We start from the raw sequence: 144179 nt of genomic DNA, 5'->3' as shown, positions 1-144179 counted from the left end.
AAAGTGATCACAAATTATAGCTAAAAACGTTGAAAACTCAATATTTAAGGAGTTATGGCCATTTTAAAATTTGGAATATTTCATGCTTAAAAAAGTGATCGCAAATTGTAGTTAAAAACCCTAAAAACTCAATATTTAAGGAGTTATGGCCATTTTAAAAGTTGGAAAATGTCATGCTTAAAAAAGTGATCACAAATTATAGCTAAAAACGCTGAAAACTCAATATTTAAGGAGTTATGGCCATTTTAAAGTTCGGAATATTTCATGCTTTAAAAAGTGATCGCAAATTATAGCTAAAAACGCTGAAAACTCAATATTTAAGGAGTTATGGCCATTTTAAAGTTCGGAATATTTCATGCTTTAAAAAGTGATCGCAAATTATAGCTAAAAACGCTGAAAACTCAATATTTAAGGAGTTATGGCTATTTTAAAATTTGGAATATTTCATGCTTAAAAAAGTGATCACAAATTATAGCTAAAAACGCTGAAAACTCAATATTTAAGGAGTTATGGCCATTTTAAAGTTCGGAATATTTCATGCTTAAAAAAGTGATCACAAATTATAGCTAAAAACGCTGAAAACTCAAAATTTATGGAGTTATGGCCATTTTAAAATTTGGAATATTTCATGCTTAAAAAATTGATCACAAATTATAGCTAAAAACGCTGAAAACTCAATATTTAAGGAGTTATGGCCATTTTAAAATTTGGTATATTTCATGCTTAAAAAAGTGATCACAAATTATAGCTAAAAACGCTGAAAACTCAATATTTAAGGAGTTATGGCCATTTTAAAGTTCGGAATATTTCATGCTTAAAAAAGTGATCACAAATTATAGCTAAAAACGCTGAAAACTCAATATTTAAGGAGTTATGGCCATTTTAAAATTTGGTATACTTCATGCTTAAAAAAGTGATCACAAATTATAGCTAAAAACGCTGAAAACTCAATATTTAAGGAGTTATGGCCATTTTAAAATTTGGAATATTTCATGCTTAAAAAAGTGATCACAAATTATAGCTAAAAACGCTGAAAACTCAATATTTAAGGAGTTATGGCCATTTTAAAGTTCGGAATATTTCATGCTTAAAAAAGTGATCACAAATTATAGCTAAAAACGCTGAAAACTCAATATTTAAGGAGTTATGGCCATTTTAAAGTTCGGAATATTTCATGCTTAAAAAAGTGATCACAAATTATAGCTAAAAACGCTGAAAACTCAATATTTAAGGAGTTATGCTCATTTTAAAATTTGGAATATTTCATGCTTAAAAAAGTGATCGCAAATTGTAGTTAAAAACCCTAAAAACTCAATATTTAAGGAGTTATGGCCATTTTAAAAGTTGGAAAATGTCATGCTTAAAAAAGTGATCACAAATTATAGCTAAAAACGCTGAAAACTCAATATTTAAGGAGTTATGGCCATTTTAAAGTTCGGAATATTTCATGCTTAAAAAAGTGATCGCAAATTGTAGTTAAAACCCTAAAAACTCAATATTTAAGGAGTTATGGCCATTTTAAAATTTGGAATATTTCATGCTTAAAAAGGTGATCACAAATTATAGCTAAAAACGCTGAAAACTCAATATTTAAGGAGTTATGGCCATTTTAAAGTTCGGAACATTTCATGCTTAAAAAAGTGATCACAAATTATAGCTAAAAACGTTGAAAACTCAATATTTAAGGAGTTATGGCCATTTTAAAATTTGGAATATTTCATGCTTAAAAAAGTGATCGCAAATTGTAGTTAAAAACCCTAAAAACTCAATATTTAAGGAGTTATGGCCATTTTAAAAATTGGAAAATGTCATGCTTAAAAAAGTGATCACAAATTATAGCTAAAAACGCTGAAAACTCAATATTTAAGGAGTTATGGCCTTTTTAAAGTTCGGAATATTTCATGCTTAAAAAAGTGATCGCAAATTGTAGTTAAAACCCTAAAAACTCAATATTTAAGGAGTTATGGCCATTTTAAAATTTGGAATATTTCATGTTTAAAAAGTGATCACAAATTATAGCTAAAAACGCTGAAAACTCAATATTTAAGGAGTTATGGCCATTTTAAAGTTCGGAATATTTCATGCTTAAAAAAGTGATCACAAATTATAGCTAAAAACGCTGAAAACTCAATATTTAAGGAGTTATGGCCATTTTAAAGTTCGGAATATTTCATGCTTAAAAAAGTGATCACAAATTATAGCTAAAAACGCTGAAAACTCAATATTTAAGGAGTTGTGCCCATTTTAAAATTTGGAATATTTCATGCTTAAAAAAGTGATCGCAAATTGTAGTTAAAAACCCTAAAAACTCAATATTTAAGGAGTTATGGCCATTTTAAAAGTTGGAAAATGTCATGCTTAAAAAAGTGATCACAAATTATAGCTAAAAACGCTGAAAACTCAATATGTAGGGAGTTATGGCCATTTTAAAGTTCGGAATATTTCATGCTTAAAAAAGTGATCGCAAATTGTAGTTAAAACCCTAAAAACTCAATATTTAAGGAGTTATGGCCATTTTAAAATTTGGAATATTACATGCTTAAAAAGGTGATCACAAATTATAGCTAAAAACTCCGAAAACTCAATATTTAAGGAGTTATGGCCATTTTAAAGTTCGGAATATTTCATGCTTAAAAAAGTGATCACAAATTATAGCTAAAAACGCTGAAAACTCAATATTTAAGGAGTTATGACCATTTTAAAGTTCGGAATATTTCATGCTTAAAAAAGTGATCACAAATTATAGCTAAAAACGCTGAAAACTCAATATTTAAGGAGTTATGGCCATTTTAAAATTTGGAATATTTCATGCTTAAAAAAGTGATCACAAATTATAGCTAAAAACGCTGAAAACTCAATATTTAAGGAGTTATGGCCATTTTAAAGTTCGGAATATTTCATGCTTAAAAAAGTGATCACAAATTATAGCTAAAAACGCTGAAAACTCAAAATTTATGGAGTTATGGCCATTTTAAAATTTGGAATATTTCATGCTTAAAAAATTGATCACAAATTATAGCTAAAAACGCTGAAAACTCAATATTTAAGGAGTTATGGCCATTTTAAAATTTGGTATATTTCATGCTTAAAAAAGTGATCACAAATTATAGCTAAAAACGCTGAAAACTCAATATTTAAGGAGTTATGGCCATTTTAAAGTTCGGAATATTTCATGCTTAAAAAAGTGATCACAAATTATAGCTAAAAACGCTGAAAACTCAATATTTAAGGAGTTATGGCCATTTTAAAATTTGGAATATTTCATGCTTAAAAAAGTGATCACAAATTATAGCTAAAAACGCTGAAAACTCAATATTTAAGGAGTTATGGCCATTTTAAAGTTCGGAATATTTCATGCTTAAAAAAGTGATCGCAAATTGTAGTTAAAACCCTAAAAACTCAATATTTAAGGAGTTATGGCCATTTTAAAATTTGGAATATTTCATGCTTAAAAAGGTGATCACAAATTATAGCTAAAAACGCTGAAAACTCAATATTTAAGGAGTTATGGCCATTTTAAAGTTCGGAATATTTCATGCTTAAAAAAGTGATCACAAATTATAGCACGTTCCGCACGAATCTGGAATCAGCTTCCAGCTGAGCTACGACAATTCTCGTTTTCCCGCGGTGTTTTTCGCCGCATGTTTGAAAACTTTGTAGAGGCAAATGGAGGTTAACAATTTGTTTTTTTAATGATATTGACGATACTGTATCGTTTGATTAAATATTGTTTTTTTTTTTTTATTACCAGCAATAGACTTAAATTTATTTTCATTGGCTGGGGAGCCTTTTTGTCCATATTTTACATATGATTTCTTAGGTTACTTTAAGATACACTATGTAATATTTTTAAGATGTTTTTTTTTTATTTTGGAGTACACTTTTGTAGTTTTGATAGTTGTGATACTTATTGGCCTAATGGCTTTTTCATTGCAACATATAAATAAATAAATGAAATGAAATGAAATGAAAAAAACGCTGAAAACTCAATATTTAAGGAGTTATGACCATTTTAAAATTCGGAATATTTCATGCTTAAAAAAGTGATCACAAATTATAGCTAAAAACGCTGAAAACTCAATATTTAAGGAGTTATGGCCATTTTAAAATTTGGAATATTTCATGCTTAAAAAAGTGATCACAAATTATAGCTAAAAACGCTGAAAACTCAATATTTAAGGAGTTATGGCCATTTTAAAGTTCAGAATATTTCATGCTTAAATAATCGATCACAAATTATAGCTAAAAACGCTGAAAAGTCAAAATTTATGGAGTTATGGCCATTTTAAAATTTGGAATATTTCATGCTTAAAAAATTGATCACAAATTATAGCTAAAAACGCTGAAAACTCAATATTTAAGGAGTTATGGCCATTTTAAAATTTGGTATATTTCATGCTTAAAAAAGTGATCACAAATTATAGCTAAAAACGCTGAAAACTCAATATTTAAGGAGTTATGGCCATTTTAAAGTTCGGAATATTTCATGCTTAAAAAAGTGATCACAAATTATAGCTAAAAACGCTGAAAACTCAATATTTAAGGAGTTATGGCCATTTTAAAATTTGGAATATTTCATGCTTAAAAAAGTGATCACAAATTATAGCTAAAAACGCTGAAATCTCAATATTTAAGGAGTTATGGCCATTTTAAAGTTCGGAATATTTCATGCTTAAAAAAGTGATCACAAATTATAGCTAAAAACGCTGAAAACTCAAAATTTATGGAGTTATGGCCATTTTAAAATTTGGAATATTTCATGCTTAAAAAAGTGATCACAAATTATAGCTAAAAACGCTGAAAACTCAATATTTAAGGAGTTCTGGCCATTTTAAAATTTGGAATATTTCATGCTTAAAAAAGTGATCACAAATTATAGCTAAAAACCCTGAAAACTCAATATTTAAGGAGTTATGGCCATTTTAAAATTTGGAATATTTCATGCTTAAAAAAGTGATCACAAATTATAGCTAAAAACGCTGAAAACTCAATATTTAAGGAGTTATGGCCATTTTAAAATTTGGTATATTTCATGCTTAAAAAAGTGATCACAAATTATAGCTAAAAACGCTGAAAACTCAATATTTAAGGAGTTATGGCCATTTTAAAGTTCGGAATATTTCATGCTTAAAAAAGTGATCACAAATTATAGCTAAAAACGCTGAAAACTCAATATTTAAGGAGTTATGGCCATTTTAAAATTTGGAATATTTCATGCTTAAAAAAGTGATCACAAATTATAGCTAAAAACGCTGAAAACTCAATATTTAAGGAGTTATGGCCATTTTAAAATTTGGAATATTTCATGCTTAAAAAATTGATCACAAATTATAGCTAAAAACGCTGAAAACTCAATATTTAAGGAGTTATGGCCATTTTAAAATTTGGTATATTTCATGCTTAAAAAAGTGATCACAAATTATAGCTAAAAACGCTGAAAACTCAATATTTAAGGAGTTATGGCCATTTTAAAGTTCGGAATATTTCATGCTTAAAAAGTGATCACAAATTATAGCTAAAAACGCTGAAAACTCAATATTTAAGGAGTTATGGCCATTTTAAAATTTGGAATATTTCATGCTTAAAAAAGTGATCACAAATTATAGCTAAAAACGCTGAAAACTCAATATTTAAGGAGTTATGGCCATTTTAAAATTTGGTATATTTCATGCTTAAAAAAGTGATCACAAATTATAGCTAAAAACGCTGAAAACTCAATATTTAAGGAGTTATGGCCATTTTAAAGTTCGGAATATTTCATGCTTAAAAAAGTGATCACAAATTATAGCTAAAAACGCTGAAAACTCAAAATTTATGGAGTTATGGCCATTTTAAAATTTGGAATATTTCATGCTTAAAAAATTGATCACAAATTATAGCTAAAAACGCTGAAAACTCAATATTTAAGGAGTTATGGCCATTTTAAAATTTGGTATATTTCATGCTTAAAAAAGTGATCACAAATTATAGCTAAAAACGCTGAAAACTCAATATTTAAGGAGTTATGGCCATTTTAAACTTCGGAATATTTCATGCTTAAAAAAGTGATCACAAATTATAGCTAAAAACGCTGAAAACTCAATATTTAAGGAGTTATGACCATTTTAAAATTTGGAATATTTCATGCTTAAAAAAGTGATCACAAATTATAGCTAAAAACGCTGAAAACTCAATATTTAAGGAGTTATGGCCATTTTAAAGTTCGGAATATTTCATGCTTAGAAAAGTGATCACAAATTATAGCTAAAAACGCTGAAAACTCAATATTTAAGGAGTTATGGCCATTTTAAAATTTGGAATATTTCATGCTTAAAAAAGTGATCACAAATTATAGCTAAAAACGCTGAAAACTCAATATTTAAGGAGTTATGGCCATTTTAAAGTTCGGAATATTTCATGCTTAAAAAAGTGATCGCAAATTGTAGTTAAAACCCTAAAAACTCAATATTTAAGGAGTTATGGCCATTTTAAAATTTGGAATATTTCATGCTTAAAAAGGTGATCACAAATTATAGCTAAAAACGCTGAAAACTCAATATTTAAGGAGTTATGGCCATTTTAAAGTTCGGAATATTTCATGCTTAAAAAAGTGATCACAAATTATAGCTAAAAACGCTGAAAACTCAATATTTAAGGAGTTATGACCATTTTAAAATTCGGAATATTTCATGCTTAAAAAAGTGATCACAAATTATAGCTAAAAACGCTGAAAACTCAATATTTAAGGAGTTATGGCCATTTTAAAATTTGGAATATTTCATGCTTAAAAAAGTGATCACAAATTATAGCTAAAAACGCTGAAAACTCAATATTTAAGGAGTTATGGCCATTTTAAAGTTCGGAATATTTCATGCTTAAAAAAGTGATCACAAATTATAGCTAAAAACGCTGAAAACTCAAAATTTATGGAGTTATGGCCATTTTAAAATTTGGAATATTTCATGCTTAAAAAATTGATCACAAATTATAGCTAAAAACGTTGAAAACTCAATATTTAAGGAGTTATGGCCATTTTAAAATTTGGTATATTTCATGCTTAAAAAAGTGATCACAAATTATACCTAAAAACGCTGAAAACTCAATATTTAAGGAGTTATGGCCATTTTAAAGTTCGGAATATTTCATGCTTAAAAAAGTGATCACAAATTATAGCTAAAAACGCTGAAAACTCAATATTTAAGGAGTTATGGCCATTTTAAAATTTGGAATATTTCATGCTTAAAAAGTGATCACAAATTATAGCTAAAAACGCTGAAAACTCAATATTTAAGGAGTTATGGCCATTTTAAAATTTGGTATATTTCATGCTTAAAAAAGTGATCACAAATTATAGCTAAAAACGCTGAAAACTAAATATTTAAGGAGTTATGGCCATTTTAAAGTTCGGAATATTTCATGCTTAAAAAAGTGATCACAAATTATAGCTAAAAACGGTGAAAACTCAAAATTTATGGAGTTATGGCCATTTTAAAATTTGGAATATTTCATGCTTAAAAAATTGATCACAAATTATAGCTAAAAACGCTGAAAACTCAATATTTAAGGAGTTATGGCCATTTTAAAATTTGGTATATTTCATGCTTAAAAAAGTGATCACAAATTATAGCTAAGAACGCTGAAAACTCAATATTTAAGGAGTTATGGCCATTTTAAAGTTCGGAATATTTCATGCTTAAAAAAGTGATCACAAATTATAGCTAAAAACGCTGAAAACTCAATATTTAAGGAGTTATGGCCATTTTAAAATTTGGAATATTTCATGCTTAAAAAAGTGATCACAAATTATAGCTAAAAACGCTGAAAACTCAATATTTAAGGAGTTATGGCCATTTTAAAGTTCGGAATATTTCATGCTTAAAAAAGTGATCACAAATTATAGCTAAAAACGCTGAAAACTCAAAATTTATGGAGTTACGGCCATTTTAAAATTTGGAATATTTCATGCTTAAAAAAGTGATCACAAATTATAGCTAAAAACGCTGAAAACTCAATATTTAAGGAGTTATGGCCATTTTAAAGTTCGGAATATTTCATGCTTAAAAAAGTGATCACAAATTATAGCTAAAAACGCTGAAAACTCAAAATTTATGGAGTTATGGCCATTTTAAAATTTGGAATATTTCATGCTTAAAAAATTGATCACAAATTATAGCTAAAAACGCTGAAAACTCAATATTTAAGGAGTTATGGCCATTTTAAAATTTGGTATATTTCATGCTTAAAAAAGTGATCACAAATTATAGCTAAAAACGCTGAAAACTCAATATTTAAGGAGTTATGGCCATTTTAAAGTTCGGAATATTTCATGCTTAAAAAAGTGATCACAAATTATAGCTAAAAACGCTGAAAACTCAATATTTAAGGAGTTATGGCCATTTTAAAATTTGGAATATTTCATGCTTAAAAAAGTGATCACAAATTATAGCTAAAAACGCTGAAAACTCAATATTTAAGGAGTTATGGCCATTTTAAAGTTCGGAATATTTCATGCTTAAAAAAGTGATCGCAAATTGTAGTTAAAACCCTAAAAACTCAATATTTAAGGAGTTATGGCCATTTTAAAATTTGGAATATTTCATGCTTAAAAAGGTGATCACAAATTATAGCTAAAAACGCTGAAAACTCAATATTTAAGGAGTTATGGCCATTTTAAAGTTCGGAATATTTCATGCTTAAAAAAGTGATCACAAATTATAGCTAAAAACGCTGAAAACTCAATATTTAAGGAGTTATGACCATTTTAAAATTCGGAATATTTCATGCTTAAAAAAGTGATCACAAATTATAGCTAAAAACGCTGAAAACTCAATATTTAAGGAGTTATGGCCATTTTAAAATTTGGAATATTTCATGCTTAAAAAAGTGATCACAAATTATAGCTAAAAACGCTGAAAACTCAATATTTAAGGAGTTATGGCCATTTTAAAGTTCGGAATATTTCATGCTTAAAAAAGTGATCACAAATTATAGCTAAAAACGCTGAAAACTCAAAATTTATGGAGTTATGGCCATTTTAAAATTTGGAATATTTCATGCTTAAAAAATTGATCACAAATTATAGCTAGAAACGCTGAAAACTCAATATTTAAGGAGTTATGGCCATTTTAAAGTTCGGAATATTTCATGCTTAAAAAAGTGATCACAAATTATAGCTAAAAACGCTGAAAACTCAATATTTAAGGAGTTATGGCCATTTTAAAGTTCGGAATATCTCATGCTTAAAAAAGTGATCACAAATTATAGCTAAAAACGCTGAAAACTCAATATTTAAGGAGTTATGGCCATTTTAAAGTTCGGAATATATCATGCTTAAAAAGTGATCACAAATTATAGCTAAAAACGCTGAAAACTCAATATTTAAGGAGTTATGGCCATTTTAAAGTTCAGAATATTTCATGCTTAAAAAAGTGATCACAAATTATAGCTAAAAACGCTGAAAACTCAATATTTAAGGAGTTATGGCCATTTTAAAATTTGGAATATTTCATGCTTAAAAAAGTGATCACAAATTATAGCTAAAAACGCTGAAAACTCAATATTTAAGGAGTTATGGCCATTTTAAAATTTGGTATACTTCATGCTTAAAAAAGTGATCACAAATTATAGCTAAAAACGCTGAAAACTCAATATTTAAGGAGTTATGGCCATTTTAAAATTTGGAATATTTCATGCTTAAAAAACTGATCACAAATTATAGCTAAAAACGCTGAAAACTCAATATTTAAGGAGTTATGGCCATTTTAAAGTTCGGAATATTTCATGCTTAAAAAAGTGATTGCAAATTATAACAAGGAACGCTGAAAACTCAATATTTAAGAAGTTATGGCCATTTTAAAATTTGGAATATTTCATGCTTAAAAAAGTGATCGCAAATTGTAGTTAAAAACCCTAAAAACTCAATATTTAAGGAGTTATGGCCATTTTAAAAGTTGGAATATTTCATGCTTAAAAAAGTGATCACAAATTATAGCTAAAAACGCTGAAAACTCAATATTTAAGGAGTTATGGCCATTTTAAAATTTGGAATATTTCATGCTTAAAAAAGTGATCACAAATTATAGCTAAAAACGCTGAAAACTCAATATTTAAGGAGTTATGGCCATTTTAAAGTTCGGAATATTTCATGCTTAAAAAAGTGATCACAAATTATAGCTAAAAACGCTGAAAACTCAATATTTAAGGAGTTATGGCCATTTTAAAATTCGGAATATTTCACGCTTAAAAAAGTGATCACAAATTATAGCTAGAGTTATGGCCATTTTAAAGTTCGGAATATTTCATGCTTAAAAAAGTGATCACAAATTATAGCTAAAAACGCTGAAAACTCAATATTTAAGGAGTTATGGCCATTTTAAAATTTGGAATATTTCATGCTTAAAAAAGTGATCACAAATTATAGCTAAAAACGCTGAAAACTCAATATTTAAGGAGTTATGTCCATTTTAAAATTTGGAATACTTCATGCTTAAAAAAGTGATCACAAATTATAGCTAAAAACGCTGAAAACTCAATATTTAAGGAGTTATGGCCATTTTAAAATTCGGAATATTTCACGCTTAAAAAAGTGATCACAAATTATAGCTAGAGTTATGGCCATTTTAAAGTTCGGAATATTTCATGCTTAAAAAAGTGATCACAAATTATAGCTAAAAACGCTGAAAACTCAATATTTAAGGAGTTATGGCCATTTTAAAATTTGGAATATTTCATGCTTAAAAAAGTGATCACAAATTATAGCTAAAAACGCTGAAAACTCAATATTTAAGGAGTTATGTCCATTTTAAAATTTGGAATACTTCATGCTTAAAAAAGTGATCACAAATTATAGCTAAAACGCTGAAAACTCAATATTTAAGGAGTTATGGCCATTTTAAAGTTCAGAATATTTCATGCTTAAAAAAGTGATCACAAATTATAGCTAAAAACGCTGAAAACTCAATATTTAAGGAGTTATGGCCATTTTAAAGTTCGGAATATTTCATGCTTAAAAAAGTGATCACAAATTATAGCTAAAAACGCTGAAAACTCAATATTTAAGGAGTTATGGCCATTTTAAAGTTCAGAATATTTCATGCTTAAAAAAGTGATCACAAATTATCAGGCATGTCACAGAATGTAAAATCGTTCAAGAGTGAAAACGAAAACGGTTTTAGCTTCTCTAAAAAACGGAAAACGCAAAAATTTTGCGTTTTGATATCACTTTCAAAAAGCAGGGTGAAATTGAAATGTTTAGTGATTTTAACGTAAAAAATAAACAGAAGACTCATACATTTAACAGAAAGTATTGTATTAACCAAATTCTCTTAGAATGAACATGTTTTTGGAATTTATTTTACAAAAAATTTATTATTTTTCTAATCCATGATGAAAAATAATAAAAATGACTTGGGAGGAACTGGTGGTGGTGATATCAATCAATATGTTTTCAGTGAACACGAGAACAGTTTAATCAGAATTTGCGGATTGTATTAAAGTGTCGATGGAGTTGGTGGTGCAGTAAGCTTTGCGGATTTTGTAAGTGAATTAGACCTCAGTTGTTCTGAAAAAGAAAACTTTGATTCGTCATCATCTACACATATTCCAAGAACTCGAAAATCAAGTCAATTAGTTTTAAGTGAATCTGAAAACGAAGAGCTTAATTTTTCACCCTCAACTTCAAAGCAGACCACTTCGATTTTAAATAAAAAAGATAGACCAAGATCATGCATTCCAGCTGCTTTTAAAAATGTTTCTACATTGGCAATTGATCCCAAAACACCAACATTGGAAGAAAACCGTTCGCGAACACCTATTCAAAAACGACTTAGAAATAAAAGCTTATCGTGTTCTCCGCCATCTACACCAATAAGACAAGTGTCGGGCAGCCTAACAAAAGCAAAACCCACGCCTGCAGTAAAAAGACCCCGGGCAAGAACTCCCTCAAAGCAAGATCTAAATGCGCTTTTAGTTGAGGAAAATTCTCATTTACAAAACTTGGAAAAAATTTGTAAAATTCTTGAAGATAACAGTAAGGAAATGAAAAAACAAACTGAAAAGTTGGACAGACTTTGTAACATCCTGGAAAAAAAGTATGTGGAAGAGCAGTTACATAATATTGAAATGCAAAAGAGAATGCGTGAACGGAACGAAATGAAACTCAAAATAGTTGAACTTGAAACTCTTAAATATGCTGTAGAACAGGAAAAAGCAAATACGACTCGTTCTTAACTTTACATTATTTTACACAATGGACTAAAAATGGTGGATCCTTACTCTGCATTTGAGTGAGATAAAGAATCTGATGCGTTCCTCAATGTCCGGCGACGAATTTTTTCAGTAGACCGCTGATTTATTTCTTCATCCATTACAGCAAGTATTGAAGACCCTGGCATTTTTACTTTTGGTGTTTATATTATAAAAAACAATTTAAACTCCTTTTTTAATTGTCAATAATTTGTTTACGACGTTTTTTTCATGGAGTTACCATATTTTTATTTCAAAAATGTGAAATGATTTTTTTTCCGGATTAGTCAAAACGTACGAGTGCTGAAGAAGCAAAAGCAAATCGTAACGATTTGGAAAGGGTGAAATAAATCGATTTCGTAAAACTTCTGTGACATGCCTGTATAGCTAAAAACGCTGAAAACTCAATATTTAAGGAGTTATGGCCATTTTAAAGTTCGGAATATTTCATGCTTAAAAAAGTGATCACAAATTATAGCTAAAAACGCTGAAAACTCAATATTTAAGGAGTTGTGGCCATTTTAAAATTTGGTATACTTCATGCTTAAAAAAGTTATCACAAATTATAGCTAAAAACGCTGAAAACTCAATATTTAAGGAGTTATGGCCATTTTAAAGTTCGGAATATTTCATGCTTAAAAAAGTGATCACAAATTATAGCTAAAAACACTGAAAACTCAATATTTAAGGAGTTATGGCCATTTTAAAATTTGGAATATTTCATGCTTAAAAAAGTGATCACAAATTATAGCTAAAAACGCTGAAAACTCAATATTTAAGGAGTTATGGCCATTTTAAAGTTCGGAATATTTCATGCTTAAAAAAGTGATCACAAATTATAGCTAAAAACGCTGAAAACTCAATATTTAAGGAGTTATGGCCATTTTAAAGTTCAGAATATTTCATGCTTAAAAAAGTGATCGCAAATTTTAGTTAAAAACCCTAAAAACTCAATATTTAAGGAGTTATGGCCATTTTAAAATTTGGAATATTTCATGCTTAAAAAAGTGATCACAAATTATAGCTAAAAACGCTGAAAACTCAATATTTAAGAAGTTATGGCCATTTTAAAATTTGGAATATTTCATGCTTAAAAAAGTGATCGCAAATTGTAGTTAAAAACCCTAAAAACTCAATATTTAAGGAGTTGTGGCCATTTTAAAATTTGGAATATTTCATGCTTAAAAAGGTGATCACAAATTATAGCTAAAAACGCTGAAAACTCAATATTTAAGGAGTTATGGCCATTTTAAAGTTCGGAATATTTCATGCTTAAAAAAGTGATCACAAATTATAGCTAAAAACGCTGAAAACTCAACATTTAAGGAGTTATGGCCATTTTAAAATTTGGAATATTTCATGCTTAAAAAAGTGATCGCAAATTGTAGTTAAAACCCTAAAAACTCAATATTTAAGGAGTTGTGGCCATTTTAAAATTTGGAATATTTCATGCTTAAAAAGGTGATCACAAATTATAGCTAAAAACGCTGAAAACTCAATATTTAAGGAGTTATGGCCATTTTAAAGTTCGGAATATTTCATGCTTAAAAAAGTGATCACAAATTATAGCTAAAAACGCTGAAAACTCAACATTTAAGGAGTTATGGCCATTTTAAAATTTGGAATATTTCATGCTTAAAAAATTGATCACAAATTATAGCTAAAAACGCTGAAAACTCAATATTTAAGGAGTTATGGCCATTTTAAAGTTCGGAATATTTCATGCTTAAAAAAGTGATCACAAATTATAGCTAAAAACTCTGAAAACTCAATGTTTAAGGAGTTATGGCCATTTTAAAGTTGGGAATATTTCATGCTTACAAAAGTGATCACAAATTATAGCTAAAAACGCTGAAAACTCAATATTTAAGGAGTTATGGCCATTTTAAAGTTCGGAATATTTCATGCTTAAAAAAGTGATCACAAATTATAGCTAAAAACGCTGAAAACTCAATATTTAAGGAGTTATGGCCATTTTAAAATTTGGAATACTTCATGCTTAAAAAAGTGATCACAAATTATAGCTAAAAACGCTGAAAACTCAATATTTAAGGAGTTATGGCCATTTTAAAGTTCGGAATATTTCATGCTTAAAAAAGTGATCACAAATTATAGCTAAAAACGCTGAAAACTCAATATTTAAGGAGTTATGGCCATTTTAAAGTTCGGAATATTTCATGCTTAAAAAAGTGATCACAAATTATTGCTAAAAACGCTGAAAACTCAATATTTAAGGAGTTATGGCCATTTTAAAATTTGGAATACTTCATGCTTAAAAAAGTGATCACAAATTATAGCTAAAAACGCTGAAAACTCAATATTTAAGGAGTTATGGCCATTTTAAAATTCGGAATATTTCACGCATAAAAAAGTGATCACAAATTATAGCTAGAGTTATGGCCATTTTAAAGTTCGGAATATTTCATGCTTAAAAAAGTGATCACAAATTATAGCTAAAAACGCTGAAAACTCAATATTTAAGGAGTTATGGCCATTTTAAAGTTTGGAATATTTCATGCTTAAAAAAGTGATCACAAATTATAGCTAAAAACGCTGAAAACTCAATATTTAAGGAGTTATGGCCATTTTAAAATTTGGAATACTTCATGCTTAAAAAAGTGATCACAAATTATAGCTAAAACGCTGAAAACTCAATATTTAAGGAGTTATGGCCATTTTAAAGTTCAGAATATTTCATGCTTAAAAAAGTGATCACAAATTATAGCTAAAAACGCTGAAAACTCAATATTTAAGGAGTTATGGCCATTTTAAAGTTCGGAATATTTCATGCTTAAAAAAGTGATCACAAATTATAGCTAAAAACGCTGAAAACTCAATATTTAAGGAGTTATGGCCATTTTAAAGTTCAGAATATTTCATGCTTAAAAAAGTGATCACAAATTATAGCTAAAAACGCTGAAAACTCAATATTTAAGGAGTTATGGCCATTTTAAAGTTCGGAATATTTCATGCTTAAAAAAGTGATCACAAATTATAGCTAAAAACGCTGAAAACTCAATATTTAAGGAGTTGTGGCCATTTTAAAATTTGGTATACTTCATGCTTAAAAAAGTGATCACAAATTATAGCTAAAAACGCTGAAAACTCAATATTTAAGGAGTTATGGCCATTTTAAAGTTCGGAATATTTCATGCTTAAAAAAGTGATCACAAATTATAGCTAAAAACGCTGAAAACTCAATATTTAAGGAGTTATGGCCATTTTAAAGTTCAGAATATTTCATGCTTAAAAAAGTGATCACAAATTATAGCTAAAAACGCTGAAAACTCAATATTTAAGGAGTTATGGCCATTTTAAAATTTGGAATATTTCATGCTTAAAAAAGTGATCACAAATTATAGCTAAAAACGCTGAAAACTCAATATTTAAGGAGTTATGGCCATTTTAAAATTTGGTATACTTCATGCTTAAAAAAGTGATCACAAATTATAGCTAAAAACGCTGAAAACTCAATATTTAAGGAGTTATGGCCATTTTAAAATTTGGAATATTTCATGCTTAAAAAAGTGATCACAAATTATAGCTAAAAACGCTGAAAACTCAATATTTAAGGAGTTATGGCCATTTTAAAGTTCGGAATATTTCATGCTTAAAAAAGTGATCACAAATTATAGCTAAAAACGCTGAAAACTCAATATTTAAGGAGTTATGGCCATTTTAAAATTTGGAATATTTCATGCTTAAAAAAGTGATCGCAAATTTTAGTTAAAAACCCTAAAAACTCAATATTTAAGGAGTTATGGCCATTTTAAAAGTTGGAAAATGTCATGCTTAAAAAAGTGATCACAAATTATAGCTAAAAACGCTGAAAACTCAATATTTAAGGAGTTATGGCCATTTAAAAATTCGGAATATTTCATGCTTAAAAAAGTGATCGCAAATTGTAGTTAAAACCCTAAAAACTCAATATTTAAGGAGTTATGGCCATTTTAAAATTTGGAATATTTCATGCTTAAAAAATTGATCACAAATTATAGCTAAAAACGCTGAAAACTCAATATTTAAGGAGTTATGGCAATTTTAAAGTTCGGAATATTTCATGCTTAAAAAAGTGATCACAAATTATAGCTAAAAACGCTGAAAACTCAATATTTAAGGAGTTATGGCCATTTTAAAGTTGGGAATATTTCATGCTTACAAAAGTGATCACAAATTATAGCTAAAAGCGCTGAAAACTCAATATTTAAGGAGTTATGGCCATTTTAAAGTTCGGAATATTTCATGCTTAAAAAAGTGATCACAAATTATAGCTAAAAACGCTGAAAACTCAATATTTAAGGAGTTATGGCCATTTTAAAATTTGGAATATTTCATGCTTAAAAAATTGATCACAAATTATAGCTAAAAACGCTGAAAACTCAATATTTAAGGAGTTATGGCCATTTTAAAGTTCGGAATATTTCATGCTTAAAAAAGTGATCACAAATTATAGCTAAAAACGCTGAAAACTCAATATTTAAGGAGTTATGGCCATTTTAAAGTTGGGAATATTTCATGCTTACAAAAGTGATCACAAATTATAGCTAAAAACGCTGAAAACTCAATATTTAAGGAGTTATGGCCATTTTAAAGTTCGGAATATTTCATGCTTAAAAAAGTGATCACAAATTATAGCTAAAAACGCTGAAAACTCAATATTTAAGGAGTTATGGCCATTTTAAAATTTGGAATACTTCATGCTTAAAAAAGTGATCACAAATTATAGCTAAAAACGCTGAAAACTCAATATTTAAGGAGTTATGGCCATTTTAAAGTTCGGAATATTTCATGCTTAAAAAAGTGATCACAAATTATAGCTAAAAACGCTGAAAACTCAATATTTAAGGAGTTATGGCCATTTTAAAGTTCAGAATATTTCATGCTTAAAAAAGTGATCACAAATTATAGCTAAAAACGCTGAAAACTCAATATTTAAGGAGTTATGGCCATTTTAAAGTTCGGAATATTTCATGCTTAAAAAAGTGATCACAAATTATAGCTAAAAACGCTGAAAACTCAATATTTAAGGAGTTGTGGCCATTTTAAAATTTGGTATACTTCATGCTTAAAAAAGTGATCACAAATTATAGCTAAAAACGCTGAAAACTCAATATTTAAGGAGTTATGGCCATTTTAAAGTTCGGAATATTTCATGCTTAAAAAAGTGATCACAAATTATAGCTAAAAACGCTGAAAACTCAATATTTAAGGAGTTATGGCCATTTTAAAGTTCAGAATATTTCATGCTTAAAAAAGTGATCACAAATTATAGCTAAAAACGCTGAAAACTCAATATTTAAGGAGTTATGGCCATTTTAAAATTTGGAATATTTCATGCTTAAAAAAGTGATCACAAATTATAGCTAAAAACGCTGAAAACTCAATATTTAAGGAGTTATGGCCATTTTAAAATTTGGTATACTTCATGCTTAAAAAAGTGATCACAAATTATAGCTAAAAACGCTGAAAACTCAATATTTAAGGAGTTATGGCCATTTTAAAATTTGGAATATTTCATGCTTAAAAAAGTGATCACAAATTATAGCTAAAAACGCTGAAAACTCAATATTTAAGGAGTTATGGCCATTTTAAAGTTCGGAATATTTCATGCTTAAAAAAGTGATCACAAATTATAGCTAAAAACGCTGAAAACTCAATATTTAAGGAGTTATGGCCATTTTAAAATTTGGAATATTTCATGCTTAAAAAAGTGATCGCAAATTTTAGTTAAAAACCCTAAAAACTCAATATTTAAGGAGTTATGGCCATTTTAAAAGTTGGAAAATGTCATGCTTAAAAAAGTGATCACAAATTATAGCTAAAAACGCTGAAAACTCAATATTTAAGGAGTTATGGCCATTTAAAAATTCGGAATATTTCATGCTTAAAAAAGTGATCGCAAATTGTAGTTAAAACCCTAAAAACTCAATATTTAAGGAGTTATGGCCATTTTAAAATTTGGAATATTTCATGCTTAAAAAATTGATCACAAATTATAGCTAAAAACGCTGAAAACTCAATATTTAAGGAGTTATGGCAATTTTAAAGTTCGGAATATTTCATGCTTAAAAAAGTGATCACAAATTATAGCTAAAAACGCTGAAAACTCAATATTTAAGGAGTTATGGCCATTTTAAAGTTGGGAATATTTCATGCTTACAAAAGTGATCACAAATTATAGCTAAAAACGCTGAAAACTCAATATTTAAGGAGTTATGGCCATTTTAAAGTTCGGAATATTTCATGCTTAAAAAAGTGATCACAAATTATAGCTAAAAACGCTGAAAACTCAATATTTAAGGAGTTATGGCCATTTTAAAATTTGGAATATTTCATGCTTAAAAAATTGATCACAAATTATAGCTAAAAACGCTGAAAACTCAATATTTAAGGAGTTATGGCCATTTTAAAGTTCGGAATATTTCATGCTTAAAAAAGTGATCACAAATTATAGCTAAAAACGCTGAAAACTCAATATTTAAGGAGTTATGGCCATTTTAAAGTTGGGAATATTTCATGCTTACAAAAGTGATCACAAATTATAGCTAAAAACGCTGAAAACTCAATATTTAAGGAGTTATGGCCATTTTAAAGTTCGGAATATTTCATGTTTAAAAAAGTGATCACAAATTATAGCTAAAAACGCTGAAAACTCAATATTTAAGGAGTTATGGCCATTTTAAAATTTGGAATACTTCATGCTTAAAAAAGTGATCACAAATTATAGCTAAAAACGCTGAAAACTCAATATTTAAGGAGTTATGGCCATTTTAAAGTTCGGAATATTTCATGCTTAAAAAAGTGATCACAAATTATAGCTAAAAACGCTGAAAACTCAATATTTAAGGAGTTATGGCCATTTTAAAGTTCGGAATATTTCATGCTTAAAAAAGTGATCACAAATTATAGCTAAAAACGCTGAAAACTCAATATTTAAGGAGTTATGGCCATTTTAAAATTTGGAATACTTCACGCTTAAAAAAGTGATCACAAATTATAGCTAAAAACGCTGAAAACTCAATATTTAAGGAGTTATGGCCATTTTAAAGTTCGAAATATTTCATGCTTAAAAAAGTGATCACAAATTATAGCTAAAAACGCTGAAAACTCAATATTTAAGGAGTTATGGCCATTTTAAAATTTGGTATACTTCATGCTTAAAAAAGTTATCACAAATTATAGCTAAAAACGCTGAAAACTCAATATTTAAGGAGTTATGGCCGTTTTAAAGTTCGGAATATTTCATGCTTAAAAAAGTGATCACAAATTATAGCTAAAAACACTGAAAACTCAATATTTAAGGAGTTATGGCCATTTTAAAATTTGGAATATTTCATGCTTAAAAAAGTGATCACAAATTATAGCTAAAAACGCTGAAAACTCAATATTTAAGGAGTTATGGCCATTTTAAAATTTGGAATATTTCATGCTTAAAAAAGTGATCACAAATTATAGCTAAAAACGCTGAAAACTCAATATTTAAGGAGTTATGGCCATTTTAAAGTTCGGAATATTTCATGCTTAAAAAAGTGATCACAAATTATAGCTAAAAACGCTGAAAACTCAATATTTGAGGAGTTATGGCCATTTTAAAATTTGGTATATTTCAAGCTTAAAAAAGTGATCACAAATTATAGCTAAAAACGCTGAAAACTCAATATTTAAGGAGTTATGGCCATTTTAAAGTTCGGAATATCTCATGCTTAAAAAAGTGATCACAAATTATAGCTAAAAACGCTGAAAACTCAATATTTAAGGAGTTATGGCCGTTTTAAAGTTCGGAATATTTCATGCTTAAAAAAGTGATCACAAATTATAGCTAAAAACGCTGAAAACTCAATATTTAAGGAGTTATGGCCATTTTAAAATTTGGAATATTTCATGCTTAAAAAAGTGATCACAAATTATAGCTAAAAACGCTGAAAACTCAATATTCAAGGAGTTATGGCCATTTTAAAATTTGGAATATTTCATGCTTAAAAAAGTGATCACAAATTATAGCTAAAAACGCTGAAAACTCAATATTTAAGGAGTTATGGCCGTTTTAAAGTTCGGAATATTTCATGCTTAAAAAAGTGATCACAAATTATAGCTAAAAACGCTGAAAACTCAATATTTAAGGAGTTATGGCCATTTTAAAATTTGGAATATTTCATGCTTAAAAAAGTGATCACAAATTATAGCTAAAAACGCTGAAAACTCAATATTTAAGGAGTTATGGCCATTTTAAAATTTGGAATATTTCATGCTTAAAAAAGTGATCACAAATTATAGCTAAAAACGCTGAAAACTCAATATTTAAGGAGTTATGGCCATTTTAAAGTTCGGAATATTTCATGCTTAAAAAAGTGATCACATATTATAGCTAAAAACGCTGAAAACTCAATATTTAAGGAGTTATGGCCATTTTAAAATTTGGAATATTTCATGCTTAAAAAAGTGATCACAAATTATAGCTAAAAACGCTGAAAACTCAATATTTAAGAAGTTATGGCCATTTTAAAATTTGGAATATTTCATGCTTAAAAAAGTGATCGCAAATTGTAGTTAAAAACCCTAAAAACTCAATATTTAAGGAGTTATGGCCATTTTAAAAGTTGGAAAATGTCATGCTTAAAAAAGTGATCACAAATTATAGCTAAAAACGCTGAAAACTCAATATTTAAGGAGTTATGGCCATTTTAAAATTTGGAATATTTCATGCTTAAAAAAGTGATCACAAATTATAGCTAAAAACGCTGAAAACTCAATATTTAAGGAGTTATGGCCATTTTAAAATTTGGAATATTTCATGATTAAAAAAGTGATCACAAATTATAGCTAAAAACGCTGAAAACTCAATATTTAAGGAGTTATGTCCATTTTAAAATTTGGAATATTTCATACTTAAAAAAGTGATCACAAATTATAGCTAAAAACGCTGAAAACTCAATATTTAAGGAGTTATGGCCATTTTAAAGTTCGGAATATTTCATGCTTAAAAAAGTGATCACAAATTATAGCTAAAAACGCTGAAAACTCAATATTTAAGGAGTTATGGCCATTTTAAAATTTGGAATATTTCATACTTAAAAAAGTGATCACAAATTATAGCTAAAAACGCTGAAAACTCAATATTTAAGGAATTATGGCCATTTTAAAGTTCGGAATATTTCATGCTTAAAAAAGTGATCACAAATTATAGCTAAAAACGCTGAAAACTGAATATTTAAGGAGTTATGGCCATTTTAAAATTTGGAATATTTCATGCTTAAAAAAGTGATCACAAATTATAGCTAAAAACGCTGAAAACTCAATATTTAAGGAGTTATGGCCATTTTAAAATTTGGAATATTTCATACTTAAAAAAGTGATCACAAATTATAGCTAAAAACGCTGAAAACTCAATATTTAAGGAGTTATGGCCATTTTAAAGTTCGGAATATTTCATGCTTAAAAAAGTGATCACAAATTATAGCTAAAAACGCTGAAAACTCAATATTTAAGGAGTTATGGCCATTTTAAAGTTCGGAATATTTCATGCTTTAAAAAGTGATCACAAATTATAGCTAAAAACGCTGAAAACTCAATATTTAAGGAGTTATGGCCATTTTAAAATTTGGAATATTTCATGCTTAAAAAAGTGATCATAAATTATAGCTAAAAACGCTGAAAACTCAATATTTAAGGAGTTATGGCCATTTTAAAATTTGGAATATTTCATGCTTAAAAAGTGATCACAAATTATAGCTAAAAACGCTGAAAACTCAATATTTAAGGAGTTATGGCCATTTTAAAATTTGGAATATTTCATGCTTAAAAAAGTGATCACAAATTATAGCTAAAAACGCTGAAAACTCAATATTTAAGGAGTTATGGCCATTTTAAAATTTGGAATATTTCATGCTTAAAAAAGTGATCACAAATTATAGCTAAAAACGCTGAAAACTCAATATTTAAGGAGTTATGGCTATTTTAAAGTTCGGAATATTTCATGCTTAAAAAAGTGATCACAAATTATAGCTAAAAACGCTGAAAACTCAATATTTAAGGAGTTATGTCTATTTTAAAGTTCGGAATATTTCATGCTTAAAAAAGTGATCACAAATTATAGCTAAAAACGCTGAAAACTCAATATTTAAGGAGTTATGGCCATTTTAAAATTTGGAATATTTCATGCTTAAAAAGTGATCACAAATTATAGCTAAAAACGCTGAAAACTCAATATTTAAGGAGTCATGGCCATTTTAAAGTTCGGAATATTTCATGCTTAAAAAAGTGATCACAAATTATAGCTAAAAACGCTAAAAACTCAATATTTAAGGAGTTATGGCCATTTTAAAATTTGGAATATTTCATGCTTAAAAAATTGATCACAAATTATAGCTAAAAACGGTGAAAACTCAATATTTAATTAGTTATGGCCATTTTAAAATTTGGAATATTTAATGCTTAAAAAAGTGATCACAAATTATAGCTAAAAACCCTGAAAACTCAATATTTAAGGAGTTATGGCCATTTTAAAATTTGGAATATTTCATGCTTAAAAATTGATCACAAATTATAGCTAAAAACGCTGAAAACTCAATATTTAAGGAGTTATGGCCATTTTAAAATTTGGAATATTTCATGCTTAAAAAAGAGATCACAAATTATAGCTAAAAACGCTGAAAACTCAATATTTAAGGAGTTATGGCCATTTTAAAATTTGGAATAATTCATGCTTAAAAAAGTGATCACAAATTATAGCTAAAAACGCTGAAAACTCAATATTTAAGGAGTTATGGCCATTTTAAAATTTGGAATATTTCATGCTTAAAAAAGTGATCACAAATTATAGCTAAAAACGCTGAAAACTCAATATTTAAGGAGTTATGGCCATTTTAAAGTTCGGAATATTTCATGCTTAAAAAAGTGATCACAAATTATAGCTAAAAACGCTAAAAACTCAATATTTAAGGAGTTATGGCAATTTTAAAATTTGAAATATTTCATGCTTAAAAAATTGATCACAAATTATAGCTATGGCCATTTAAAATTTGGAATATTTCATGCTTAAAAAAGTGATCACAAATTATAGCTAAAAACGCTAAAAACTCAATATTTAAGGAGTTATGGCTATTTTAAAGTTCGGAATATTTCATGCTTAAAAAAGTGATCACAAATTATAGCTAAAAACGCTGAAAACTCAATATTTAATTAGTTATGGCCATTTTAAAATTTGGAATATTTAATGCTTAAAAAAGTGATCACAAATTATAGCTAAAAACCCTGAAAACTCAATATTTAAGGAGTTATGCCATTTTAAAATTTGGAATATTTCATGCTTAAAAATTGATCACAAATTATAGCTAAAAACGCTGAAAACTCAATATTTAAGGAGTTATGGCCATTTTAAAATTTGGAATATTTCATGCTTAAAAAAGAGATCACAAATTATAGCTAAAAACGCTGAAAACTCAATATTTAAGGAGTTATGGCCATTTTAAAATTTGGAATAATTCATGCTTAAAAAATTGATCACAAATTATAGCTAAAAACGCTGAAAACTCAATATTTAAGGAGTTATGGCCATTTTAAAATTTGGAATATTTCATGCTTAAAAAAGTGATCACAAATTATAGCTAAAAACGCTGAAAACTCAATATTTAAGGAGTTATGGCCATTTTAAAGTTCGGAATATTTCATGCTTAAAAAAGTGATCACAAATTATAGCTAAAAAAGCTAAAAACTCAATATTTAAGGAGTTATGGCAATTTTAAAATTTGAAATATTTCATGCTTAAAAATTGATCACAAATTATAGCTATGGCCATTTAAAATTTGGAATATTTCATGCTTAAAAAAGTAAAATTTGGAATACTTCATGCTTAAAAAAGTGATCACAAATTATAGCTAAAAACGCTGAAAACTCAATATTTAAGGAGTTATGGCCATTTTAAAATTTGGAATATTTCATGCTTAAAAATTGATCACAAATTATAGCTATGGCCATTTAAAATTTGGAATATTTCATGCTTAAAAAAGTGATTACAAATTATAGCTAAAAACGCTAAAAACTCAATATTTAAGGAGTTATGGCCATTTTAAAATTTGGAATACTTCATGCTTAAAAAAGTGATCACAAATTATAGCCAAAAACGCTGAAAACTCAATAATTAAGGAGTTATGGCCATTTTAAAATTTGGAATATTTCATGCTTAAAAAATTGATCACAAATTATAGCTATGGCCATTTAAAATTTGGAACATTTCATGCCTAAAAAAGTGATCACAAATTATAGCTAAAAACGCTAAAAATCCAATATTTAAGGAGTTATGGCCATTTTAAAATTTGGAATACTTCATGCTTAAAAAAGTGATCACAAATTATAGCTAAAAACGCTGAAAACTCAATATTTAAGGAGTTATGGCCATTTTAAAATTTGGAATATTTCATGCTTAAAAAATTGATCACAAATTATAGCTATGGCCATTTAAAATTTGGAATATTTCATGCCTAAAAAAGTGATCACAAATTATAGCTAAAACGCTGAAAACTCAATATTTAAGGAGTTATGGCCATTTTAAAGTTCGGAATATTTCATGCTTAAAAAAGTGATCACAAATTGTAGCTAAAAACGCTGAAAACTTAATATTTAAGGAGTTATGGCCATTTTAAAATTTGGAATATTTCATGCTTAAAAAGTGATCACAAATTATAGCTAAAAACGCTGAAAACTCAATATTTAAGGAGTTATGGCCATTTTAAAATTTGGAATATTTCATGCTTAAAAAAGTGATCACAAATTATAGCTAAAAACGCTGAAAACTCAATATTTAAGGAGTTATGGCCATTTTAAAGTTCGGAATATTTCATGCTTAAAAAAATGATCACAAATTATAGCTAAAAACGCTGAAAACTCAATATTTAAGGAGTTATGGCCATTTTAAAATTTGGAATACTTCATGCTTAAAAAAGTGATCACAAATTATAGCTAAAAACGCTGAAAACTCAATATTTAAGGAGTTATGGCCATTTTAAAGTTCGGAATATTTCATGCTTAAAAAAGTGATCACAAATTATAGCTAAAAACGCTGAAAACTCAAAATTTATGGAGTTATGGCCATTTTAAAATTTGGAATATTTCATGCTTAAAAAATTGATCACAAATTATAGCTAAAAACGCTGAAAACTCAATATTTGAGGAGTTATGGCCATTTTAAAATTTGGTATATTTCAAGCTTAAAAAAGTGATCACAAATTATAGCTAAAAACGCTGAAAACTCAATATTTAAGGAGTTATGGCCATTTTAAAGTTCGGAATATCTCATGCTTAAAAAAGTGATCACAAATTATAGCTAAAAACGCTGAAAACTCAATATTTAAGGAGTTATGGCCGTTTTAAAGTTCGGAATATTTCATGCTTAAAAAAGTGATCACAAATTATAGCTAAAAACGCTGAAAACTCAATATTTAAGGAGTTATGGCCATTTTAAAATTTGGAATATTTCATGCTTAAAAAAGTGATCACAAATTATAGCTAAAAACGCTGAAAACTCAATATTCAAGGAGTTATGGCCATTTTAAAATTTGGAATATTTCATGCTTAAAAAAGTGATCACAAATTATAGCTAAAAACGCTGAAAACTCAATATTTAAGGAGTTATGGCCATTTTAAAATTTGGAATATTTCATGCTTAAAAAAGTGATCACAAATTATAGCTAAAAACGCTGAAAACTCAATATTTAAGGAGTTATGGCCATTTTAAAATTTGGAATATTTCATGCTTAAAAAAGTGATCACAAATTATAGCTAAAAACGCTGAAAACTCAATATTTAAGGAGTTATGGCCATTTTAAAGTTCGGAATATTTCATGCTTAAAAAAGTGATCACAAATTATAGCTAAAAACGCTGAAAACTCAATATTTAAGGAGTTATGGCCATTTTAAAATTTGGAATATTTCATACTTAAAAAAGTGATCACAAATTATAGCTAAAAACGCTGAAAACTCAATATTTAAGGAGTTATGGCCATTTTAAAGTTCGGAATATTTCATGCTTAAAAAAGTGATCACAAATTATAGCTAAAAACGCTGAAAACTCAATATTTAAGGAGTTATGGCCATTTTAAAATTTGGAATATTTCATGCTTAAAAAAGTGATCACAAATTATAGCTAAAAACGCTGAAAACTCAATATTTAAGGAGTTATGGCCATTTTAAAATTTGGAATATTTCATGCTTAAAAAGTGATCACAAATTATAGCTAAAAACGCTGAAAACTCAATATTTAAGGAGTTATGGCCATTTTAAAATTTGGAATATTTCATACTTAAAAAAGTGATCACAAATTATAGCTAAAAACGCTGAAAACTCAATATTTAAGGAGTTATGGCCATTTTAAAATTTGGAATATTTCATGCTTAAAAAAGTGATCACAAATTATAGCTAAAAACGCTGAAAACTCAATATTTAAGGAGTTATGGCCATTTTAAAATTTGGAATATTTCATCCTTAAAAAAGTGATCACAAATTATAGCTAAAAACGCTGAAAACTCAATATTTAAGGAGTTATGGCCATTTTAAAGTTCGGAATATTTCATGCTTAAAAAAGTGATCACAAATTATAGCTAAAAACGCTGAAAACTCAATATTTAAGGAGTTATGGCCATTTTAAAATTTGGAATATTTCATGCTTAAAAAAGTGATCACAAATTATAGCTAAAAACGCTGAAAACTCAATATTTAAGGAGTTATGGCCATTTTAAAGTTCGGAATATTTCATGCTTAAAAAAGTGATCACAAATTATAGCTAAAAACGCTGAAAACTCAATACTTAAGGAGTTATGGCCATTTTAAAATTTGGAATATTTCATGCTTAAAAAATTGATCACAAATTATAGCTAAAAACGGTGAAAACTCAATATTTAAGGAGTTATGGCCATTTTAAAGTTCGGAATATTTCATGCTTAAAAAAGTTATCACAAATTATAGCTAAAAACGCTGAAAACTCAATATTTAAGGAGTTATGGCCATTTTAAAATTTGGAATATTTCATGCTTAAAAAAGTGATCATAAATTATAGCTAAAAACGCTGAAAACTCAATATTTAAGGAGTTATGGCCATTTTAAAATTTGGAATATTTCATGCTTAAAAAAGTGATCACAAATTATAGCTAAAAACGCTGAAAACTCAATATTTAAGGAGTTATGGCCATTTTAAAATTTGGAATATTTCATGCTTAAAAAAGTGATCACAAATTATAGCTAAAAACGCTGAAAACTCAATATTTAAGGAGTTATGGCCATTTTAAAATTTGGAATATTTCATGCTTAAAAAAGTGATCACAAATTATAGCTAAAAACGCTGAAAACTCAATATTTAAGGAGTTATGGCCATTTTAAAGTTCGGAATATTTCATGCTTAAAAAAGTGATCACAAATTATAGCTAAAAACGCTGAAAACTCAATATTTAAGGAGTTATGGCCATTTTAAAATTTGGAATATTTCATGCTTAAAAAAGTGATCACAAATTATAGCTAAAAACGCTGAAAACTCAATATTTAAGGAGTTATGGCCATTTTAAAGTTCGGAATATTTCATGCTTAAAAAAGTGATCACAAATTATAGCTAAAAACGCTGAAAACTCAATACTTAAGGAGTTATGGCCATTTTAAAATTTGGAATATTTCATGCTTAAAAAATTGATCACAAATTATAGCTAAAAACGGTGAAAACTCAATATTTAAGGAGTTATGGCCATTTTAAAATTTGGAATATTTCATGCTTAAAAAAGTGATCACAAATTATAGCTAAAAACGCTGAAAACTCAATATTTAAGGAGTTATGGCCATTTTAAAGTTCGGAATATTTCATGCTTAAAAAAGTGATCACAAATTATAGCTAAAAACGCTAAAAACTCAATATTTAAGGAGTTATGGCAATTTTAAAATTTGAAATATTTCATGCTTAAAAAATTGATCACAAATTATAGCTATGGCCATTTAAAATTTGGAATATTTCATGCTTAAAAAAGTGATCACAAATTATAGCTAAAAACGCTGAAAACTCAATATTTAAGGAGTTATGGCCATTTTAAAGTTCGGAATATTTCATGCTTAAAAAAGTGATCACAAATTATAGCTAAAAACGCTAAAAACTCAATATTTAAGGAGTTATGGCAATTTTAAAATTTGAAATATTTCATGCTTAAAAAATTGATCACAAATTATAGCTATGGCCATTTAAAATTTGGAATATTTCATGCTTAAAAAAGTGATCACAAATTATAGCTAAAAACGCTAAAAACTCAATATTTAAGGAGTTATGGCTATTTTAAAGTTCGGAATATTTCATGCTTAAAAAAGTGATCACAAATTATAGCTAAAAACGCTGAAAACTCAATATTTAAGGAGTTATGGCTATTTTAAAGTTCAGAATATTTCATGCTTAAAAAAGTGATCACAAATTATAGCTAAAAACGCTGAAAACTCAATATTTAAGGAGTTATGGCTATTTTAAAGTTCGGAATATTTCATGCTTAAAAAAGTGATCACAAATTATAGCTAAAAACGCTGAAAACTCAATATTTAAGGAGTTATGTCTATTTTAAAGTTCGGAATATTTCATGCTTAAAAAAGTGATCACAAATTATAGCTAAAAACGCTGAAAACTCAATATTTAAGGAGTTATGGCCATTTTAAAATTTGGAATATTTCATGCTTAAAAAAGTGATCACAAATTATAGCTAAAAACGCTGAAAACTCAATATTTAAGGAGTTATGGCCATTTTAAAGTTCGGAATATTTCATGCTTAAAAAAGTGATCACAAATTATAGCTAAAAACGCTAAAAACTCAATATTTAAGGAGTTATGGCAATTTTAAAATTTGAAATATTTCATGCTTAAAAAATTGATCACAAATTATAGCTATGGCCATTTAAAATTTGGAATATTTCATGCTTAAAAAAGTGATCACAAATTATAGCTAAAAACGCTAAAAACTCAATATTTAAGGAGTTATGGCTATTTTAAAGTTCGGAATATTTCATGCTTAAAAAAGTGATCACAAATTATAGCTAAAAACGCTGAAAACTCAATATTTAAGGAGTTATGGCCATTTTAAAGTTCGGAATATTTCATGCTTAAAAAAGTGATCACAAATTATAGCTAAAAACGCTAAAAACTCAATATTTAAGGAGTTATGGCAATTTTAAAATTTGAAATATTTCATGCTTAAAAAATTGATCACAAATTATAGCTATGGCCATTTAAAATTTGGAATATTTCATGCTTAAAAAAGTGATCACAAATTATAGCTAAAAACGCTAAAAACTCAATATTTAAGGAGTTATGGCTATTTTAAAGTTCGGAATATTTCATGCTTAAAAAAGTGATCACAAATTATAGCTAAAAACGCTGAAAACTCAATATTTAAGGAGTTATGGCTATTTTAAAGTTCGGAATATTTCATGCTTAAAAAAGTGATCACAAATTATAGCTAAAAACGCTGAAAACTCAATATTTAAGGAGTTATGTCTATTTTAAAGTTCGGAATATTTCATGCTTAAAAAAGTGATCACAAATTATAGCTAAAAACGCTGAAAACTCAATATTTAAGGAGTTATGGCCATTTTAAAATTTGGAATATTTCATGCTTAAAAAAGTGATCACAAATTATAGCTAAAAACGCTGAAAACTCAATATTTAAGGAGTTATGGCCATTTTAAAGTTCGGAATATTTCATGCTTAAAAAAGTGATCACAAATTATAGCTAAAAACGCTAAAAACTCAATATTTAAGGAGTTATGGCCATTTTAAAATTTGGAATACTTCATGCTTAAAAAAGTGATCACAAATTATAGCTAAAAACGCAGAAAACTCAATATTTAAGGAGTTATGGCCATTTTAAAATTTGGAATATTTCATGCTTAAAAATTGATCACAAATTATAGCTATGGCCATTTAAAATTTGGAATATTTCATGCTTAAAAAAGTGATTACAAATTATAGCTAAAAACGCTAAAAACTCAATATTTAAGGAGTTATGGCCATTTTAAAATTTGGAATACTTCATGCTTAAAAAAGTGATCACAAATTATAGCCAAAAACGCTGAAAACTCAATATTTAAGGAGTTATGGCCATTTTAAAATTTGGAATATTTCATGCTTAAAAAATTGATCACAAATTATAGCTATGGCCATTTAAAATTTGGAATATTTCATGCCTAAAAAAGTGATCACAAATTATAGCTAAAAACGCTAAAAATCCAATATTTAAGGAGTTATGGCCATTTTAAAATTTGGAATACTTCATGCTTAAAAAAGTGATCACAAATTATAGCTAAAAACGCTGAAAACTCAATATTTAAGGAGTTATGGCCATTTTAAAATTTGGAATACTTCATGCTTAAAAAAGTGATCACAAATTATAGCTAAAAACGCTGAAAACTCAATATTTAAGGAGTTATGGCCATTTTAAAATTTGGAATGTTTCATGCTTAAAAAATTGATCACAAATTATAGCTATGGCCATTTAAAATTTGGAATATTTCATGCCTAAAAAAGTGATCACAAATTATAGCTAAAAACGCTAAAAATCCAATATTTAACGAGTTATGGCCATTTTAAAATTTGGAATACTTCATGCTTAAAAAAGTGATCACAAATTATAGCTAAAAACGCTAAAAATCCAATATTTAAGGAGTTATGGCCATTTTAAAATTTGGAATACTTCATGCTTAAAAAAGTGATCACAAATTATAGCTAAAAACGCTGAAAACTCAATATTTAAGGAGTTATGGCCATTTTAAAATTTGGAATGTTTCATGCTTAAAAAATTGATCACAAATTATAGCTATGGCCATTTAAAATTTGGAATATTTCATGCCTAAAAAAGTGATCACAAATTATAGCTAAAACGCTGAAAACTCAATATTTAAGGAGTTATGGCCATTTTAAAGTTCGGAATATTTCATGCTTAAAAAAGTGATCACAAATTGTAGCTAAAAACGCTGAAAACTTAATATTTAAGGAGTTATGGCCATTTTAAAGTTCGGAATATTTCATGCTTAAAAAAATGATCACAAATTATAGCTAAAAACGCTGAAAACTCAATATTTAAGGAGTTATGGCCATTTTAAAATTTGGAATACTTCATGCTTAAAAAAGTGATCACAAATTATAGCTAAAAACGCTGAAAACTCAATATTTAAGGAATTATGGCCATTTTAAAGTTCGGAATATTTCATGCTTACAAAAGTGATCACAAATTATAGCTAAAAACGCTGAAAACTCAATATTTAAGGAGTTATGTCTATTTTAAAGTTCGGAATATTTCATGCTTAAAAAAGTGATCACAAATTATAGCTAAAAACGCTGAAAACTCAATATTTAAGGAGTTATGGCCATTTTAAAATTTGGAATATTTCATGCTTAAAAAAGTGATCACAAATTATAGCTAAAAACGCTGAAAACTCAATATTTAAGGAGTTATGGCCATTTTAAAGTTCGGAATATTTCATGCTTAAAAAAGTGATCACAAATTATAGCTAAAAACGCTAAAAACTCAATATTTAAGGAGTTATGGCCATTTTAAAATTTGGAATACTTCATGCTTAAAAAAGTGATCACAAATTATAGCTAAAAACGCTGAAAACTCAATATTTAAGGAGTTATGGCCATTTTAAAATTTGGAATATTTCATGCTTAAAAATTGATCACAAATTATAGCTATGGCCATTTAAAATTTGGAATATTTCATGCTTAAAAAAGTGATTACAAATTATAGCTAAAAACGCTAAAAACTCAATATTTAAGGAGTTATGGCCATTTTAAAATTTGGAATACTTCATGCTTAAAAAAGTGATCACAAATTATAGCCAAAAACGCTGAAAACTCAATATTTAAGGAGTTATGGCCATTTTAAAATTTGGAATATTTCATGCTTAAAAAATTGATCACAAATTATAGCTATGGCCATTTAAAATTTGGAATATTTCATGCCTAAAAAAGTGATCACAAATTATAGCTAAAAACGCTAAAAATCCAATATTTAAGGAGTTATGGCCATTTTAAAATTTGGAATACTTCATGCTTAAAAAAGTGATCACAAATTATAGCTAAAAACGCTGAAAACTCAATATTTAAGGAGTTATGGCCATTTTAAAATTTGGAATATTTCATGCTTAAAAAATTGATCACAAATTATAGCTATGGCCATTTAAAATTTGGAATATTTCATGCCTAAAAAAGTGATCACAAATTATAGCTAAAACGCTGAAAACTCAATATTTAAGGAGTTATGGCCATTTTAAAGTTCGGAATATTTCATGCTTAAAAAAGTGATCACAAATTGTAGCTAAAAACGCTGAAAACTTAATATTTAAGGAGTTATGGCCATTTTAAAGTTCGGAATATTTCATGCTTAAAAAAATGATCACAAATTATAGCTAAAAACGCTGAAAACTCAATATTTAAGGAGTTATGGCCATTTTAAAATTTGGAATACTTCATGCTTAAAAAAGTGATCACAAATTATAGCTAAAAACGCTGAAAACTCAATATTTAAGGAATTATGGCCATTTTAAAGTTCGGAATATTTCATGCTTACAAAAGTGATCACAAATTATAGCTAAAAACGCTGAAAACTCAATATTTAAGGAGTTATGGCCATTTTAAAGTTCGGAATATTTCATGCTTAAAAAAGTGATCACAAATTATAGCTAAAAACGCTGAAAACTCAATATTTAAGGAGTTATGGCCATTTTAAAATTTGGAATACTTCATGCTTAAAAAAGTGATCACAAATTATAGCTAAAAACGCTGAAAACTCAATATTTAAGGAGTTATGGCCATTTTAAAGTTCGGAATATTTCATGCTTAAAAAAGTGATCACAAATTATAGCTAAAAACGCTGAAAACTCAATATTTAAGGAGTTATGGCCATTTTAAAGTTCGGAATATTTCATGCTTAAAAAAGTGATCACAAATTATAGCTAAAAACGCTGAAAACTCAATATTTAAGGAGTTATGGCCATTTTAAAATTTGGAATACTTCATGCTTAAAAAAGTGATCACAAATTATAGCTAAAAACGCTGAAAACTCAATATTTAAGGAGTTATGGCCATTTTAAAGTTCGGAATATTTCATGCTTAAAAAAGTGATCACAAATTATAGCTAGAGTTATGGCCATTTTAAAGTTCGGAATATTTCATGCTTAAAAAAGTGATCACAAATTATAGCTAAAAACGCTGAAAACTCATTATGGCCATTTTAAAATTTGGAATATTTCATGCTTAAAAAAGTGATCACAAATTATAGCTAAAAACGCTGAGGAGTTATGGCCATTAAAAATTTGGAATATTTCATGCTTAAAAAAGTGATCACAAATTATAGCTAAAAACGCTGAAAACTCAATATTTAAGGAGTTATGGCCATTTTAAAGTTTAGAATATTTCATGCTTAAAAAAGTGATTACAAATTATAGCTAAAAACGCTGAAAACTCAATATTTAAGGAGTTATGGCCATTTTAAAATTTTGAATGTTTAATGCTTAAAAAGTGATCACAAATTATAGCTAAAAACGCTGAAAACTCAATATTTAAGGAGTTATGGCCATTTTAAAATTTGGAATATTTCATGCTTAAAAAAGTGATCACAAATTATAGCTAAAAACGCTGAAAACTCAATATTTAAGGAGTTATGGCCATTTTAAAATTTGGAATATTTCATGCTTAAAAAAGTGATCACAAATTATAGCTAAAAACGCTGAAAACTCAATATTTAAGGAGTTATGGCCATATTAAAATTTGGAATATTTCATGCTTAAAAAAGTGATCACAAATTATAGCTAAAAACGCTGAAAACTCAATATTTAAGGAGTTATGGCCATTTTAAAATTTGGAATATTTCATGCTTAAAAAAGTGATCACAAATTATAGCTAAAAACGCTGAAAACTCAATAGTTAAGGAGTTATGGCCATTTTAAAATTCGGAATATTTCATGCTTAAAGAAGTGATCACAAATTATAGCTAAAAACGGCGAAAACTCAATATTTAAGGAGTTATGGCCATTTTAAAATTTGGAATATTTCATGCTTAAAAAAGTGATCACAAATTATAGCTAAAAACGCTGAAAACTCAATATTTAAGGAGTTATGGCCATTTTAAAGTTCGGAATATTTCATGCTTAAAAAAGTGATCACAAATTATAGCTAAAAACGCTGAAAACTCAATATTTAAGGAGTTATGGCCATTTTAAAGTTCGGAATATTTCATGCTTAAAAAAGTGATCACAAATTATAGCTAAAAACGCTGAAAACTCAAAATTTATGGAGTTATGGCCATTTTAAAATTTGGAATATTTCATGCTTAAAAAATTGATCACAAATTAAAGCTAAAAACTCTGAAAACTCAATATTTAAGGAGTTATGGCCATTTTAAAATTTGGTATATTTCATGCTTAAAAAAGTGATCACAAATTATAGCTAAAAACGCTGAAAACTCAATATTTAAAAAGTTATGGCCATTTTAAAATTTGGAATATTTCATGCTTAAAAAAGTGATCACAAATTATAGCTAAAAACGCTGAAAACTCAATATTTAAGGAGTTATGGCCATTTTAAAATTTGGAATATTTCATGCTTAAAAAAGTGATCACAAATTATAGCTAAAAACGCTGAAAACTCAATATTTAAGGAGTTATGGCCATTTTAAAGTTCGGAATATTTCATGCTTAAAAAAGTGATCACAAATTATAGCTAAAAACGCTGAAAACTCAATATTTAAGGAGTTATGGCCATTTTAAAGTTCGGAATATTTCATGCTTAAAAAAGTGATCACAAATTATAGCTAAAAACGCTGAAAACTCAATATTTAAGGAGTTATGGCCATATTAAAATTTGGAATATTTCATGCTTAAAAAAGTGATCACAAATTATAGCTAAAAACGCTGAAAACTCAATATTTCAAATAAAATTTGGAATATTTCATGCTTAAAAAAGTGATCACAAATTATAGCTAAAAACGCTGAAAACTCAATATTTAAGGAGTTATGGCCATTTTAAAATTTGGAATATTTCATGCTTAAAAAAGTGATCACAAATTATAGCTAAAAACGCTGAAAACTCAATATTTAAGGAGTTATGGCCATTTTAAAGTTCGGAATATTTCATGCTTAAAAAAATGATCACAAATTATAGCTAAAAACGCTGAAAACTCAATACTTAAGGAGTTATGGCCATTTTAAAATTTGGAATATTTCATGCTTAAAAAATTGATCACAAATTATAGCTAAAAACGGTGAAAACTCAATATTTAAGGAGTTATGGCCATTTTAAAATTTGGAATATTTCATGCTTAAAAAAGTGATCACAAATTATAGCTAAAAACCCTGAAAACTCAATATTTAAGGAGTTATGGCCATTTTAAAATTTGGAATATTTCATGCTTAAAAAATTGATCACAAATTATAGCTAAAAACGCTGAAAACCCAATATTTAAAGAGTTATGGCCATTTTAAAATTTGGAATATTTCATGCTTAAAAAATTGATCACAAATTATAGCTAAAAACGGTGAAAACTCAATATTTAAGGAGTTATGGCCATTTTAAAATTTGGAATATTTCATGCTTAAAAAAGTGATCACAAATTATAGCTAAAAACCCTGAAAACTCAATATTTAAGGAGTTATGGCCATTTTAAAATTTGGAATATTTCATGCTTAAAAAATTGATCACAAATTATAGCTAAAAACGCTGAAAACTCAATATTTAAGGAGTTATGGCCATTTTAAAATTTGGAATATTTCATGCTTAAAAAAGTGATCACAAATTATAGCTAAAAACGCTGAAAACTCAATATTTAAGGAGTTATGGCCATTTTAAAATTTGGAATATTTCATGCTTAAAAAAGTGATCACAAATTATAGCTAAAAACGCTGAAAACTCAATATTTAAGGAGTTATGGCCATTTTAAAATTTGGAATATTTCATGCTTAAAAAAGTGATCACAAATTATAGCTAAAAACGCTGAAAACTCAATATTTAAGGAGTTATGGCCATTTTAAAATTTGGAATATTTCATGCTTAAAAAAGTGATCACAAATTATAGCTAAAAACGCTGAAAACTCAATATTTAAGGAGTTATGGCCATTTTAAAGTTCGGAATATTTCATGCTTAAATAATCGATCACAAATTATAGCTAAAAACGGTGAAAACTCAATATTTAAGGAGTTATGGCAATTTTAAAATTTGGAATATTTCATGCTTAAAAAAGTTATCACAAATTATAGCAAAAAACCCTGAAAACTCAATATTTAAGGAGTTATGGCAATTTTAAAATTTGGAATATTTCATGCTTAAAAAAGTGATCACAAACTATAGCTAAAAACGCTGAAAACTCAATATTTAAGGAGTTATGGCCATTTTAAAGTTCGGAATATTTCATGCTTAAAAAAGTGATCACAAATTATAGCTAAAAACGCTAAAAACTCAATATTTAAGGAGTTATGGCCATTTTAAAATTTGGAATATTTCATGCTTAAAAAAGTGATCACAAATTATAGCTAAAAACGCTGAAAACTCAATATTTAAGGAGTTATGGCCATTTTAAAATTTGGAATATTTCATGGTTAGAAAAGTGATCACAAATTATAGCTAAAAACGGTGAAAACTCAATATTTAAGGAGTTATGGCCATTTTAAAATTTGGAATATTTCATGCTTAAAAAAGTGATCACAAATTATAGCTAAAAACGCTGAAAACTCAATATTTGAGGAGTTATGGCCATTTTAAAGTTCGGAATATTTCATGCTTAAAAAAGTGATCACAAATTATAGCTAAAAACACTGAAAACTCAATATTTAAGGAGTTTAAAATTTGGAATATTTCATGCTTAAAAAATTGATCACAAATTATAGCTAAAAACGGTGAAAACTCAATATTTAAGCAGTTATGGCCATTTTAAAATTTGGACTATTTCATGCTTAAAAAAGTGATCACAAATCATAGCTAAAAACCCTGAAAACTCAATATTTAAGGAGTTATGGCCATTTTAAAATTTGGAATATTTCATGCTTAAAAAAGTGATCACAAATTATAGCTAAAAACGCTGAAAACTCAATATTTAAGGAGTTATGGCCATTTTAAAGTTCGGAATATTTCATGCTTAAAAAAGTGATCACAAATTATAGCTAAAAACGCTGAAAACTCAATATTTAAGGAGTTATGGCCATTTTAAAATTTGGAATATTTCATGCTTAAAAAATTGATCACAAATTATAGCTAAAAACGCTGAAAACTCAATATTTAAGGAGTTATGGCCATTTTAAAATTTGGAATATTTCATGCTTAAAAAAGTGATCACAAATTATAGCTAAAAACGCTGAAAACTCAATATTTAAGGAGTTATGGCCATTTTAAAATTTGGAATATTTCATGCTTAAAAAATTGATCACAAATTATAGCTAAAAACGGTGAAAACTCAATATTTAAGGAGTTATGGCCATTTTAAAATTTGGAATATTTCATGCTTAAAAAAGTGATCACAAATTATAGCTAAAAACCCTGAAAACTCAATATTTAAGGAGTTATGGCCATTTTAAAATTTGGAATATTTCATGCTTAAAAAAGTGATCACAAATTATAGCTAAAAACGCTGAAAACTCAATATTTAAGGAGTTATGGCCATTTTAAAGTTCGGAATATTTCATGCTTAAAAAAGTGATCACAAATTATAGCTAAAAACGCTGAAAACTCAATATTTAAGGAGTTATGGCCATTTTAAAATTTGGAATATTTCATGCTTAAAAAATTGATCACAAATTATAGCTAAAAACGCTGAAAACTCAATATTTAAGGAGTTATGGCCATTTTAAAATTTGGAATATTTCATGCTTAAAAAAGTGATCACAAATTATAGCTAAAAACGCTGAAAACTCAATATTTAAGGAGTTATGGCCATTTTAAAATTTGGAATATTTCATGCTTAAAAAAGTGATCACAAATTATAGCTAAAAACCCTGAAAACTCAATATTTAAGGAGTTATGGCCATTTTAAAATTTGGAATATTTCATCCTTATAAAATTGATCACAAATTATAGCTAAAAACGCTGAAAACTCAATATTTAAGGAGTTATGGCCATTTTAAAATTTGGAATATTTCATGCTTAAAAAAGTGATCACAAATTATAGCTAAAAACGCTGAAAACTCAATATTTAAGGAGTTATGGCCATTTCAAAGTTCGGAATATTTCATGCTTAAAAAAGTGATAACAAATTATAGCTAAAAACGATGATAACTCAAAATTTAAGGAGTTATGGACATTTTAAAATTTGGAATATTTCATGCTTAAAAAATTGATCACAAATTATAGCTAAAAACGCTGAAAACTCAATATTTAAGGAGTTATGGTCATTTTAAAATTTGGTATATTTCATGCTTAAAAAAGTGATCACAAATTATAGCTAAAAACGCTGAAACTCAATATTTAAGGAGTTATGGCCATTTTAAAGTTCGGAATATTTCATGCTTAAAAAAGTGATCACAAATTATAGCTAAAAACGCTGAAAACTCAATATTTAAGGAGTTATGGCCATTTTAAAATTTGGAATATTTCATCCTTAAAAAATTGATCACAAATTATAGCAAAAAACGCTGAAAACTCAATATTTAAGGAGTTATGGCCATTTTAAAATTTGGAATATTTCATGCTTAAAAAAGTGATCACAAATTATAGCTAAAAACGCTGAAAATCAATATTTAAGGAGTTATGGCCATTTTAAAATTTGGAATATTTCATGCTTAAAAAAGTGATCACAAATTATAGCTAAAAACGCTGAAAACTCAATATTTAAGGAGTTATGGCCATTTTAAAATTTGGAATATTTCATGCTTAAAAAAGTGATCACAAATTATAGCTAAAAACGCTGAAAACTCAATATTTAAGGAGTTATGGCCATTTTAAAGTTCGGAATATTTCATGCTTAAAAAAGTGATCACAAATTATAGCTAAAAACCCTGAAAACTCAATATTTAAGGAGTTATGGCCATTTTAAACTTTGGAATATTTCATGCTTAAAAAATTGATCACAAATTATAGCTAAAAACGCTGAAAACTCAATATTTAAGGAGTTATGGCCATTTTAAAGTTCGGAATATTTCATGCTTAAAAAAGTGATCACAAATTATAGCTAAAAACCCTGAAAACTCAATATTTAAGGAGTTATGGCCATTTTAAACTTTGGAATATTTCATGCTTAAAAAATTGATCACAAATTATAGCTAAAAACGCTGAAAACTCAATATTTAAGGAGTTATGGCCATTTTAAAATTTGGAATATTTCATGCTTAAAACAGTGATCACAAATTATACCTAAAAACGCTGAAAAGTCAATATTTAAGGAGTTATGGCCATTTAAAAATTTGGAATATTTCATGCTTAAAAAGTTATCACAAATTATAGCTAAAAACGCTGAAAACTCAATATTTAAGGAGTTATGGCCATTTTAAAGTTCGGAATATTTCATGCTTAAAAAAGTGATAACAAATTATAGCTAAAAACGCTGAAAACTCAATATTTAAGGAGTTATGGCAATTTTAAAATTTGGAATATTTCATGCTTAAAAAAGTGATCACAAATTATAGCTAAAAACGCTGAAAACTCAATATTTAAGGAGTTATGGCCATTTTAAAGTTGGGAATATTTCATGCTTAAAAAATTGATCACAAATTATAGCTAAAAACGCTGAAAACTCAATATTTAAGGAGTTATGGCCATTTTAAAATTTGGAATATTTCATGCTTAAGAAAGTGATCACATATTATAGCTAAAACGCTGAAAACTCAATATTTAAGGAGTTATGGCCATTTTAAAATTTGGAATATTTCATGCTTAAAAAATTGATCACAAATTATAGCTAAAAACGCTGAAAACCCAATATTTAAGGAGTTATGGCCTTTTTAAAATTTGGAATATTTCATGCTTAAAAAATTGATCACAAATTATAGCTAAAAACGCTGAAAACTCAATATTTAAGGAGTTATGGCCATTTTAAAATTTGGAATATTTCATGCTTAAAAAAGTGATCACAAATTATAGCCAAATAAGCTGAAAACTCAATATTTAAGGAGTTATGGCCATTTTAAAGTTCGGAATATTTCATGCTTAAAAAAGTGATCACAAATTATAGCTAAAAACGCTGAAAACTCAATATTTAAGGAGTTATGGCCATTTTAAGATTTGGAATATTTCATGCTTAAAAAATTGATCACAAATTATAGCTAAAAACGCTGAAAACTCAATATTTAAGGAGTTATGGCCATTTTAAAATTTGGAATATTTCATGCTTAAAAAAGTGATCACAAATTATAGCTAAAAACGCTGAAAACTCAATATTTAAGGAGTTATGGCCATTTTAAGATTTGGAATATTTCATGCTTAAAAAATTGATCACAAATTATAGCTAAAAACGCTGAAAACTCAATATTTAAGGAGTTATGGCCATTTTAAAATTTGGAATATTTCATGCTTAAAAAAGTGATCACAAATTATAGCTAAAAACGCTGAAAACTCAATATTTAAGGAGTTATGGCCATTTTAAAATTTGGAATATGTCATGTTAAAAAAAGTGATCACAAGTTATAGCTAAAAACGCTAAAAACTCAATATTTAAGGAGTTATGGCCATTTTAAAGTTCGGAATATTTCATGCTTAAAAAAGTGATCACAAATTATAGCCAAAAACGCTGAAAACTCAATATTTAAGGAGTTATGGCCATTTTAAAATTTGGAATATTCCATGCTTAAAAAATTGATCACAAATTATAGCTAAAAACGCTGAAAACTCAATATTTAAGGAGTTATGGCCATTTTAAAATTTGGAATATTTCATGCTTAAAAAAGTGATCACAAATTATAGCTAAAAACGCTGAAAACTCAATATTTAAGGAGTTATGGCCATTTTAAAATTTGGAATATGTCATGTTAAAAAAAGTGATCACAAGTTATAGCTAAAAACGCTGAAAACTCAATATTTAAGGAGTTATGGCCATTTTAAAGTTCGGAATATTTCATGCTTAAAAAAGTGATCACAAATTATAGCTAATAACGCTGAAAACTCAATATTTAAGGAGTTATGGCCATTTTAAAATTTGGAATATTTCATGCTTAAAAAATTGATCACAAATTATAGCTAAAAACGCTGAAAACTCAATATTTAAGGAGTTATGGCCATTTTAAAATTTGGAATATTTCATGCTTAAAAAAGTGATCACAAATTATAGCTAAAAACGCTGAAAACTCAATATTTAAGGAGTTATGGCCATTTTAAAATTTGGAATATTTCATGCTTAAAAAAGTGATCACAAATTATAGCTAAAAACCCTGAAAACTCAATATTTAAGGAGTTATGGCCATTTTAAAATTTGGAATATTTCATGCTTAAAAAAGTGATCACAAATTATAGCTAAAAACGCTGAAAACTCAATATTTAAGGAGTTATGGCCATTTTAAAATTTGGAATATTTCATGCTTAAAAAAGTGATCACAAATTATAGCCAAAAACCCTGAAAACTCAATATTTAAGGAGTTATGGCCATTTTAAAATTTGGAATATTTCATGCTTAAAAAAGTGATCACAAATTATAGCTAAAAACGCTGAAAACTCAAAATTTAAGGAGTTATGGCCATTTTAAAATTTGGAATATTTCATGCTTAAAAAAGTGATCACAAATTATAGCTAAAAACCCTGAAAACTCAATATTTAAGGAGTTAAGGCCATTTTAAAATTTGGAATATTTCATGCTTAAAAAAGTGATCACAAATTATAGCTAAAAACCCTGAAAACTCAATATTTAAGGAGTTATGGCCATTTTAAAATTTGGAATATTTCATGCTTAAAAAAGTGATCACAAATTATAGCTAAAAACGCTGAAACTCAATATTTAAGGAGTTATGGCCATTTTAAAATTTGGAATATTTCATGCTTAAAAAAGTGATCACAAATTATTGCTAAAAACGCTGAAAACTCAATATTTAACGAGTTATGACCATTTTAAAGTTCGGAATATTTCATGCTTAAAAAAGTGATCACAAATTATAGCTAAAAACGCTGAAAACTCAATATTTAAGGAGTTATGGCCATTTTAAAGTTCGGAATATTTCATGCTTAAAAAAGTGATCACAAATTGTAGCTAAAAACCCTAAAAACTCAATATTTAAGGAGTTATGGCCATTTTAAAGTTCGGAATATTTCATGCTTAAAAAAGTGATCACAAATTATAGCTAAAAACGCTGAAAACTCAATATTTAAGGAGTTATGGCCATTTTAAAATTTGGAATATTTCATGCTTAAAAAAGTGATCACAAATTATAGCTAAAAACCCTGAAAACTCAATATTTAAGGAGTTATGGCTATTTCAAAGTTCGGAATATTTCATGCTTAAAAAAGTGATCACAAATTGTAGCTAAAAACCCTAAAAACTCAATATTTAAGGAGTTATGGCCATTTTAAAATTTGGAATATTTCATGCTTAAAAAAGTGATCACAAATTATAGCTAAAAACGCTGAAAACTCAATATTTAAGGAGTTATGGCCATTTTAAAATTTGGAATATTTCATGCTTAAAAAAGTGATCACAAATTATAGCTAAAAACGCTGAAAACTCAATATTTAAGGAGTTATGGCCATTTTAAAGTTCGGAATATTTCATGCTTAAAAAAGTGATCGCAAGTTGTAGCTAAAAACCCTAAAAACTCAATATTTAAGGAGTTATGGCCATTTTAAAGTTCGGAATATTTCATGCTTAAAAAAGTGATCGCAAATTGTAGCTAAAAACGCTGAAAACTCAATATTTAAGGAGTTATGGCCATTTTAAAATTTGGAATATTTCTTGCTTAAAAAATTGATCACAAATTAGAGCTAAAAACGCTGAAAACTCAATATTTAAGGAGTTATGGCCATTTTAAAGTTCGGAATATTTCATGCTTAAAAAAGTGATCGAAAATTGTAGCTAAAAACCCTAAAAACTCAATATTTAAGGAGTTATGGCCATTTTAAAATTTGGAATATTTCATGCTTAAAAAAGTGATCACAAATTATAGCTAAAAACGCTGAAAACTCAATATTTAAGGAGTTATGACCATTTTAAAATTCGGAATATTTCATGCTTAAAAAAGTGATCACAAATTATAGCTAAAAACACTGAAAACTCAATATTTAACGAGTTATGGCCATTTTAAAATTTGAAATATTTCATGTCTAAAAAAGTGATCACAGATGATAGCTAAAAACGCTGAAAACTCAATATTTAAGGAGTTCTGGCCATTTTAAAGTTCGGAATATTTCATGCTTAAAAAAGTGATCACAAATTATAGCTAAAAACGCTGAAAACTTAATATTTAAGGAGTTATGGCCTTTGTAAAATTTGGAATATTTCATGCTTAAAATAGTGATCACAAATTATAGCTAAAAACGCTGAAACTCAATATTTAAGGAGTTATGGCCATTTTAAAATTTGGAATATTTCATGCTTAAAAAAGTGATCACAAATTATTGCTAAAAACGCTGAAAACTCAATATTTAACGAGTTATGACCATTTTAAAATTCGGAATATTTCATGCTTAAAAAAGTGATCACAAATTATAGCTAAAAACGCTGAAAACTCAATATTTAAGGAGTTATGGCCATTTTAAAGTTCGGAATATTTCATGCTTAAAAAAGTGATCACAAATTGTAGCTAAAAACCCTAAAAACTCAATATTTAAGGAGTTATGGCCATTTTAAAGTTCGGAATATTTCATGCTTAAAAAAGTGATCACAAATTATAGCTAAAAACTCAATATTTAAGGAGTTATGGCCATTTTAAAATTTGGAATATTTCATGCTTAAAAAATTGATCACAAATTATAGCTAAAAACGCTGAAAACTCAATATTTAAGGAGTTATGGCCATTTTAAAGTTCGGAATATTTCATGCTTAAAAAAGTGATCACAAATTATAGCTAAAAACGCTGAAAACTCAATATTTAAGGAGTTATGGCCATTTTAAAATTTGGAATATTTCATGCTTAAAAAAGTGATCACAAATTATAGCTAAAAACGCTGAAAACTCAATATTTAAGGAGTTATGGCCATTTTAAAATTTGGAATATTTCATGCTTAAAAAAGTGATCACAAATTATAGCTAAAAACGCTGAAAACTCAATATTTAAGGAGTTATGGCCATTTTAAAGTTCGGAATATTTCATGCTTAAAGAAGTGATCGCAAGTTGTAGCTAAAAACCCTAAAAACTCAATATTTAAGGAGTTATGGCCATTTTAAAGTTCGGAATATTTCATGCTTAAAAAAGTGATCGCAAATTGTAGCTAAAAACGCTGAAAACTCAATATTTAAGGAGTTATGGCCATTTTAAAATTTGGAATATTTCATGCTTAAAAAAGTGATCACAAATTAGAGCTAAAAACGCTGAAAACTCAATATTTAAGGAGTTATGGCCATTTTAAAGTTCGGAATATTTCATGCTTAAAAAAGTGATCACAAATTGTAGCTAAAAACCCTAAAAACTCAATATTTAAGGAGTTATGGCCATTTTAAAATTTGGAATATTTCATGCTTAAAAAAGTGATCACAAATTATAGCTAAAAACGCTGAAAACTCAATATTTAAGGAGTTATGACCATTTTAAAATTCGGAATATTTCATGCTTAAAAAAGTGATCACAAATTATAGCTAAAAACACTGAAAACTCAATATTTAACGAGTTATGGTCATTTTAAAATTTGAAATATTTCATGTCTAAAAAAGTGATCACAGATGATAGCTAAAAACGCTGAAAACTCAATATTTAAGGAGTTCTGGCCACTTTAAACTTCGGATTATTTCACGCTTAAAAAAGTGATCACAAATTATAGCTAAAAACGCTGAAAACTCAATATTTAAGGAGTTATGGCCATTTTAAAATATGGAATATCTCATGCTTAAAGAAGTGATCACAAATTATAGCAAAAACCGCTGAAAACTGAATATTTAAGGTGTTATGGCCATTTTAAAATATGGAATAATTCATGCTTAGGGAAGTGATAACAAATTATAGCTAAAATCGCCGAAAACTCAATATTTAAGGAGGCAATTTTAATATTTCTTAATTTCAGCAGACAGACATTATTAAATCTACTTTTATGCAAATCACAAAAAACAAATTTCTATCCATTCAAAAGCTACAGTATCTCCACATGTAATGCCATCTATACCTGAAACGTATAAGTAATTTTGTGGTTTGTGGCCTTGCTATGCACATGCGATCATCTCTCTGATCTCACAACCCTTCGTAATACCAAAGACACATTATAACATATTTAGTGACTGCCACAGTCACAAGCAAAATAGATTGAAACTTATTTAGGATGATAGGTGTTGTGATCTACGTTTCTAGCAAAAAAATCAAATTGCATCCATATTTGTTTTATTTAATTAAAATATTACATTTTTGTAATGGAGCAGGATACTACGCAAAAGTGTGTTTCGAAAACAATTCAGGCGTTACGGGGCGCAATAAATATACTAACAATTACAAGATAGTAGCCATTTCGGAGATCTTTCTATCTGAAGATTTTTACCATAAAGGATTCCATAATACAAATTTGTAAAAAGTGGACCCACATGGTCCATATTTTAAAACAAAGATTCTTGAAGTAATCCAAAGCTCTTGATAAATTTTCAAAGCTCTATATAAAATGGACCAAGAAAATCCCTTTGGTGACTCACTTAAAAGTTAATATTTTTGATGAAAATAATATTTAATTATTATCTGCAATTTTTTCATAGTTTCTATATACCTAAATGTAAGGTTTAAAAAGAATCTTACACTGGAAATATTAAAAAAAATTGAAGATGGGGAACCTGGCGTCCTCTCTTTCGGTCAGGAAAGTCTAAAAGTCAGACGGACCGACTTTGTTATACCCTACATCCCTTTGCATATTTAGTAGTGCTTCATATAAAAAATAAGAAATATAACAAATCGGATCAACAATCTATATGGGAGCTGTAGCAATATCTAAACCGATTTTCACCAAATTTTACATACTTGGCCGTAAGTGACATCTCATCCCATCCCATTTGGACTAATATTGCTCATGTGGTGCACAATAAATCCAAATCTAAACCGATCTCCATAAAATTTGGAAACGGTTTTTCTGAGCTCTATTTGATATATTTCCCTTGTTGTTACAGATTGCATATTACGGCTGCTGAGGACAAAAATATCAAATCGGATGAACCATATATATGGGAGCTAAAGCTATATCTGAACCGAATTTGGCATACTCATATGCAAAATGTCATACTATTTGGCCTTATATAACACGTGAATATGGGAGCTATATCTAAATGTTAACCGATTATATCAAATCTCAATAGGTTTCTTCCTTGGGTCAAACAAATTAGTTGTGCAAAATTTCATCTGGATCGGGCAATAAATGCGACATGTACTTTGTTAAAAAAAAATACATAAACAGACGGACGAACGGACATAAATCGACTCAAAATGTGATTCTATGCAGATAATCAAAAGGAACTATGGGTCTACCCCTGACCACCTTGTGGTGTAGGGTATAAAAAATTAAATACTGTCGCAAAGTGTAATATGCCTTTACGATTCTATGGTAGCTATACAAAAATTACGACCCAGATTTTTTTCTTTCTCTAAGATTTTTTATTAACATGACATAAAAATATGAAATTACCTCTGTTTTGGGTGAAATATATTACCAGGACCTTTAAAAACCTGTAAATGCTCTTAATCCATAACCTAGACGAATGTAAAAAATGTCAGAGTGCAATCACATCGGTTGGAATTTGAATCTGAAAAGGCCCTCAAAATATCGAACAATAATTTGCATATTTTTGAATGTTTTTATAGTCAACTGTTTTGGTTAAACATTTTGGCTGAAATCTTCAAACTACCGAAAATCAGGAGGTATCGGCTATACTTAACATGGACCGAACATTTTTCAATTCCAAACATCCTAGGAGTACTACAAATATCCGTGCCTAATTTCATTAAATATTGCGAACTCTAACTTTTCTTCAAAAGACCAATGGACGAACGGGTAACATTAAATCCACCAAAAATTGTATAATTCGTTCGACGAATTGTCAAAAAAAGTAGTAAAAGAGGCCGAAATTTAAGAAAAATGTAGAGAAATAATAGGTTTGCTTTTTTTAACTTTTTGGAGCAAATTGTTTGCGTTCAGAGAATCCGAAACGATTTTAAAATACATAAAATTGGACCCAATAACGCCTCTTTACGATCTATCTCTCTTTATTTCTGCAATTTTTTTATAAAGTATTTTTGTTTTATTAAAGATTAAAATAATTAATTTAAAAAAAAAAACCGCCCCTCCGTGACAATGTTACATTTGAACATTGCCGTGACCAGGATTCGAACCTGGGTTACTACGGCCACAACGTAGGGTCCTAACCACTAGACGATCACGGCTATTGAGGCGATGCAAACTGGTGCGGCTAACACACAGCACAAACATGATGACTCATATGCCAACAAAAAAAACACAAACAACCAACCACCATCCAGTAAACAATTTAAAAAAAAACATACATTCACCACACACTCACTCACTCTCTCCCCCTCTCTCTCGCTGCCAGCATGTATCTAAAAATAAATGCCGTGATTATTTCTGGTTTTCGGTTTCGCTTTGAATGAAACTTCAAACGTTGATTCCCAGCTAAGTGAAAGGCGGAATGTGGGGTGTGGCATGACGCAAACTACTTAGTACAGCAGCTGGCATAGCAACAACAAAACAGCAATAAATTGCTATCAGCTTTAGAGGCATACTCACGGTGTAATGTGTGTGTGTGTAAATGTTGAGAAAAAAGATTTTTTTGTTGCCAAGATATTTCCGCACATTAATCGGAACATGCATAGGTAAAAATGTATGGCTGCATGGAGAAAAGTATCTACAATTATGGAACTATGCTGTCTATTACAGTTGGTTCTGCTTAAGTGAAAACGGCTTAATATAGAACGTAGTACTTATAACTTCTTAAAACAATGTGTTAAGTATTAAGGCTATTGAATAGAAAAATACTGCAATATTAACTATCGACGTATATGGTATTGAATCTCTTCATATATTAAAGTTAAGTTAATGTTAAATGTTTACAAATTCCATGAAGATGTAATTATGTATACAATTTCAAAATTTTCAAAAATCAAAAGTAAAATTAAATTATACGCTGGCCTAAAGCTCGAAAGTCTTATTATTAAACAGATTTGAAGACACCTACAATTTCTGAAAAAAAGAGGAAGTTATAATATCAGCGCCATTAAGAAAGAATGAAACACAATAATGAAAGGAACATATCATTCATACTTAGGGAATTCAATGTCACACGCTATAGATTTTGACTTTTTTGTTATTGAATAGAGTGCGACTGGCGCCCAAGCAGTCATCGTTCAAACATCGAAGCACGCCACTTTATTCTACATCCACGAAACAATTTCGAAAATACTGCTCGGGCTTGTGGGAAATCATATTAGCCATAACATATATAATAGAACATATTACGACGTCATGTTTCTGAAATCCGCGTACGGTTGGCGCCCAATATATAGTTGCGAGCCAACGCTTAAACGGTGAATTGTTCGTTTACTAAATGAAATGCATTTGATGTGGCTGATTCGATTGACACTTCAATTCAAACTTCAATAGCGAATTCAGTTGATAAATAAGTTAGAAAGCATTTGCCGATTTTTTATGTATACCCTCTTTGGGGACTTTTTATACTATATCTAATGTCATAAGAAATATTTTAAAGTTCGAAATGGAGGGCAGCTGGGGAAAAAATTCTCATTTTACGAGATTTATGTACATTAAAAATTTTGATCATCTGTGGGAGAGGTGCTAGGACGATTATACCAACAGATCTTCATGTGATATCTGATGATGTGCTATTGGGACCTTCGAAGCTTTTAAATATTGAACACTAATTAACAACTAACTAACTGAGAAATTTTATAAGAGTTATTGGATTCAAAATTCGGACCTTATGAGCGGAGGTAGGAGAAACAGTTTTCCATATTCACTCCTGATCTAAGTCTAAAAAAGTGAGAGATATATCAGGTTTTCAATTCTTTTCATAAAATATATATGGATGAATTTTTAAAAATTTGGTATTTCCTTTTGGAAGTACTGGAAAGAGTAGATCGATATATTTAATTTTAACTTTACATTATATTTTTCAACGGCGACCGGTTGATCAGCGTAAAAATTTGTGTCGTCCGTCTGTGGAAATCCGTCCGTCCGTCTGTGAAAATCACAATAGAGTCCACATTATTTAATCTGTAGCTTTGAAATTTGGCACAAAGTTTTATATTACATGCAGGCTGATTGGTATTGAATATAGGTTATATTGATTGATATACGTTTAGGTATAGCCCCCATATAACGGCACCTCCAGATTTTCGGTATTTTATTTTATCTACCAAAATTTCCAACCAAATATGGTGAAACTTGACAATTGAGGTTCTCCGTAGGTAAGTTCTCTCCTTGCAGGAAATGTTCGATTCAAATCCAGTTATTGTTATGGCCTCCATTTAACAGTACCTCCCTGTTTATATTATTTTTAAGGTTTCTACCACAATGTCCAACCAAAATACATGAAACTTGGCAATTGGGGTACTCGGTAGGTCAGTTCTGTTATTGGAGAAAATGTTCGATTCAGGTCCACTAATTGGTATGGCCTTCATATAACGGTTAATCCCGATTTATGGTATTTTGAAGGTTTCTGTCACATTTTAAAACAAAATTTGATAAAACTTGACAATTCGAGTTCGAGGTAGGTCTGTTCTCTTTTCGCCAAAAAATGTTCGATTCAAATCCACCAAAAGGTATGGCCTCCATATAACGGCACCTCCAGATTTTCGGTATTTTGACGTATCTGCCACAATTTTCAACCAAATATGCTGAAACATTACGTTTAGGGTTCTCGGTAGGTCTGTTCTCTACCTGCAAAAAATATTCGATTTTGGTCTACCAATTGGCATGGCACCCATATAACGGTACCTCCCTGTTTATATTATTTTTAAAGTTTCCACCACAATGTCCAACCAAAATACATGAAACTTGGCAATTGGGGTACTCGGTAGGTCAGTTCTGTTCTTGGAGAAAATGTTCGATTCAGGTCCACTAATTGGTACGACCTTCATATAACGGTTCCTCTCGATTTATGGTATTTTGAAGGTTTCTCCCACATTTTAAAACAAAATTTGATAAAACTTGACTCGAGTTCGCGGTAGGTCTTTCCTCTTTTCGCCAAAAAATGTTCGATTCAAATCCACCAATAGGTATGGCCTCCATATAACGGCACCTCCCGATTTTCGTTATTTTTAAAGGTTTCTGCCATAATTTCCAACCAAATTAACTGAAACTTAACAAATGGGGTTCTCCGTAGGTAAGTTCTCTCCTTGCAGAAAATGTTCGATTTACCTACCGTACCTCCGTTTTTATGGTATTTTGAAGGTTTCTGCCACAATTTCGAACAAAATTAGATGAAACTTTACAATTGGGGTTCGAGGTAGGTTTGTTCTCTTCTCGCCAAAAAATGTTCGATTCAGATCCACCAATAGGTACCAAAATATTTGGTTTGTTAAACTGAGTTTACTGTATCACATTAAAAAAAACACCTTTAACCGATTTCAAATGAATTGTTTTGTTATTTTCTGTAATTTCTATTCCCCTTTGATTTCAATTCCTAACCTAAGCATTTATGCCATTGGCGTTGAGCGAAACCCAGGTTTGAATGGCAAGAAATAGCGTGCGGTTGTCTTTAAGCTCTGATGCTGTCGTGTGCAATTGATGCTGAAAATTCAAGTTCATTGTTTTAGATAGAAATGTGCAAAACTAGTTTTTCGCTAGACTGAATGGCTACAGATAAGCCTCCACTAGTGAAACAAGTAGCCATAAGGACTTGGTAGTAGGTTCAAATGAAATTTTGTCCTGGAAATATGTTGTTTTACTTACATAAGTTTCTGAAATATTAATGTTTGAGCGGTTTATATATCATTCGCATTGTATGTTTAATCAATCGCGTTATACGATGCTTACCTGTACAATAACTACTATAAAAGTTGCATTTAACAATATCTTTTATTTAGCCATGTAATGTGATTACATTTAGCCATGATCGTCCAGTGGTCAGGACACTATGTGGCTAAGCATAGAAAGCCAGGTTCGATTCCTGGTCATGGCGTATCACGGATTGATGTGAAACCGTAAGTTTCTTTTTGTAAAAATCTGGTAAATTTAAATATATATACTTGGAGAATTTGAATCATGAACTTACAACCAATTCTGGAACATTCCAAGGCTTTAAATCTGAGGTACATTTATGTGGGCTACACTGAAAATGAGTCCATTCTAACGTTTTGGCAAATAAAAATTCATATTCAATTGGATATTGGGGCAGAAACCATACTAATGTTTCAACAGACAGGCCAGGCCGGTGAACATTGTTAAATCGACTTAGAATTTTGCGCTGCAAAAGTATATGGCCTTAGAAGCTTCCGCCGTTATTGAAGGGGGAGAAACAATGATACAAATGTAAAAATGCAGCAAAGTTCGGACGGGCCGAACTCATTATTCCATTTGGAAGGAACTTGAAAAAATAAAAAAAAAACGAAAAATAAAGCTTCAATGAAAACCGTTATATGGGACGTGGACCTTCATAAGTAATTTTTGCCATAGGCTGTAGTACCAATTCCGAACTTCAAATGCGAAATTTGAATGCGAAATTCCGGTGAATAATATCGCTAAAATCATAAAAATGCCGAATAAATGAAGGTACTGTTATATGGGGGCTATACGAAGACCTGAACTCAATTCCTTGTCATATGCTGTAGAACGAATTTCGAACTTCAAATACGGAATTTAAAACGATTCCGTTAAACAATGTCGCTAATATCATCAAAATATCAAATAAAGGGAGGTATCATTGTATGTGGGCTATAAGAAGACGTGGACCTGCATAGATAATTTTCTGTCATAGGTTGTCATTTACATTACGCACTTTAAATACGAAAACTGAAGCAATTCCGGTTAATAATGTTAAATCATCAAAATAACGAATATCGGGACGTAATAATATGGGGGCTATACAAAGAAAGGGACCGACATGGACCGTTAACGAACTTAACCGGCGTACTGGCAAAATATACACGTGTGCAACAATTTAGCCTTCTATCTCACTTCGACAGAGGGATACATCCACAGACAGGCGGACATCGCGAAATCGATTTAGAATTTTACGCTGATCAAGAATACAGGGTGAGATAAAAAAACTGCAACAAAGTAAAACGCCATAATTTTTACATTTTGGTGGTCATTGAGTGCTGGAAATGAAGCGAGGAACCTCATTTTGTAACCGAAGGTGCACACTTTCAGCTGACCTCTTTGGCAAGTAAACACGATCATTTAGTTTGTTTACAAAATGCTGGACAACGAATGTTTTTCTCATCGGATAAACCCAAATTCGACAGTTCACCACTTTCGGCCAAGCGAAGCAACTCTTTAGCTCTTCTGATTCTATTTTCTTTCTGTTACGATGTAAGTTCTTGCACTTTTTGGAATTTCAATGGCTTTACCCCGAACTCATTTTTCAATATTTGCAATATGTTCAGCTCACGAATCATTTTTCGGCCACTGCGACGCGGGTTTCGATCAAGTCGCTTCACTTACTTTTCGAACCATTTCTGCTGATGTTACTGTTTTCTTCCATCCACTTCCTTGACGTCGGGCTACGCTACCAGTATCACGGTAAAAAGCGATGGTACGAGACACAAAAAATTTATTCACATTTAAATGCTGGAGTGTTCTAACGATAGCCACTTGTGGTTTTCTAGCCAAATGTAAAGAAATCACACTATTACGCTTGAATTCCATCACGAATAACTTTTTTTTTTTCTGGAAAATTCTCACCGTAATGCTTTTGTACGTTTGTAAACAATATAGTGAGCTGCCACTGGAATACTTTTAACAGCTGTCGGACGAGTGGCTTAGAAATGACAGCAATTTGAAGTTAATTGCAGTTTTTTCATCTCACCCTGTGTATACTTTGTCTAAATCGTATATTCGGAGGTGTTACAAACGGAATGACCATACCATGATGGAGATTATAAAAGCAATTTCGCCCGTGACAATGTTTCCAATGCGGAACATTGCCGTGACCAGGATTCGAGCCTGGGTTACTACGGCCACAACGTAGGGTCCTAACCACTAGACGATCACGGCTATGCGAAATCTTGAGAAATTGGTAGCTACGATTGAGGTTTGAAAATAGAGTTATACAAAATAAATAAAAAAAATCAACACTTTTGTAAGTTAGATGTAGAATAACTTTAAAACCTACAAACCCTTATTATATGGATCATTTCCTATGAAAATTTCGACTGCATTATGTTACATATATTACACATTTTATGCATATATGTTTCAATAAAAAGCAATTTCGCCCGTGACAATGTTTCCAATGCGGAACATTGCCGTGACCAGGATTCGAACCTGGGTTACTACGGCCACAACGTAGGGTCCTAACCACTAGACGATCACGGCTATGCGAAATCTCGATGTACCATTAGCTGAGAGAAAATTTATATAATGCTAGCTGGTCCGTATGAAAATTGGCTTTGTCGACATCAGGGGAAAATACTAAACTTTTTTCGAGTTTTTTAGTTTTTCCCGACTCAAGAAGTGTTTATTAAATTAATATATGAACAAAATATTGAAAACACATAATAGGCGGTGTATTATGATTACCAGAACAAAACTCTGTATTAAATTATTCTACACTTTAAAATTTAAAAAAAAATGTGGAAAGTGCGTACGTGTTGTAATACAAATCAACCTAATAAAATGGAATTCCTTTAAAATATGCATATAATTTTCCTTATTAAGGCAGCATCAGTATCTTGTTATTACTTCACATTAAATTGGGGGCTTGCAGGGGAAATTCGTAATCCATTTTAGAATTACCACTAATTGAATATCTATTACTGCTCAAATTAAAAAGACGACTCTGACATTTCACCCGTGACAATGTTTCCCCGTGGGAACATTGCCGTGACCAGGATTCGAACCTGGGTTACTACGGCCACAACGTAGGGTCCTAACCACTAGACGATCACGGCTATGTGAAATCTCGCCAAGGTCGATTTAATTTGGAAATAAGAAATTATGCTTTGAAAATAGAAAAAAATATATAAATGCAATTTAAAGCAAATTAAATAGCGCTTAAACTAGTTCACTAAGCGTAATTGTCTAGCATGACTGGCATTTTCCTCAATATGTACTCATTATGTTGTGTTTTTTTATGAACACACATATATATTTTTTTGTTATCGCTCTCTTACAATTTCACATAGCCGTGATCGTCTAGTGGTTAGGACCCTACGTTGTGGCCGTAGTAACCCAGGTTCGAATCCTGGTCACGGCAAAGTTCATCGAATGGACTTTTTCACGGGTGAAATTTTTATAGTTAACAAAAAATGGTTAAATTAATCTCAATTTATCTGTGCGACTCTGGGAATGAATTATACCAGGTAATAGCCTATGTAAAGTTAAAAATCAAGGAATTGAGTGTACATTATGCATTATGTTTAAAATAATAGATCTTTGAAATTTGACACAGAACTACCCTTACATTGACTCCCAATTTCAGCGTTTTTCAGGGAAAATATAATAAGGCCTCCCATAAATGGTTTATCATATAAAAGCTTTCTTCTATACATTTTATTATTTCTATTATTTAGTAAATTATATTTCTTTTTATTTCAATATTTATTTTCAATAAAAAAGTACTTCACCCGTGACAATGTTCCGTGTGAACATTGCCGTGACCAGGATTCGAACCTGGGTTACTACGGTGAAGTCTTAATTTACCGTTACTTAAACGTTAGACAAGCCAATAGAAAAAAGTGGTAATGAATTGCATAATTTATTACTTCTTATTTTCTCAATGTTAGGATAGTAATTCACTTTTTGGTTATTATTTTTTTAATACCCCCTTTTTCGAATATTTTTCAATGCCAAAGAAGTTGTATTAGAAAATTGAAAATTAACAGACGATTGGATGTGCTTCTCGTAGCCGTGATCGTCTAGTGGTTAGGACCCTACGTTGTGGCCGTAGTAACCCAGGTTCGAATCCTGGTCACGGCAAAGTTCTCCAACAGCAGGGACTTTGTCACGGAGAGAAGTTACAGCAATTTTTATAACAGACACACTGCACTTAGACAACGTGTTGGGAAATTTATAAAAAAAAACATAGATATTTATTCAGAAAACTCTGAGGGTTCACTGCTATGCGCTTTCTCCGAGGTATGAATAAATTAAAGCCTAATACGTATATGAAATGTTTTATATAATAATGAAATGTCTTTTCGAAAGTGCAAGAAGAAGTAAGCATCGAATTAGCTTGTATTTTTTGTATCAACTTTAAATGAGAAGAGAACTTGGATTGAATGAATACTCCTCGAAAATAAGGTTATTTTTAAAGTACCAAAAAATTGTTTTGAACAAATACTTGTGATCTGTAACCAGCAATACCTAGTACCAATACAGAAGAATATTGAAATCGAGATGTTTTGTTTTTTAATCTACATTAGAAGGGATATAACTATTTAAAATCCATCGATAAGAAAAAAATTGATTTCACCCGTGACAATGTTTCCCCGTGGGAACATTGCCGTGACCAGGATTCGAACCTGGGTTACTACGGCCACAACGTAGGGTCCTAACCACTAGACGATCACGGCTATGTGAAATCTTGCCAATGTTGAGTTTAATTTGGAAATAAAAAAATGAAGTTTCGATATAGAAAAAAATATAAATGCAATTTAAACCAAAATGGAATAGGGCTTAAACTAGTTCATTAAGCGTAATTGTCTAGTATGACTGGCATTTTTTTAACATACACTTTTTATATTGTTTTTTTATATTAAGTTCGTCATTCCGTTTGTAACTCTTGTATAGTCGCCATATAATGGTACCCCCGATACTCGGAATTTTGATGATTTTAGCCACTTTTTTCAATGTCTTAAATTCTACACATGAAATTCTTCGTGAGTACTTTATCCCCAGAAAGAGAATTGTCTGTATAGGTCCACGATGTCGTATATTCCCCATATAACGGTACCTCCCGATACTCTGTATTTCGATTATTTTAGGCACATTTTTCAATGCAATTGTCTCAAAATACACACCAGGAGTATCTTCTCAGTAATTTACCCACTGGTAGAGAATATTCTATATAGGTTCAAGATATATATACCCCATATACCTCCCGATATTCGTTATTTTGATGATTGGAGTCAAATTTTTCAATGGAATTGTGTGAAAATCCACATAAAGTGTTCTTTGTGAGTACTTTACCCCCTGGAAGAGGATGGTTTATATAGGTCCACGATATTGTATATCTCCCATATAACGGTACCTTCTGATATTCGGTATTTTGATGATTGTGGCCAAAAATTTTCAATGGAATTATCTGCAAATTCACGCAATGAGTTCCTTATCAGTACTTTACCCCCTGGAAGAGAAATGTATATATATATATATATATGTCCACGATACCGTAAATTCTCCATAAAACAGTGCCTCCCGATATTCTGTATTTTAATTTTAGCACATTTTTCAATGGAATTGTCTCAAAATCCACACCAGTAGTTCCTTCTGAGTACTTTACCTACAGGAAGAGAATTGTCTATAACGGTACCCCCGTATTTTGATGATTTAAGCGACATTTTTGACCGGAATTGTTTAAAATTTGAATCCCATAATGAGTACTAGATCCTATGACGAAAAATTGTCTTTGCATGTCCACGTCTTCGTATAGCCCACGTATAACGGTATTTTGACGATATTAGTAACATTATTCACCGGAATTGTTTCAAATTTGATGATATTAGCAACAATATTCAACGAAATTGCTTCAAATTTCGTATTCGAAGTTCGGAATCGGTACTACAGATTATAACAAAAAAAATAATTATATTGTTCCACGTCTTCTCCATATAACGGTTTTCCTTTAAATGGTATTTTCGACTTTTTTTCTTTTTTCAAGATCCTTCAAAATGGTTGAGGGTATTAAAAGTTCTTTTGTTATCATTCCATTATAATTTCACATAGCCGTGATCGTCTAGTGGTTAGGACCCTACGTTGTGGCCGTAGTAACCCAGGTTCGAATCCTGGTCACGGCAAAGTTCATCGAATGTACTTTGTCACGGGTGAAATTTTTATACTTAACTAAAAAATGGGTAAATTAGTCTCAGTTTGTCTGTGCAACTCTGTAACATTTGCCCTGTTCCAGAACCTGCAAGAATGATCACATTCTTGCAGTCTTGGAAGAGAGCAATTATGTTTAAAAATTATAGATCTTTAAAATTTGACACAGAACTACCCTCACATCGAACCCCATTTTTAGCATTTTGAGGCAAATTTTATAAAGTCACAATAAAGGCGAATTCAGGCCCTATTCTTCTCTGTCAATAGTCAATCACTGTTGACTTGTTATTCACTTTGTTACCCACGCCACAGTGTGGTACAGGATATTACGTCTTTGTGCATTTATTTGTAACATAGAAAAGGTAGCGGGATAAACCCATAGTTCCTTTTCATGATCCTAATAAAATAACATTCTGAATAGATTTATGCATGTCCATCCGTCTATCCATTTATTTTTATATTATTTCAATTTTGTAAATAGGTCGCATTTATTGCCCGATCGAGATGAAATTGTCCACAAATAATTGTTTGGCCCAAGGACATAGGGTTCGTCCTTGATCAAAAATTAGATTTAGCTCCCATATATCTTAGTCCGATTTGCCATTCATTGTCCACCAAATGTATAATATTAATCGCAATAGGATTAAAATTGGCACTTGGTGAAAATCGGTTGAGATATAGCTATAGCTCCCATATGTATTATTCGTCCGATATTTAATTTTTTCCTTCACAGCCGTAATATGGAATCCGTAACAACGATATTAGGGGAAATGTATCAAATACAGCTCAGATATACCTTTGCCAACTTTTATCGAGATCGGTTCGGATTTGGATATAGCTCCCATATACATCTTAACTCGATTACAAGTTTATTGTGCGCCAAATGGTTAATATAAGCCCGAATTGAACTTATTTTGGCATATACGAAAAATTCAGCCTAGAAAAAAGAGTATCGAATTTTGTGAAAATCAGTTCAGATATTGCTACATATCCCATATATATGATTCATCCAACAACGATTTTTGACCCTATCAATCAGATACAGCATAGAAATACTTCTCCAAAATTTTACGGAGACTGGTTCAGTTTTGAATGTAGCTCCCTTCAATTGATTTCAGCCTAAAAATATCAGTTCAAATAGGATGCATTTTGATGAATAGCGGTTGAAACACAAATGCCATAATCAAATTTAGTAAAAATTAGGGGGAAGATATTCCTTTATATATATAATTTGCTTTCGGCTTCAAATTATAGTCATAATACCCATTAAAAATCGATCATATTTGGTATGATTTAATTTAAATAAATTCCCCATAAAAACGTTTTTTTTTTTTTGTTATCGATAGCTCAACTAAATATGCAAAGTGGTGTGAGGCCTTTTTTTACTGTCTTTTACTTGTTTAATACTTAAACACCTTTACCTCTCCTATGTTTCCAACTTTTTTGTCTGAAATGTTTGCCTTCTTTGCCTTAGTTGTGTAGAGAGCTTACATTGTCAGCTTTTACTCCCTACCTATATTTTACTTGTTTGAAAAGATAATCTAATTGTTATTACTCTAATTTATGTTCAGCAAACTGGTTGGATTGCCTGCCTGATACAGATTTTACACTCACTTTTTTTGGCTTGCACATTTTTGGCAATAATTTTGAAAAAATAATTTTGATGGTGATTGGGCAAGACTTCATATAGCCGTGATCGTCTAGTGGTTAGGACCCTACGTTGTGGCCGTAGTAACCCAGGTTCGAATCCTGGTCACGGCAATGTTCCCGCGGGGCAACATTGTCACGGATGAAGTTGTTTTTTTTTTACTTCTAAAATATATACATAGGATTAGGATTATAACAAATAATTTTGTAAAATATTTTAATTTCCATCTAAATGGACTTTTTAGCCATATTTGAAAAAAAAAACAAAAAGTCGTTTTGGGTGACGCGTGCCTTTACCCTTTTTAACTTTATTTTCATAATCAGCAGGAATTATTGGAAAACCTGAATTTTGTCGCACACTGTAATTAAAACGATATTTAATTCATATACCAGAAGTCAACTAATTCCTAGAAATCTGAATCCGAAAATTTCAAAAAATGTGGATGTTGGAAGAACTTGCCCCTTGAATTTAGGTCGATTCTAAGTCGATTTAACGATGTCCGTCTTTCTTTCGAAATCACGATACAGCCCACATTTTTTGACGTAGAGCGTCAAAATTGAGTAGAACAATACAATTGGTGTTTGGGATGGTTGGTATTGAAAATGAGATATATCGGTCGTTTTGGTATAATCCCCATATAACGGTACCTTTCGATATTCGGTATTTTGTTGATTATTGCCACATTTTTTCACGGATTTGTCTAAAAATTGGTATTTTCAGGTCATAATGGGTTCTAGCTCGAGTGGTGAAACATTGTATGTATATGTCCAGGTTTTGGTATAACCCCCATATAACGGCACCTCCCGATATTCGGTGTTTTGATGATTTTTCCACATATTTTCATGGATTTGTCTAAAAATTGGTATTTGTAGGTCATAATGGGTTTTAGCTCGTGCGACGAAATATTGTATGTATAGGTTCACGATTTGGTATAGCCCCCATACAAGGGTCCCTCCCGATATTCGGTATATTGGTAATTTTGGCCACATTTTTTCACGGATTTGTCTAAAAATTGGTATTTGTAGGTCATAATGGGTTCTAGCCTACCTTTCGATATTCGGTATTTTGTTGATTATTGCCACATTTTTTCACGGATTTGTCTAAAAATTGGTATTTGTAGGTCATAATGGGTTCTAGCTCGAGTGGTGAAACATCGTATGTAGATGTCCAGGTTTGGTATATCCCCCATATATCGGTACCGGCCGATATTCGATATTTTAATAAAAATTGATATTTTTAGTTCATAATGGGCAGAACATTAAATATTCAGTTCTACTTTTTCTTATAACGCACATATAAGGATACCCACCGATATTCCGTATTTTGATAATCCTAGTCACATTTACCCACATAATTGTTTCAAATTTGGTCTTTTATAAGATTTGATAGATGGCAATCCTTGAAGTATAAAATTGTCTGTTCCCGTTCCCGTTTTAGTGCGGCCCCATATAACGGCCTCTGTCATTTGAAGGTTTTTTGATAAGTTTAACAGCATTATGCAAAAGGTCTTACTGGTAAAACACCCTTGAATTCAGATACTTTTATACAAAAATGTTTCCTTTACCCTAAGGTGGAGGGTATTAAAAGTTCGGCCCGGCCGAACTTAATGTTTTATTTTTGCTTGTTAGCTCCATTTTCATAATCTGCAGGATTTTCCTGTAATTATTGGAAAAAAAATTATTTTGTCGCACAGTGTAATCAAAACTGTATTCAATTCGTAAAAAATACTAGAGGTGTCTCAGACTTCTTTAAAATATTTTACATTTTCAGCACTGCTTCGAACTACACATGCACTTTTATTCCTCTCTTTTTGCGGCCAAGACAATCCTTACATTTTAAATGTTCAATAATTTTCCGAACTGCCTGGTTGCAATCATTATTGTAAAACAAAATTCAGAAACGGGCGCTTCCGCCACAGGTAATAACACGAATACACACATGTGTACATTGGTAATTAATTCATATTTCAATGAATATCTCACATATTTTCAAAAGATTACTATTTATGTGGCCAATACGTTTAGCGCTCCCACAACAACAAATTTGCAGTGAAGTGAAGAGTGCCGGTGTACATTGGGAACATGTTGTAATTACCATCAACACACACACACAAATACTATTTTCATGTTTATCGTAAAATTTGCCAATATCAAAACCCCTCACTAAGGATATTATGATTGAATTGAAAAGCGAGGGGGGGGGGGGCATTCTCTCATACACCCCTACCCCTCGTAGCATCACTATAAAACGTATAATTACAATAAAGATTACAATTATTACACACATTTTCATATTATTGATGTTAAATGAGCACGCGAGAATTGTATCTGGGTATAAGTACCTGTATTTTGATTTTAATATCCCACTACCATCGATACGGATAGACCAATGCCAATATCTCTGCTCAACGACATACATACATATATATGTATATATGTATACTACCCTCCAATGCCAATAGCATTTGTTGACCACAAATAAGGGTAATTTCGAAAATTCGATGAGGGACCATAAGAATGGAAGGACGGCGGGTATGGGACGTTACTGGCTCATTCAAATAACTACTGTGCTAGATAATAAAAATTGGCAATTTATGCAACAATCAAGGCTCACCAACCAACACACCCACACTCAGCAGGATAGTATAGGATCTATATATACGTAAATTTTCAATTCATATCAACAGATTGTAGCAATTTGATATGTGGAATTGTGTGTGTGTGTCGGTGTGCGCTTATGTGGTTTTAATGAAATTTTAAATTGAAATATTATAAAGCTCCTCCACCATGGAGATCTGTGCACCAACCATGTCATCATCAATTTGAGGTCAATCACTGTTCAATTGAAGTGTTTTTATTAGGAATTTTCAAATTGCCCCATAAAAGTGTGTAACAGATTTTATTCGAAATCGATAATAAAATTTTGGGAATTGTAATTTAACTTGACGATTAGGTGGTATAAGGAAAAAGTAACACAAATAGTTCCAGATTTTCAATGTCGATACGGAAAACAAATTAAAATATTTGACACTATAAAGAAACTAAAATTGAGGGTATTTTATTATGGTTCACCTAAAATATACAATTTTAGTTTATTTGGACAGATATTAGCCATTAAGAGCACAATTATCCTGAAATCGGATTAAGAATATATACAGGGTGAGATGAAAAAACTGCAACCTTTACTTATATTCCTACAACTTATTTATTTAATTTTTTCATTAATCTTTGGCTATGAAAAACGTCTTCATTCAAACTGTTGTTCATGAGAAAGTATTATCCAATTTAGTTTTTACAATATTTTCTTAAGAGTAAAATTTTCTCCAACCAAGTTTTCTGAATAAAAAAGTAATAACAAATAAAATAAAAAATAGTTTCACCCGTGACAATGTTTCCCGTGGGAACATTGCCGTGACCAGGATTCGAACCTGGGTTACTACGGCCACAACGTAGGGTCCTAACCACTAGACGATCACGGCTACGTGAAACCTTGAAGTTGCGCGGTTAAAAATACATTATTAGATTAGACAAGCCACCCATAATATTCATATCTAAAAACAAATTTGAAAGTGATTATAAATAGTAGTTTATTTAATTTCTTTTTCTTTTAGTCACATTTATTATGCTCATAACATAAATTTCAAAACTAAAATAGCTACTGCATATGTCAGTGGATAGATTTATGATTCATACATTTAAAAACAGGTTGTTAGGCATTAAAAGGAAACATGCTGTGCCCTGGGGCTTTTGTCTTGACTGTGCGAAAAAATGTCCTTTATTCCACATCTCTCCAACAAGGATATTCCCTTACTAAGGTGAGTATGTATTTTCCCACCATATTACAGTTCCATCAAATTTCCCCTTGAACATTTTCCCATTCAGTGGATATTACAACAGCCAAATGTAAATAACTCGACATTTAAATTTTAATTTCAATTCTCACTTAACATCCTTTAATAATCTCCCACTATTAAAGCAGCACCGGATAAAAGCACAGTGTCAACATTCTCTGTTGTTGCAACTTCAAATTCACACAGCAACTGTTCGCGTTTAGCATTGGTGTAGACAGGCAGCAGAGTGGTGTTGCCACTTGTACTTCCTCGGCTTACCGTACGCAAATCCTGCATATTCTTTTCATCTTTTTCTTTAAATGTTATTAGAAATTCGGGTGATTGTTCATTTTCGGTCGTTGCTGCTGCTGAGGTGTCATTGTTGTTGGTGATTTGTAATTTACCATAGCTGAAAGTGGCGCCATTTACCTGTGATGAATTGGGAAAAGAATATATACATACCAAATTAGTATGGACATGAACACAAGTGCTGAGCGATAATTTGTAATAGATTGAAAATAATACAACGGCAAAATCCACATGTTTGGGGCGTTTTTACACCACTAACCATATGTTTATGAAGTTATGCACTGCGTAAATTACATCAAATATTTATCAATACTTAAAGCATTTAAAATATAATTCACAAATAAATTTTAGAAACAAATAAATTTTAATAAAATTTGATACGAAAAGGTTAAAAAATAATAAGTGATCTCTAGCTATGTTTTTAACTGTACTATAGCAAGAGGGAGAATAAAGCGTCATCTTCATTTCAATATCTTTTCTGGGGGCATATACTAGCAAAATATATACATATATAAAGAAAACATTTTCATTTTTTTTTCAAATTCAATAGTAACCATGCTTGAAGAATATATGTAGATGCACCAACGCATGAGAACATTGACATGTCAAAATTTTTAAAATGTGTTTTCAAAAAGAAGTAGATATTTATATGCTTTCTTATATGACGACAATCGGAAGTTGTTATAATATGCATTTTCAATAATTTTAACGAATTTGATTAATTTTTCATTCAAAATTGGTTTTACCCAGCAGCTGTGTCGATGCGACTACCTGTATTTTTCCACCATGGCTGCAACAATTTGTATATTTTCGACGTTAATGGATAATAAACAAATTTTGTGGATAAGGCAATATCATGTTGAATACTGAAATTTTCTAACTATAATTTAAATAAAACCAATTGTTGCATGCTTTGAAAGTCTTTTTGACACAATTAGACTCTAGTACAGGGTTGTATTTTTATAGTTTCCTTAATGCCCCTTTCTAATTGCGCCATGGGAGAAATTATATACATAGTCAATAGAGTTTATGTAGTAACTTTTTTTTGATTTTTTCCCTTTGAAAAAAAAAACTTCTCAAACTTTTTCTTTCGGGTTGTTAGATGCAACAGAAATACACGTTAACAGGCAACAAAATGTATAATTTAGGTAAAAAAAACAATATTGGCCCTCTATCTTGGATTCAATTTTGTTGAAAACACAATAAAGTACTTTTGGGGAAAAATTGTAAAATAGTCAAATCCTATTGATGCATGTTTGAAAATCTATTTGATACAAAAAATGCTCCAGTACATTGCTGCATTATTCGTATTTTCTTTTAAGTTGAACAAACTTTTGTGTTGAGCCATAACACACAATGCAAAATATTTTTCACATTCCAAAGCTGGACGTTACATTGGATATTTTTTGCGAGAAGTAAATCTAAACACAGAGTACCCGAAATGTTAAATTACAAGTGGTTTGGTTGGAAATTGGGTCAATACCGAAAATCTCTAAGTACCAAGTATTTCCTACGCCTTAACATTAACGGGACAGCGATGGCATTGATTACTGTAAAATATGTCAGGACGAAGAAGAAATTGAGACGATCGAACATCTGCTCTGCCGCTGTCCAGCACTCGTTAACGTGAGACACAGGTTGGTGGGGGAACAAATGTCACATGATTTGTCTTCGTTCTCTACACTGACCCTACAGTCATTCTTCAATTAGCCAGAAAATTTAAGTGACTAAAGGCGACACGACAAGATCTCCATAATTGTTCGAACTCTGTTGAGACTAACCAACAAACTGACGGGCATTTCATATGCGATCGGTATAAAAATAACAAATCTCTGAAAACAACTTATTGCGTGCCATTTTAATTAATTCTAACAGCTGTCAGCGTTGTATTTTAGTAGCTTTTACCTTATGTGATATAGACACAAAGACCAATAAAATTACCTAGTCTTTGGTAAATGTAGTTGCTTTAAATAGATTAAAAAGCTTTTTTGTGACAAAAGTTAACAATCCGTATATATTCGGGGTATATAGATATTTATAATTAAATATATATTTTCAAACCAATCTAGAGCACAGATTTAGTACTTTCACTAATATTTTAGTTAAAATCCATTTAACTACCCTGTGTAAATACTTCATACCACCGAAATACAACCCTGTGTTACCACCTCCATGCATTCTCTTACTATCTACACAAACACATCTAATCTATTACGTTATCTGTCAAATCCGTACCGTGATGTCTGATGTCAATCAAAAACAAAAAAATTAACACAAAAAAGCGACAATACACAGAGAAAGAAAGAATTTTAATAGAATATTTTCAATTAAACAGTATTATTAAAATAACAAATTATTAGTGGATTAGTGCAGCAACACCATCAGAGTGGCATTTTATGGCGAAAATGGGGAAGGTAAGCTATAAAAGCAGTGCATCAGTCAAAGAAACAATGGGAAAGCCGAGACAGAAATGTGTGCGAGAAAAAATGCAATGCATCAGACCGATCAAACAAATTACGAAAAACTATCAACTTATTTACAACAATTTTATTGCAGGGATTAGTAGGCGAAAAATGTTACATAAAAGGAATCCAATGAAATTCCCTTAAGAGCTAAAAAAGGCTGTAGTACAGTTTTAATAACATTTGGCCCTTTGTACTTACCCTCAGAGGTTTCACCTTCAATTGCACCTGTATATCGTTGGCGCCGTCATTTCGCTGATTATATGCCGAGTTCGATTGTATGGCATGTGATGCGATTTGTAGATTTTTACAAGATTTTTGTTGTTTATGCGAATTAATTAGCTTCAATGAAGAAATCAAAGTCTGACAATTGTACACAGTACTCAGATCAATTTCATCGATAAAGTCCAAATGTTGAGTGGTACGATAGCGTGTCTCTGTTGCCATTGCCCGATGCATAAATGCTTTGATGTAGTCCAATGCATTCGCAGGTCCTGACCATATTCTTTGCCACTCGAGTGGTACCTTTAAAAGAGATGATGTTGCCTTTAAAATATTGTTTTATATTTTAGTAGATTCCTTTGCGCTCACTTGATTCAAGGCCAATATATTTAATGATTTTCCAGCATTGTTGTTCCGGTTCGTTTGCCTTTCTTTTGTTGCATTATAGGCTTGACTTAGAGTTGTGTGAATCTTCTGATATCCTTGGCCACCGGTTTTCAACTCACTATAGAGAAATACTATCCAAGGTTTTGATGATTTCTGGTCATCGGATAGTTCCTGTGCTGTTACGTCTATTGAACAGTTCTGAAAGCATAGACAGGGTGAAATGTTAGAATGATTTGTTTTGTATTGAAAATGTCCATTGCAGAAAATTGGAATATAAATACGGATGATATGACATCAAATGAAATAACAGCTTGTTAAAATTAGTATTTGTAGCCTGTTGCATTATCATAAACAAGTTTCCATTGTTTGAACCATTAAAAGATATGATAAACCCCCCAATTATTGGTATTTTTGACGATTCTAATTACATTGTTGAGCTGTATTGATACCATAGTCACTTTGTCCAAACAAAATGCCAAAATGGCCTTTGGTCCTCAGTGTTTATAAGTTGAAATAATTAATATTTAATTAATATTGGTTCGTTTTCCACATTGGCCCGAAATAGCGCATCAGATAGATTTTAGTTGCGTTAATATCGCTAGGCACATTTTCCAATTGAATTAGCACTTCTTTTTTATCCGATTGGGTTGTAGCTTAGTACTTTAATGGGTAATAGGAGACCGCATCTGACCGTTTGTTTTAATTATTTTTTATTTTGGAGATTTGAATATATTTTTGCAGGATAGTCAATTTGATCATAAGTTCAGTTTTACATGTTCGAGGACCAAAGAAGATGGACGGTCTAAACTAGATGTCAATTCGAATTATTAAATGTAGTCTGTGAATAGCCAAGTTTTAGCTCCAGTGCCGTATTCCTTCTTCACGTCCGTTGTTATTGTATATTGTCCCCTATTTCTTGCGAATTACTTGTTTTATGGAATCTTTATTGCTGTAATCGATTTCCTTTCCAGAACTGTTTACTCAACTTATTTTAATTTCATATTTTTCTCTTATTCTCTTTTCAGAAAGTAATGTTATATGAATATTATATATTTCTATGAAAATGAATTGGACTTGTGTGAACTCAGTGTGAAATAATCTTAAAAGTGCAGAAGTTTGAATTTGCAGTTGAAATCCGCAGTTTAAACCGAAAAAAATTGATATCCAAATTAATGCAATGGGCAAGAAACAGACATTGGTACGAAAAAACAAATTCATTAAAAAAGTACAAATAACTTGAAAATATTAGATTTATTGTCTCCCGAAATGAGTAGACACAACGTGGAATTTGATTTTTAAAAAAATCTGTGAAAAACATATTCTACGACTGGAGTAGTGAAAAGGCCATACTTTTGGTTTTGAAAAATAACAGAAAAGTAATTTCTAAAACTCTCTTATGAAAGCGGTGGAATTTGTAAAAAGAATTCAAAATTTTTCAATTACCAAATGTGTATAATTTATGAAAATTTTGAAGCATTTACGAAAAACTTAAGAAAGTTCTGTGTAAAACGAGTTTTCTCTAGAAATGCCAGAAATTGAAGCCCATAAGGTTTCCTAAGTTTTATATTCTATTCTATTAAGTTGCAATGGCTGATGATGTTTCAGCTTTATTTTATCCAGCAAAATTTAGACTGGACTACTGGTATACAAATTTATACTACGTGATAAAATTACCTGAGCCAATTTTCTCCACAGCGCCAATATCGGTTTTATTTGCTTCTCCAATTGCTGATAATTCTGAGGATCTGCATCATCAAGACTTCCACCACTACCACCATAAAATGACATACGCAATTCCTTTAATATTTCCATGCCATAGACAATTTCACGACTAGCATTTGACTTCTTCGATAATTTAAATAACTCCGGTGCATCTTGGGCCGGTAATTTGCTCAAGGCATTCATGTAATCTGACCACTGAGAAGATGTTGGTATAATTACCTTATCATCAAATGGTGACCAACGTGAACTTAACGAATCATTATTGAAAAAAGTTTGTAAATAATTTTGTAAAACTCGTAGATCACGCAAATTATTTATGCGACCACCAAAGGCAACATTTTCATTAAGTTTTTGCATAATCGACCAATCGACACGTCCTCCCAGTGTTATGGAATCTAGCCAGCGTACAATTTGTAAAGCTGCCTTTAGATCGGCTTCGCCAAATTCGTATTTTTGTGACCATCCTTGGGGTATAAAACGACGACGTTCTTGTATGACGGACATTAGTAAAAATAATACCACACGTATTTTCATTAGTTTCGGTTCTTTCAGAATGTTACGATCCTGCTCCATTATGGCATAGTTCTGTAACATTTTCTTACACTTTTGCCGTATTCCCATGGGATATTCGTAAAGTACTTTGATGAACTTGTACATGACAGCTTCACTGAATCCTTGTGTCGATTCACATATCAGCCATAAACGAAAATCATTGGTCTTTTTCATTTCGCCGTATTCTCTTTCCAATTCAATTAACCACTCTGGGACTAAATGTACATTTTTCACACAAACCCATTTACCCAATTCTGCCATTTGACGTATGACTTCCATGGTTTTCCTTTCCATGCCTTTACCAATGGATAGCTCTTCGTATTTATCTTTGCCTTTGAGCCGTAGGGCTACACTCAATATTTCCGATGCTGGGTCATTTTCAGTTTGTGTTATCATCAAAATTGGTTTTGCCGAGGAGCTTTCCTCAACCAATTGTTCAATTGTGGGTTGCTGTATGGATTCAATGGATAAACCAAGAATTTCTTCGGATGTTAGTTTCATATAATAAGTGACCAGATCTGGCCGTAGTATTAGTGTCAATAGAAGTTTCTCAAAATTGGAAATTGTTGTAACTGCAAAGGGAAAATTAGTAGGGGTTATATAATTTAAGTGTTTACAAAATTATTATGTTTACCTGGAACTTCTTGAGTCTGACCCTCAATAAATTGACGCCACATATTGGAGTTGTGTAATTGCAGTTTATCTTCCATTTCAGGTTTCTGCCTCAGCAAAATATTCAATTTCATGGTGGCTTCTTTACCAAAAGTCTCAGAAAATTGTAAACGTCCCATGCCACCAGCACTGCTGATACCACTTCCATCGGCTCCAGACATAAAATTCGTGACAAACAATTCCCATTCATCGTCTTTTATGCGATCACTATAGGCTGTTCTACAGATAAATAACGCCAAGGACAAATGACGATCCTTGGGTATGGAACGAGCCAAATATTGAAAGGTGCCCTTTACCAATTGTCCATAGAATTCCTTTTCCATTTGCCCCGACGTTCTTGCAGTACCTCCAATGTCGTGTAATTCCAAAGCACTTAGGAAAAGTTTGATGAAAACCAATGAAGATAGTTCATAACTGGCTAGAAAATTTACATAGAAAACCGATGCCTTGTTGCAAAGTTCCTTCAGTTGTGTATAATCGGCCAACAGAGTTTCCTTGACAGCAGAACTCTCTTTAAGCGAGTTATCAATGACAGTGCTACTTTCCTTGACCTCATTTAAAGTTTTTAAAAGCTTTTCATTTTTCAAAATATCACCCTGGGCAAATGATAGTTCTTCGAGCAGCTTATCCTCCAACTCAATACGTTGTTTCAGTAACACACCTTCATTTCGCAAAAGCTCAACACGTTTTTGTTCCAGGCTGGGATTTTTCATAATAATGGCCTTGGACATAAGTTGATCGCTTAGGCCCACTGCCGTCACTGTGAATGGTATGCAATTGAGATAGGTAGCCGTTTCTGGTTGTATATTCAATTTTGGAGTTTTTGTTACCAAAACCAATTGAAATTGTTCATGTAAATCGACCAATTTTGTACCAACTTCTATTTGACGTTTATTGAATTTCATATAAACTTTATACGATAGCAGTTGCATCAATGGCGGTCTCAACTCTTGACAATCTTCTACAATGAAAATTTTACCAAAACGTATGGCCAGCTCTAAGTTGTAATTCAGTTTTTGATTATTTTGTGATATTATTTCATATGGTTTTTCTTTGGATTTTAGGTACTCGCCCAACCAATTCACTGCCGTCTCTGTTGGATCTATCAATAATGGTATGGGATATGATGCAAATGGCAAATCCAACATTTGCCGTAGTAGTGCTGCATTCTGTATGATTTGAGCATCTCTGGCCAAACCCATACTTTCCCAAATGATTTGTTCTTGTTCGGTTAGTAGAGTTTTCTCCAAATCGAAGGTGTCTTTTAGTTGTAGCTCTGTGCTGAGCTGTTGCAGGGAAGAGCTGAATGTAAAGGGAGATAACATATTTTTTGAATCAGCACTTTTTGGTTTTAATTAAAGGTCTCTAGAAAAGAAGGCATAGAAATTATGGGTCCCATATTGTGGACATTATTTAATCTTAAAAAATGATTACTGTTCAAGAAATTATATTGTGGTATGATATATGTATAATCTCTAAAATAAGTTCTATATCTGTTCCATATCTAAAAGGCCCTGTAAAATTTTAAACATTTAACATGGACAGAAGCACGGGGAAACACATAGCTAGATCAATTCAACAGAGGGTCCAGAGTAGCTTAGGTTATATTTGTTATTTTATAGAAACAAAATCTGTCGTCTTTTTAAGGTCTTCTGGACACCTTAAAGGTAGAATATCTGGTAGAGGTCTTTTGCTGTTCTAGTTTTTTTTTTTATAAGTTTTGTTTTTTGTGTAGAAAGCTATTTCTAGACCTTTTTTAGGTCGAAAACCTTAAATAAGTCTTATAAGACCATTTTGGCCTTCAATAAATATAATACCATCCTTAGGTCTTTTATAGGTATTATGGGGGTTTTCCTTTCGAAGACCCAAACTTACCTCCTCTGCTTCAACGACATATGGGCAAAATAGTTCAATGCCAATGCCATCATTAACGACTTGGAATCCAGCGTCTTAAATGCTCCCTTATATTCGTCCAATTGTAAATTCCATGTCTGATATTCTGAACTTAGTTGTTGAACTAAGATTTCCGCAGCTTTTAAGGTATTTCTTGCTTCTTCAAGTTTCAACTCCAGCACGGCAGCTTCTTGGGTATAAGAATTCAATTTAGCCGATAATTGTTTAACACGGTTATCAACATCATCTAGACCGGTCATTAGCGATTGCATTTCTCCCTCTGCCGCATCGAGATTACGTTGTAGTTCCTTTTGCTCCCTTTCCAGGGGTTTAATACTCTGTATAACTTTCGAATAACGTACGCTTGCCTTAACCCATGCAGCCAATGGTGCAGCTGCAGCCGATGCCCGCTTGGCATTTTTCATTTCAAATGATTCCGCTTTGTTGGCTAAAAGTTTTTCAACAGCTTCACAATTTTCCGGATTTATTCGAGCTGGATCCAGTGAACGTATGTCTTCCTTAACACCACGTTTGGCCAGAAAAGTTTTCATGCTATTCCACGAAGTGTCACGTATACCCATGAGACGTAGCACACCTTCCAATATATCGCGGATAGTTTCAGGTGGTGCTCGCAACGAACGTATTTCAGAGAGGGCTTCTGACTTGATTTGTCCAACGGCAGTACTTGCTTCGGCCAATATCGGTTCAACTTCAGCCAGTTCTTCTTGAATTTCTTTTTGTCGCTCCTTGAGTTTTTCACTACTAATTTGAGTTTGTTTCTTCAGCTCCAACATGTTTGTTTTCTGCTCATTGGCATTTTTCATTGTGGATGATATCATTTCCAATGCCTCATTGGCTAGTTTGCGTTTCTCAGCCAGTGCCGTCTCTTGCTTTGAGGCATTCGATTTGAGAGTATCGACCACAGCATGGGCTGATGCTAATTTGTCTACGCCATGCTGAAATATTGGGGAAAATAAATTCAAATTTTACAATCTGTTGAAATATTCTGAATTTACCTGTAATTTTTCCAATCTCTTACTTATCTCCTGTGATAAATTTCCATAAATATAATAGTATGATTTTATTAATTGATAAAATCTTAAGGGGGCTTGACGACCAAAAACGATATCCAAAATTTCTGAAAAGTATGAAGAAACAGATATCTTTCCCTTGGCCTGTTGGCTTCCCATTGACATATCACATAATGTTTCCACATATTTTTTGGGTAACATATTTAAAGTTTCATTTGACATAGTCCTTAGGTACAACATCTCCATATTTCTATAGAGGGCGGGATATTTTTGAAAATATTCATCAACATTACTGCTCGAGGGATCCAAACAAATAATCAAATGTAGATTTTCTCTTGCCCCTGTTATAAAAATAAAATACAATTAATGCATATTTGTTTTGCCCATCCTCCTACTTACGTTTCATAAAATATGAACCCAATGATTCTTGAAAACCCTCCAATTGGGCTGAATGCTTCAATGAACTTGCTATCGACTCTAAATCATCACCAAATAAATCCAATATTTCACTATCTTCAAGTATGGCCTCAATGGGTTTCATTATATCCGGCACGTACGTTAACCAACAATGTTCGATGACTAAACAGGTGCATTGATTCTCTAAAGATGCCATTTGCATTGCCTACACAGCCATGGGAAAACAAAACAATTCATTGTTATATGCCTTCGCAGCCATACGCCATTTGACCAACCATCGTCATTGTTTACTTCTCTACTCGGTACTTACCAATTTCAAATCATTGTAGAAATCTATTAGACCGTAATTGCAACCGCCCTGTAGCATTTGAACTTTAGCCTGTTGCATTGTGGCTGCAGCAAATATAGCATCCATTTGTCGACTTCCTGCCTCACCCACCAATAGTATGTGGCTGCTATTTCGCGCCAATAGTCGTGCTATTTTTGCCGTTTGTTCCAGCATCTCCTTTGTTGTGGGTGCATCAATGATAAAACTTTCCGAGTCTATGTGTAAAGAATGGAATTTGGAAAATACGTTACGTTTTCGGAGGCGTTTTTTGGGTCAGTCATTGTATGTGTATGTATGTATATATGCAAGCCTTATTTACTTACTGCATATGGTAACTTGTTTTTGTACTTCATCCAGCCATTCATCATGTTGCAGAGCCTGCAACTCCACATTGTGTTTGGTCGATTTGGGTACGAAGAAGATTTTCTGGGAAAGTAGGCAAAATTTGATTTCAAAATTTAAGGTTTAATTTTTTAAATTTTAGTATTGTTAAGTTAGTTTTGAGTAGTATTTAGTAATTCTATGAAGCTAAATGTTTATGGAAAGCTTGGGTATTTTATTGGGTCTTGGTATAAAAAACATCCCGATTTCATCCCTAAGATTAGTGGGGATATACAATCATTCCCTTTCGAACTTTGGAAATATTCGTCTGGGTCTTCAAATATTTATTTAATGATGTCCGCCTGTATGTCTGTCCGTTGAAAAGAAGATACAGTCCAATTTATTTGCCGGAGAGTTTGGAAATACCGGTATTCTTTAAAATTAAGAGTTCGTAATGGTTGTTACCTTCTGTGGCAGGACATTGTCAGTATAAGTCCACGTTTTTCCCATAGTTCTTACATAAAGGTTCCTCCCAATTTTCGGTATTTTGATGATATTATCCACATTTTTTAAAAGTTTTTTTAGAGAAGGTTTCAAACTTGGTTTTGGTGGATGCCAACCACTATGGCTGATAATTCAGTATGCTTGTGATTTTAACCACCTTTTTATCGGAATTTGTCAAATAAATACTTGACACTCGCAAAAGATGCCAACCCCTGGAACAGAAAGTTTTATGTCTGTGTAAAAATTTGTCGTTTTGGTGCGCCCTTCACAAAACGGAACTGCCCACTTTAAATTTAAAGACTTTTAATTAATTTTCCAATCTATTTCGCTGGAATTTGCAGCAAAAAGTGAAACTCGTTTAAATATTGAATACCGATACTTATTGTTATAACCATTTTCTTTATCTCGGATGATTGATATTAGAAATGAACTATAGCCGTCTACGCTGTACCTTCACATAACGACACCTCCTGAGTTTCCGAAGCAATATATATTCAAGTATTTGGTAAAGCCCTCATAACTACCAATTTAAAGCTCTTTGGTCCATACGGACTGCGATTTGTCGTTTTGGATTTTCGTTGATGAATGTTCAATACGAACAATTTTCACCGATCACCGTTTTGACATAAAATCGGATTTTTCAGGTGCTAGTTACATTTTCAAAAACGTTCTCTGTTGTTTTAGGTTTTGAAATAAGTCCTAAATATTTACGCTGCTAATTCTGTGTTTGCATCGGACCTGCAGGTATTTGTGGCTGTGATAGGACCCATTCAATCGTAGCAGCTTCCTGAATGTCTGGTAGAGTACATGATCAGCCATTGAATGCAGTGATTGATAGAGTTTTTCAAGCATTGCTGATTATTTTTTAGTGGCCAGTTATGGAGGCGATAATGGGGACGTGGTCTTTGCCGAACGAAATGACTGATTGTGGCAATTCGTTTTGGTCTTTTTGGACTGTTCATATTTATTAAATGCGACACAACTATTTTGATCCGTTAAGACTCATTCGTTCAGAAAAGTTTTAGTTTCTATAATGGCCTATATTGAGTCCCAGTTAAGGGCCGGTTAGGAAATAGAAAACCAAGAAAAGTTGGAACCCTCATTCGGCTTTAAATTTGTAAAGGCTAAAAGTCTTACATTCCGATTAAAGGTCGTGGCTCCCTGTCCGTTATAACAGATCCAAAATAGAATTAGATGTCGTATCCATTATCTAGTTGGCCATGACGCTCCTTAAATTTGTGTCATTTGCTGCTTTGTGTTCTGCTCCTGAAGGTGCAGTTTTTCTGTAGAGCCCGGAATTTGAGTAATTCTAAAATGTAATTTTTCGTCCATAATGGAGGTTGAAGTTATACAAGGCAGAAGTCGTTGAGTTGCAGTCCACTGGTTAAAGTGTGACCCCGTTTGGTCTGGTTTATTTCATAAAAACCTGTCGCCCTTGAATTGAATGTGATAGTATTTCTCTGTGAGGCTAAAATGCACGATGTATATAACCATTGTGTACCATTCAATATTTTCAAGACATACAATTTTACAAGGGACATTTTCCAAGATTTTTAAAAATAATGTTCCCTTTAGTGCCCGTCAATAATAATGTATATATCTCGCAGCATTAAAAAAAAAAAAAAACAAAAAAACAAGAAGAAAAACTTACATCCTTTCCAGCAATTTTCTTCAATGAATGCCTTAAAATAGTCTCAAATTTATCAGCATCTTCTTCGCAGACCAAACGGTCCTTAAACATTGACACCAATTCGCAGTACAAAGCCTTTAGAAGGAAAGAAACAAAGAAGAAATTAATTAAAAAATAGTTGATGAATAAATCGAATTTTTACCCAAAGAAATCAGAAAATAAATTGAATATCAAAAGAAGATTTCCAACTTACCTCATTGAAAGCATCCTCGGGATAGTATTTTAGATTTGTCAATGTTTTTATAATTAATTTCGGTGAAAATTGATAGTGAGTATTGAGAGTTGCGACACCACCACCACCGCCAGTTCCAGCACTTCCATTACCGGTTTCAGTTGTCTTTCCACTTGCGCCTCTTGTTTGTCCAAAGGATAATTGTAACTGCAATGGAGTAGAGCGAACACATACACACACAAATGTCTCAGTTTATATATTATTCTCTTTGGTGTAAATACACAAGAACAACCAAACAGACAGACACATTGGGCACAAACCTTTGCATAAAATTCCATTAAACCCTCAGAAATGTATTGCACATTTTGTATATTCAAGCCTTTGAAGTGTGCTGCAGCCCTATCACCGTAGCCGCGGCCCAAAAGTAAATGTTCAAGATGCCTTTGTATTACGGCCAACATATCCTGTTGGCTGGGATAACCAACGTGCAGCATGTGATTTATGGCCAAATAACGCGGTGCAATTTTCACTAAACTTGCATTAGCTGTCGCAGCTGTTGTCGTTTGCTGTGAAATGGAACCACATATTTGTAAACCACTAACATTTATCCATTCCAAATTGCTATTGCTACTGCCGCCACCACCACCGCCAGCACCAGTGCCATTGGAACTATTGTGACTCTTGTTACTTCTGCCAGTTGCGGACGTATTGCTGCCGCCACTATTCCTTGCAACATTTAGGCCAGCACTCGAGCCGTTATCATTGTAGAAGCCTTGCCGCTGCACTAACTGCAACAATAATTCAACAATTTCACAGCAACCCCAAGCATCCACATAGCATAGATCTAAATTTTTCAAATAGATAACCAAACGTGTCTGTTTCGGTCTATATTCTCGGCCACGCACACCACTAACAGCCAGGCAATTCTAAAATGTAATTTAGAAAATAAATTGATAAAAATGACACACACATGCATAAACACAAAATGAGAACAAACAATATTATGCATTAGTGGTTACCAATGCAGTGCATCAGAATGGAGGAACAGCAGGAAGACAGTACTTAGTTTAAATTAAATACTCCAAACAAATATTGGTTTGGGTTGTGAAATTCGAGTTGGGAGTTGTTGAGGGAGGACATATATTTAAGTTTACAAAATATATATTATGTCGCAATATAAGTATATTAAGGCACTTATCTGTATAGTTGCCATTCTCCTTCGGGTATAATAACGTTCTCTGTGGGAATTTTTAACCTAATTCTGTTGGTCATTCTCAATTTTTGGTATCATAAATTTTAATGTGTGAAGCTGTCTTCAACATGGCCTTACCAACCCCCTCAGCAAAAGAGTAATGTGACATTACTCCTACCCTGCATCAAAGAGTACCAAAGAGTTCTTAATCATATTGCCATGTCGACTATAATAACAGATATTTTTGTCCGAATTTTACCAGATTTCATATCCGTGAAAGTTCGGGAGAAGCAGCTGTGTTGGAATGTACAGATACATTGAGTCTATACCACTAGACGATGAAACAAGTAAAAACGGCGTTAAGTTCAGCTAGGGCGAACTTTTCGTACCCTGCACAATGTGAAAAATTCTCTGAAGTTTGGAAGGTTTAGGGGCGCACAGTTGACTTATAAAAACTGCTTCAGAGAACTACTGATCAATTGTGATCATTCCAAATTGAGAAGAGAAAAGAAAAAGTTTTTAAGCCAGGTAAAGGAGAATACTGGTGCTGGTAGTTTTTTGTTCTCAGAGGGGCTGTGCAAATAATTCTTCTGTAACCTGGCTCTGATTCTAACTCCAAATTCAATACGGAAGTGACCTGTATATATTTTTTCCATAGTGATACAGAAATTAGGTGATCTCAATTATGCCAAATCTATTCGGGTTTGTCGAGTTAGCTCTCATTCTTTAGATGCGATGTTAGGGGAGTGGATCTCTGAGTTCGGTATTAACTTTGTATTCCTCCATGACTTCTCGCCGCCGCCGCATTTGAAAGTCAAGGCCCCTATGTTGTAGTGGCTTGGAAGCATTACCTATATTTTTTTAGGAGGACTTCATCTACCCACAAATAATTTAAAGCACCAAATTACAGCTGATTGGACTAGAAATTGGGGCCCAAACCTTTAAAACCCGAAAATCGAGAGCTACCTTAATTTGGGGACTATACAAAAAACTGACCTATGTTGAATATTTTTTGAAGGCAATTGAACGGCTAAAAACTCGAAATGTTAAATTAAAACTGATTTCGTTTTAATTTAGGGCCAACATCTTTGAAATACCGAAAATCAAAAGGTACCGACTATTTTTTTCGAATAGGTAATTACTGAGAACCCGAAATGTGAAATTACAGTTGATTTGTTGGGAAAATCGGCTCGAAACCTTCAAAATACAGTTCGTACCGCTCTTTTGAGGCTGTACCAAAACGTGGACCATTTTCGATACCAACATCTAATTTCTATATATAAAAGTGCGAGTCAGTTAAATCTACTCAGTCAGAGGTTACTTAAGATTTTGACAATAATTTTAAATGCAGTATTGCTTATATTAGTTGTCATAGCCTAAATGTTTAGGTATTTGTAATTTTGAAAAGTTTTGGACAACCCTTATTAGCTAGTGTTTTGTATGTCAACCTAAGTCCTCCTCCACTCGTTGCACATTAGCTGTGTGTTTTTCTCACCTGTTTTATGCAATGTATTATGTATGCCGGTGTTAACTGTGTCGAACAATTGATGATAACCAAATCATAACCTGACATATCATCAACAGCATGTTCGATTAATAGAGTTTTCGCTGAGCCAGGTGGTCCCACAATTAAAAATGGCAACGCGTCTGGTGCTTGCAAAAATCCCTTCAATTGATCCAAATACATTTTTACTGCTGCCGTTGGTACTAAATCTCCAAAATCACCACCATCCGTCGCCGTATTGCTTTCATAAACATCAACAGAATTTCTAGCCTCATTGTAGTACATCAATTCGGCCTGATTTGGATTGGTAACATACAAATTAGCCTTTTCATAGAACCAATTGGCAAATTCATTATGACGTTCAACTGGTAAAAATTCCCTGGCTGCATGACAGCCAGCAATGGTGAATGCATCACGATTTTGTACGGCCGTATAATCACCAAGTTTTAACAATAAAGCACGTAACATCCAGGAGCGTGTTAGGCAAGGCAATGGCGAACTAAACATTAAAACAATGAAAACAAAGAACTTCATTTTATTGACTGAATATTTGATGGCTGGATGGGTGGATGGTCGAATTGATTGCTTTGCTTATTTGTATGGCTGTGGGTACTTACTGTGCATATTCCTTTTCAAGCCATTCCATGGCGGGCTCATAGAGCTCTTCAATGTAACTTTGTAACAAATCGCCAAACTCATATTTCGACAGTTGATGTTCCAGTATTGATTTTAATGGATAATCCTCATTGCTGTAAATAAACATTTGCAATGGGAGGGCACAGACGAACGGGTGTACGAATGTTGGTAGTAAACAAAAATTAGTGCAAGTTTTTAAGAGAGAATTGCATTTTCCACTTACTTCATGTTAACAATGCCCATACGTGAAATGGTTGCCGGTGAAGCATTGCGAACATCATCCGTTTCAAAAATAAAATTCACATTATTGCCAAATTGTATGCGCCAACCAGATGGTAGTGTTAGCAGTCTGCAATGAGGGGAAGAATGTTGGAAATTAAAAAAAGTAGGGTCGTTTATATTAAGTTTGAGTGTGGAAATAAAAGGGTGCCACTGAAAATGGCATTAAATTTGACTGGGATGAATAGTTGATACTTTCCAAAAAAAAAAAAAAGAAAAACTTGAAATATTTAAATCTGGCTTTAAAAAAAGTATTGTTCTTTTTTAAAATGCCTCCTTTTTACAGAAGGATGTAAAATGTATAAAGGCATTGATGCGGATGAAGACTCCCAATATTCGCCAATAAAAAAAAACTCGTATGGCTTATTAATAACTGCAGCCCAATATTTGACTGGGTTGTACAGTTCATACTTTTCAAAACAAAAATACTTAAAATCTTTAAATCTGACTTTTAAAGCCAGAAGTTACTGTTCTTCTGTTAAAAAAAAAAATACATCCAGTAGCCAAAAAAATCTGACAATCAGCTGTGGTAGTTGAGAACTTCGAAGACTATATTTGCCAATTATTAGGCGGCCCTCAAAGATCTCAGTTCATATACTATAAACTCTAAGACTATGATGGGCTCCTGGGCGGAACAACATACAGGGGAATGAAGCAACTCCCCGAGTCATATGTAGGAGATCCAGAAATCTGGACGAGCCATCCTGAAGTAGAAATATCTCCCTACGCTCGCTAAATAATTTAGAGATAAAACCTGCAGAAGGTCTGATCATCGACCTTTGTATGGTCAGATAACTGACTACAAAATGGGATGACAACAGAATTGATTACTGTGGACTATACGAGAATGAGGATAAATTAGAGACGGCTGTGTTCCCGTGCTCTATAGAATGAAACACCTTATATTTGGCAGATATGTCCGATAATCTGTCCCTCTATTTTTCTGAACAAAGTACAGGTCGTCCGATTTTTATCTTTTATGTATAGATATACTTATAATTCTCAGTTGTTCTTATAATTTTTTCCCTACAATGGACCTAATCGTCTGCGAATGAAGCGGCTACTATCTGTGGTGCATCCTATAATTCACATAAGCTGGCCATAAAAACGTGCAATAATTTCAACTTTTTAAGGGGATCTGCTTTGAAAATCCTACAGAAGACATTTCAAGAGCTTACTTACAATATGCAAGACCTTTAAAATATTTACTATAGAACGAAGGGAATTTTTAATAACGTCTTGAAGTCCTTCATCTAAGAAGAAACTATTTCATAAGAATAGATTTATTATGAAGAAGACTGTCTAAAAAGTCTTTGCATCGGGACATTCTGAGGCTTAAAGAGAGAGAAATGTTGGCATATTTAAATAGAATAGTGTTACTGTCAATAAAAGGCTTATAAAGTGCATTCGGATGAGACCTTTTAGAGATTTTCTAAAAATATAAGGCTTTCCAAACGACTTCTAACGATATATGACCTTTCAGAGGCTTTCTATGAATCTCCAACTGCTTTGAATCAGGGCAAATGTTGGAATTTGACTCGCAATAAAAGTTTCTTTTACCAGACAAGACTCAACGAATTTGATTTCCAATTTCTCTCTTTAAATCTCTAAAATTCCAACATTTATAAATTCCATTTCTTTGCATTCTCTGCCATTACAGCTTACGCCTGAAGAAGAAGCCCGTAACAAAATGATAATGCGCGAAAGAGATCGTGAACGAAAACGTGTCAAACGTATGAATCCCGAGTATCGGCGCATGGAACAGGAACGTGATCGTGATCGCAAAAAGGCACGTCGATCGAATGAGGCATTTCGTCAGTTGGAAAAGTTGCGTGACAAAATACGTAAAGAACGTAAAAAAGGTATTATTGTGGATGAGGCGGCATTGGCGCAACAATTTAATTTGGTACATCCGACACCAGTGGAGCCTGAGGTTATAATATCTGATGCTTTGCCAGCCGACCCCCCGCAGCAGCAGCAACAGAACTCTCAAAATACTAACCAATCACAGCAACAGCAGCAACAACAACAACAGCATCAGCAACAACAGCCACAGCATCATACTCCACAACAGAGACGTCGCATACAACATGCAACGGCCAACAGTGGGAATCCTGGCAATGTTGTGAATATGTGTATAGGTACAACCAGCAGTCCCACAACAACAACCCTAACGAATGTCATAAACAACAATAACAATAATATGATTAATTTAGCAGCGGCGGCAGGTGGTGCCAACATGACAACCTCAAATCCCACTGCCGCCCATATGTCCCAGCTAAACAAGGGTCTCTTGTATCCAGCGCCAAACTTTCCTCATCATCCCTTGCCCATTCCCGGTGTAGCTTTAATGCCTTCATTGTGCCATCCAATATTACATCAAAATCTAAGTGCTTCTCTATATCCACAAAATGGTATTAAACAAGAATATGATAGTTCAGTCTCACCCAACCACCACACAAGTAATGCCCACAACAATAACAACAACAATGGCCAGCAGCCGGGTTCCATAGGAGCAGGCGGCGGTGGCGGCAATAACAACGATGAGCATGAAATGCCCATGATCGAACCAGAAATTATATTACAGACTTCATCGGATGTTATTTCAGCACCGCATCATTTCAACAATCATGCCCATGCCCATCATTTGCATCAACAGAATATGAATATGTTTTCGCACATGAGTCCACAGGCCCATATGGCAGCGGTGCATATGCGTGCCCATGCCTCGGCAGCTGCGGCTTCGGGAAATATACCACCGCCATCGGCTAGTGCATTGGCCGCAGTTGCAGCTGTAGCTGCCCACCATCAGCAGCAGCAACAACAGCAGCAGCAACAACAACAACAGCAACAATCTCAGCAACATCCTGCATCACATGGGAATCCTATGCCACCACAGCAACAACAACACCAGGCACAATAAATCCATTGAGGTTCCAGACAATAGACATATGGTCCACTCACCTCCCTTCCCCAATAAACACACACACACTACTATTAAGAAGAACATACACACCCATCAAGAAGGAAGCCAACATTTACAATTTACATATATTTAAGTAAAAAAAAGTTTTACACGCATCTAAAAAAAAAAAAAAAAATGAAAATTTCCAAGGATCTGTGTGTGCGTATTGTTGAATGCATGTTGTGGAAGTTTTTATTTCTATTATTTTTAAAGAACAATGTATGCCAATAAGTTTTTAGATTTTTAATATGTTTTTTACCATAGAAATGTTCGAAAGAAATAATGATGATGATGATCATAAATTGTAAAAACAAATCATTGATATTTTTTTTGCTATTCACCGTTCTTAATGTTTATTAAGGAAATACATTTAATCTCCTTTCATTACATTTTAGTATTTTGATGCCTATGCAAGCATTTAAAGTGCTGTTATATGTTTTAATTTTTTTTTTTTTTGGAAAATTTCACATTCATATAAATAAAACGAAAACAAAATATTTCAATAATTATTTGAAAGTGTGGTATATTTGAGTATTTGAATCGGCAGGAAAAGGAGTTTGGGAGAAGTTAAGCTCTGCGAAAAGGAAGCAAGTATTTGAATATAAAGATAACATTTCTGTAACAATATTACACAGAAAGTATGTAAGAGTAAGATATTACGATGGGCCAAATATTAGAAATCAACAATCAATGGTTTGCATATTTATCGAGTTCCTGGAGATCTCTCAAAAGGTTCTAATATAATTAATTTAACAGTGTTTGGCTTGCTTGTTTGGGATACCATAGTATTTTGTTGTTGCAAAATCGTCAGGCAAAATCCCATTATTGTTGTTTTTATAAAAACAACGTTTGTTTATTAGTGGAGAACGATGGTAATGTTTACCAGGGGGTAAGGCAGGGAATACCTAGGTTTCGGAAAGAGCCTGACGATTTTGCAACAACAAAATAATTAATTTATCTAAAAATGCTCAAAAACTAATTCCTTGATTTAATTTTTAATGATTTAAATTGTTGCTTCAACAACATTGCCTTGCAATGTTATTAAAACTGACATCCATTCAATGGTCCGGGCCAAGGTTCCCTTCGAAATGGTAAATTTTTAAATATTTTTAAGGCATTCCATCCCATTTTTGTCGGATGGGCTCCCTTCGAAATGGGTTCGAAAGACATTTCTGGACTAAAAAATAATCTTTTTTGAGTGTTGATGAAGTTTTAGGTACTGACATTTCTAGCTTAGGGAAGAATCTCCTGGATTGGAAAAGAGTCTATTTTCAAAGGAGATGAACACAAAGCTGGGATATAGTTCAATCTCTAGGTTTAGGAAATTGGTTATTTCACAGACATTTAGAATTTTTCGAAAACGTCTAGTCGTATGCAATGTGGGCCGGTATAGCAAAGGCTACATGCAGGGTAAGATAAAAAAACTGCAACAAATTCAAACGCGATAATTTTTACATTTTTTTAAATTTTATTGAATGAAAGCCAAAATGTGTGGGAAATAGCATAACATTTTAGATTTTTTCGAATTGGTCACCTTTGGCAAGAATTATGGTCTTCAAACGGCCAATGAAACCGTAACACGCGCCCTGAGATGATCGACACTTCGGTATTTTTTAGTGCCAACCTTGCTTTCCAAAATACTCCAGACAAATTTGGTATTTGAAGTGAAGGTCCACGTTTTGGTATATCCCCCATTTAATGGTACCTACCTATATTCGGTATGTTGATGATCTTAGCGACATTATTCACCGGAATTGTTTCAAATTTGGTATTTGAAGTTCGTAATGGATACTAAGACAGAAAATGTCTGTGCAGGTCCACGTTTTGGTATAGCCCCCATATAATGGTAGCTCTCTATATTCGGTATTTTGATAATTTTAGCTACATTATTCACCGAATTTTTTTCAAGTTTTGGATTTGAATTTTGGCGTTGGCTTATGATAAAATTTACCTATGCAGGTCCACGCCGTTCGATAGACCCTAATATAACGGCTACATTTGTACAGTTGTTGAGATTTTAACAGAATTTTTAAAGGATTTTATTTTTTTGAAAATTGACAAATTCGTTCCAAATGGTGGAGGATGTTATCGGCTGAAATAAAGCTTTTTTACTGGTTTTTTAAATTTGGTATTTAAAACTCGCTATAGATGATAACCACTGTAGCTGGAAATCGGTACGATCGAGTTTACGGAGTTTACACCCGGCAGCTGACTAAAATGGAAGTGGACCCAATATTTAATCCCGATACTTTTATTTTTTAATGGTTTCTGACGGGTTTTACTTGTTTGAATTTTTTCGTGCAAATTCTTCCTTGTCTGATATTATTTTTGCTTTTAAAATTTATTTATAAAATTTACCAATCTCATCTTGACACGCTGCTTTTGTCATGTAATTTAGACCGTTTTTATTTTTTTTTTTACTATAACTGTATCACAGAATTCACAATTTTTTTCAACTGGCAATTGAACACATTACTCAATACATTTTGACGGCAATGGTCTTTTAAAAATGAACACAAAAAGTCTGTGTTTGAAATTGGGGGAGACTAAACTTTACAAGGCACATATTGATTTCAATATAAGAGTCATGTAAAATGCACCCCCCATCAAAAATAAATGGATGACAACTACATACATTTGAGTGTTTTTCATAATACTTTTTTCCTAAGGGTAAGCTCTCTGTCGATTTGTTACAAGTTAACAATGATTTAAACGTTTTTAACAAGTTGTAGGCGCTTTTTTTTACCTACAGGTCATTTATCTTCTCTCCCTATCTATGTAAATTCAGCAACCAGTCAATTTTATTACATTTTTTTTTGGCAATTAATGTCCTACTTTTTATTGTGTGTAATTGTAACAATAACTGTTTTTATTTGTATCTGAGTGTAAAACACATAATGTTTTCGCTGATACTTATTTTTTTGGTGGAAACCTATTTTTTGTAGTTTTATCTCTCCCTCATTACCATGTAAGATTTAAATGAATTCGCAATTAAATTCTATTAAAGAATTTTTTGTATGAAAATTAAAAAAAAACAAGTAAGCAAAGACTACAGTCGAGCGGGGCCGACCGTTGAATACCCTACAACACTATAATAAACGATACAGTTTATATAGCCGAGATACTCGAAAGAATTCCACAAGATATTGTGACAAATAATGAAAGAAAACTATCAGGTAACGTTCTCTAATTTTCGAAATAGCAACTTAAACTAATTTGCTCATTTCCAATTTATTGGTATGTTTTGCACGTAAATGGTCTTCCTAGATCTGGAATCTCTCAGAAGTGGCAAAAGATTAACATTTATTAATGGTTTTTTTTTCCAAAAAGAGTAGACTTCTATTCTGACCCTCATCTTATCCCCATTCAAAATTTCGTAAGGATCGGGCCATAAATGCGATCTGTATATGATATCCTGATATCCTAACTACTTAGTTTTGTTAGCTGTAGAAATATTACCAAATGTTTAATTCAAAATGAAAATATGCCAAAGATATGACAAAATTGAAAAATGATGAGAAAATTTTACAAAATTTATCTTTAGAGAGATATTTTTGTGCGATTTTTTTAGACGTTTTTTCTTTCCTGCCAAGAGGCCATTCTGCATTAATGAGAACTGTCGAAATCAGTTCAGCCGTTCTCGACATATAAGAGATCTTTCAAGCATATCCTCTTTGATAGACATATATATCGCACATATTTTGCTATATATCCGATTTGTTGGATGTTAACATCAATGTAAAGATCAGAAGTAACCTTGTCATGGCTTTGTGATTTCGCCGGGATTTAAAACATTCGCGGTTTAATGAAAATTTTTGAATTTTTTCAACACAAGAAGATATGGTCTATTTTACCCGCTAAATATTATCCGATGACCACCCAAATTTGTAGGCTTCTTCCCTGTCCTAAACTCTACCTACAAGCGACATTTTTTCAGTATTTGTTCCATTTCAACCCCTAAACATTTGGCGATCATCTCCAAAAGAAATAGGCTTCTATTCTGACCCTAACCCCACCTTCGTGCAAAATTTCGTAAGGATTGGACCATATTTGCGACCTGTAGCGTGATTACAAATTAACATGGACAGACGGACGGACGGACATACATAGCTAGAACGACTCAGCTCGGCGAGCTAGGAAGATCCATATATACTTTCCTATGTGGGAAACCAATATTTCGTGGTGTTACATAATTTTTGGTCCAATCAAACTTATAATACCCCCAACACATAGTGTTGTAGGGTATAAAAACACAATATACAGGTGAACACAGTTAACTGCTTTGTTTTTTTTTTTACAGAATGGTTTTAGTAAAAATGTTAATAGTGGAAGATTCTTGCATTCAAAGGAACAAAGTTTAAGTAATTTTAAATTACCGTTTGTAAGAAGAACTTATGTGGATCGAAGAGCTATATACTGTGGTATATAAACGAAGAAGTATAGGGTTAATCTATTTTAAGAGAACTTATGTAGTTCGAAGAGTTATAAACTTTTTGTAGGATAAACCTAATTTAAGAGGATTTATTTGATGCATAAGTAATGGATATGACAAATTTTATACAAATTTCAGTGGGTTCACCTATTTATATTTAAACGTACTGTTTTAATTTAAACCGTATTTGTAATGACCCTACAACAAGGATATGGGTATAACGACTTCCAAAATTTTGTTATTTTGTATTGAGTTCCACTGTATAGCGAAACACATCTGCTAATGGTCTATTTCTTTTTAAATTGATTTAAATAACCAACATCCAACAGATGGACTTTTATATGTGTTTGGTGACAATGAACATTACTTATTGTGTTACTATTTAAGTGAACATGTAAAGGACGAAATATTACAATTATACGAATTTATATGAAAAACAAAATAAATATATTTCTTAAAAATAGACAATTATTTCATTCGATTTGAATTGAGGACCATGACAGAGGCTTTGTGATTCCAAAATATGTACTTTAAAACATATTAATTCCTCTCCATATTTTGAACGAAACCACTGTGAAAAGTGTAAATTTATAGTCAATAAACAACTATATCAGAAATATATTTATGTTTTCCATTTGGAAGGAAACATTTTTGCTCTCAAAAATTTTTTTTCCATGAAAAAAAAAATAATAATAAATAAATGGCAATGTCCTTTAATGCCCTGATTCTGTTTGAATAATATATTTTAAATCATCTTTCTATAGAAAACCAAAAATAAAAAAAATTTTTAAATATCCATGTGACCTGTGAAATATTGTTCGCCTATAGGCCTGCAAAAGACTGTCTTTCTATAGTAGTCCTACAGAATATAGTAGTTCATAGAATACCTTTAAAGTCATCTATCTTTAGAAATCTGCAAATTTTCGAATATGTTTAAATGAATTTTTAAAGATCGATAATATATAAAAATTCAGCTTAAGGTGTTCTGAGATATACATATATCTTGATAGGTAGGTATAGGGATGTACCTTATTTCTATTATGTATACACCTTGCTTTCTATTATATATTTATAATAACAAATGTTCAAAGAGAGGTTTGCTCTTATACGGTTACTTCTTCGAACTACATTTTTTATGTATGAGAAGAACAAGTTTTGATATTGACGTTTTTCAACAATTTCATCTGTAGATAGTTTAAAGTTAAAATACATATTGAAAAACTAACCCCAAAAACTTAATAAGAATAGTCTATGTATGTCGGCTGAATGCGATGGAAACCTTAAAAAATGTCTACAAATGGGGGCCAATTCGGACCTACATAGAAAATTTTTTTGTAGTTTTGGAGTAAGTTTCTCAATATGTATTTCAATTTTTTTGAAGTTTTGGAGAAAGTTTCTCAATATATATATTTCAACTTCCCATTTATAGATAAATTTGTTAAAAAATGTAAGAATACCGGATTTTGTGTATAAAAGATGTCAAAGCGTGGCATGGGCATGGCACAACCATATAGATTGATTAATTCTAAAGTAGTGGCTAACAAGACCAGGGAGTGGATTCTTGTTCTATGAAAATATGAAATGAAAATAATTTCCTTTATACAATTTTTCATTTGACATTTCCTTCCTTTATAAACTTTCCCATTTCACATTTTCACAGAACAAGAATTGAGGCCCAGAACTTTTAATGCCCAATACGATTTGGAAAGTTAAACTTTTAAAAATATGTCTATAAGTGGTGAAATCTAGTATTCGATTCTGCTATTAAGAATTTTAATATCAACTTTAAGAAAAAGAAGGAACATGGACTGTATACATAACTTGACAACATAGGATGTGCTACCTAACTTTTAAACCATTCCATTAAACAAAATTTGCTAAAAAACATCAAAATTCCAAATATAGGAAGAGACCGTTATATGGGTGCTATACGAAGACTTGGACCTGTATAGACAAATTTCTGTTATAGAGGGAGCCCGGTCCACTGAATAGCTTTGTACTTTTTGTTTGAAAAATTCAATTTTTTACCAGTTGGGCCACCCGAAAAGGGTTTGAAAGGTATTCCTACGTTCACCCTAATGGGAACAATATCTAAACTTGAGCCTATAAATACAGTTCTTTGTTAGGATGTTTTCTACATATTGTGGTCAAAACAATTGCACAGGGAGTTTTGTTTGAAAAATAGGATTAGAACACCAATACACTTTAATTGTGGCCATTATTCAGTGGTTATATCGAAATGTGTGATGTGTGAAATGTGACATATTTTCAATTTCAAAATTTCTGCGCACCTAAAATCAGGCCCCGAAAAGCTAGCTCGAACTTGTTTAAAGAGTGAAACTCACTCGAATTCGAGCGAGTGTGCTCCTGGGAGCAGAAAATATAGAGCTAACTCAATTTTTCAAAGTCGCTCGAATACGAGTGAGCATATTTTCTTCGTTTTTGAGTGGGAGAAAAATTCGTTCAAAATCGAGAAGATTCTACTCTTGTCTAGCAATCTTCTAGTTTTTGTCATACCGTTGTTGTATTTCTTTGTATGTGTATTTTTCTGTACAAGATCACACTCCCTTTATCTGCACTTCTCCTCCCCGTCATCCCGCTCTCCCACCATCATTCCCCCTCTACCCCATCTTCTCACCTCTTCTACAGAACACAACAACATCAAAACCCGTTTGATGTTACACAGGAATGAAGCAATGATAAAGCATAGATAAAATATTGACCTCAAGGAGGATTTGTGCCTATAGAAATACTGTTAAGGGTCTTATATATATTGAAAAGCTGTTATAATTTAAAAGAGCTATTTAAACATAAAGGAACCTTAAAATATGTATAGAAGAGCTGTTAAGGGTCTTTTTCTATGGAGGAGCTGTTTAAGATCTTTTTAAATGTTTTTATACCCTACAACACTATGTGTTGGGGGTATTATAAGTTTGATTGGGCCAGAATTTATGTAACACCTCGAAATATTGGTTTCCCATATAGGAAAGTATATATGGATCTTCCTAGCTCGCCGAGCTGAGTCGATCTAGCTATGTATGTCCGTCCGTCCGTCTGTCCATGTTAATTTGTAATCACTCTACAGGTCGCAATTATGGCCCGATCTTTACGAAATTTAAAATGTAGGTGGGGTTAATGTCAGAATAGAACCCTATTTCTTTTGGAGATGATCGCCAAGGGGGTTGAAATGGACCAAATACTGAAAAAATGCCGGATTTTGCAGCAGCTATACAGGTCGCAATTATAGACCAATCGAATTTCGCGGAATTTCGCATGTAGCTAGAGTTTAGGGCGGGGAAGAAGCCTACCAATTTGGGTGGTCATCGGATAATATTTAGCGGCTAAAATAGATCATATCTTTTTTGTTGAAAAAATTCAACATTTTTCATTAAACCGTGAATATTTTAAATCCCGGCGAAATCACAAAGCCATGACAAGGTTACTTCTGATCTTTACATTGATGTTAAGATCCAACAAATCGAATATATAGCAAAATATGTGCGATATATATCTATCAAAGAAGATATGCTTGAAAGATCTATTTTATGTCGAGAACGGCTGAACTGATTTCGACAGTTCTCATTAATTCAGAATGGCCTCTTGGCAGAAAAGAAAAAACGCCTAAAAAATCACATAAAAATATCTCTCTAAAGGTGAAAATATTGATTTTGTAAATTTTCTCATATTTTTTCAATTTTGTCATATTTTTGGCAAATTTTCATTTTGAATTAAACATTTGGTAATATTTCTACAGCTAACAAAACTAAGTAGTTAGGATATCAGGATATCATATACAGATCGCATTTATGGCCCGACCCTTACGAAATTTTGCATGAAGATAAGATGAGGATCAGAATAGATGCCTACCCTTTTTGGAGATGATCGCCATATATTTAGGGGTTGAAATGGACCAAAAAACTCCAAAATTATCAGCAGGTCGTAATTATCGCCCGATCCTCACGCACATTTGAATGGAGGTTACCGGACATTGCAAAAGCCAAGCAGTTTTGGATGGCCATCCAAAAATATTCAATGTGTAAAGGAGTTTGCCAACTTTTGTAGACAAAATACGAAAATGTCCATTCCAGTGACTTTTTGGAGAATTCACAAATACAGGAAAGACGCGCTTCTGACTATTTCGTTAACGCTGATTTCGTTGAAGAATATAGTCAAATAGCTGTATCTCATATAGATGTGTTTCAGTCAAAAACCAATAATAAATGTTAATCTTTTGCCACTTCTGAGAGATTATGGGTCTTTGGGAAATATTGGTTCCATATCTAGGAAGACCATTTACGTGCAACATCTACCAATAAATTGGAAATGAGCAAATTAGTTTAAGTTGCTATTATTCGAAAATTAGAGAACGAAACCTGATGGTTTTCTTTTATTATTTGTCACAATATCTTGTGGAATTCTTTCGAGTATCTCGCCCATATAAACTGTATCGTTTATTGTAGTGTTGTAGGATATTCAACGGTCGGCCCCGCTCGACTGTAGCCTTTGCTTACTTGTTTGGTTTTATATTTGAAGTTCTGTTTCTTAAATTTTAAATATAATGGCCTAAAAAGAAATTTCATCTTTTACTTTAGTTATGTCTTTTCTAAAAAAAACCTAGAAAATCTTCTTTCAACATTACGCTTTAATATTGAACACTAGATTGAAAATGCATTTTCTTGTTAACATTAGGATTTTCATTTCACACAAATGGAACATTTCAATTTTCCTTTCGCTTGCAGTTTGCCAACGAACAAAATGATAAATGTTGGGCCAACGAGACAACGACACACACACACACAACTGCACTTGCATCTAACTCCCGACGTGATGTTCCCGTTTAACCCCTGTTTTAGGATGAACTTTCGTTTTGTTTTCTGGTACACAAGAACCACAACAACACAGCTAACCACAATGAATCCTGTTAGAAAAGCTTACAGACTCTAATTTTCTCATAGACATGCACTACACTGGGAGCGAGGATGTTACCATCACGACACACTTCCTTCTATTCTTCCGCAAATACAACAACAACTACTACTACAGCAATACTCACTTGTTGTCATCCAATACGGAATTGAGTGCCTCAATCCATTCCGGATCAATGCTGCCATCGCAAACAATCCACGAGCGTATGTGTGGCGGTTCGGCGTTTACAACAACGGCGGTGTGTGTCAAAACACCATCGAGCCATTGACGGGTGTCAGGATCAAGACGACCCAACAACTGAACGCGACTCATCGATTTGGGGCTAATGGTATGGATGCGTATTTGTTGTTGCTGCTGTTGGAGGGATGCTGGCGCTGACTTTGATGTTTGTGTAATTAAAGCCTGGCGTAATACACTTATAACGGTGGATTTGCCACAACCGGGTGGTCCCATCACCACAACACCCATGCGCTTCTGTAGCTGTTCATAAAGCTGTAGACATTTAATCATTTGCATTTCATTAAAGCACAGACCCAGTGCCGCGAATGCCTCCCTAATCGCATGTTGGAGCGGCGAAAGGGCGGACGACGATGACTCATACGCGCCTGGGACATTGCTAATCTCGGGAAATACATTGTGCAGCAGCATCTCGAAGCGTGAAACATCGTGCAGGGCCAATTTGGACATGGTCGAGGTGCGTAAACATTGCACGACCACCAACATTTCCATGTCGTCGCCATCACTCCCTTGGCTGGCGGCCGAGTTCATTGTTATGCTCCTTAAACCCTCGCCACAGGCTAATAAAATTGTTTTCAATTCCCTTAAGCCCCAATCATAGTGACGCTGTTGCGTCAATATCTTGGCACACATATCGAAGAGTTCCACAACGCGTTGGGCGATTTCGGTTGGCTGTTTAAATCCTTCGACAAATAGCATTACACGTGCAATTTCTCCCGGTTCCGGCTGTTGCATGACAATTGGACGAAACAATGCCTGTATATTACCGGGTAATTTCTGGCGACCACCATAGTCAGCGCCGGCCGGATTAAGTGTTACAAATATACCGCAATGTTGATTGAGTTTTATCTGTGAGGCGTGTGGGAGAGGGTGGCATGGAAAGATAAGAGAAAAGACAAATAAGCAAGTAACAAAATCATTGCAATGGCATTAACGAATAAAAATCAATGATTATTCAGAGCTTCAAATTACAATCGATGTCGGTGTATGAGACAATTAATATATTTTTCTAGTAAGTGCTCGGTACTTCAGCGTCAGCGAAAGGTCCACCTCAAATTTTTAGATTTGTTTTGAACCGTTCGTGCTAGGTTTCACAACGCGTTTAGAACACCTTGAAATACAAATTTTAGACCCACAAATTATATATATTCTTGATCAGCATAAAATTCTATGTCGATTTAGCTATGTCCGTCCGTCTGTTTGCACGTGTGGAAATCCCACTAGCTTCACAATAAAATGAAGTAGGTTGATAAAATTTTACATAGATGTGTGTTAGGCCTGCAGAGCTTTTGGTACAGAAGATGGGCTCTATATGTCCAAGTTTTGGTATAGCCCTCATATAAGTGTACGGAAAGATTTAAGGTATTTTAGTCACAATTTTAATTCGAATTTGCTGTAAATTAGGCGAATATATTGTCATTATGAAAGAAACATTCATTGAACTATCAATATACAGGGTGAGATGAAAAAACTGCAACCAACTTCAGACTGCTGACATTTCTAAGTCACTCGTCCGACAGCTGCAAAATTATTCCAATGACAGTTCATTATATAGTTTACAAGCGTACAAAAGCATTTTGGTGAAAATTTTCCAGAAAAAAATTATTCGTGATGGAATTCAAGTGTGGCAGTGTGATTTCTTTATATTTGGCTGGAAAACCACAAGTGGCTATCGTTAGAGCACTCCAGTATTTAAATGTGAATAAATCTTTTGTGTCTCGTACTATCGCTCGTTACCGTTTTACTGGTAGCGCAGCCCGACGTCAAGGAAATGGACGCAAGAAAACAGCAAAATCAACAGAAATGGTTTGAAAAGTAAAGAAGCGACACGATCGAAACCCGCGTCGCAGTGGCCGAAAAATGGCTCGTGAGCTGAACATATCGCAATATTCCATTCGAAAAATATTGAAAAATGAGCTCGGGGTAAAGCCATTGAAATTCCAAAAAGTGCAAGAACTTACACCGCGACGGAAAGAAAATAGACTCAAAAGAGAGACTCAAAAGAGCTAATTTTCGAATTTGGTTTTCTCCGATGAGAAAACATTCGTTGTTCAGCAGTATGTAAAAAAACAAAATGATCGTGTTTACTTGTCAAAGAGGTCAGCTGAAAATGTGCACCTTCGGTTGGCCACCAGAACTCAAACGCCGGCCATGGTGATGGTGTGGGCCGCCATAACAGCCGATGGTCACTCTCCATTCGTATTAATCGACCGTGGCATCAGAATAAATTCCGACAATTATCGCGAAATTATTCTGCAGGGTGTATTAAAGCCTTGGGCACGCAAACATGTTGGCCGCAGATCTTGGACACTTCAAATGGGGTTCAGCACCATCGCACTCAGCACGCGCCACCCAAGAGTGGTTACAAAATGAGGTTCCTCGCTTCATTTCCAGCGCACAAAGACCACCAAAATCTCCGGATACCAATCCGTTGGACTACTGTCTCTGGAGTATTTTGGAAAGCAATGTTGGCATTAAAAAATACCAAAATGTCGATCACCTCAAGCAAGCGCTTCGCCGGGAATGGGCCAAAATACCGCAGAGCAATATTGGGGCATCGTGTGACGGCTTCATTACCCGTTTAAAGGCAATAATTCATGCCAAAGGTGATCAATTCGAACAAATCTAAATTTATTCTAAAATTTGATGCTATTTCCGACAGTTTTTGCTTTCATTTAATAAAATTTAAAAAAATGTAAAAATTATGGCATTTGACTTTGTTGCAGTTTTTTATCTCACCCTGTATATACCTCTAAAATGGTACTAAACTTTTAAAATGGTTCCATGGTGAACGGACAAACAAACTAAAAACATGAAATTCAGTATGAGAATCACTGTGGGAAAACTACTTTTCGCAACCTTAAAGTTTAAGACCTCGAAAAACCCTTTTGTACATCTATCCTGCACTTCATCAGTGACTCACATTCCATATTTTAGAATTTTAACTCATACCGTTTGTCCAATACAAAGTATTCAATTTTTAGTACTTTATGGATTTCCAAAAACCCAACCATGTCACGTACCTTTGAACCAAGATTGACTTATGTGTGAAGATGCAAAATGCTGACCATTCCTTCTGGTACTTCCCTCACAACGGGTCAACATTTTGAATAATTTATCTCTTATAAAATGCGAAATAAGCATTAGATTCTCTTCAAATTTCATACATCCGAACACTTTTGATAACAGAAGTTCTGAAGTGAAGATGGTAGATATCTGATAACTTTCCCACAAAGGGTAAATTTCAAAAAAAAAAGTATCTCTAATAACTTGCGAAACTAGTCAGCGATTCTAGTCAAACTTGGTATATTTAGATATTTCTCTCAACTAGAGATCTGACGTGAATATGGAATCTACCCGCTCACTCCTCTTCATACCTCCTCCACAGAAGATGTCGAAGCATTTGTATCTTTTAAATTCGGACTTGTATTCCTCATTTGGTGCACAATTAATTTGAAATCGGATAAAGATATATATGGGAGTTATATCCAAATCGGAACCGATCTCGATAAACTTTGGCAAAGATATTTCTGAGCTATATTTGATATATTTCCCTGAATATCGTTGTTACGGAGTGAACATTACGGCTGTGGGTAACAAATATAACAAATTGTATGAACAGTATATATGGGAGCTATATCTGAACCGATCTTCGCCAAATTTGACATACTTGTTTCCACACTCAGTTCGGTCATAAGTGCCAAATTCCATCACATTTGAACAAATATTAGACGTTTGGTGCACAATAAAAGGTAAATCGGACGAAGTTATATATGGGAGCTATATCCAAATCTGAACTGATCTCGATAAAATTTAGTAAATGTATTTCTGAGCTGTATTTGATATATTTCCACAAATATTGTTGTTACAGAGTGCATATTACGGCTGCGGAGGACAAAAATAACAAATCGGATGAACAATATATATTGAAGCTATAGCTATCTGAACCGATTTCGATCAAATTTGGCATATTTATTTTCAGGCCTAATTTGGTTGTATGTGCAAAATTCCATGCTATTCGGGTTGATATTACACGTTTGGTGCACAATAAAAGGCAAATCGGACGAAGATATATATGGGACCTATATCTAAATTTTGACCGATTATCTCCAATTTCAATAGGGTCCTTGGACCAAACAAATGATTTGTGCAAAATTTCATCTGGATAGAGCAATAAATGCGAACTGTACTTTGTTTACAAAAATACATGGACAGACGGACGGACATGCATAAATTGACGCAGAATGTGATTCTATGCAGATCATCAAAGGGAACTATGGGTCTATCTCGTTTCTTTTTGCCTGTTACAAACAAATGCACAAAGACATAATACCCTGACCACCTTGTCGTGTAGGGAATAAAAATTCGGATTAAAAATGAAATAATTTGAATTTAAAATAGAATAAGTCGAATTACAAATGAAATTTTCGAATAACAATTTAAATGTATTGAATTACAAATGGAATACTCGAAATACAATTGAATTATTACGAATTATAAATGAAATTCTTGAATTACAAATGGTCCAATTACTTCTGCTAAAAGTGTAGTCAAAAGGGTTTCAGATCAACAGAGTATCCTTTGTTTACTAGCATATTTATATATATTCTCCTCATTGAAATGTACAAGGAATGACTCATATGGTATACATTAACCCCATCAATCGATGAATGCATTTCTCATGGCTTGCATTGTATGCCAAGTGAATGCAAACAAAGCCAGTCAAAGATAACAACAACAACAACAATGTCAGGTCAGAAATTAAAAACGTTTATCCTTTATTTTATCAGATAAACAATCACTCTTTTGTTCATCAATAATTCAATCAATGAATGAGCGAACGAATGAATGGATGGATTTACCCTGAATGCAATTTGCCAATAATATTTGTAAATGTTTTCTGACTTTTATGACCGTTGGGTGTTGAAAATTTACAATGCAATTACGCATACACAGCCGCATACACAGCCATACATAAATGGGCATTTGAAGATTTGCATTGCACATTTTAACGCTCGTTTGGAAACCATAAAATGATCCATGCAATTAATGAACTCTTGCCACGCATAAACAAATACATGACAAATTTGTAGGATAAATCTTAACAATTAAATTGTTTAAATTGTAATTTGGTACTTAGGCTTCTCTGAGACCAGTAAAATTTTTACTTTTTGGTGCGTAAATGCAGCTGCATATGAATTAATTAATTTTGATTTCTTAAAAAGAATTTTGGTGTAATTCTTAGAAACATTCTTCCAAATCTTACTACAGTTCCTAACTTGTCACATTAAGTCCTCACAAATTACTCTTTACAAAATCTTCAATTTCCAATTCATTTATCATCTCTGTTTCAGTTTTCCAAACGAAACTGATATCCAGGTTCCAGAAAATCGGAGCACAAAAACTTGCCGATTATGATTTACGTAAACATTTACATTCCTAGGACCAAGTCCTCAAAAAAAAAAAAAACATTGTTGCGCTTATGCACCATGTCATTCCTACACTACACACACACACATACTCGTATACCAAGATAAAAACAACACCATACATACACACAATCATACTTACATTCTTTCCGGCTATCTGCACAACATCCAGTTTATCCTTTAATGAACATTGTATCGGCTGTATTAGCATTGATATGGCCGAGAGTGTTGCCTCCTGCAAACGATTGAATTCATCAAAACAGCCCCAGGCACCGCATCGAGCTAAACCGGTTAAAATCAAAGCCATTGATTCGGTATCGACGTTCTGTTTGGGAAGGCGTTGTTTTTTGCCATCGTTGCATTGCATTCGAGGAGGAGGTGAAAGAGGATGAGACAAAGGAAACAGGGTAAATTAACAATAGTCAACATGGCAAGAGCCAATGGATAAATGAAAGCAATTTCAAATTTTGTGAAATGTTCCTCCATGCAAATTGTTGCAATGTCAACAATTTTTGAGGTGGGCGAATAGGGGGAAAAAACAATGAACAACAGGAAAGTAGAAGGAGGAGGAGAAGTACAAGTGGTAGAGATATTTGAGTTGTTGACGACGATAAGGCTTAAGAAATGCTTGAGGGATTTAAGTTAGGTTGCCATCTTTTTGTCATTTTTCAATCCTTGGAGACCCTAGAGGAGCATTAAAATACCTTTCATTGAAGATGTCTTTTATTCATAAAGACCTAGTTCTTCTGTCCACAAAATAGCTTCAGAAAGTCTCATGTCTACAGAAGATTTATGACAGGTCTTCTGTGCACAAAAGACCTATAGAAGACTTTGTGTCTACAAAAGACCTACAGAAGACCTTCTGCCTGCAAAGAACCTACAGAGTGTTTTTAGTTTACAAGAGACCCATTGATGGTCTTTTCTCCGCCTGAGGAATGTTTTCTATCCACAAAACACCTATAGAAGGCCTTTTGTTCACAAAAGATCAAGAGAAGGTCTTCTGTCTACAAAAGACGTATAGAAGGTATTTTGTCTACAGAAGGCCTGGTCTTCTATGGGCAATAGAATATCTCCTCATCTGAGTGCAATAGAAGACTACCTGATCTTCTATGGGCAATAGAAGACAACCCAATCTTCTATGGGCAATAGAAGACAACCCGATCTTCTATTGGCAATTGAAGACAACCCGATCTTTTATGGGCAATTGAAGACCACCTGGTCTTCATTGGCAATTAAAGACCAAATGGTCCTCTATGGAAAATTCCAAACCTCCTGGTTTCATATGACAATCGAAGACTTTCTGGTCCTCTATAGCCCATAGAAGATCAGGTTGTCTTCTATTGCCCTTGGAAGATCAGGAAGACTTCTGTTTTCCATAGGAGATCAAATGCTCTTCTATTGTCCATAGAAGATCAGATGATCTCCTATTGTCCATAGAAGTCCGGGTGGTCTTCTATAGCCCAAAGAAGATCAGTTGTTCTTCAATTACAAGGAGGTCCTCTATTGTCTATAGGAGACTATTATTGCCCTTGGAAGACCAGGAAGTCTTCTATTGCTCATCCGGTCTTCTATGGTCAACAGGAGATCTTCTATGGGGTATAGAAGACCACCTGGTCTTCCAAGGGCAATAGAAGACAACCCAGGTGGTCTTCTATGGACAGATCATCTGATCTTCTATAGACGATAGAAGATCACCCGATTTCATATGGGCAATAGAAGACTTCCTGGTCTTCCAAGGGCAATACTAGTCACTTATGAATAATAGAGGACCTCTTGGTCTCACACTCTTGGTCTTCCATGGCAGAAAAAGATTTTCCGTTCCTTTATGGGCAATAGAAGACCTTCAGATGTTCTATGTACAATAGAAAAGAACCTTGTCTTCTAAGGGAAGGAGTTCCTGGTCTTCAATTGCAATTAAAGACCTCCTCGGTGGACAAAAGAAGACCTTTTCGTCTTCTATAGGTAAATGACGTCCTCGTGGCTTTCTATGTTCAACAGAAGTCCTCTAGACGCCCTATAAACGATTGAAGACCTTTAGGTCTTCTATTGACGATAGAAGACCTGAAAGACTTCAAGGTCTTCTAAAAACAAATGAAGATTTTTGGTCTTCCCTCTTGGTCTCCTATGGGCAACAGACATCCTCCTGGTTTTCTATCTTCAACAGAAGTCCTCTACACGCTCTGTGGGCGATAGATGACCTCCAGGTCTTCTATAGACAACAAAAGACCTCTTGGGCTTTTATGGACAATAGTAAATCACCAGGTATTCTAAGGGTAACTGAAGACCTTCTCGTCTTCTGAAAGACATCCTGGCCTACTAAGGATAATTATAGACCTCCAGGCCTTCTAAAGACAATTGAAGACTTTTTGGTCTTAAAACCTCTTGTTGTTTCATCGAAAAATACGTGTCAGAATAGTTCTATCGAAGTTCTTCCAGACGAAGAAGATTTTCTAAGACCAAGGAGGCCTATAAATTGTTCCCTATGTATAGAAGACCTGAAAGGCTTATGGAAAATTTCTTAGCTAGACATATGTAAAATCCTCTGTCCATAGAGGACCTGTCTAATTATTAAATACCAAATCTCCTAAACATAATTAATTTTTTTTCAACATTTCCCATTACCCAACTTTCGTCAACTCAACTATATCTCGCTCACCACAACTTCCCACTGATTATTACTTCAATCTGTTTATCATTCATACAAACATGCATACATATGTATGCATGCATTTGCATGTACTTACCTCATCACAGTTAAAGACAAGCACCAATCTACCCAACATGGCGCCCAATGCTTTGACACACTCCGTTTTACCGGTACCAGCCGGCCCAAAGGGATTACCACCCAAGCCCATATGCATGGCTTGTGTTAGGATGAGATAACATTTGTGTGTTAAACGTGTACTGACCAACTTATTGGGATTACCCAAAAATTCATATGAATACTCGAATTCTGCATAAACCATACGGATAATAACCGTTGCATTACTGCTGGCGATGTTGCTGCCACCTCTGGAGGCAAGCAAATCAGGTGCTGATTTACCACCGCGACCACTGCTACCGTTTGCAAGGTGGCCACTGCCATCACTTAAATAAAATTTAAGCTGTGCCAACCAATGCCAATCGTTCAAATGCATTGTGTTGTTGTCTATCAGCTCCTCGACAATTGTCACATAATGGACCAAATCAAAGAGTAGCGAACGTAATTTTATTTGCAACAGCGTGTCAGACGTCTGATGTTTCCACAACGAATATTTGGCAATTTCCGCGTTGAGTGTTTGCTGGAGTTTTTGCAGAGCCATTGTTTGAATAGCCTTTTCGCACTGGCGGGTAAAGTGAATGGCACGCGTGGTGGACAGAACTTGAGCAACATAATTTTTCAGGATGTTCTCATTAAAACCGTCCGCAGGATATGTACTGCAGCACTGGACTATTTGTTCGCGCAGAGTGAGTTGTATGGTGTTCACCAGTGAATTTAACCAGTTCTAATGAATTTTGAATGAAAAAATGTGAATTGTTTATTTAGTTTTGGAGAATTCATTTTGAATTTTAAAAACAAAGTTTGAAACTTACTTCAATGGGTCCTTTCATTTCAATGGGTGTTCGTAGTTTTAAAACATCACCTTCGGCACTTTTCAACGATTCAATGGTGTAGAGTATGCGTTGATCGTCCAAGCTATTTCCTTGCACTATGCCCAGTTGATGACAGCCGGGGAATAGTTTTTTAATATGTTTTTGTATTACTTCCGGGTCCTTGGAGGCTTGACCCAATATTTCCAGTAGATCGTCATCGCCCAAAAAATAGAAACGGGGAAAAGAGTTGCGTTTTTCCTGGAAGAAAAATATCATTAATGGAACTTTTGATGTGTTTGTTGAGGACCACAGATTGATAGAGATTTGCTGCTAGATTGAAACCGAAAGGTTGAAGTTTGCTTGTAAATAACCTTTCTGAGGCATATATATATATTTAGAAGATCATCCTAAGTTTTCTGAAGTATCTCTATAAACAAAGGATATGGGTTAAAATTCTTCCTTAAAATAGTTTTAGGAGGACTTCTGTAGAAGAGAAAAAGACCTTATAGAAATTTCTTCTATTAGGCAAATTTTTAGAAATTCTGACGGGAAGATGTTCTATTTATGAAACAAGAGACTTTTGAGGTTTCATACATATACAAGCCTTTTTGGAAAAATTTCAGGTATTGCATAAAAATATAGGACCATTTGTAAGATTGTTCTTTATATTTTCGTTCGGCTCGAAGTCTTTACAATAAAAAAAACATATTTTTATCACAAGGTCATGAACCCTACATTCTTTTAGAGAAATTGTATATTTTTACTTACCATTATGTAGGACATCAAATTATTTTGACAACGGGTCAATTGAGTCTCCAACGACTTTACAATTGTTGTAATATTATTGATCTTTATCAGAGACACGACACGTGGATCCATTTGTATTTCACGCATAATATAACGAAAATCTTTATCGATACGCTTGAAAAGGGCCTCTTCGTTCTTTAAAGTACCAGCCTCGAAAACGGGTTCTAAATATACCCATCTGGAAATGAAATAAGGAATTAGGTTAATATCATATAGAAATGAAGGACGATAAGTCCTTAAGTCCTTAACGAATATTCTTAATGAAAATATAAAAATATTTTTAAATGTCCATGATTATAGCTCTGCAAGGGCTTAAAATAATGTTCTCAAAAACCTGTGATTGGAGGTCTTCTTATTCTTTAATTCTAAAATCCACGTGTAAAGGTCTGATATATATTGAAAAAGTATTCGTAACAAATATACATTTGGAGTTCTTCTTATTCTTGAAAAATACACATTTTTAGAGGTCTATTGATTTTTCGAGGCATTGAAAAAATATTAAAAATCTTAAAAAAAACAATTCTTTTAAAAATCCACGTTTTTGGCTCTCTTGGGCATTGAAAAATTATTAAAAATCTTAAAAAAACAATTCTTTTAAAAATCCACGTTTTGAGGTCTCTTTATGCTTGAAAAAATATTCTTCTATTGGCCCCTAAAAAATTCTTTTTAAAATCCACGTTTGGAGGTCTCTCTATGCTTGAAAAAATATTCTTCTATTGGCCCCTAAAAAAATTATTTTAAAAATCCACGTTTGGAGGTCTATTTATGCTTGAAAAAATATTCTTCTATTGGCCCCTAAAAAAATCTTTTAAAAATCCACGTTTGTAGGTTTCTTTATGCTTGAAAAAATATTCTTCTATTGGCCCCTGAAAAAATTCTTTTAAAAATCCACGTTTGGAGGTCTCTTTATGCTCGAAAAAATATTCTTCTATTGGCCCCTAAAAAATTCTTTTAAAAATCCACGTTTGGAGGTCTCTTTATGCTTGAAAAAATATTCTTCTATTGGCCCCTAAAAAATTCTTTTAAAAATCCACGTTTGGAGGTCTCTTTTTGCTTGAAAAAATATTCTTATATTGGCCCCTAAAAAATTCTTTTAAAAATCCACGTTTGGAGGTCTCTGTATGCTTGAAAAAATATTCTCTTATTGGTCTCTAAAAAAATTCTTTCAAAAATCCACGTTTGGAGGTCTCTTAATGCTTGAAAAAATATTCTCTTATTGGCCCCTAAAAAATTCTTTTAAAAATCCACGTTTGGAGGTCTCTTTATGCTTGAAAAAATATTCTTCTATTGACCCGTAAAAAAAATTATATTAAAAATCCACGTTTGGAGGTCTTCTTATGCTAAAAAATCCACATTTTTAAAAGGCTTTTGATCCATAAAAAAAATCTTTTAAAAATCCACGTTTGGAGGTCTTCTTATGCTAAAAAATCCACATTTTTAGGAGGCTTATGATCCCTAAAACAATATTTTAAAAATCCACGTTTGGAGGTCTTCTTATCTTTGAAAAAATATTGTTAAAAATCCACATTCCTAGGAGGCTACTGATCCCTAAAAAAATCTTTTAAAAATCCACGTTTGGAGGTCTTCTTATCTTTGAAAAAATATTGTTAAAAATCCACATTCCTAGGAGGCTACTGATCCCTAAAAAAATCTTTTAAAAATCCACGTTTGGAGGTCTTCTTATCCTTGAAAAAATATTCCTAAAAAACCCAAAATTTTAGGGGGTTATTGGCCCCTAAAAAATATTTTTAAAAATCCAAGGTTATGCCCCTATTAACCATTGAAAAAATATTCTTAAAAAATCTGCATTTTAAAGGGGGCTATTGATCCCCAAAAAATTTTGTTTAACATCCACAATTATGGCTTTTATTATTAAAAAATCCACATTTTTAAGGGACCATTGCTTTCTAAAAATATTCTTTTAAAATCCACGTTTTTACCTCCATTGGAATTTGAAAAAATATTCTTAATAAATCGACACTTTAAAGGCTATTGATCTCTAAAAATATTCTTTTAAAATCCACGTTTAGATTTATTGAATTTTTAAAGGACCAAACAAAATCCATGTCTACTAGCCCTTGGAAAAAATATTTTTAAAAGATCCACTTTTATCATACGCCTCTTCTATTCCTTTTAATATATTTTTAAAACGCCACATTTAAAGCTCGGTTAGTCTTTGAAAAACACATTATTACATTGTCTGTTCTTGAAAAATGTTCTTAAAAAGCCAAGTATGAAAGTCTATTAGTCCTTAAAAATATACTTTAAAAATCCACCCGTATAGCCCTGGTGGTCCTTAAAAAGTAATTTTAAAATGTACGTTGGGAAGTTATATAGTCCTTAAAATATTTAAAAATAATACACGTTTGGAGGTCGGATAGTTCTTGAAAAACTGTTTTGAAGAAATTAATTTTGGAGATCTACAAAAATGCTCATTTAGAGGACTACTAGTCCACGAATAAATATTCTTCGAGAGTCTAAACTCTGGAAAAATATTAGTTTTTAGTTCTGCTAATCCTTAAAAAAAATATTTATTAACAAGTTTGGAGATCTGATATTCATTCACATTTTGGCTCTTCTAAAAAAAAAAACAAATTTTTAGCACGGCTAGTGCTTGAGATATATTCTTAAAAAAATCTATGTGCGTAAAAGGTTTGTCCTTCAAAAAATAATCTTAAACCATTTTGGAAGTCTTCCAAAGGGTCACCCTAATAACTCACCTCCTTTGTGATTGATTCAAACTCGTTAAAATTGTATCCAAGGTATTTAAACGGCTCTCCCATAGCTCAGCTTGATCTGAAAAAGCTTCAAAGGCGGCGGAATTTTTAGCTGACTGCAGCAGGGATTGATTATCACCAATTTTGTTGAGAACTTCTTGATAATCCTTAATCAGTGATATTGGCTGTCCCGAAGAATCATTTTGATTTATCAACTTCAATTGTGCAGTTACGGACCATTGATCGATTTCTGTGAGGGCTTGGCGTACAACCTGTTCCGATGAGGCCTGTCTTACTATTTGACTTATTTCTTGGGAATTTTGTTGCAATAACGTTTGATTTTCCAGCAGATTCTTCAACGTAAAGGTGTGTAAATTTTTAATGTCATCTCTTTTGAGCAGGGAAAATATACGAGCCCAATGTCTTTCGGTAAGGGAATCGGATTGTAATTGCTGGAGAAGAGGCAAAAGGGACTGCAACTTCTCCACACTGCCACGTATTCTCTTCGAGGGTAAATCAATGGAGGCATGTACGGAACCTTCCCACTTTGAGATGAATTCATTGAGTATATATGGCCTTCTGCGATATATGGCCCACTCTTCGTCCATTATTGAATTCAACTCCGTCAAATATTCATCATAGACAATCCATTCCTTTGATTGTTCATTCATTTTTGCATCGATTTCATCGAAGGGTTTGAGGAAATCTTCCGGAAAAATCATATTAAATTTTCCACATTCCTCCAAGAGTTGATCTTTTTTCTTTAAAATCTCATGCCAGTGGTCCTGGCGTTCTTTGAATATCTCCAAAGTGGCATCTTCATTGGCCTGTAACTCGGCCAATGTAGATTCCCAACGAAGGACAAATTTCTCAGCCTCATTGCGTAGATTTTGTATTTGGGTCTGGGCTTGCTCCTTTATCATGTCAACCTGTCGTTGTAATATCACGGCATGATTTTCCAGAAGAGGTTGTAGTTTTTCCCACTGTGATAAAATTCCAGCCAGGGAGCTAACACGTTCCTTACACCAACCAGCCAGGCATGTATCCTTCGCCTTGACCATTTCCAATGTCTCGGTGACTTTTGGCAACTCGGTCATAATTTTTTCATATTTCATACCCGATTCTGTTATCGATGACTCATCCATGGGTATGTTTTCCAGAAATTGTATTGCATTTTGTAGAAAGTCTTGTATGATGGCAATATCATTGAGTATGGCGGAACGAAGACTGTTTGACAAGGCCTCCCAATAGCGACGACTGATTTGTTCAATATCCGATCGTAGGGGGAGAATATCAATGACAATACAATCAATGGATTCTTCGTTACTGAAAATTAGGAACGAAATATTTTTATTTTATTTTCCCATAAAATTTCCAAACTCTCCACCTACCTCTGAATCTTGGCAATTTTTTGGCTGAAACTTTTACATTTCTTGAAATTCCTCTCCCAATCATCGGCTGTCTGCAAATGAATGCCACACAGCTCTTCGATGTCCACACAGCCCAAGGCCACCCATGGTAACCATATTTTCTTGAATTTTCCCAATTTTTCGAATAGCTCTTCGGCTTTTTCATATAGGGGACCAAAATAGTGACGATTGTTCTCGACCATGGTCTTGAACAATTCTGGACCCTTTTCCGATAAACCTCGAAATCCGCAAGGTCTTTCAATAAAACGTCTTAGCTGGGTGTAATAACGTTCCCGGATTTCTTCTTCCGCTGGCATGAAACATAGTTGGCGTTGTCTACAAAGGAAAAAGGAAATGAGAGGAGGAAAATTGAGGGGAAGCTTTTGACATCTTTTCATAGAAAAAAGTATGCTCAGGTCCTGAGCCTGAATTTTTTGTTATGGAAAAAAAGTTTGCGCAGGTCCGGAGCATTAACTTTTCCCAGGGCCAAAAACGTCTTCAGATCATGAGTGCGAATTTTTTCTTATACAGGAAAAGTTGTTCAGATTCTGAGCCCGAATACTTTTCGATGAAAGAAAAGTGTGTTCAGGTCCTGGGCCCTGGGTGTAGTAACGCTCTCGGATTTCTTCTTCAGCTGGCATGAAACATAGTGGGTGTTGTCTACAAAGGAAGAAGGGAAATGAGAGAAGGAAAAATTGCCAGAAGTTTTTTCAGATGAAATCGAATTTTTTCCATGGGAAAAAAGGGTACTTAGATCTTGAGATCGAACTTTTTCCAAAGGAAGAAAATTTAAATCAGATCTCGAGCCCGATTTTTCCTATGGAAGAAAAATGTGCTCAGGTCCTAAGGCCAAACTTTTTCTCATGGAAAAAAGGTGTGCTCCGGTCCTAAGCCCGAACTTTTTTCAAGGTGCTCAGGTCCTGAGATCGATTTTTTTCCAATGGAAGAAAAGTGCACTCAGATCCAGAGCCCGTTTTTTTATGGCAGAAAAGTGTACTCAGATCCTGAGCCCGAATTTTTTCCTATGGAAGAATAGGTGGGTCAGGTCCTGATCCCGATTTTGTTCTATGGTGGAAAATTGTGTTCAGATCTTAAGCCAAAATTTTTTCCCAGAGAAGAAAAGTGTGATCGGGTCCTGAGCCCGAAGTTTTTCCTATAGAAAAAAAGTGTGCTCAGGACATGGCCCGAAATTTTCGCATGGAAAAAAAGTGTGCTCAAATCCTTAGCCTTAAATTTGTCCTATGGGAGAAAAGTGTGCTCAGGCCCTGAGGCCAATTTTTTTCCTATGGAAGAAAAGTGGGCTCAGGTCCTAAGCCCTAATTTTTTTCCTATGTAAAAAAGTGTTTTGGTTTCTAAGACAGGTTCTCAGGTTCCGAACCGATTTTTTCACTAAAAAAAAAAAAAAAAAAAAAAAAAAAAAAATAGCTGATCCCGCATTTTTTTTAATCCATCCTTACCGAAAAGCAATTTTTATATGAATATCCGGCAATTTATTATTCATGTCCACCAGACCGATAATGTACTGATATTCCAAGACCTTATACAGCTGATGATCCCAGTGCAATTTAAAAGCATCCAAATTTGTAAAACATTGCCTTTCCAAATGGGCAACCAATTCACGCAAATGACGCATTTCATCCTTCCAAATTTGACTTTGTGTAAAGAGATCGGTGTTCATGAGTTTGGCAACAGTCCGTTTAGCCTGTTCATGATACCCCACCAATAGGGTGTTATCTGTGGATAATTTCGAGACGGCAGCTTGTAGCATATTAACATAACGCAACACCGATTCTTCATCGTTCCATGCCACCGTTTCACTGTGTACCAATTTCGATAGTTCCATGGCATTTTTCAACATAATTGGTCGTTGACAGGGTATCATTCGATCACCAATGGTGTTGTGGAATGTGGCAATTTGTTGCAGCCGACGAGCATAGCACATGTACTTGGCAGCGTGGGTAGCCGCTGTCCTCAGTTCGGCGGGCACGCTGTAACCCATGTTTTCGAATTCTCGTACATCTTGGCAGAATGTCACCAGTTTCGGGTTGAATGTGACACGCATCAGTTGGCGTCCTTCTTTTTCGAATTTTACCACAGGTTGGTCGTCCCGTAATCTGAGGAAGGAATTTTGGTAAAAGTGATTATTTTAGTTCTGATGACTTTAGTGACTTACCGTAGATCTCCGGATTTCACTGCTGTTGTATGCTGACCACACCATATTTCAAAATTTGTTCTCAGCAAGGATTCAGTTTCCTCTTTAATTTCTTGCACAGCTTTGTTGATTTTCTCAAAACCCTCACGTCCAGATATAAGGTGGCTAACCTTTTCTATTTCTTGAATCTAAAAAAGGAATAAAATAAAAATAAATATGAATTGGAAGAAAATATTGAGAAGAATTATCAGAATAGCGGATTTAAGCCAAAAGTATTTGGAAACAGATTGTTTGTTTTGTTTTTTAATTTTTTTTTTTTTTAGAAAACTAGAAGGTGTTCCCTTAGAAGACAGAAAGGTCTTCTCGTAGAAGACTAGAAGATCTTTTCGTAGAAGAGCAGAGAAGGACTTCTCATAGAAGACCAGAAGGTCTTCCCATAGAAGACAAAAGGTCTTCTCAGAGAAGACGAGAAGGTTTTCTGAGAGAAGAAGAGAAGATCTTCACAGAGAAGGCGAGAAGGTCTTCTCATAGAAGACCAGAAGTTCTTTTCATAGAAGACCACAAAGTGTTCTCATAGAAGACTGGTGTTCTCATAGAAGACTTCTCAGAGAAGATGAAGGTATTCTCAGAGAAGGCGAAAAGGTATTCTCAGAGAAGACAAGAAGGTCTTCTCTGAGAAGGTCTTCACAGAAAAGGCGAGAAGGTCTTCTCAGAGAAGACCAAAAGAAGTTCTTCTCATAGAAGACCCGAAGAAGGTCTGCTCATAGAAGACCCGAAGAAGGTCTGCTCATAGAAGACCCGAAGAAGGTCTGCTCATAGAAGACCCGAAGAAGGTCTTCTCATAGAAGACCCGAAGATGGTCTTCTCATAGAAGACCCGAAGAAGGTCTTCTCATAGAAGACCAAAAGAAGGTCTTCTCATAGAAGACCAGAAGAAGGTCTTCTCATAGAAGACCCGAAGAAGGTCTTCTCAAAGAAGACCAAAAGAAGATCTTCGCATGGAAAACCAGAAGAAGGTCTTTTGATAGAAGACCAGTAGAAGGTCTTCTCATAGAAAACCAGAAGAAGGTCTTCTCATAGATAACCAGAAGAAGGTCTTCTCATAGAAGACCCGAAGAAGGTCTTCTCATAGAAGACCAGAAGAAGGTCTTCTCATAGAAGACCAGAAGAAGGTCTTCTCATAGAAGACCAGAAGAAGGTCTTCTCATAGAATACCTGAAGAAGGTCGTCTCATAGAAGACCAGAAGACAGTGTTCTCCTAAAAGACCAGAAAGAGGTCTTCTCATAGAAGACAAGAAGAAGGTCATCTCATGGAAGACCAGAAGAATGTCTTTACAAAGAAGACCAAAAAGTCTCTTCTTATAGAAGGATTTCTCCTCAGGGGATTTGATTTTTTTGAATTGAATACTTTTTTCTATAAAAAATTAAAAAAAAAAATTACTTTTTTAATTTTTTTTAACAAAGTATGTGCTTTACCCACCTGATATTGAACGACCTTCAACCAACGACATTCGTTACATATAACGGACAAATGTCCGGTATCCGGTTCCATATTGGTATCTGTCATTGCTTTGCGCAAATCATGCAATAGAATTTGTAGCGACTGCATAAACTGTTCCCTTTCAATGGTAAGCAGCTCCAAAACCGTGGGCCTTTGGATGAGCGTTTCATATTTTGAGAAAATAAAAATCACTTGCCGAGGATTACTCAAATGATGATGGAGTTGGGCCTTAAGTGCCGCCGCAATGCGCTCATCGATGGGCTGCAGAAGTTGTTCAAAATTTTGCAATGCCTTATTCCATTTCGTCTGTCCCATTGCGGAAGTGTCGAAAATATTAAACTCACGAAATGGTGAATCTGCGAGAAGCATTTCCTTCATTTCGTTATCATTGAGTAGCGTTGAAATTTGTTTGTAAAGATTTTTTATGTTTCGAATTTCCAACATACGTTCCTTGAATTGCTGGGGGCGTTTGGGTATGTGGGCATCTCCCACCCAGGGATGTTTGACATAATTCGGCCAAAAGAGTCTTGTGAGGGAATCACAGAGTTGTAACCATGATTCGGCTGTATCGATACATTGACTCATCAAACTATTGACATGAGAATTATTCAGAGACCAAATATCTTCGGCCAACAGTTGTTCCAAACAAGCTTCAATCAGGGTGTTTCCGATAACATCCATCATATCGGCCATACGATTTTGTGGAAATTGATACGGCAATCGCCATAGCTCATCGAAATTGTTGTGGGCGGCATCTAGGAACTCTTCAATGGACATGCCGCCATTGGTGTTGATGGAACTGTCAGAATGTAGAGTTGAGTTAGATGATAGGATTTAAGGATTATTGGTTATTTGTAGCTATGTACCTGATTTGTTGATCAATATTCTCCAGCACACTTATAAACATTTGAGCCGCTTCCCGTTCAATACGTGAGGAGTTCTTTTGATTCAGTTTTTGTTTCCAGTATTTAATTTCATCTTTGATCGAAGTAATGCCTATGAGATAAGGAATGTAGATTTTAGAGACATATTAGAAACATATGAGTCACAGTAGTCATAGGAAGTTTTTTGGAATTCGTACCAAATGGGTATTCATCGTAATTCATTAGTTTTGGGCTCTGAAAACCTGTATTACGAAGGGAAATAGCTAGCATTGTGAAATTTGAAATCATGATAACTTCTGGTGTGCAGTGAAAAACGCATTGTTTTGATATTTGCACCGAGAAGAAACTACAAAAAATCCTAAATGTGAAACTTTTGTGGGTGTGGTACCAGATAGGTCCGGTTTTTTTCAAATTCGTACTAAAAGGGTACTAAAATGTACTAAAAATTTCATAATTTGTATTGAACTATGGGAATTAGCAAGAACTATGAAATTTAAAGTGAGATTCACTGATGGAGTGCAGTATTGATGTACCAAAGGGTATTTGGAAATTCGAACTTTAGAGTTACAAAAGTTTTAAAATGGTACTAAACTTCTAAAATGTTACCATTTTGTATTATTTGAACGGATAGAGCTATAAACTTAAAATTTGGTTTGATAGTGAAGGTTGGAAAATAAGTTTGGTACATGGATGTGGTTTTGGAAATGTGAACTAAATGCAACAACTGTACTATTCGGTATCAAATTCGGTACAATTTAGTTTGGGTTAAACGGATTTATATGGAAATTTAAAATGTTTGTATTGAGGACTCTGCTGATGGGCAGGGTCAAGATAAAGGGTTGGGTTGGGAAATGCGTTCAGCAAGCGTACGATAGGAAGTAAATGGTACTAAATTTGGTATAGCGTGAACAGACATTGTTTGAAGTCTCAAATTTGGAGTTAAGATCGATGTTAGTGTGTACGGTTGAAATTTGGAGGTGGTTTCGGAAATACGTACTAAATAATACTAAATTTGGAAGCTGGATAAGGAATTGAGCTGGAAGTCTAAAATTTGCCATTGGATCACTGCTAGTGTGTAGAGTTGAGATTTGGAGGTGCTTTTGGAAATATGTACTAAAAAATATCAAGTGTTACTAAATTTGGTATTTAGGTGAGAAAGTAAGTTGGAAGTATAAAATTTGTGAGTTGGAAGTCTTTTGTGCGGTTTGGTTGATTAATGGCGGGGATTTGGAAATACGTTATATTAAGTATGAAAAGTACTAAGTAGTATTATCTATGGTATTTGGGGAAGGAATAGAGCTGGAAATCTAAAAATGTGGAGTGACAGTCTTCGATATTGTGTAAGATAAACTAAAGGGTTTTAAATTTTAAAAAGGTTTGAAATTCAAAAAGTGTACCAAAAGTACTAAAGACACTAAATTTGGTACCATTTGGAATTATGTGAAGGGATAGTGGTAAAATCTTGAAATTTGGTATGAGAATCCATTCCTGAAAATAAAGTTGATATAAGAAGGTGGTTTTGGAAATATGTACTAAATGTAAGCACTGTACTAAATTTGGTACAATCCCGTTGTCGGTGAACGGATGAAGCTGGAATTTTTAAATTTTTTTGGGAGGTTTGTTATAAAGAGGTGGTTTTGGAAAATGTGTACTAAGTGTAAGAACTGTACTAGATTGTGCTACATTTGGAACATTCAGGCTTAAGGTCAATGGAAATAACTGGAGTTTTTAAATTTTGTATTGGGGTTTATGTTGGTGGTAGGTTTGTTATAAAGATATGTGTACTATAAGTGAACGAAAAGTACTGAATTGTATTTTTACAAAAAGTACTTAATGGTACTAAATTTGCTATTGGGTAAAGAGAAAGGGCTGAAATCCTCCAACTTGATATTGAGGTCTTGTTGGTATTTGGAATTGAGATATGTAGGTGATTTTGAAAATGTGTACTATTATGTACATAAAGTACTGAATAGTACTAATGGTATTAAGTGAATGTATAGAGTATTTGGTGAACATATTGTGATTCAAATCTGAAATTTAATATTAGGTCCCTGTTCATTTGTAGCCTGAACATATGGAGGTGGTTTCGGAAACGTGTACTAAAATTGTACGAAAAGTACTGAATGGTACTACATTTGGTATTGGGTGAAGGGTTAGAGATTTAATTATTAAATTTGTTATTTAGTTTACTGATGGTATCTGCGATTGGCGGTGGTTTGGTATTTGTACTAAAAGTAGTAAATGGTACTGAATCCGGTATTGGGTAAAGGGATAAGGCTGAAATCCTCAAATTTGACATTGAGGTCACTGTTGGTATTTGGAATTGAGATATGGAGGTGGTTTTGATATTGTACGCAAAGTACTAAATTTGGTATTAAATGAATGTATAGAGTGTAACACATAGTGCTTCAAATCTGAAATTTGATATTGGGGTCCCTGTTCATGTGTAGCCTGGTCATATGGTGGTGGTTTCGGAAATGTGTACAAAAAATGGTACGAAAAGTACTAGATGGTACTATATTTTGTACTGGGTTAAGGGATAGAGATCCAATTCTGAAATTTGTTATTTAGTTTAGTGATGGTATCTGTGTTTAAGATTTGGCGGTGGTTTGGAAATGCGTCCTATATTTGTACGAAAAATTACTAAATGGTACAAAATTTGGTTAGGGTAAAGGGAAAGGGCTGAAATCCTCCAATTTGATATTAAGGTCTCTGTTGGTATTTGGAATTGAGATATGGAGGTGGTTTTGTAAATGTGTACTATAATTGCTCGAGAAGTACGAAATGGTACTAATTTTGGATGGAGAGATGTAAATTGTTTTGAACATGCGTACTAAATGTTAGTAAATTTGGTATTGGATGAAGCAATGGAGCTGAAAATCTGAAATTTGATATCGAAGTCACTGTTGGTGTCTGGTGGTGGTTTTGCATATGCGTACTATAATTGTTAGAAAAGTACGAAATGGTACAAATTTTGGATGGAGAGATGTATATTGTTTTGGATATGTGTACTAAATGTTACTAAATTTGGTATTGGGTGAAGGAATGTCGCTGAAGTTCTGAAATTTGATATTGAGGTCACTGTTGGTGTCTGTGGTTAAGACATGGTTTTGAAATGTGTACTATAATTATTCGAAAAGTAGTAAATGGTACTAAATAGGGTATTAGATTAAAGAATAGAGCTGGAAATTTTGGTGCCGAATTTTGATATTGAGGTCACTATCGGTAACGTAGATTGTGGTATGGAGGTGGTTTTGGAAATGAGTACTATAATTAATCGAAAAGTATTAAATGGTACTAAATGTGGTATATTTGATTTGAGAGAGATAAAATTCCGAAATTTAATATTTCGAAGCTATTTGTATGTGAAGTTGAGATTTGCAGTTTTGATTGAGTTTGGCCTAACACGAGCTGTTGAAAGAAATCTAGAATTTTAAGATGGACTTTTCGCTGAAAAGTAGCGGACACTTGCTATTAATTGATATAACACAAAAGTACGTAAATGAAGATTTACATTTGGCCACTACATGCGATTATACCCACTATAATTACCGATTCAATTACCTTTTCAAAATCTCTTTAGATCTGCACTCAAAATCTATAATTTCATTTAACGGTTTTGAAATGAATCTTCGAGGCAATATTTTACATTCTTGAAAATGTAGTTATATGATTTTGATACACACACGCACACAAAGATAATGGTTATGTGGCATATCGATGCCTTTTCCCTTCCTTACCTATGCACTTACATACATCTACATATATTTATAGCATCTGCATATGAATACATTGAAATAGTTTCTAACCTCCCTTTGAACACCATTGAATGTCCAAGGACATGCAATGATGAATGTAAATGTATAGGTAAGCTATTCTCCGGGTGTGAGTGTGTGTGTGTGTGTTCTTCTCTCCCTGTGAAATTGCAAGGATAGTTCTAAACGATACTTGGATGCATAGAAAGTAAAAATAACAAATTTGCATATCATTACATAACTTACCACTTTGAGGTAAACCCAATGTAGAACCAAGTGAAACATGTAAATTTTCCAGTAAACCACTTAACTCCGGACTATATTCGGTTTTCTGTGAAAAGTGAAAGAAGAAGATGGAGGAAAACGGATCAGTATCATAAAGCAAAACGAAAGTTATGGTTTTGGGTGGGGGCAGAAGTTTGAGGAAATGATAGCAATGTAACAAAAATCTCATTGCAATAATAAATTAAAAGGAAAAAAGGATGAAAAAAGAACAAACAAACAAATAGTCAAAAAAAAAAAAAAAATGGAAAAAACATAATTCCGGAAAAGTGTTAGAAACCACAATGGCATAAGAAATGTCACAAATGCCTAAAATCGTAGCAACATTCCTATGAAAAACCGAGAATGGCTTAGGAGTTGCAGGCAAGGAAGTGATGAAAAAACTATTTGTGGGAAAATCTTTCCAGGAAAGCAATTCCGTATTAAATTTTAATAAATAAAATCTTCTTTTTTTGCTGCAATATCAGGTAGATGAAGAACCATGATGGCCATTGCAAAGTTTATGCTAGATTTAAGTTGATAAGTTTAGAGTTTAAGATGTTAAACATAGTTTGGTACAAAGATGGGTTGTTGTGAAACGGAGAAGTTTAAATTTGCATAAAATTGTAAGTAGTAGGTTTATTTTAAAAGACATCCTTGAAATGATGAAATGCATATTTTAAAGAGCTGTAGATATCTTTGAAAGTCCTTAAAAATTGTTGGCAGAGGTCTTTCGAAAATGTCAGTAATTAAAGTCATAAAAGGCCTCAAAAAATCAGCGGCAATAATGGTGCTGTCTTGAATTGACAGCTACCAAGTAGAAACTAAACAATTACTAAATATGAGACGATAAACAATCTACATCCGGTTATTGATAAGAAGTCTCCCATCCAAAGTCATTGTTGAGAAAGATGAAATCTACTCAAAGCCTCAAAAATGGATTTCGTGAGGCTATCGAGAAACCACTTTGCTATTTGGTTATGAGAAGTTTCTTATATAGGATATGGTTATAGAAATGATGTTGTTTTTCATAAAGCATTCTTCATTACGAAAACAACGTCCGATCAATTATCTCGACAGATGGTATTTATACCCTACACCCTACTGTGGTCAGGGTAATATGTATTTGTGCATTTCTTTGTAACATAGAGAAGGAAACGAGTAAGACCCATAGTTCCTTTTGATCATCACATTGCATCATCTATGTTGATTTATGCTTGTCCGTCCGTCCGCCTGTCCATATATTTTTGTAAACAAAGTACAGGCGCATTAATTGTCTTATTGAAATAAAAATTTTCACAACTCTTTTTTTGTTTGACCCAAGGACGAATCCTATTGTAGTTGGAGAAAATCGGTCAAAATTTAGATGTAGCTCCCATATATATCTTTGCCCGATTTGCCTTTTTGTGGGCACAATCAAATTGAGCTCAAAAACAATTAAAAAAGCTGTAAGTTCGGCTGGGCCGAACTTTGAATACCCACCACCATTTGGTACAAATTTAACATTTTTCAAAAAAATAAATCCGTTAAAAATTCTGTTAAAATCTTGAAAATATCGAATGTAACAAGCTATTACAATATTCAAATGCGGAACTTAAAAAAATCTGTTTATAATGTAGCTAAAATCATCAAAATACCGAATTTAGGAAGGTACCATGGGGGTTATAAAACGTGGACCTGCACAGACAATTTTCTGTCATAGGCTGTAGTACCCATTAAGAACATCAAATGCGAAATTTGAAACAATTCCGGTAAATAATGTCGCTGAAATCGTCAAAATACCGAATATCGGGGGGTACTGTTATATGGGGGCTATACGAAGAGGTGGACCTACATGGTTCATTTTCCTTTTTATGCTGTAGTATCTATTACGAACTTAAAATATCAAATTTGAAACAATTCCGGTAAATAATGTCGCTAAAATCATCAAAATACCGAATATCGGGAGGTACCGTTGTATGGGGGCTATACGAAGACGTAGACCTACATGGCCCATTTTCAATAATACACATATGAGTAAAATTTTATCAATCTACTTCATTTCGTTCGGAAGCTAGAGTGATTTCCACAGACGGACGGACATTGATAAATCGATTTGTGGGGTCTAAAGTATATATATTCGAGGTGTTTCGAACGGAATGACAAACTTAATATGCCCTATGATGGAGGGTAAAACAAGCGTGTCAAATTTGTTGCAAATCGGTTCAGATATAGCTATAGCTCCGATATATATTATTAATCCGATTTGTTAAATTTCTCCTTCACATCCGTAATATGTAACAACGATATTCGGAGAAATATATCAAATGCTGTTCAGAACAAGTAAGAAAAGGCTATAGTCGTGAAGAGCCGACCATGTGATACCATACAACATTACAATATGTTGGAAGGCCTCTTATTTCAAATTTTTTTTTGGGAGATTTCGTTTTTGAAATAATGTCATAGAGGCCTTCACAGATGTTACCCTTAGTTTTTGACGGGGGCATTTGCCCAAAATTTTCGCCCCTCGTGGTGTTTATAGGTATTCAAAAATAATTTACACAAAAGTTGTGGTCTATTTTACAGCTAAATATAATCCAATGGTTATCCAAAATGACTATGCAAAATTCCATGTTGATTGGTTTTCAATTGTGACCTGTAGAGCGACTGCAACATCAGGGAAATTTTAATTTTTTGGATATATCCGATATTTATCCGATATCTGGGTTATCAGTATTACTATAATGATCAGAAGTGACATTTTAATATATGTGTGATTTTGCCGGGATCGGGCCATAATTGCGACCTAGCTTGATTACAAACTAACATGGACAGACGGACATATATAGCTATATCGACACAGCTTGGCGAGATTGGAAGATGCATATATAGGTGGGAAAACAATATTTCGAGGTGTTACATAATTTTTTTCGCCCAATCAAACTTATAATACCCCCAACACATAGTGTTGTAGGGTATAAATACTATTGCCAAATTTTATCGAAATCGGTTCAAATTTGGATATAGCTCTCATATATATCTTTATTCGATTTCAACTTTATGGTGCACCAACTGGTTAATATAAGCCCGAATTGAATGGATTTTGGCACATACGAACGATTTTAGACTAGAAGAAAGTGTATCGGAAAAAACGTAGCTAAAGGTCCCTTATATATGTTTCATTCGATTTTGTATTTTACTCCCTCACACCCGTTACTCCCTCACAACGATATTTGGTGTCAGATATAGCATGGAAATAACTTTGCTAAATTTTATAAAGATCGGTTCAGATTTGGTTATAGTTCCCATATTTATATCTTCATCCGATTTCATGTTTATTGTGCCTAAAAAGTGTAATATCAGCTCAAATAGGATGGATATTGATGAATATCGGTTTAGACACAAATGCCTCCGTCTAATTTAGTAGAATACAATGGCTGAGGCTATTCAAATCATTTTTTATTTTAGTTCACCCTCTGAATATTTGGCGATCATCTTTAGCAGCACAAGGCTTCTATACGCAAGTCTAACTTATTGCAAAGTTTTTTTGAGGATCGGAGAATAATGCGACTTGTAAGGTGATTACAAATTAACAGGGGGACAGACATACGGATTCTTCTTTGTTAAAATCCTTAGAATGGTTGAAGCTCTAATAATCCTTTGACAAATCCTTGATTATGGTTTTAATAATCCTTAGAAAATCTCTTTAGAAAAAATCCAGGATTCCAGGACTCTTACATCATATATTACAAGAGTTATAATTATTCAAAATGTTGGCCCTTTGTGGGGGGAGGTCTGATCCTACCATCTTTATAACAGATCTTGTGTTGATAAAAATATTCAGATGTACCAAGTTTGTATGGAAGCGGATGTTGATTTCGCGTTTTATGAGCTTCATGGATATTCAAAATTTCGACCCTTTGTGGGTCAGATGTACCAAGTTTGAATGGAAGCGGATGTTGATTTCGCGTTTTATGAGCTTCATGGATATTCAAAATTTCGACCCTTTGTGGGGGAGGTACCAGACGGAGTGGGCCGATATATCCTATCTTAACACCAGACCTGGGGTTAATAAAAATATTGATATGTTGTAAAATTTGAAGACAATCGGGCTCTTATAACAGTTATAATTATTTAAAATGTTGTCCCTTTTAGGGGGAGGTACTTGATGGAGTGGAACGATATCGTCCATTTTCGCACCTAATCTAGCACTGATGCAAATATTAGGATTTGTAGAAATATTAGTTGGAGAAAAATCGGATTATTGTTTCTCATTCTGTGCAGAAAATATATTTTTTGAAAATTTCCAACTTTTGTGGGGGAGGTACCAGAAGGAGTGGACCGATATATTTCACTTTAACACCAGTCCTTGTCCTTTCCTTTTATAAGAGTTGTAATTATTCAAAATTTTGATGTGGACCGATATTGTCCATTTTCGCACCTGACCTAGCACTGATGCAAATATTAGGATTTGCGCAGTTTGGTCAAAATTGGATTATCCTTTTTGTTTCTGTGCAATAAAATATTTTCTTTGAAAATTTCGACATTTTGGGGGTACCAGAAGGAGTGGACCGATATTGCCCATCTCCGAACTCGATCTAAGTTTCACAAAAATATTACGATATACCAAGTTTGGACTAAATCGGATACTCCCTTCGAGAGTTATCGTGCGCACCAGCCATACAGAAAGACGGATGGACGGACATCGCTAGATCGTCTCCAAATGTCCTGAAACGGATTTGGTTCAAAGAGACCTAGGGTCTTCAACTGTTATTTCGAAGAGGCACGTTTTGGCCGTATCAAAAGATATATATCCTCTCTAGCCATATGGGTGAGGGCATAATGAAGGATACTAGCTTTTAGAAAAATCCTAATAGTCTTTGAAAAAAGTCCACAATCTTCTGGTTCTGCAATAAATCCTTAAAAATAACACCTAATACACTTCATGGAAAATCACATTTTTTTAATTTTTATAATCCTTGGAAAACCTCAACAAATATAGCTCTGCTTACCCGCACTTATCCTATTTCCATGGATTCCTATTTTATTTCATTAATTTTTCCCTTTTTGCTAACCTTTGCCGTCACTCATTCATTCGTTCATTGAATTATCTGTTCACACATTTCCATTAACAATTTTTTGCTCGAGAATTTAAATGAGTTTTCGTTGCGTTATTTATATTTTACGGTTTTTCGAAAATTTTCATTAGTGAAATTTGTTTTCTCGTGTTTTTCTTGCTCTCCCTCTTTTGAAATAAATAAAAACTAAAAAATTGTAGGTGTTTTTCTTGCCAATGGTATTGAGAAGTAAAACAAAACAAAACAAAAACATGAAAAGACAAATACAAATGAAAAGTTGGAAACTGGATTACCAGCAACGAGCTGCTGCAGCAGCAGCAAAAGAAGAAGCCGTAATAAACAAGCGTCGTCTACTAATCAAACATACCCGAACATTTGCATGCGGTGAAAATACACGTGAAACAGAATTGTAAATGGATTTAACCAGACCTCCTTCGAGCGTCAAAATGCCAAGTGGTTGGTGGTTATCCATGCCAGCTGTAGTCGATGACGTCTGTTTTGCTGTGCTGCCTTCACCCCCGCCACCATCATAGGTTCTAGAGCCACCACCTCGGCTGCCGCCACTGTTCGCTCTGGCACCCACCTGCGGTATTTTGTAGAACAGCAAGGATACTTCATCGTTGGGTATGCGATGTTGAAATTTAATTGTATCTTCGGCTTTATTATGTACAGCCGAGATTACGGTAAGTTCATCGTTATCCAAGAACTCTAATATTCTGGCGGTTTGCTCGTCCAATGCCAGGCCTGTGGGTAGGCGGCCGGAGAAATATTCCACTGTAAATCAAAACAGCCCATGGAAGAGAGATAGAGATATACAAATCGGTGGCATTAGATACGTATGGTAGGTATGACAAACATACATACACACAGAGATAAACAATGAGCCCGTAAAGAACAAAGATGAATCTTGAGAATTTAGGTCAGTTTAATTAGAAGCCACAAATGTGGACAGCTCAGCTTTTGCTTTGGCAAAACAGAACAGAACAGAACAAAGCCGAGGAGTAATTAGTCATCTGTGGCCAAAAGGAGTTGTGTGGCTTAAATTTTAGGAACACACATATGCCACACGCGATTCTCCAGCTACTTACCTGAGGTGTTTAAGATGAATTTAGTTTTTTGGGTCATACTCGGCCCGGTGCTCCTTACGGTGGTAGAGTTTAAATTTTAAAAATTTTCCAAGGAAAATTTAAAAGTTTTTTCTCCGCTGCTATCCTTAAATAGCTTATGTATGAGTGTTTCTCGCTAAACTTGTTTGCTTAACAGGACTGGACTTGACTATCCAGCTGTGTTGGTGTCATGTGGCCTGTGTTGTCTGCTAGCCAGCCTGCCTGCCAGCCTTTGGCCTTGTTTCCCTTGGCAACCAGCCATATCCATTTGTTGCCATGGTTAACGTGGTTGTCCGGGTTTCACTCACCTGTTTGCCAATACATGGTCGGTGTTGTTGTTGTTATTATTATTGTTTTTGTTTGTTATTTGCCCGGTTTATTCATTCATTCATAGAAAAGTTGTTTGGCTTGTTGTTGCCGTTGTTGTTTACAAACAACAGCAACATTAACAGTCACGTGCTAAAATGCCTTTAGTGGTTGTTTTAATTTAATTGTTATCCTGGGGTTTCCTTTGACCGTCGACAACATCGTCATCGCCGTCATCATCATAGCCGTCATCTGTTGTTTGTTATTGTTGTTGTTAGTTTAGCCTAAATCTATTTGACTGTCGCTTTTTGACTGACAAGTGTCATTGAAAATGTGTAACGCCAATTTTAGCCTTTGGCGGATTTTAAATGGCAAGTTTTATACTTTTACCATTGCAGGATACGGGTACTTTTGGTTGGAGTTGGGTGTTAAATGGAATCGAATTAAAATCGATAGTTGCGGATTAAATGCAATTAACAGGGGGCAAAACAAGGTGATGTTCATCGATTTTAAAATGGTGTGAAAGGTAAATTTAAATTATTCATCGAATTTTTTAACAAGTTGAAACAGGTGTTTAAATTTTTGGAAAACTAGTTATATTACACAAAATTGAGAACATTCGCACCCGTTTTAGTTAAGTTCTTAAATCATTAATATTTGATGACCAATGAGGCCATACGGCCGGCTTTGACCGTGATTATGTGAAAGAGATTTTGTTTGATTTGAATGGTCTTCGTCGATCTTTAAATTAGCTTTTTGACACAGAACATCTCAAACATCATGTTTACAACACTGAGAATGAAAAATAGAGCTAAAACCATGGTACAATAAGTAGGTAGAACAGCTTCGTAAAACTACAAAAATACAGCCCAGATGTTATGTCCGCTTCCTGTCAGACTCTTTCAAAATTATTGTTTTCATTTTTTCATTTTTTTCCTCTTTTTTAAAATGACTGTCTGGAAAAATTAATAAAATGTCTGGATTTTTCTCTTAAAAATATAATCCTAACTGTTCAATCTTTCAATTTCATAGCTATACTGGTTAATAGCTTTAATGCGCGAGCCGCAATTCATGTGTCTTCCAATCATTGTTTTTAAAAATATTTCTTTTCATTTTTCAAAACAATTAATACATACACAAAATTGGCATAAGTCGGGCACACTAAGAAAAAAAAAAATGAAATCAGCTGTTAGCTCTACCTTACCTTTTTATTGTACCATGGCTAAAACTAAAGTTACGTTTGATAACCATTAAGGGATCGCAAATTGAATCACCAATGAATGTTTATACCCTCCACGATTAAAGTTGAGAGTATAATAAATTCGTAATATTATTTTCAACACCCCATTAAGTTCGTCATTCCGTTTGTAACTCATCGAAATAATCATTTTAGACCCAACAAAGTATATATATTCTTGATCAGCGTAAAATTCTAAGACGATTTAGCCCTGTCCGTCCGTCTGTTGTAATCACGCTACAGTCTAAACGAATTAAGATAAGAAGCTAAAATTTTACACAGATCTCTCTTTTGTCTGCAGGCAGGTCAAGTTCGAAGATGGGCTTTATCGGTCCACGATATCGTATAGTCCCCATATAACTGTACCCCCCGATATTCGGTATTTTGATGGTGTTACCCACACTTTTCAATGGAATTGTCTTAAAATCCAGACAAGTAGTTCCTTGTGAGTACTTCACCCCCTGAGAGAGAATTGTCTATACAGGTCCACGAAATCGTATATCCCCCATATAACGGTTCCCCCCGATATTCGGTATTTTTATGATTTTACCCACATTTTTCATGGGAATTGTCTGAAAATCCACACAAGGAGTTCCTTGTGGGTACTTTATACCTCGGCAGAGAATTATCTATATAGGTCCACGATATCGTATATCCCTCATATAACGGTACGCCCGATAGTCGGTATTTTGATGTTTTTAGCATTTTTTTCAACGGAATGGTCACAAGGGGTTCTTTGTACACAAGGGATTCTTTGTGAGCACTTCACCCCCTGAGAGAGAATTTTCTATACAGGTCCACGAAATCGTATATCCCCCATATAACGGTACCCCCGATATACGGTATTTTTATGATTTTACCCACATTTTTCATTGGAATTGTCTGAAAATCCACACAAAGAGTTCCTTGTGGGTACTTTATGCCTCGGCAGAGAATTATCTATATAGGTCCACTATATCGTATATCCCCCATATAACGGTACTCCCCTATATTCGGTATTTTGATGATTTTAGCCACTTTTTCCAATGGAATTATCTGAAAATCCACACAAGTAGTTTCTTGTGAGTACTTTACACGCAGACATAGATTGTCTTTATAGGTCCACAATATCGTATATCCCCCCATATATCGGCACCTTCCTATTTTAGATATTTTAAAGATTTTAAAAGAATTTTTAATGGATTTTATATTTTTTGAAAATTTTCTAATTTGTTCCAAATGGTGGAGGGTATTCAATGTTCGGCACGGCCGAACTTACTGCTTTTTTACTTGTTATACCTTCCACCATACTATGGAGGGTATATTAACTTTGTCATTCCGTTTGTAACACCTCGAAATACTCATATCAGAACCAACAAAGATATATTTCTTGATCAGCGTAAAATTCTAAGTCGATTTAGCGATGTCCCTCTGTCTGTTTGTCTATCCGTCTGTCTGTTGTAACCACTCTATCTTTCGAATGAATTGAAATAAAAGGGTAAAATTTTACACACATGTTTATTTTTCCAGTAGGCAGGTTAAGTTTGTAAATGGGCCATGTAGGTCTACGTTTTCACATAGCCTCCATATAACGGTATCTCCCGATATTCGGTATTTTGATGATTTTAGCGACATTATTCACTGGAAGTGTTTCAATTTTGGTATTAGAAGTTTGAAATGGATACTACGCCCTAAGACAGAAAATTGTCTATGCAGGTCTACGTCTTCGTATAGCCCCCATATAACGGTACCTTCCGATATTCGGTATTTTGATGATTTTAGCGACATTATTCACCGGAATTGTTTCAAATTTGGTATTTGAAGTTCGTAATGGATACTACACCCTAAGACAGAAAATTGTTTGTGCAGGCCCACGTCTTCGTATAGCCCCCATATAACGGTACCTCCCAATATTCGGTGTTTTGATAATTTTAGCGTCATTATTCGCCAGAATTGTTTTAAATTACGTATTTAGAGGTCTGTGAGGGAACTACACTCTGTGACAGAAAATTGTCTATGCAGGTCCATGCCTTCGCATAGGCCCCATATGTCAGTACCTCCCTATGTTCGGCATTTTGACGATTTTATGTACAATACCCACCGAAATTGTTTGAGATGTAGTATTTGAAGTTCGTAATGGATGCAACATTCGTGCGAGAAAATTGTCTATGCAGGTCCAGGTCTTCGCATAGCTCCAATATAACGGTACCTTCTTATATACGATATTTTGATGATTTTAGCTATATTATGCACATTTTATTTTAAGTTTCGAATTTGAATATGGTAATGGCTTATGACAAACAATACCTCTGTAGGTCCACGTCGTATAGACTCCAATATAACGGCTATATTTGGTATTTTTAAAATTTTAAGAGATTTTATTTTGGATTTTATTTTTTGAAAATGTCCAAATTCGTTCCAAATGGTGGAGGGTATTTAAAGTTCGGCCCGACCGAACTTACTGCTTTTTAACTTGTTGAGCATTCTAAATTGATTTTATGAAGTGTTTTTATCCGTCTGACTGTCTTCCGTATGTCTGTACCTCAGATGTATCTGGATAATTTGTATTTAAATCGGCTGTATAGGTCCAAATTTAAGAATCGACCTCTTACAACTCTACCCATCGTCTTTTGTCAATTTTAAATTAAGGGGATTTCATTAAACCAAATTTTTTATGGGTCCAGTACTTGCTATAGGCCCCATAGAACGGTTAATGCTGATTTTGGATACTTGAAAGGATTCTGTCTTTTTTCCAACCACGTGAGTTCAAACTTGATATATCGACTTCCAATTTAGTATAATTTCTTTTCCAATCACTTTTTCGATATAGGTCCTCTATTTTGTATAAATATTATATAAGCATAACTTATGGATTTTTTAAAAATTTTTGTAAATAACTTCCTGACAGAAAATGGTGGATGTTTAAGAACCGGTTGACCGGAATTTTTGGATTTTTAAATAATATATTAAAGATTTTCTGGCGGAAAATCGTGGATTTTCTAAGAATTATTGTGAGGGACCTTCTGACCGAAAGTCGTGGATTTTCTAAGAATTTTTGTAAAGGACGTCCTGACCAAAAGGAACTTTAAACCGAAAAACTGGAGTCTTATGAATAACCTGCTGAATGACTTTACTGATTAAAAGTTGTGGATTTCGGTTGATTTTTGAGGATTACCAATTAATTCTAAACTTTTTGGTGAGGATCTCCTGAAAATCGTGCAATTATTTTTTTATAGTTGTGTTTAAGGATCATCGTGGATTTTCTAAGGATTTCTGAAAAGGACCTACTGACCGGGAGTAGAGGATTTTCTAAGAATTTTTTTTTTTAAATGCCCCCTGAGCGGAAGAATTGAATTGACTAAGAATTTTTGAAAAGGACGTCCAGACCAAGGATCTCCTGAAAAAAACGATGTTTTATGAACCAACAGGGTGAGTGTCGTCTATTTCTTTTTAGAATAATTTTTATACACTTGCTGAAAAAAAGTCATGAATTTTGGTTGATTTTTTTGAGGATATTCCAACTAAGTATGTTTGAGGACAATCGTGGATTTTCTAAAAAATTTTGTAAATCACATCAAAAAATAAATAAATAAATAAATAAATAAATAATTGTATGAACCATATTTAAGAACAAGCTGACCCAAAATCGTGGATATTGACCGATTAGTTTGAGTATCTTCGAAATTTTTTTAAAATTTTCTTAAACATCTCCTAAAAATCGTTGAATTCTTAAGAATTAAGTTTAAAGGACCTCCTAAATAAAAAGAACTTCCCCAACAAAAGGACCTCCTAACCAAAAACTGGAGTCTTATGAACCACTTCTTCGGAAGTAGTCTATTTTTAAACCTTACGTCACATAGCGGTAAGACTATTATGTCTTTGTGCATTTGTTTGAACATGGAGAAGGAAGCGAGATAGACCCATAGTTACTTTTGAGAATCCTCATAGAATAGCTTTCGATTTATGCACGTCAGTCTGTCCGTTCGTCCATGTATTCTTGTGAACAAAATCCAGGTCGCATTTATTATCCGACTAAGATGAAATTTTCCAAAACAATATTTGTTTGAGCCAAGGATGAACCCTATTGACATTGGTTAGAATCGGTTCAAATTTAGATATAGCTCCCATATATATTTGTATAATTGTGCACTAAATGGCCAATATCAGTCCAAATGACCTCAATTTTGGCACATCCAACTGAATTCCGTCTAGACATCAAATTTGGTGAAAATCGGTTCAGATATAGGAATAGCTCCCATATATATGTTTCATCCGATTTTGTATACAAGTCCCTCATACCCGTAAAATGGTCTGAACAACAATGAAATTACGGAAACACCTTTGTTGAATTTTATAGAGATCGGTTCAGATTTGAAAATGACTCTCATATATTTCTTCATCCGATTTCACTTTTATTATGCCTAAAAAGTGTAATACCAACTCAAATGAAATGAATTTTGATGAATATCGATATTTACTCTCTCAATTTTAGTAAAAATCAATTCAGAGGAGGATATACCTTCCATATGTAATTTCCGATTGGATTTAAATTAAAACTACATAAAATCCATAACACACATTCAAAAACGACACAAGTTGGTATTGTTTAATTCTCATAAATTACCCAAAGAAACGTTTATTTGTTATGGGTAGCTCTACTAAATATGCAAAGTGGTGTAGGGCATCATAAGTTTGGCTCCACATCATGAGTTTGGCCTTTCCTTACTGGTTTTTTTCGTTGCGAAGAAATTCGAAATTTAAACTGGCTTCAGGATACTTTGCTCCCCAAAAGGAACTTTCCACCTCTAAAAAATGGACAAAGTCCCAATTCCGTTTAAAATATATAATTATTAATTAATTATATAAAACATTCCAAAAAGCGCATTTAACTCATATTATCATTTCACACCTTTTCGTAGTGGCCATAAAAACTAATCACTTCAAATTTTCATTTCAAAACGAAAAATCTTTTTAACTGCATTTCCATGCAAAGATGACACGGAAAAGTAAGAAAATGGTAACGGCAACAGCAACAACCATCAAGCCGTCAATCCGATGTGAAACCAAACGAAAACCATATAAACGTCATTAATTGAATTGAACTGGTCGAAGAGTGATAAAAGCGTTAAACACCATTATTTTCTAAGGAACGGAAAGGACAGGACAGGACATGGTGTCGTTAGGTTTCATGCATGCGGATTTGCGGGAAAACTCTTCACACACACATGCACGCTCACACAAACATTGTTGTCCACCTTGAAAAGAGCAACATACAAGAGATAAAAAGTCAAACGTCTAAACAGGACTGAAGGCTACGGACAGTGTGCCCTGTGAAGGGTGGTCAGGCATGAGGTGGAATGATTTGTCTTTATTTAAGAGAAGCCACTGTAGCAAAAATGAAATGAAAAGTAAAGAACAAAAAATACGCCATGACAACTTAGATTCAAGTCAAGTGAATAAAATCCTTGCCGTGATATTTGCTCTTAGCTAAACTGGGTTCTTTCATGTTATTCCTTTCATCTCCATCCGTTGTTATGCTTTTCCTCTTTTTCCGGAGGTTTCCAAAGTGGAAACGCACGTAACATGTGGCATATTCACTGCATCCTCTACATTTTACCATAACCCACATAATCAAGTTGGACATATGGTGATGGAAAGGAAACACAGGAAAAACGAGAAAAAGAGGCAAACTGAAAACTTTCAAACCCACTACCTCCACGTCAAGGTGAAAACTTTATCAGGAATAAGAAGGCCAAAAAAAAGAGGGGGATCATAAAAAAGGCAACTCAATATCAGAAAATGTGTTGCCATAAATGGTTGTCACATTTTTGGTCAGTTTTGAAACGTGACTTTTTATTAGAATTGTTGTTAGGAAAAATTTTCACACTCACACACACGCTCTGGGATACCCACACATTCGCTCACGCTTGTGGATTTAGTTGCGGTTCTGTGGCTGCAAAGTAATAAATCATAAAATGTGTCCGCATCACGCATCGCTCCTGCAAATTGATTTGTAATAAATATCAAATGAAGTTTGATTGAAATTGTCGGTTTAGGGACAGTTTCGATTTTTTGTTGGTTTTCGAGAATTGTGGAATAATACACAACAATTTGTCTATTGATACCACACGATGGAATGAATGAATGTATTTGTTTTAAATGTGGATTTTTTTTTAGCTAAACTCTTTTTTACAAAGACCATGAATAGGCAAGGGTGATTTTAGAATTTTTGGGAACTTAAATGTTCATTAAAGTTCAAAAGAGAAGTTCTATCGATGAAAACCTGTAACAACATTGCCAACGAAGGTACAGAAATTCTTAAGAAAATCTCCGGGCCATATAAGACTTGTAGAAGTCTACTATCCGGAGAAGACCTACAGCAGGTTTTCTATCAACAAAAGATCTGTGTAAAATCTCCTAGCCATGGAAGGTCTTCACGGCATAGCCATGACCTGCAGACGGTTTTCTTGTATGTTAGACCTGAAAAATGTTTTCAAACCATCGAAGACTTGCTGAAAGTCGTATAGCCATAGAAATCAGAAAAATGTCTTCTAACCCTAGAAGACAAGCAGAAGGTCTTCTAGCCATAGAAGACCAGCTGGAGGTTTTGTAGCCATAGAAAAAATTTAGAACGTATTCTTATCGTTGTAGGCATAGACGACCTGTAGGAGGTCTTCTAGACATAGATGACCTGTAGAAGGTCTTCTAGTAATGAAGACCAGAAAAAAAGCCATAGAAGACTAGCAGAAGATCTTCTAGTCGTAGAAGACCAGCAGAAGTCTTCTACCCAAATAAGACAAGCAGAAGACGTGTGGAAGATCTTGTAGTCATATATGACCTGCAGTATGTTTCCTATCCACAGATGATCTGTAGAGGGTCTTCTGGTAATAAAGATCCGATTTTTTTTAAATAAAAGACTTACTGAAGGTCTTCTAGCTGTTGAAAACTTGTTCTGTAGAAAGTCTTTTAGCCGTAGAAGCCAGAAGAAGCTCTTCTAGTCGCAAAAGTCCTGTAGAAAGTCTGCTTGTCATTGATGAACTGCAGAAGATTTTCTTGCCATAGTTGATCTGCCGAAATTCTTCTAGCTATAGGAGTTCTCCTAGCCATGAAAGACTTGCAGAAGGCCTTCTACTCCTAAAACACCTACAAATGATGTCCTAGCTTTAGAGGACACGCAGAAGGAATTCTGTCTCTAGAAGACCTGCAGAAGAAATTCAGGTTTTGAAGCCAGAGACGACTTGCGGAAGACCTGCTTGTCATTGACGGTCTGCTAGCCACTTAAAATATGCAAGGGCCTTCAGGGCATAGACGATGGTCGTCCTGCAGATAGAAGACCTGCAGAAGGGCTCCTAGCCAGAAGAAGAAGACCTATAATAGGACAAAAAGAGGCCTGCAGAAATCCTTCTTCCCATAGATATCTTGATAAAGCCCTTTTATCTGTAAAAGAAGGAGTATAAGAACAGTAATCGTAATTTTTATACCCTCAGCCATATGGCTACAGAGATATGGCCAGAATGTGCCTCATCGAAATAATGGTGTTAAACCGTAGGTCTCTTTGGGACCAAATGCGTCTTAGGACATTTGGGGTCGATTTAGGGTTGTCCGTCCGTCTGGATAGCTGGTGCTCACAATAACTTTTAAAGGGAGTGTCCGATTTGGACCAAACTTGGTACATCGCCATATTATTAACACATTTAGATCATAAAATCGGACCACTCCTTCTGGTTCCTCCACCACAAAATGTCAGAATTCTCAAATAAAATTATTTAACTCATAGAAAGAGAAATGATCATTCGATTTCGTTGAAACTCTGCAGATCTTAATATTTGCATCAGTGCTAGGTCAGGTGCAATATCGGTTTATTCCTTCTAGTACCTCCCTCACAAACGGTCAACATTTTGAATAATCGCAACGTTTATAAAAAGTGAAATAAGAGTCTGATTGTCTTCAAAATTCACACATCCCAGTATTTTTATTAACACCAGATATGGCATGAAGATGGGAAGATCATATACCGGTTCACTCCTTCAGATACCTCGCCCACAAAGGATCAAAATTTTGAATCGCCATTATGCTCGTAAAACGTGAAATGAGCACCGAGTCCATTTAAATTCGGTGCATCCCAATATTTTTATTAACACAAAATCGGTTATCAAGATGATAGATATCGGTCCACCACTCCTTCAGGTACCTCCCCCAAAAATTGTTAACATTTTGAATAGCCAAAACGAACATAAAACGCGAATCGGACATCCAATTCTATTTAAATTGTGTGCGAAGATGAAATATAGGACCACTCCTTCTGATACAACACCCCTCCCCACAAAAATCCAAAATTTGGAATAATTGTAACTCTTATAACAAGTGAAATATAAGTCCAATTGTCTCCAAATTTCACATATATCGATATTTTTATTAACACAAGATGGGATGTGGATGAGTTCATTTCTTTTTTAGAAATTAACCCTAGATTAAAAATAATAAAGATTCGTGATGTGATTGTAGATTTAAATAGTAGATTGTTGCGAAACGCCGTCCTTGCTATCCATTTTAGGAAAGAGGATGTTTTGAGATTTTTTATTTGTTAAAGACCTACTAATGTTGTAATGTAAATGTAAATTCGGCTGTAGGTTTCTTTAAAATCATAATTCATTTTCATTTTGTACTATTTTACCGAATTTCACATTATCACCGTTATAAATGCTGATAATGATTTCCCTGTAAACTGTAAAAAGCAATAAAAACATTTTTCCATATTATAAAATTTCACATTCACATACATGTATAATTACATGTGTGTGTGTGTTTGTAGTTAATCGCATTTTTCTTTCCTCTCTGTTGTTCCTCCGCCAAATAAGCCTTGACGCAAACTACCCAACATACCAAAAATACAATACAGCTTGAGAATAATATTATGAAAATAGTTTATCATAAGAATTTTTCAACAATGCTAGAGAAACACTTTTTTACACAAACTTTTCTCAAATCTGTCCTTTATTGACAAATTTGTTTTGTTTTTTTTTTTTGTGAAAATTGTTGACAAAAATATTTTCTTTGGTTAAAATCAAAATCACGCGAATTTAGGACCCATTTCCGGACGAAACTCTAAGGTAATGATGCATAATAAATCTGGGAATCTGTAGTATATATTATTTCAATCTCATTTCAGAATAGAGGCGTCAAAAAAGTTGCAAGAACTCAAGAGAAGTGAAGGATTAATGGAGGAGATGCAGAAGCTCAAATAAGAGGAAAGAAAGCATCTAGTATCAAGGCAACAGGAGGCAGAGACAGCTGGGATGGCCATCAATGAATGAAATGTGTAAAATAATTAAAAAAAATAAAAAAATAAATATTTTATAACATTAAAAAAATAAGCTTGATATAACATTACTTTCGTAAGCTTATTCTGCAATTACAATAACAAGCTTATGAATAAGGGTTCCGTTTCGATTATTCTATAATTGTTAAACAAGCATTTCTCAATACATTCTCAAGATTTTCTCAAGCTTGAGGCTTAGGTTTGTAAGCTTATTAAAATATTATTCTCAAGTCAATTTGGTATGTTGGGTATTAAGGCAAATGTACATAAATATGATATTTTGTTTTCATTCTTAATTGACAGTTAATTTAATTGTGTTAATTTACAAAGGGTGTGTGAGTGCGTGTGCGTGAGTAAAGCTACTGCTACCGAATCACACATATATATTGTGACAATGACAATGAGAACGATACTTCCGCTCACCGACAAGCATACAAATACATATATATGTATGTAATATAGTACGCATTATGTGCGAGCACAACAATTATAAAATTTACAATTAAAAAGCGTCATTAACAACTGACGTCCTTAACTGAAATGATTACTCGGTTGTTGTTTATTTCAAAATTAGAGATGACGAAAGAGATTATAAGGTTAAATAGTTAGAGGGTATTAGAGCTAAAATTGTGGATTTTAAAAATATTTTTCAAGTACAAACCAATTAGGCGATTTTTTAAAATTACTTCAGTTTCGTTCAAGGCTATTATTTAAACAAATTCTCCATTGTTTTTATGATATTTTATTTAATTTAATTATTTTTTAAAGAAATTTCAAATAGGATATTTTTCAGGAAACGTCGACGTTTGCTAATTGTGGACATTTAAGAATATATTTGAATTTGGGCTGTAAACGAATAGCTTTTGAGAACAGAAATCGCTATAAAAGGGTATATTTCATAATTTCAATGACTATCAAGACTAAAATCGTTTTTTAGTATTTACTTGGCTTCTTTTGAATAACTTTTAGACTTTGCGCGGCTATAATCATATATTTCTAGAAATACTTTTTATGATGCATCAAAACTACTACTGTAATGACTAACAATCGAGGAATTAAAAAATTATTATAATCTTAAATTTCATTCAGAAATTTCTTCCATGTCATATGAGGCTACAGCCGTGGTTTTCTCTCGAAGAGTTTTTTTATATGAACCAAGGCTACAATCTTGGTTTTCCATTTGAGAACACGAGAAGAATACTTGATTTGTTTCAAGTTGTAGTCGCGGATTTTCAAGGATATTTTCTTAAGAAACAAAGTCATATAAGTGTTGTAAACACAGATTTATGAATGATGATTCTTTTTTAAGGCTATAATATTGGACTTCTTTGCGAAATTTGGCGAAGGCCAATCAAACCAATTATTGACGTTTTTTGGAACATTTTTCAAAAAATAATCAGGATATTCCTTGTGTAATGTAGTTTTAGGAATATTTTTTCAAGTACCACAAGGGTGTATCTTTAGAGCGTATATCCCAAAGACATCAACCTTGATATAATCGCCGATTTTTACGATTTCTAAGGCTCTAAACGTAATTTTTTTAAAAATTTCTTCCAAAGGACTTTAAGGGCTTAAATCTCCGATTTTTGAAAAAATAGGAGGGACTTCAAGGCTTAAATCGTGGATTATAAAAATATTTTCTCTAGGACTTTTAAGGGGATTTTAACGGCTTAAATCATGGATTTTTAAATACATTTTCCAGAGATTGGGGAATTTTTGAAAATACTTTTTAAAGGACTTGAAGGCTTAACTCTTAATTGATTTTTAAATCGTTTCTAAAGAACTTAAACCACACATTTTTAAAATACTTATCAAAGGACTTTGAAGGCTTAAAATGTGAAGTTTGAAAATTATTTGTTAAGACTTTTAAAGGCTTAAACCATGGATTTTAATAAGTTTTTAAGTTTTAAGTCTTATATAGTGGATTTTTGAAGGAATATTTTGCTGTTTTTATACCCTACAACACTATGTGTTGGGGTATTATAAGTTTGATTGGCCCAAAAATTATGTAACACCTCGAAATATTGGTTTCCCATATAGGAAAGTATATATGGATCATCCTAGCTCGCCGAGCTGAGTCGATCTAGCTATGTATGTCCGTCCGTCCGTCTGTCCGTCTGTCCGTCTGTCCATGTTAATTTGTAATCACTCTACAGGTCGCAATTATGGCCCGATCCTTACGAAATTTTGCACGAAGGATGGGTTAGGGTCAGAATAGAAGCCTATTTCTTTTGGAGATGATCGCCAAATGTTTAGGGGTTGAAATGGACCAAATACTGAAAAAAAGTTCGGATTTTGCAGTAGCTATACAGGTCGCAATTATAGACCAATCGACGCGGAATTTCGCATGTAGCTAGAGTTTAGGGCGGGGAAGAAGCCTACCAATTTGGGTGGTCATCGGATAATATTTAGCGGGTAAAATAGACCATATCTTTTGTGTTGAAAAAATTCAAAATTTTTCATTAAACCGCGAATATTTTAAATCCCGGCGAAATCCAAAGCCATGACAAGGTTACTTCTGATATTTATATTGATGTTAACATCCAACAAAACGGATATATAGCAAGATATTTGCGATATATATGTCTATCAAAGAAGATATGCTTGAAAGATCTCTTATATGTCGAGAACGGCTGAACTGATTTCGACAGCTCTCATTAATTCAGAATGGCCTCTCGGCAGGAAACATAAAACGTCTAAAAAAATCGCATAAAAAAATCTCTCTAAAGATGAAAATATTGATTTTGTAAAATTTTCTCATATTTTTTCAATTTTGTCATATTTATACCCTACAACACTATGTGTTGGGGGTATTATAAGTTTGATTGGGCCAGAATTTATGTAACACCTCGAAATATTGGTTTCCCATATAGGAAAGTATATATGGATCTTCCTAGCTCGCCGAGCTGAGTCGATCTAGCTATGTATGTCCGTCCGTCCGTCTGTCCGTCTGTCCGTCTGTCCATGTTAATTTGTAATCACTCTACAGGTCGCAATTATGGCCCGATCTTCACGAAATTTAAAATGTAGGTGGGGTTAATGTCAGAATGGAACCCTATTTCTTTTGGAGATGATCGCCAAATGTTTAGGGGTTGAAATGGACCAAATACTGAAAAAATGTCGGATTTTGCAGTAGCTATACAGGTCGCAATTATAGACCAATCGACGCGGAATTTCGCATGTAGCTAGAGTTTAGGTCGGGGAAGAAGCCTACCAATTTAGGTGGTCATCGGATTATATTTAGCGGGTAAAATAGACCATATCTTTTGTATTGAAAAAATTCGAAATTTTTCATTAAACCGCGAATATTTTAAATCCCGGCGAAATCACAAAGCGATGACAGGGCTACTTCGGATCTTTACATTGATGTTAAGATCCAACAAATTGGATATATAGCAAAATATGTGCGATATATATGTCTATCAAAGAAGATATGCTTGAAAGATCTATTTTATGTCGAGAACGGCTGAACTGATTTCGACAGTTCTCATTAATTCAGAATGGCCTCTTGTTAGGAAACAAAAAACGCCTAAAAAATCGCATAAAAATATCTCTCTAAAGATGAAAATATTGATTTTGTAAATTTTCTCATATTTTTTCAATTTTGTCATATTTTTGGCATATTTTCATTTTGAATTAAACATTTGGTAATATTTCTACAGCTAACAAAACTAAGTAGTTAGGATATCAGGATATCATATACAGATCGCATTTATGGCCGATCCTTACGAAATTTTGCATGGGGATAAGATGAGGGTCAGAATAGAAGCCTACTCTTTTTGGAGATGATCGCCATATATTTAGGGGTTGAAATGGACCAAAAAACTGCAAAATTGTCAGCAGGTCGTAATTATCGCCCGATTCTCAGGCACATTTGAATGGGGGTTACCGGACATTGCAAAAGCCAAGCAGTTTTGAATGGCCATCCAAAAATATTCAATGTGTGAAATAGTTTGTCAACTTTTGTAGACAAAATACGAAAATGTCCATTACAGTGACTTCTTGGAGAATTCACAAATACAGGAAAGACGCACTTCTGAATATTTCGTTAACGTTGATTTAGTTGAAGAATATAGTCAAATGGCTGTATCTCATATAAATGCGTTTCAGTCAAAAACCAATAATAAATGTTAATCTTTTGCCACTTCTGAGAGATTATGGGTCTTTGGGAAATATTGGTTCCAGATCTAGGAAGGCCATTTACGTGCAACATCTACCAATAAATTGGAAATTAGCAAATTAGTTTAAGTTGCTATTATTCGAAAATTAGAGAACGGAACCTGATGGTTTTCTTTTATTATTTGTCACAATATCTTGTGGAATTCTTTCGAGTATCTCGCCTATATAAACTGTATCGTTTATTGTAGTGTTGTAGGGTATTCAACGGTCGGCCCCGCTCGACTGTAGCCTTTGCTTACTTGTTTTGGTATATTTTCATTTTGAATTAAACATTTGGTAATATTTCTACAGCTAACAAAACTAAGTAGTTAGGATATCAGGATATCATATACAGATCGCATTTATGGCCCGATCCTTACGAAATTTTGCATGGGGATAAGATGAGTGTCAGAATGGAAGCCTACTCTTTTTGGAGATGATCGCCATATATTTAGGGGTGAAATGGACCAAAAACTGCAAAATTGTCAGCAGGTCGTAATTATCTCCCGGTCCTCACGCAGGTTTGAATGGGGGTTACCGGACATTGCAAAAGACAAGCAGTTTTGGATGGCCATCCAAAAATATTCAATGTGTGAAATAGTTTGCCAACTTTTGTAGACAAAATACGAAAATGTCCATTCCAGTGACTTTTTGGAGAATTCACAAACACAGGAAAGACGCACTTCTGACTATTTCATTAACGCTGATTTCGTTGAAGAATATAGTCAAATGTCTGTATCTCATATAGATGCGTTTCAGTCAAAAACCAATAATAAATGTTAATCTTTTGTCACTTCTGAGAGGTTATAGGTCTTTGGGAAATATTGGTTCCAGATCTAGGAAGACCATTTAAGTGCAACATTTACCAATAAATTGGAAATGAGCAAATTAGTTTAAGTTGCTATTATTCGAAAATTAGAGAACGGAACCTGATGGTTTTCTTTTATTATTTGTCACAATATCTTGTGGAATTCTTTCGAGTATCTCGCCTATATAAACTGTTTCGTTTATTATAGTGTTGTAGGGTATTCAACGGTCGGCCCCGCTCGACTGTAGCCTTTGCTTACTTGTTTTAATTGTGTTTTCGGAACTCATCTAGATTAAATTGTGGATATTTTAGGAATATGTTTGAAGGACCATAAATATTTAACTTTTGAATTTTTGAAGAATTCATTTTAAAGAAACATTCATTTAAAAGAAACAAAAATACAGGGGATTTTGAAACTGAATTTTCTAGCAATAGAATCGTGAATTTTTTAAATTTTTAATAGGGGGCATATGATACCTAAAAGTTAAAAATTCTGAGAATATTTTCATAAGGGCTTTTATCTTGGATTTATTTAACATATGTTCCAAGGATTTAATGTTATTTTTTTCGGAGGTAAATGCCCCGATGAAACCGAAACACAAATATTCAGCCAAGTCGATTGAATATATGAAAATCTGGGCCTTGCTAATAACTATCCTAACATATGGACTATTTTAAATTTTGCGAAATATATCTCAAAATATTGGTGCACCTGTGTATATTTTGGAATTTTCCACAAACCAGACGAAATTATAAGAAAATTTGAAAAAGGCCTAAATTTTGTCGGAGATAAAAAAGTTTTTTTTTTATAAAACCAAATTTATAATTTTTTATGAGTAGCTCCTGACCCCCTTAGTGGAATTTTATGACAAATTTATTTTTAGAATATTTTGACTTGCTATAATCCTGTTTAAACGGAAATTTTAACAATATTTTGAAAAAAAAAAAAAAGACTAAAAACCACATTTTTGCGACCCTTTAAGGCTTAAAATTTGGACAAAATATTTTATAAATGGGGATACCAGCAACTTTTAGAAATGCGGACATGTTTTCTTTAATATTTTGAAGGACCAGCAGGTTGCTAATTTTGGTTTTTTCAAGAACAGTTAAAGATATAAAGCCTCTAATATTTACATGCAAGTTAGTTCGAATTTTATTTATTCCAATAAAATAAAAAAAAAAAAAACAAGAAAAAATGGAAATCCCTTTTTTTTTCCTGGTGAAAATCTCACATTAATACAAGTATATTAACTGTAATTATTTTTGTATCAATTAATGCGGTAATATTGATATTTTATATAATTATGACAATGACAATGTCTACCAAAGAGCATTCGACAATTGTGCAAAATAAGTTCATGGTAAATTTGTGAAGCGTTATTCCACGGAACCAATCAGAATCGGCGAGTTGTAGAGTGTAAATTTTAAATGTATTTTTAAGCAAATTAATAAAAACAAAAACTCATAACGAGGTATATATATAAGATATGACATCTCATATTTCATGTTCGACTATTGGCAGATATGGGCGATAAATTATTTCGAGATTTTCAAAAAAAAAAAAAGAAAAAATAATAATAATAAAATCATGTGTTGTTACCAACCCCAAAAGTTTGGGGCAGTGCGATTATAAATCCAATTTTTTGTTGGGATGAAATGGACCAAAAAGAGAAATTTTCCTGATTTTGCTTGCACTGGCTCTGCAGGCTACAATTATAGACCAAACGACGCAGAATTTAGCATGGGGCTAGATTTTAGGGCTGGGTATAAGCCTACCAATTTAGATGGTCATGGAATATTTAGCAGGTAAAATAAAACAAAACTTTTATGTATAAAAATCCGAAAATATCCATTAAATCGCGAATATTTTTAATCCCGGCCAAATCACAAATACATTAAAAGGTCACTTCTGACCATTACAGTGATGCTGATATTGGATATATAGCGAAATAGATACAATCTTACAATGGTATTTTGCTAGAAGGGATAATATTTAAGAGAATCGCGTAAAAATATTCCAGAAAGAAGTGCATTTTTTTTATAAATTTTTTAAATTTCCTATTTGTTATTGCATGCGATTTTTATACACTATAAAACATAGTGGTAGGGGAATTATGTCTTTATGTATTTGTTTGTATCATGGAGAAGGAAGCGAGATAGACCCATAGTTACTTTTGAGAATCACTTTCTGAGTCGATTTATCCATGCTAGTCCGTCTGTACATGTATTCTTGTAAACAAAATGCAGGTCGGGATGAAATTTTCCAAACAATATTTGTTTTGTCGAACCCTATTGAAATTGGTGAGAATCGGTTCAAATTTAGATATAGCTCCCATATATATCTTAAACCGATTTCGGTTTAATTGTGCACGAAATGTCCAATATCAGTCCAAATAACGTGAATTTTAGCACATCTGACTGAATTTAGCCTAGAAGCAAGTACATCGGAAATCGGTGCAGATAAAGCTATAGATCCCATATATATGTTTCATCCGATTTGGTGTTTAAGTCCCTCATATGTGTAATATGCACTCGCAAGTTAGATATTTGGTACGGGATATCAGATACTGCTCGAAAATACCTCTGTCAAATTTTATCAAGATCGGTTCAGATTTGGATATAGCTCTCATATATATCTTCAACCGATTTCGGGTTAATAGTGCACTAAATGACCAATATCAGTCCAAATTACCTGCATTTTGGCTCATCTGACTAAATTCAGTGTAAAAGCAAGTACGTCAAATAATCAAACATTTAGTGAAAATCAATTCAGAATTAGATGCCTACTATATATATATATATATATATATATATATATATATATATATATATATATATATATATATATATATATATATATATATATATATATAAAGTGCTATATCTCTGCCTTGTCCTTAACTCTCTCTTCATGCAAAGTTCTGTGTCGTTTTGTTATATATATATATATATATATATATGTTTTTGGAGTTAAAATGGACCAAAAAAAAAAAAATAAATAAATAAATAAAATTTTCATTTTTTTGCAGGGCGACTGCAAAAAACAAAACGACACAGAACTTTGCATGAAGAGAGAGTTAAGGACAAGGCAGAGATATAGCACTTTGGTTTACCATGGGATTATATTTAGTGGGTGAAATGGACCACAATTTTCGCGTGAAATAGTTTCGAACACATATCAGCACGACAAAAAGTAAAAAAATAGGGCAAGGTCAAAAACTCCGGTCAACAACCAAACGTAACATTTGTGCAGGGCTGCATGGCATTATTTTTAAAAACGCAATCTACTAAAATGGAACCTAAATAGCATCCAAAATACTATAGTGTTGTAGGGTATCACATGGTCGGCTCCTTCGCCTTTTCTTACTTGTTTTTGTGTAAATCTATGATCCTCACATATATATTCTATGTTTTTCCAATTCTTATTCAAATTTCTTTAAATTAAATAATATTTTTCATTTGTATCCTATTCTTTCTTCAACATAATGTGGTGCACATATACATCTTCATTCGTTTTAAAATAATTACATACAATTCCATTATACACTATTTTCATATGCATTTATTTATGTACTCATATATCCTTCTTTGCAAATGTATCTGAACACGAACATTATATTGAGATTAACTATTTTATAAATAATCTGCTATAAATAGTTTTAATCGCATTCACATTTGAATATAATTTAAAAAAATGTTAATTTTTTGTTCTCGGAATTTTATTTTCATTTCAGCGATCTTTGTGTGTGTGAGAGTCTGTCCGTTATGATTTCCTTCTGTCTATCCAGCTGTTACTTTGTGTCTGTCTGTCGGTATGTCTGTCAGTGGCGGTTGTTGTTGCCGTTGTTGGTACATTTGCTCTGTTGAAATGTTCAGCAAATAAATTTTACATGACAAATGTAATAAATCATAAATCTTTATATGACGGAGGGGGAGCTTTTGTTTATAGTTTGTGTTGTTGCTGCTGATGTTTTTTTTCTTATTGCTGCCGTACGTCATATATGTTTAATTTTTTCTACAGTTGGTTATTCAAACATTATGTTACGCACACACATGCTTGCACGCTCGCCTATCCTTAAGTGGGATGTGTGAAATATTCAAAGGGGTTTCAGGAAGTTGGTGTATTTTTATATCCCTTAATTTTGTTTAAAATTTTTTAAGAATATAATATATAATCGTTGAATTTTCAGGAAGAAATTCTCAAAAATGTATAATCGTTTATTTAGAAACAAACATACATTTTTAAGAAGTTTTAATCTTCGATTTTAAAGATTTTTTATTTCAAGAATTAAAAGATTTAAAAAGCATTTCCATAAGTTAGAACAAATCTTGTTTAGTAAATATTTTTTTTTAAATTTTGTCAAAAGGTAGTTATTTGTACCCTGATTCTTGGAAAGTATTTTTATACCCTACACCACATAGTGGTAAGGGTATTATGTCTTTGTGCATTTGTTTGTAACATGGAGAAGGAAACGAGATAGACCCATAGTTACTTTTGAGAACCTTCATAGAATCACTTTCTGAGTCGATTTATGCATGTCAGTCCGTCTGTCCATGTATTCTTGTGAACAAAATGCAGGTCGCATTTATTATCCGATTGAGATGAAATTTGCCAAACAATATTTTTTTTGGCCCAAGGACGAACCCTATTGAAATTGGTGAGAATCGGATCAAATTTAGATATAGCTCCCATATATATCTTCATCCGATTTCGGGTTAAATGCGCACCAAATGTCCACTATCAGTCCAAATTACCTGAATTTTGGCACACCCAACCGAGTTCGGCCTAGAAGCAAGTATATCAAATTTGGAGAAAATCGGTTCAGATATAGCTATAGCTCCCATATATATCTTTCATCCGATTTGGTGTTTAAGCCTCTCACATTCGTAATATGCACTCCACAAGAATGATATTTGGTACCAGATATAAGATACAGCCCAGAATTAGCTGTTTGTAATTTTATCGAAATCGGTTCAGATTTGGATATAGCTCCCATATATATCTTCATCTGATTTCGGGTTAATTGTGCACCAAATGGCCGATATAAGTCCAAATGGACTTAATTTTAGTACATCGGACCAAATTCAGCCTAGAAGCAAGTATATCAAATTTAGTGAAAATCGGTTCAGATATAGATATAGCAACCATATATATGTTTCATCCGATTTAGAGTTTTAGTCCCATACATTCGTAATATTCACTCTATAACCGTGATATTTGGTACCAGGTATTAGATGGAGCACAGGAATAGCTGTTTTAAATTTTATCGAAATAGGTTCAGATTTAGATATAGCTCTCATATATATCTTCATCCGATTTCGGGTTAAATGTGCACTAAATGGTCAATATCAGCCCAAATCACCAGTCTAGAAGCTAATACGTAAAATTTGGAGAAACCCGGTTCAGATATAGCTATAGTTCGTAATATGCACGATAGAATTAGATAGATTTTGATTTTGAACCAAATATCTCATAGAGCTCTGAAATGCCCTGTATAAACCTTTTTACGAGAGCTCTACTAAATATGCATAGTGGTGTAGGGTATCATATAGTCGGCCCCGCCCGACTTTTGAGCTTTCCTTACTGGTTTTCTTGGTGGTCGGAAATGGATACTTGGGTTCAAAAACCAATATATCTGGATCCAAGAAAGAATATAACACATATTATAGTAGTTTGGAAAGGTAGGTGTCAACTATAATTTGGGAAACATTTTTGGGGAAGCCCAAAATGGGGCATTTTCGACTTTCGGGTGTTTTTTTAAATCCGTGTCAAAAAAAAAAAAATTGATAAAACTTCAACATCATCTAACCACTTGTTTGAGAAGTATTTTCATTACCTTTCAAATACTCGTGTAGTAGGTCCAGGTCTTACCCGGGTCTTGGACGGGCATCCGGATCTCTTTCCAAGTAAAAACTACTTTTTAGGAATCGGGGTAAAAATACCTAACTCTGGAATAATTTTCAAAAAAAAAAAAAAAAAAAAAAATCGGAGAGTTTTTATTAAACAAGAGTTAAGCGCATAAGCTAAAATCGTTGATTTTCAAATATTTTTTTCATCAAGTTGTAATTTTGGATTTTTTAAATAAACATTTAAGAAGCTGTAATCATATATCTTCAATAACTTTTTTTAGGAATCTCATTTTTTAAGAATACTTTTCAAAGCGCTATATTTTGTTGGTGATTTGAAGAACATTTTATTAGGAGCTGTAATAGCGATATTTTAATATATAATCTTTATTTTAATACCCTACAACACTATATATTGGATATATTATAAATTTGATGTGGCCAAAAGTTAGTATTGGAGTGCAGATGTACTGAAGGGTTTTTGAATTCAATCTTTAAAGTTAAGAAAAGTTTCACAATGTTACTAAATTTCTAAAATGGTACCATTTGGTATTATGTGAACGGATAGAACTAAAATCTTGAAATTTGGTATTTTTGGACGGTGTTTTTCATTGGACGGTGGTTTGAAAATGCGTTCTATATTTGTTGCTACGTTTATTCTTGTAATAAAAATTTTTTGGTATATAATTGTCCAAACGCCATAATCTTTACTTTTTTTTTAATTTTATTGAACGAAAAAAAAATGTCGGAATTAGAATCAAATTTTAGAATAAGTTAAGATTTGTTCGAATTGGTCACCTTTGGCACGAGTTATGGCCTTCAAACTGCCAATGAAACAGTCACACGCTGCCCGAATGTTGCTTTGCGGTATTTTGGCACATTCCCGGCGAAGCGTTTGCTTGAGGTGATAGACTCCTTGGTATTTTTTATTGCCAACCTTGCTTTCCAAAATAATCCAGACACAATAGTCCAACGGATTGGTATCCGAAGATTTTGGAGGCCATTGTGCGCTGGAATTGAAGCGAGGAACATTATTTTGTAACCATTCTTAGGTGGCGCGACCTGAGTGCGATGGTGCTGAGTACTGTTGGAATGTCCACGGTCTGCGGCCAAAATGTTTGCGTGCTCAAGGCTTTAATATACCCTCCAGAATATTTTCGCGATAATATTCGGCATTTATTCTGATGCCATGGTTGATTAATACGAGTGGAGAGCGACCATCGGCTGTTATGGCGGCCCACACCATCACCATGGCCGGCAAAATCGGGAGTTCACCAACTTCGGCCAAGCGAAGCAACCCTTTAGCTCTTTTGAGTCTATTTTCTTTCTGTTGCGGTGTAAGTTCTTGCACTTTTTGGAATATCAAAGGCTTTACCCGAACTCATTTTTCAATATTTGCAGAATGGAATATTGCGATATGTTCAGCTCACGAGCCATTTTTCGGCCTCTGCGACGCAGGTTTCGATCAAGTTGCTTCTTTATTTTTCGAACAATTTCTGCTGATGTTGCTGTTTTCTTCCGTCCATTTCCATGACGTAGGGCTACGCTACCAGTATCAGGGTAACGATCAATGGTACGAGACACAAAGGATTTATTCACATTTAAATGTTGGAATTCTCTAACGATAGCCACTTGAAGTTTTCCAGCCAAATATAAAGGAATCAGACTATCACTTGAATTCCATCACGAATAACTTTTTTTCTGGAAAATGCTCATCAAAATGCTTTTGTGCGCTTGTAAACAATATAATGAGCTGTCACTGGAATAACTTTAACAGTTGTCGGACGAGTGGCTTAGAAATGACATCAGTCTGAAGTTTGTTGCAGTTTTTATACCCTCCACCATACTATGGAGGGTATATTAATTTTGTCATTCCGTTTGTAACTCCTCGAAATGTTCATGTCAGACCCAACAAAGTATATATATTCTTGATCAGCGTAAAATTCTAAGACGATTTAGCCATGTCCGTCTGTCTGACTGTCTGTGTGTCTGTCTGTCTGTCTGTCCGTCTGTCTGTCTGTTGTAATCACGCTATCTTTCGAAAAAATTGAGATAGAAGGCTAAAA

General features: G+C 32.8%; 2 protein-coding genes and 9 non-coding genes across 12 annotated transcripts; 5 read left to right on the top strand and 6 right to left on the bottom strand.

Moving 5' to 3' along the window:
* Window positions 1-47611: 47611 nt before the first annotated feature.
* TRNAH-GUG (transfer RNA histidin (anticodon GUG)) lies at window positions 47612-47683 on the bottom strand. The gene has a single exon. It is a non-coding gene; the product is annotated as a tRNA-His (tRNA).
* A 6058-nt stretch (window positions 47684-53741) lies between these two features.
* Window positions 53742-53813, bottom strand: TRNAH-GUG (transfer RNA histidin (anticodon GUG)). Its single transcript has one exon. It is a non-coding gene; the product is annotated as a tRNA-His (tRNA).
* A 503-nt stretch (window positions 53814-54316) lies between these two features.
* On the bottom strand, window positions 54317-54388 carry TRNAH-GUG (transfer RNA histidin (anticodon GUG)). The gene has a single exon. It is a non-coding gene; the product is annotated as a tRNA-His (tRNA).
* A 233-nt stretch (window positions 54389-54621) lies between these two features.
* On the top strand, window positions 54622-54693 carry TRNAH-GUG (transfer RNA histidin (anticodon GUG)). The gene has a single exon. It is a non-coding gene; the product is annotated as a tRNA-His (tRNA).
* A 650-nt stretch (window positions 54694-55343) lies between these two features.
* TRNAH-GUG (transfer RNA histidin (anticodon GUG)) lies at window positions 55344-55415 on the top strand. Its single transcript has one exon. It is a non-coding gene; the product is annotated as a tRNA-His (tRNA).
* Window positions 55416-55939: 524 nt separating this feature from the next.
* Window positions 55940-56011, bottom strand: TRNAH-GUG (transfer RNA histidin (anticodon GUG)). Its single transcript has one exon. It is a non-coding gene; the product is annotated as a tRNA-His (tRNA).
* A 1371-nt stretch (window positions 56012-57382) lies between these two features.
* On the top strand, window positions 57383-57454 carry TRNAH-GUG (transfer RNA histidin (anticodon GUG)). Its single transcript has one exon. It is a non-coding gene; the product is annotated as a tRNA-His (tRNA).
* A 1714-nt stretch (window positions 57455-59168) lies between these two features.
* Window positions 59169-59240, top strand: TRNAH-GUG (transfer RNA histidin (anticodon GUG)). The gene has a single exon. It is a non-coding gene; the product is annotated as a tRNA-His (tRNA).
* Window positions 59241-62533: 3293 nt separating this feature from the next.
* On the bottom strand, window positions 62534-62605 carry TRNAH-GUG (transfer RNA histidin (anticodon GUG)). Its single transcript has one exon. It is a non-coding gene; the product is annotated as a tRNA-His (tRNA).
* A 91-nt stretch (window positions 62606-62696) lies between these two features.
* LOC101896414 (cytoplasmic dynein 2 heavy chain 1) lies at window positions 62697-120586 on the bottom strand. The gene is made up of 30 exons (XM_059123904.1): window positions 120442-120586; window positions 119721-120127; window positions 114282-114366; window positions 110263-110392; window positions 109376-110195; window positions 107918-108084; window positions 107202-107858; window positions 105727-106080; window positions 104339-105661; window positions 101580-101796; window positions 100812-101069; window positions 99983-100723; window positions 97381-97563; window positions 91700-92658; window positions 79194-79319; window positions 78952-79083; window positions 78326-78833; window positions 75959-76564; window positions 75660-75845; window positions 75428-75541; window positions 73275-73377; window positions 72934-73166; window positions 72606-72828; window positions 72192-72547; window positions 71158-72131; window positions 69245-70584; window positions 68011-69182; window positions 66319-66534; window positions 65929-66252; window positions 62697-63385 (listed from the first exon to the last, which is right to left on the bottom strand). The coding sequence occupies exons 1-30, from the start codon at window positions 120476-120478 to the stop codon at window positions 63080-63082; spliced, it is 13257 nt and encodes a 4418-aa protein (XP_058979887.1). The 5' UTR covers window positions 120479-120586; the 3' UTR covers window positions 62697-63079.
* LOC131803017 (protein kinase 4) lies at window positions 65475-82529 on the top strand. Of its 2 annotated transcripts, XM_059123902.1 has the most exons (3): window positions 65475-65679; window positions 67362-67534; window positions 80910-82529. In XM_059123902.1, the coding sequence occupies exons 2-3, from the start codon at window positions 67514-67516 to the stop codon at window positions 82170-82172; spliced, it is 1284 nt and encodes a 427-aa protein (XP_058979885.1). In that variant the 5' UTR covers window positions 65475-65679; window positions 67362-67513; the 3' UTR covers window positions 82173-82529. The 2 variants fall into 2 exon arrangements, with proteins under 2 accessions (XP_058979885.1, XP_058979886.1); XM_059123903.1 differs by lacking the exon at window positions 67362-67534.
* Window positions 120587-144179: the final 23593 nt, after the last annotated feature.

The sequence above is a fragment of the Musca domestica genome, unplaced genomic scaffold (genome assembly GCF_030504385.1).
Source record: "Musca domestica strain aabys unplaced genomic scaffold, Musca_domestica.polishedcontigs.V.1.1 26, whole genome shotgun sequence".
NCBI classification, from domain to species: domain Eukaryota; kingdom Metazoa; phylum Arthropoda; class Insecta; order Diptera; family Muscidae; genus Musca; species Musca domestica.
The sequence above is the reverse complement of the archived record's forward strand: the minus strand, read 5'-3'. Positions and strand labels throughout refer to the sequence as shown.

What these genes read in the sequence shown, in the direction of transcription:
- LOC131803017 (XM_059123902.1), top strand. Translation starts at nt 67,514, where the DNA reads ATGGGCAAGAAACAGACATTG. An exon ending in TGGGCAAGAAACAGACATTG is followed by an intron (nt 67,535 to 80,909) that starts GTACGAAAAAAC and finishes CTGCCATTACAG; the next exon opens with CTTACGCCTGAAGAAGAAGC.
- LOC101896414 (XM_059123904.1), bottom strand. Translation starts at nt 120,478, where the DNA reads ATGACCCAAAAAACTAAATTCATCTTAAACACCTCAG. An exon ending in CATATAAAAATTGCTTTTCG is followed by an intron (nt 106,081 to 107,201) that starts GTAAGGATGGAT and finishes TTTCCTTTGTAG; the next exon opens with ACAACGCCAACTATGTTTCA. An exon ending in AGAGATTGGAAAAATTACAG is followed by an intron (nt 72,132 to 72,191) that starts GTAAATTCAGAA and finishes CCAATATTTCAG; the next exon opens with CATGGCGTAGACAAATTAGC.